Source organism: Homo sapiens, chromosome 17, assembly GCF_000001405.40.
Source record: "Homo sapiens chromosome 17, GRCh38.p14 Primary Assembly".
NCBI lineage: Eukaryota > Metazoa > Chordata > Mammalia > Primates > Hominidae > Homo > Homo sapiens.
This window is the reverse complement of record NC_000017.11, coordinates 41359842-41497099: the sequence shown is the minus strand read 5'-3', so window position 1 is coordinate 41497099 and position 137258 is coordinate 41359842. Positions and strand designations below refer to the sequence as shown.

At 46.6% G+C, this 137258-nt stretch overlaps 8 protein-coding genes, 1 long non-coding RNA gene and 3 pseudogenes across 11 annotated transcripts, besides 10 other annotated features; 10 read left to right on the top strand and 2 right to left on the bottom strand.

Annotated features, from left to right (window-relative positions):
* On the top strand, window positions 7190-10964 carry KRT36 (keratin 36). The gene is made up of 7 exons (NM_003771.5): window positions 7190-7694; window positions 8376-8458; window positions 8701-8857; window positions 9363-9524; window positions 9624-9749; window positions 9930-10150; window positions 10529-10964. The coding sequence occupies exons 1-7, from the start codon at window positions 7236-7238 to the stop codon at window positions 10722-10724; spliced, it is 1404 nt and encodes a 467-aa protein (NP_003762.1). The 5' UTR covers window positions 7190-7235; the 3' UTR covers window positions 10725-10964.
* Window positions 10249-11202: an enhancer, noted in NCBI's record as "H3K4me1 hESC enhancer chr17:39642150-39643103 (GRCh37/hg19 assembly coordinates)". NCBI's record gives its function as "activates a minimal SCP1, AML or CMV promoter by ChIP-STARR-seq in primed H9 embryonic stem cells {active_cell/tissue: H9 hESC(primed)}" and the evidence as "EXISTENCE:reporter gene assay evidence [ECO:0000049][PMID:30033119]".
* Window positions 15949-20390, top strand: KRT35 (keratin 35). Its single transcript, NM_002280.6, has 7 exons — window positions 15949-16473; window positions 17319-17401; window positions 17597-17753; window positions 18105-18266; window positions 18614-18739; window positions 19362-19582; window positions 19897-20390. Exons 1-7 carry the CDS (start codon window positions 16003-16005, stop codon window positions 20042-20044), a joined length of 1368 nt encoding a protein of 455 aa, NP_002271.3. The 5' UTR covers window positions 15949-16002; the 3' UTR covers window positions 20045-20390.
* RNU2-32P (RNA, U2 small nuclear 32, pseudogene) lies at window positions 28954-29144 on the bottom strand (annotated as a pseudogene).
* On the top strand, window positions 29714-37587 carry KRT32 (keratin 32). 2 transcript variants are annotated; one of them, NM_002278.3, is made up of 7 exons: window positions 29714-30242; window positions 30924-31006; window positions 31171-31327; window positions 32657-32818; window positions 32897-33022; window positions 34050-34270; window positions 36861-37587. In NM_002278.3, exons 1-7 carry the CDS (start codon window positions 29775-29777, stop codon window positions 36988-36990), a joined length of 1347 nt encoding a protein of 448 aa, NP_002269.3. In that variant the 5' UTR covers window positions 29714-29774; the 3' UTR covers window positions 36991-37587. The 2 variants fall into 2 exon arrangements, 1 of the variants encoding a protein (NP_002269.3); XR_934457.2 differs by lacking the exons at window positions 32897-33022; window positions 34050-34270; window positions 36861-37587 and having other exon boundaries at window positions 31171-32341; window positions 32657-32741.
* Window positions 36908-37409: an enhancer, noted in NCBI's record as "H3K4me1 hESC enhancer chr17:39615943-39616444 (GRCh37/hg19 assembly coordinates)". NCBI's record gives its function as "activates a minimal SCP1, AML or CMV promoter by ChIP-STARR-seq in naive H9 embryonic stem cells {active_cell/tissue: H9 hESC(naive)}" and the evidence as "EXISTENCE:reporter gene assay evidence [ECO:0000049][PMID:30033119]".
* KRT43P (keratin 43, pseudogene) lies at window positions 47696-48638 on the top strand (annotated as a pseudogene).
* Window positions 55961-56461: an enhancer, noted in NCBI's record as "H3K4me1 hESC enhancer chr17:39596891-39597391 (GRCh37/hg19 assembly coordinates)". NCBI's record gives its function as "activates a minimal SCP1, AML or CMV promoter by ChIP-STARR-seq in primed H9 embryonic stem cells {active_cell/tissue: H9 hESC(primed)}" and the evidence as "EXISTENCE:reporter gene assay evidence [ECO:0000049][PMID:30033119]".
* On the top strand, window positions 56117-60946 carry KRT38 (keratin 38). The gene is made up of 7 exons (NM_006771.4): window positions 56117-56670; window positions 56857-56939; window positions 57741-57897; window positions 58242-58403; window positions 58484-58609; window positions 58787-59007; window positions 59559-60946. The coding sequence occupies exons 1-7, from the start codon at window positions 56179-56181 to the stop codon at window positions 59686-59688; spliced, it is 1371 nt and encodes a 456-aa protein (NP_006762.3). The 5' UTR covers window positions 56117-56178; the 3' UTR covers window positions 59689-60946.
* On the top strand, window positions 72515-76553 carry KRT37 (keratin 37). Its single transcript, NM_003770.5, has 7 exons — window positions 72515-73068; window positions 73256-73338; window positions 74166-74322; window positions 74666-74827; window positions 74906-75031; window positions 75513-75733; window positions 76114-76553. Exons 1-7 carry the CDS (start codon window positions 72577-72579, stop codon window positions 76220-76222), a joined length of 1350 nt encoding a protein of 449 aa, NP_003761.3. The 5' UTR covers window positions 72515-72576; the 3' UTR covers window positions 76223-76553.
* Window positions 75689-75983: a silencer, noted in NCBI's record as "tiled region #10866; HepG2 Repressive DNase matched - State 8:EnhW, and K562 Repressive non-DNase unmatched - State 21:Repr". NCBI's record gives its function as "represses a minimal TATA promoter and a strong SV40 promoter by Sharpr-MPRA in HepG2 and K562 cells {active_cell/tissue: HepG2 | K562}" and the evidence as "EXISTENCE:reporter gene assay evidence [ECO:0000049][PMID:27701403]".
* Window positions 84512-94684, bottom strand: LOC100505782 (uncharacterized). The gene is made up of 3 exons (NR_040111.1): window positions 94592-94684; window positions 86783-88679; window positions 84512-84681 (listed from the first exon to the last, which is right to left on the bottom strand). It is a non-coding gene; the product is annotated as an uncharacterized LOC100505782 (long non-coding RNA).
* Window positions 85062-85563: an enhancer, noted in NCBI's record as "H3K4me1 hESC enhancer chr17:39567789-39568290 (GRCh37/hg19 assembly coordinates)". NCBI's record gives its function as "activates a minimal SCP1, AML or CMV promoter by ChIP-STARR-seq in primed H9 embryonic stem cells {active_cell/tissue: H9 hESC(primed)}" and the evidence as "EXISTENCE:reporter gene assay evidence [ECO:0000049][PMID:30033119]".
* On the top strand, window positions 85368-89717 carry KRT41P (keratin 41, pseudogene; annotated as a pseudogene).
* Window positions 92211-93410: an enhancer, noted in NCBI's record as "BRD4-independent group 4 enhancer chr17:39559942-39561141 (GRCh37/hg19 assembly coordinates)". NCBI's record gives its function as "activates an origin of replication core promoter dependent on BRD2, P300/CBP, MED14 and CDK7 cofactors, and independent of BRD4, by STARR-seq in HCT116 cells {active_cell/tissue: HCT116}" and the evidence as "EXISTENCE:reporter gene assay evidence [ECO:0000049][PMID:35650434]".
* Window positions 99492-103379, top strand: KRT31 (keratin 31). The gene is made up of 7 exons (NM_002277.3): window positions 99492-99908; window positions 100105-100187; window positions 100524-100680; window positions 101477-101638; window positions 101730-101855; window positions 102032-102252; window positions 102931-103379. Exons 1-7 carry the CDS (start codon window positions 99561-99563, stop codon window positions 103082-103084), a joined length of 1251 nt encoding a protein of 416 aa, NP_002268.2. The 5' UTR covers window positions 99492-99560; the 3' UTR covers window positions 103085-103379.
* Window positions 102566-103065: an enhancer, noted in NCBI's record as "H3K4me1 hESC enhancer chr17:39550287-39550786 (GRCh37/hg19 assembly coordinates)". NCBI's record gives its function as "activates a minimal SCP1, AML or CMV promoter by ChIP-STARR-seq in primed H9 embryonic stem cells {active_cell/tissue: H9 hESC(primed)}" and the evidence as "EXISTENCE:reporter gene assay evidence [ECO:0000049][PMID:30033119]".
* Window positions 103066-103567: an enhancer, noted in NCBI's record as "H3K4me1 hESC enhancer chr17:39549785-39550286 (GRCh37/hg19 assembly coordinates)". NCBI's record gives its function as "activates a minimal SCP1, AML or CMV promoter by ChIP-STARR-seq in primed H9 embryonic stem cells {active_cell/tissue: H9 hESC(primed)}" and the evidence as "EXISTENCE:reporter gene assay evidence [ECO:0000049][PMID:30033119]".
* Window positions 113284-119431, top strand: KRT34 (keratin 34). 2 transcript variants are annotated; one of them, XM_011524793.3, is made up of 8 exons: window positions 113284-113496; window positions 114850-115201; window positions 115305-115387; window positions 115888-116044; window positions 117369-117530; window positions 117622-117747; window positions 117924-118144; window positions 118954-119431. In XM_011524793.3, exons 1-8 carry the CDS (start codon window positions 113447-113449, stop codon window positions 119039-119041), a joined length of 1239 nt encoding a protein of 412 aa, XP_011523095.1. In that variant the 5' UTR covers window positions 113284-113446; the 3' UTR covers window positions 119042-119431. The 2 variants fall into 2 exon arrangements, with proteins under 2 accessions (XP_011523095.1, NP_001372943.1); NM_001386014.1 differs by lacking the exon at window positions 113284-113496 and having other exon boundaries at window positions 114794-115201.
* Window positions 114602-115801: an enhancer, noted in NCBI's record as "BRD4-independent group 4 enhancer chr17:39537551-39538750 (GRCh37/hg19 assembly coordinates)". NCBI's record gives its function as "activates an origin of replication core promoter dependent on BRD2, P300/CBP, MED14 and CDK7 cofactors, and independent of BRD4, by STARR-seq in HCT116 cells {active_cell/tissue: HCT116}" and the evidence as "EXISTENCE:reporter gene assay evidence [ECO:0000049][PMID:35650434]".
* On the top strand, window positions 127287-133602 carry KRT33B (keratin 33B). The gene is made up of 7 exons (NM_002279.5): window positions 127287-127697; window positions 129110-129192; window positions 130474-130630; window positions 131547-131708; window positions 131800-131925; window positions 132101-132321; window positions 133147-133602. Exons 1-7 carry the CDS (start codon window positions 127350-127352, stop codon window positions 133262-133264), a joined length of 1215 nt encoding a protein of 404 aa, NP_002270.1. The 5' UTR covers window positions 127287-127349; the 3' UTR covers window positions 133265-133602.
* Window positions 131992-132493: an enhancer, noted in NCBI's record as "H3K4me1 hESC enhancer chr17:39520859-39521360 (GRCh37/hg19 assembly coordinates)". NCBI's record gives its function as "activates a minimal SCP1, AML or CMV promoter by ChIP-STARR-seq in naive H9 embryonic stem cells {active_cell/tissue: H9 hESC(naive)}" and the evidence as "EXISTENCE:reporter gene assay evidence [ECO:0000049][PMID:30033119]".

Sequence of the window (137258 nt, the reverse complement as noted above, 5' to 3'; positions counted from 1 at the left end):
CTGGAGGGAGGAGGGCAGCGGGTGGCACACAGAGGTGGAGAGACGTGGCGCTGTTCTGTGACTCCTGGTGCTTCAGCCACTTCCTCCTCACCCCAAGCAATAGGCACCTCCCTCTCTTCCTGGCTCCACCCTGGGGAATGAGCCAGGCTGCTGCCCTCCTCAATGCGATGGCTGTCCTGCCCAGGCCCTGCAGGGGGCAGGCTCACCCCAGAAAGCAGATCAGTGCCTCAATGGCCACCTGCTGGGATACAGGGTGGAGTGGCTGGGCCCTAGACCCAGTCCTGGCCGGGCCTGGTCTCAACATAGGGCCCCGTCCGGTCCCCAGCTGGGCCCTTAACAAGCAGGGTGTGGCTGCAGGCACATTCCAGGCCTGAGACCCCCTTGGCGCCTGTTCCCCTCTGTGTTGGGTGATAGTTTTGAGGATCCACAGAAGACCCTTGACAGGCAGGGTGTGGCTGCAGGCACATTCCAGGCCTGAGACCCCCTTGGCGCCTGCTCCCCCTCTGTGTTGGGTGATAGCTTTGAGGATCCATAGAAGATCCTGAGTATGAGATGGGGTGTCTGGGCCTTCCTGGCAGGGGACTCTCACTGTCCCAGCCAAGGGAAGCTCTGGGGAAGATTAGGAAGCAAAGTCACAGCAGGAGGTGCAGGGCGATGGGTGTGATGGACTCTTCCAGATTTTTTTTCTTTTTTTTTTTGAGAAAGAGTCTTGCTCTGTCACCCAGGCTGGAGTGCAGGGGCATGATCTCTGCTCACTGCAACCTCTGCCTCCTGGGTTCAAGCAATTCTTCTGCCTCAGCCTCCCAAGTAGCTGGAATTACAGACATGCACAACCACACTCAGCTAATTTTTGTATTTTTAGTAGAGACAGGGTTTCACCATGTTGGCCAGGTTGGTCTCTAACTCCTGACCTCAGGTGATCCACCTGCCTCCGCCTCTCAGAGTGCTGGGATTACAGATGTGAGCCACTGCGCCTGGCCACTTCCAGCTTTTCTTATCCAGCTGTGGGGGCCCTTCCTTCCTCCCTGCCTGGGTCAGGGCATCTGAGGGGCGGCCCAGGGAACTGGCCTCTTTTGGATGGTGTCCCTGGGACTGTTGGTGGCTGGAGCAGAGCAGAATATGTGGGTTGTGTCCCTTTGAGCAGCTCCTCTGGGGGCTTCAAAAGAGCTGGGCACTCTTTACACCCTCCATCCTCCTGCAGAGTTTGAAAGAAAATAAGCAGGTGGCGGGTGCTGCTGAGACTTGCACAGGCACCTGTTGGGGGTGGGTATTTGGGGGACTTGGCCAAGAGCTGGTATCCCTTTTTATGAACAGTCATAATGACTGTGGCTTCTTTCATCCAAGGATCTCAGACCAGTTTGAAAGTAAAATCCACAGTGTCAGGCATGGTTAATTACAGCCCGGAGCCCGCAGTCTGGTTTGCAGACACGCTGTTGTTCGTAGGAAGAGAGTCAAATCAATTGCATGCCGGCCCCTGTAAATGCAGACTACAAGTCCAATCAAACAGGGTGTTTGGAAAATTCGCTTTATGGTTCAGCTAAGTGATACTTGAATCAAGGGGACGCTAGACACTGAGGTACCAGCTCTTTTCTCCCAGTGGGCCTGGCTGTGCATCTCCCACAATCACAGCTTCTTCAAGCACACCAAGGAGAGAAAGGACGCTCTGAAATGCTCCAACCATAAAAGTGGGGTGGGGGAGTTAGGGACTCGGTGAGTCTGAGCAGGAGACTGTGGACTCTTCCAGATGGGAGCTGGCAGCCAGTGCAGCTGTGCAGGGAGCGCTGGCCCCAGGGGAGAAGGTGGTGGGCCCTGAGATGTGGAAGGCCGAGCTTGGCCACAAGAGGACCAGAGAGGTATGGCTTAAGGCTGGAGTTAGGGTGGCTCTCTGGGCATCTGCCACGGCAAAAGCAGCTTGGAGCAGAACCTTGAAGTCCTGGGCAAGTGCAAAAACCACACCCCAGGGGGAGAGAAAATACTTTTGTATTTTGGGGGAGATGAGATTTCTAGAGTAACTCCGGGCCTGGTCAAGTGGGACTTTGAAGGCCCGATGAAGGTCAAGGCCTGATGGGGGCTCAGGAACAGGCCAGGAACAGCAGGTTGGGAAGCTGGACCTATGCTCCTTGTAGGGCCCCAGAGTCTCAGGAGGAGTCACTGCTCAGGACCAGGACCAACACTGTGGAGGGGCAGCCAGGCAGTGGGGGGGACCTCCTTCACCACTGAGTCATGTTCAGATTGTCTTGAACCTGGTGAGGCCGGGTGATAGCAGGGGGCAGGTGGACATTTGGGGCACAAGCTGGGGGGTGGGAAATGGAGCAGAGAGAGACTTGCTAAATCTTGTCCAGGAAGGTCTGAGTCACCCTGTTGAAGGCAGCTGCCATCAGGATGGAATGTCACTGAGGTGGCCAGGATGGGAGGCAGGATAATTCAGCTTCTGCATCTCCAAGTACTGTTTGGACTTGGGAGGGCAAGAATGACAGCCACTGACAGCAGGGTGTGAGAGGACAGGAAGGCACGATTCTCCAAGGGAAGCCCTCTGTGTCTGACCCTGAGAACAGCCAGCCATGGTGACAGGCCATCAGGGAAGGAGGGAAGAAAGAGCTGCATTTGTGTGGCCAAGGCTCTCAACCAGTGATGTTTCCTTACTGAGGGTTTCAGACACAGGACACTCAGATCAGAATTGCAGGTAAACAAACAACAACAACAACAACAACACAGACACACACACACACCCTATAAGTATGCTCCTAATACCACATTTAAAAAATTTGCTAAATCTGGCAACCCTTTCTTTATCAGGTCTGTGAATGGCCCTGAGTTTTCCACCATCAAAACTGAATAAACAGCCAGGCACGGTGGCTCACGCCTGTAATCCCAGCACTTTGGGAGGCCGAGGCGGGTGGATCACAAGCTCAGGAGTTTGAGACCAGCCTGGCCAACAAGGTGAAACCCCTCTCTAATACAAAAAATTAGACAGGCGTAGTGGCGGGCACCTGTACTCCCAGCTACTCGGGAGGCTGAGAGGCAGGAGAATGGTGTGAACCCAGAAGGCGGAGCTTGCAGTGAGCCGAGATCTTGCCAGTGCACTCCAGCCTGGGTGACAGAGCAAGACTCTGTCTCAAAAAACAAAAACAAAAACAAAAACAAAAACAAAACTGAATAAACGAGACTTTTCCTGGAGTTTTTGGAAAAATTACATTGGTGGCTAGAAAGGGCTTAATTGTAGGGTTTCCCCTTTCTGTGAGGCTTTCTTCAACTTTGTGTACCTGTTGTTGCATGTCGGCACTAGAATCTAATGTAAGTTGACAGTGGATTTGGCATGAGCTGTTGATGGGGTTATTTGACACAGAATATATAGAACCCTGCTTTTCAGGGGAGGGGCCAGGGCTCCCAGGTGCTTTGTCACTTGAACACATTCTTCGTTCCAAGGAAAATTTAGTCATGTGGAGGAAATGAGAATGAGTTGTGGGTCTCCCAGGGTCCTGGGTGACCGTTGGGTGCTGGGTGGATCTGAAGAGGTTAAAACATGGAATGAACATTTCTTAGGTGCTTCTTCTGGTGGGAAATTCTCTAGGATCTGGGTGTATGGACCTCAAGGGTGGAAGAGGCAGTAGGAGAAAACCAGAAAGATGGAGCTGAAACCAGCAGGCTGCTCTAACAGAGACAACCATTGGCCTTCTGCAGAGATCTTATTCTTGTCTGTGCCCATTTCTGGTTGGCCTGGCCATCCCAGAGGCTGCTGTCTGGTTTGTTTGCTTCACTATCTTTGGGGCCTTTGGGTAGTGGTGACCAGCATGTTCTGACCAAAGCCCAGAGAAGCATAAAAAGAGACACCCTGCTTGAAGAACTCACTCCCTCCTTGGGCACACTGTGACAGCAATGCCTTGTGCATGGAAGGGACTGTTCAGAGCTGGGCAGAAGGAGACTTGGGCTTGATATTTCAGGCCTTTGCCCATGGAGAACCTTGGTTTTCAGATGGAAGTTCATTTGAGTGTGCAGACTTCTTTCTGCCAAAGAAGGGGCCAGAAACTCAGGAGTTGATGTTGAACTTGGCAGCCTTCCAAGATGGGCGTGGGGAAAGGCCAGGATGCTTTCTGTTCCTATGGCGGCATTCCCCTTCTTCCTCCTGCCCCCAAGCTGGGATCATGGCGGATAGGTCATCCTGTCAGCACTGCAGCCTGCAGGTGGTGTGAGGGCTTTTGGAAGCTTCTAGAGTAAGGGTCAGAGGCCAGATGGAGACTTCTAGCTGAGGGGACTGTTGCAGCTCTGGACACAATCCTAGACCATGCCTCTTCGAGTAGCTGTCTTTTCTTTGACAGCTGGGTTAGGCCTCTGAATTAGTATTCCATTAAACCAGGGCAAGTGGTTTGTGCCCTGGAAACAGCATTGGACTGGGGTTCTGACTATATGGGTACTAATAGCAGTTTCAGTCTCTTAAATCTGTGAAACGACTTCCTGTTTATCCAGCCCCTTTGGATGTAGTTCTCACAATCCCGTGATTGTGGTGTTATGACCTCCACAGACCTATTGTGAAAGCTGAGGCTCAGAGGGATGGAGCAGCTTGAACTTAGTTCTCGCTGAGTCCCGGCTCAGGGCCCTTCCCTTGGGTCGGGGGGTTGGCTGTGCAGTCAACAATAAGGAAAAAGGCAAGACACTGAGGGCAGCTGAAAGACTTTTACCTTTGACGAGCTGGTCACCTGCTCCAGGGAAGGTACATTCCTCTCCCCACAACCCTAGAGGCACCTCTCTGGTCCACAGTGTCCCTCCTGATGCTCAGGTGAGAATGATGGGGACATCTAGATATTCGGATTAGCAGACTCCTTGCTTATTCAGTTGTCCTGAGAGAAACCTAGAATCAGCTTCAGATATGGATCATACAGTACAGGGGTTAAAACAAAAAAGAAAATGAGAATATTAACTTCAGATGCCTACCAGCCAGAGATCCCGAACAGAGAAGAGCTCTGCAAAGGGCTTGGTGAGGGCTGCCCTATGGCCCATTTTGCAGGACAAGCACGCTGTGTCATGAACAAGGGAAACCGAGGCATGGGTGTATTGAGGACTTGCCTGAGTGGGCCCAACAGAGACAGCCAGACTCCACGCTAGTTGTCCCAGAAAATAAAGTCAGGGGTGCTTAGGGGAGGTTGGGTCGGAGCCCCAGTCTTGGTCCTGATAGTCCAATGGTTCTCAACTGGGGGTGGTTTTGCCCCCTGACTCCTAACCCGGGGAACATTTGGCAATGTCTGTAGACAGTTTTGGTTGTCAACACTGGGGCAGGGGGTGGCTACTGGCATCTGGTGGTAGAGTCCAGGGATACTGCCACACATTTTACAAAGCACAGGAGAGCCCTAAACAACAAAGAATGACCTGGCACGAAGGGCTGAGGTTGGGAAACCCCATGACAATCCAATCCTAGGCCCTGCCAGGAGAACTGGGGAGATTGGGTGGCTGTGAGGAAGCCATTGCTGGGGCAGCTGGTGCTCTGGAGGGCTGATGCTGTGCTCTTGCTCCCAGAGGGGCTGCACGGGGTCCACTGCCAGCTGCTCCTGGACATCTTGTCAAGGTGTCCACCTTGCTGGGAGAGGCATGTTCACCACAGCCAATCCTCCCTGGATAATTTCAGAGAGAAGCTTATAAAACATTTTAAGAGGTTGGCAAATTACAACCTTAGAAGCACATAAATGCTTCCATAAACGCCAGCTTTGCAAACCAAGCGTGTGTGGGGGCAGAGTGAGCAGGTTTCCCAAGCCTTGGGAAAGTCCATGTTTCAAGGCGGAAGACCCAGGTTTATCTTTGGTCCCCAATTCTCAGGTTCTTCTCTCTCGGCTTGCTTAACTATCTGGCAGTATTTAGCTTTTTTCTTTGTATTCCTCCTCTGTCCAAAGAGTCTGCCATTGGCCATTTCTGTGACCTGTTAAGGGACCAGGAGGGTCAGAGCAGGTTGTTCTAGGGTCCTGATTCTACCCATGAGGTTCAAAAAGCTGACGGCCACAAAGGAAACTGCCCTCCAGCTCTGCCCAGTGATCCAAGCATGCAGATTCCATAATAGCAGGAGTCTGTGATGATGTGTTCATTGACTGAGGGACTGGCTATGGGGCATCTCCTTCTCCCACTGCCACCCTGCTGTGCCCAGTGGGCAGACAGACCATTCTCAGCAGTGCCATGTGAATGCTCACACTCACGAACCTTTGCTGGTCACAGCCATAAACCATCATCAAAGACTGTCAACCTAACCTAACCTAACCTAACCTAACCTAACCTAACCTAACCTAACCTAACCAACCAACACTTCTGCAGGACCCAGTGGCTTGCAAAACACTTTCACTTCTTGTTCGATCCTCCTTATATCTGTGTGAAGCAGGCGGGACAGAAGGACAATCTCTACTGTTCCAGTGAAAACACTGAGGTTCCCAGGGAGGAAATGATGTGCTCAGTATCACAGGGCAAATTAGTAGCAGAGCCAGGATTTGAACTATGTCTCCTGTCCCTAAATTCTGGGTACCCAGACTTGACTCCAGTTGTGTGGGGAAGCAGTGGGGCAAGGAAGTAGGATTTGGTGTCTGAGAGCCCTAGTTTCAGACCCAAGCTCTGCCAGTCACTTCCTGTTCACACTGAGCAAGCTATTAAACCATTCGGAGCCCCAGTTTCCACACTGGTAAAAATGAAGATAAAATCAGCCACCTCCTAGGGTTGTTACGAGGTGTAAATGAAATAACAATGAGCCTGGTACATCACAGGTGCTCCCTGAATTTTAGTTCCTTTGCTCCCTTTTACCATCCCAGTAGCCCAGGCAGGGGTGAGCAGCTATGAGGCGTGGCAGCAGTGGATGGAAGTGACAAGGGACAGATGAGGATCCCCAGGGGAAGGGAGGTGGAGAAAGCAGGAACCAAATGTCATTCGTGCAGCCACTCCCGATTTATGGGATCTGGTGCAGAGACTCTTTGAAGAGGCAATAAAACTCATATTCTGCTAGGAAATGACAACAGTGGAGAGTCCTGACTTAGCAAACCAAATTCAACGATTTGATTTTTTTTTTTTTTTTACAAGGCATGGGGTTCCGGATGGGTAGCAAAAATCACATTCTAATATTAGCTATCTGGGGTAGGAACAGGCTTTCCCAAGAGCAAGAGATGTGTACCATGCCAACACCCAATGGTGAGTGTACATAAATGCTCCATAGAGGCCTTGAGAGTCCAGAACCTGAGCTCCTTGCTAAGCTGCAACCTTCCTCTGCTAGCACCATGGCCACCCAGACCTGCACCCCTACCTTCTCCACTGGGTCTATCAAGGGCCTCTGTGGCACAGCAGGCGGCATCTCTCGGGTGTCCTCCATCCGTTCTGTGGGCTCCTGCAGGGTCCCCAGTCTCGCCGGTGCTGCAGGGTACATCTCTTCTGCTAGGTCGGGCCTCTCTGGCCTTGGGAGCTGCTTGCCTGGCTCCTACCTGTCTTCTGAGTGCCACACCTCTGGCTTTGTGGGGAGCGGGGGCTGGTTCTGCGAGGGCTCCTTCAACGGCAGCGAGAAGGAGACTATGCAGTTCCTGAACGACCGCCTGGCCAACTACCTGGAGAAGGTGCGTCAGCTGGAGCGGGAGAACGCGGAGCTGGAGAGCCGCATCCAGGAGTGGTACGAGTTTCAGATCCCATACATCTGCCCAGACTACCAGTCCTACTTCAAGACCATCGAAGATTTCCAGCAGAAGGTGAGGGAGACCTGGCCCCTTTCCAGCTGAGCAGCCCAACTCTTAGGAGGCGTCTGTCTCATTCCAGGGCCTTTCCAGATGGGACGGTAGCTTTTAGGGAATTCTCCTGGTAGGGCAAACTTTTCTCTCTAGGGCTTTGGTTTCCTGGGGGACCCAGGCTTCTCTGCTGGTCTCTTGCTTGTACCTTGTTGCCAGCCGTTCCTCACCCCCCTCCCCTTGCTGTAGGAAGGGAAGGAACATGTACCAAGCCCCTACCGGATACAGCACTGTGCCTGACACTTTCCTATTCCCTGGCTTATTTATTCTTCATCTTGGAGAGATTGGTATTACTGGACCCATCTGACAGATGTGGAAGTTGAATTTTGAGGGGTTCAGCAACTTGCTCAAGAGCACACAGGCTCAGTGTTAGATGCAGAACCTGAACTCAGGTCTGCCTCACCCTGGTGTATCTTGCTGTGCCACTCTGAAGGCTACAGGCGCCAGGACTGATGGTCACTGACATCCTCGGGATGCCCCTGTGGGGTGGATGCTCCCCCCACACCTGGGGTGTGGCTCAGGGCTGGAAATGGTGAAGGGGCTGGTGGTACACAGTGGCATGGCCTCTGTGAGCTGAGCTATCCCCCTACCTGCCCCCACACTGCTGGGCCTCCTGTAGCTTATGGGAAGCCTCTTGTTCCCCAGATCCTGCTGACTAAGTCTGAGAATGCCAGGCTGGTCCTGCAGATTGATAATGCCAAGCTGGCTGCTGACGACTTCCGGACCAAGTGAGTGGGCCTGATCAGGGAAGGTTTGCCATGCCACTCCCTTGCCTCTGTCCCCTGCCTTTGGGAGCTGGTGATGTGGGAATAAGGCTGGATGGGAAAATGTGGCATGAGCCCTGGACCTCAGGGGAAAGGAGTGTCATGCTCCTGATCCCGTCAGCCACTGCAGCTGGACAGTAGGGCAGGGGTCCCTGCTGGTGTGTGGTTTCCTTTGCTGCAGACTTGGCAGGGTTCTGTGTGTGCAGGTATGAGACAGAGCTGTCTCTGCGGCAGCTAGTGGAGGCCGACATCAACGGCCTGCGTAGGATCCTGGATGAGCTGACCCTGTGCAAGGCTGACCTGGAGGCTCAGGTGGAGTCCCTGAAGGAGGAGCTGATGTGCCTCAAGAAGAATCACGAGGAGGTGAGGCTGGTGCCATGTGACTTCCCAGTGTTTCCCATCCAGCTTAGGAAGCCACTGCTGGGCTTTCAGTTTTCTGTGCGGCAGGAACTATACAAAGGCCTTGCATTTCATTCTCGTTTCATTTCATCCTTACAATAATCCCAAGAATTATAAACTGTTACAAGCTCCATTTTACAGATGAGAAAACTTAGGCACAAAGAGGTTAAGTTGCTTGCCTAAGGTCATAGAGGGTCTACACTTTTGCCCATAACACTACATGTCTATTTGGGCTCTAGTGCCTGATAACAGCAATTTAATTTGCCTAGGGTTTGTATCATCTCACAAATATCCCATAGAAGGAGGTAGGTATATACGGAGAAGGAGACCAAGGCTCAGAGATATTTAAGTATCCTGTCTAATGCTATGCAGCTGGTGACTGAGGGAAGAGGGTTTGAATTCAGGTCATTGAAACCTGCAATCCAGCATCTTTTTCACAACCTCATGCCGTCTTGCCTCCTCTCTGCAGGAAGTCAGTGTACTCCGTTGCCAACTTGGGGACCGACTGAATGTGGAGGTGGACGCTGCTCCCCCAGTGGATCTCAACAAGATCCTGGAGGATATGAGATGCCAGTACGAGGCCCTGGTGGAGAATAACCGCAGAGATGTGGAGGCCTGGTTCAACACCCAGGTGGGGCTGGGGTGCCCTGGGACCACAGGCTCCTGGGCTGGGGTTACCCTTGGAAGTAGCTTGGTTTGACCATGCTCTGGGCCCTGGCATGTGTTTCAGACTGAGGAGCTGAACCAGCAGGTGGTGTCCAGCTCGGAGCAGCTGCAGTGCTGCCAGACGGAGATCATCGAGCTGAGACGTACGGTCAACGCGCTAGAGATTGAGCTGCAGGCTCAGCACAGCATGGTGAGTGGCCCCTGCCTGCGTCGCTGGCCACGGCCTGTGGCAGGTCCCCGACGCACCAGCCTCAGCGTGCAGGCTCTCATGGGGTGTGATCACAGGCCGTAGGCAGATGCCCAGGGCTGTGGGTTTCTGGGGTCAGGGGATTCCTCCCCAATAGGCAGCTCTTCCTCTTTCCCATTGCAGCGGAATTCCTTGGAATCCACCCTGGCCGAAACCGAGGCCCGCTACAGCTCCCAGCTGGCCCAGATGCAGTGCCTGATCAGCAACGTGGAGGCCCAGCTGTCTGAGATCCGCTGCGACCTGGAGCGGCAGAACCAGGAGTACCAGGTGTTACTGGACGTCAAGGCCCGGCTGGAGGGCGAGATCGCTACCTACCGCCACCTGCTGGAGGGAGAGGACTGCAAGTGAGTGGCCCTTGGGCTGGGGTAGGGCTTGACTGAACCCTCAGTGCCATGTGGAGGGCGTCAAGCCCAGAAGTGGTTGTCGCCCAGATGAAGGGAACTAAACCAAAGCCCCTTGAGATTCTCCATTTAGTCCCAGGCTTTGGTAATGCACAGCGGGAGAATCCAACCCAACACACGCCGCGTGTTTTCCGCCATCTTTTCTGATTGGCAGTTTCTGCTCTTCATTCCTGTAGCTCAGTCCTCTCACCCTTGGGGAATTCAGAGGCACTGAGATGATCCGGGGCCACCGGTCTCGCTTGATCCTCTAGATCTGTTTAACACGAATCTCAGCCCAGTGCTCCGATGCCAAATGCACCCTGCATGATTTTGTTTCCTCAGGCTTCCTCCCCAACCTTGTGCCACGGCATGCAAGCCTGTTATTAGAGTTCCTTCTGTCCCCCCGGTGCCCTGTGTCCCCTCTGTGCCCTGCACCCCGGCTCCCCAGGTTGGCACTCAGATCCGCACCATCACCGAGGAGATCAGAGATGGGAAAGTCATCTCCTCCAGGGAGCACGTGCAGTCCCGCCCGCTGTGACAGCCCACTTGGTCCACCAGGGCAGGGCCCTGACCACAGGAAGGAGGACACCCCTGTGGCTCCTGGAGGCTTAACGACCCTGCCCTTCTCTAGAGGGGTCCCCCTACGCTTAGCAGGTTTTTCTACCAAAACACTCCCCGTATTGTGTTTCCGGACTTAACTGTGCTTTTACGCCATGCAAAACCAGGTTTCCTGGAAATTTACCCAATAAAGTGTGTTCTCCTGGCATAGCAAACTCAACCCTGGCTGACTCTGTTGATGCTCATGTGCTCGTGTGGTTCATGGGGGTGTCTGATCAGGGGCTGCAGTATAGTTGTGGGGTTTCCATTTAGGTCTATCTTCTCGGGCTCTGAGTGGGAGGCGGTGGCAGGGTGATTTGAAGTATTTAATAACAAAGATGCCTCAGAGGCTGGCCAATGAGAACAGACACTGACCCAGTCTGGATGGGTGCGGCCATAGCTCTCAGCTTGGCCCTGCCTGTGAGTAGACACCTTAGGGCGGCCCCAGAAGAGGCAAAGGCTCCAGAGCCAGTCTTCATCCATAGCCCGACCTGGATTCGGTGGCTATCTCTCTTTTTCTTTCAGCTTCTCCTCTCTTGCCCAGCTGCTGTCACCCTGCTGCCTGATACTGGGGATGGTTAAGGAGAGGGGGTCCCAGGAACAAGCAGAGAGGGCCAAACACTAGGCAGCCATCCTCAGCCAGCCATGCCAGGGAGGGCAGTCAGGGAGAGCAGGGAGGTGAAGGTGGAGGGCAGGTGAATCCATGTCCCAACAAGGCACATAGGGCCAAACTGAAGGGTGCCAGGGACAGTGGGGTGGGGGTGGGTGCTCAGACATGGAGTCTGGGGAGAGGACAGCCAGGCTTCACTGTGGAGCAGAGTTCAGAGCCCTGGATTCCACTGGCTGAGTTAGGCAGGTCTGCAGGTGGGGCCTAACTCTGCCAGCTCTGGACACCCCTCTGATCAGAGAAGCATGGCCTGGGAGAGGTCTGAGGGCCTCACGGTTGGTTCCTTTGCCCCTGCTCCAGTCTTCACTTGAGAAAACAGGCCCAGAGAGGGCAGTGACTTGTTCCAGGCCACAGAGCAGTGAGTGGCAGAGACCTGGCCATCACCTGGCTATTCTGACCCTGGCTCTGGAGCTCTTCTCAGTACAATTTCTCTCTCTCTCTCTCTCTGTCTCGCTCTCTGTCTCTGTCTCTCTTCCCTCCTCCCCCTCTCTTGTGCTCACTCTCCTCTGGGCTCTCCTCTGGGTCATGGCCAAGACATCCATGACCTGGCTCTGCCTCATGTCATCAGCTACTTGCTGCTAAATGGGACTCTTCAATCACTTGCTGAGCAAGCCAGAGGTGCAGCAAACTTATCAGACAACAGGAGAAGACGTGCATAGGTAGCATCAGAGCATCCTGCACTGAGCCCGACTCTGCCACTCTGTGCTATATGCCCGGTTATGTCATGAGACCTCTCTGGTCTCAGCAGGTTCATCTGTGAAATGGGGCTGCCAGGAGGTTCTGATGAGACAGTGTGTGTGTAGCTTCCAAAAAGTGGTAGCTATCAGTGTTGCTCTTACTACAAATGCAGAGTCCCTGGCTTCAGAGTGTTGAACAGGAACCCCCACTGCATGGGCCAAGTGCTTTGCTTTGTATCTGGCAGGATGCTATGGTGAGGGCTGTGCTGCCAGCAGTGTCCTTGGAGCTGGAGAGTGAACCCAAAGGCCTCAGCCTCAGAGGATGCACCTAGCTTTGGGCAGGGGGGGCAGTTGGCATGGTTCTCTCACCTGCCCTGCCCCTTCCCTCTCACTGCTCCACTCATGCTCTAGGGCCTAAGTCTGCACCCCTGACCCTGGCCTGAGGCCAGTGTGTGACCAGGCGTGCACAGAGAGCATTGTACCTCTGTGCGGAAACAGGCAGGGGTCCAGGAATGGAACGAGTCTCCGGGAAACAGCTGAGCTGCCTTGTCACTGTGGATGAACCACACAGGGCATGACCTGATAAGTAATCACATCATCAGCACCTTGTGTTGTACAGTGCTTTCCCTTTTTATGATCACTCTCCAGTTTACAGGGCACACTCATAGCCTCATCTGATGCACGCAATCAGCCCTGTGTGGCTGTGAGCTCTTTATTTATTCATACTTGCCTAGCTTTTAATTACATTGTCCAGAGCATATGTATCAGTTAGGAAACACCTCCTATCTCAACCTCACACACACCCTTAACTGAGTTGCAATTGAAATCACTGACCAACAAGCAAACCAGAATTCAACAGTGTTGTGGGGGTAGGTGGCGACTGGTCTAAAGTCACACAGCAGGCGGCTGACTTAGGAGCCTTCTTAGGTCTTTGGGCTCCTATTTCATTGATATGGAGAGAGATATAGAAAACATTCAATAACATTTCCGCAGAGTGAATATGATGTTTTATTTCAAGGCGGTATGGTTTTTCTGATCCTTTTTGTACTTTCCAGATATGCTATCTGACTGCCTTTCTCATTCACATATACACATCAATTAATCAACAAAGAGATAACAACGGAACATGGCATACACAGCTAATCCAATCTTAAGGCTCAGGCCTATCTAGGAAGGAGCAGGGGTGGCGGAAGCGGCTGGAACAAAGAGTGGATAACAGGCACAATTCCCGAGGAGCTCACGTCCAGCTGTGGAGACACCTCGCCCCCTCGCTCCCAGCAACTGCACTGGGATAGCAGGAGCGGGTGTGGGCAGGGTTTCAAGTTTTGGGGAAGAGGAGAAATCACTGAGGGCTGGGGTGACCAGGAAAGGCTTTGGGGCAGATTTGGATTTGATGGGCAGAAAAAGGAGGAAGGAGGGCAAAGGGCATTTTAGGGCCGTATTTAGTGTATCCGTGGCATGATCTGGGGACAGCCTGGACCACATCTGAGCAGAGTGCAAGGATCCTGTAAGGAAAGTTACTAGGAATGTGCTAAACAATGTTAGTTCTTGCTGATAAGGGGTTCTAGATAATCATGTCATTTAAGAAAAGCATGCTAAAAAGGAACAGAAATAGATCAGACCAATTTACAAAATACCTTAAAACAGCTTGAAAAATATTACATATATGTTTTATAAAGTTATCTAAAAATCTTATCAAGAATTTTTTAGTCACAACTTTAGCACTAAATTGGTTTATGAGATCCATCTCCCTTGGGCAGAATGGCTTTTGGCCCAGAAAACACTTTGTTCTTGGCCAAAGGGGCTGGTTAGTCTGGACAGGTGCTGCTCACCTACACAGAGATGCCGGATCCCCTTCCATCTCTGAGTCTCAGTTTCCTCATTTACAAAAGTAGGAATAGTAGGCTGGGTGTGGTGGCTCATGCCTGTAATCCCAGCACTTTGGGAGGCTGAGGCAGGCAGATCACGAGGTCAGGAGATCGAGACCATCCTGGCTAACACGGTGAAACCCCGTCTCTACTAAAAATACAAAAAAAAAAAAAAAAAGAAAAATTAGCTGGGTGTGGTGGCGGGCACCTATAGTCCCAGCTACTCAGGAGGCTGAGGCAGGAGAATGGCGTGAACGCTGGAGGTGGGGCTTGCAGTGAGCTGAGATCGCACCACTGCACTCCAGCCTGGGCAACAGAGTGAGACTCCATCTCAAAAAAAAAAAAAAAAGAAGTAGGAATAGTTAAGATTGACTGTGTTTTCCTTTCCCCGCTCCCTACTCTCTTTTGTTTCCTCCCATTCTTTCTTTCCTTTCTTAACACAATTCACCGTGGGAAAAATCACTTAATTAATTAATTAATTCATAGACATCTAGAAGCCCTGCACTGTGCTTAACACTACAGAGATTTAAAAAAAAAGTACAAGGTCAATCCTTGCCCCCATGCTTACAGTCTCCCTGGGAAAATAGGGCTGAAACACAAGACAATCAGAAGACGTCAGTTAATTGGAGGCCAAGAAATCTACCAATAGTCACTGCCTTGGGCATTCAGAGCTGGGAGGGCACAGCAGGGCTGGAGCAGGGGCCAGACTTCGGGGGAAGGCCTGGCCAGGACTGGGCCCTTAGAGGCAGTGGGGTGGGCCTGTGGTTTGGAGCTGCAAGGCCTGGGCTTTAGCCTCCCTGGGAAGCCTGTGTGGACCTTGGGTAAGCCATTTTCTACTCTGACCATTGTCTCCTTCTGTAGGAGTCAGCACCTTTCTATCCACGACTGTGTTGGAGGGTGTGTGTGAGGCCTTAAAGAAGATAGCATGCCTTGAACAGTTGTACAGATGCTTTTTCAGCTGTGATCTGGGACAGGCTCCTGAAACAGTCCAAGCCTCCTCTATTTAATGGGCTATTGGTGATGCCAATCTCATGAGTTTGTGTGAGGACTGAATAAGAGAATGCATAGAGACAGATCAGCGTGGGGGCTGGTGGGTACTAAATGCTCAGTGAATGATGGTTGCTACCATCAGCCGGGTTATTGATAGGGCTGTGTGAAAAGAGCTCCAATTCAGGCAGCCAGAAGGAAGGGCTTCTCCATTTCTCAACCAGGGCTGGGGAAGACATGCCCTCCTAGATGTCATCATGGGCAGGTGTCCAATTAACTGATCTCTAGGCATTGTGGCTAGAACTTAGGCTCTACAACCTGCACAGACTTCCTGGCAAGGGAAAGAGTAGGGAAGTGTCCATCAGGGCTCTGCAGTATCTAGGGTGATAAGCTGTCCCATTTTACCGAGGACTGAGGTTTCCCTGGCATATGGAACTTTCGGAACTAAAGCCAGAAAATTCCTGGGGAAACCAAGAAAATTGGTCACCTTAGCCATATTTTCTGGGCCAATTCAAGAGCCTTCTGTGTCTCCCTGGCTGCAAGACCCCTGCCTTCCTGCACCAACCAAGTTTACCCTTCCATCTTCTGGGAGCACCCCAGAGACCTCCTCTACTCCCTCAGGCCAATAAAAGAAGTCAAAGTTGGAGAAAGTCAAGACAGTGGCTGAACTCCCATGCTTGCTTAATGCGGAGGCTGAGGTCTGGGCTCAAATGACAGGTCCCTTTGAAGAACTGACAGGGACTTGGTCTTCCCAGTGATGTGGGGTGGTGGAGATGAGTCTTGACATAGTAATGGGGCTCCTATTTTATGAGACTGGTAAATTTTCACAGGAAACTAAATAACAGGTTAATGAGGGGTTTTAATAGAAAGTGGTGTTAACTTTAATGAGGAGAAAACACTTTGTAAAGGCCAACCAATGCCCACTGGGGCAGAGATATAAATCTGGGGTAAGGAGCTGCTTCTCTGCTTTGGGGTGTCTGGCCTCAGAGACCTATCAATTGCATCTGAGTTGCAGGGGCCATGGCTTCCAAATGCCTCAAGGCCGGCTTCTCTTCTGGGTCTCTCAAGAGCCCAGGAGGGGCCAGTGGGGGCTCCACTCGTGTGTCCGCAATGTACTCCAGCAGCTCTTGCAAGCTTCCAAGTCTCTCCCCTGTGGCCAGAAGTTTCTCTGCCTGCTCAGTGGGTCTGGGCAGAAGCAGCTACAGGGCCACCAGCTGCCTCCCTGCTCTCTGCCTCCCTGCTGGAGGCTTCGCTACCAGCTACAGTGGGGGTGGGGGCTGGTTTGGGGAGGGCATCCTCACTGGCAATGAGAAGGAGACCATGCAATCCCTGAACGACCGCCTGGCCGGCTACCTGGAGAAGGTGCGTCAGCTGGAGCAGGAGAACGCCAGCCTGGAGAGCCGCATCCGTGAGTGGTGTGAGCAGCAGGTCCCCTACATGTGCCCTGACTACCAGTCCTACTTCCGGACCATCGAGGAGCTCCAGAAGAAGGTAAGAGGTTCAGAGTGGCTTTGGATTCCCAGGAACTTTGTGTCACCAGCATTCATTGGTAGTTCTGTTCCCATAGGGCATGTTGGAAGTCACCAAGCATGTTCATCTCTGTGGCCTCATTTGCTCCTCCCAATAACCTTAAGAGGGAGGTATCATTAGCCCATTATACAGTTGAGAACACTGAGATTCAGGCTGGGTAAGCGACCCAGATGGCAGTTACTGGAGCCAGAGCTTGAACATCAGGTCTATGAATGAACTCTGTGACCTTTGGTGGTATTGCCCAATCCTCTGAGTCTTCTGAGTTTTCATTTCCTCTTTTATTTAAAGTCAGGGGATTGGGTTTGATGTATTTAGTGCAGTGCAGTTCAGGCTTCCCATAAGTAACTCAGGGAAGAAAATGCCTGTCAGAGAAGTTTCTTTCTTGCCAAGGGCCCATATCCACTTCTCGCCTGGCCCAAAGTTATAGCTGGCTCCTGTGAGGGACCATTTATGACCAGAGAATCCCGGGGTATGTTGTTGGCAATGAAATGCCCTGGGCCCCCAGTAGGCCTGGGAGACAGGGAGATTGGAAGAAGCCTCATTTCATCATGCCAGGCCTTTCCTGTTGCATTTTCATGCAGCTATCTAACCTGAGTAACAGGTCACAGATACACTGCACTGGAAGAAACCCTGGACTTTCCATAGTTGATCCCTAGAGCCTGCCCATAACACTCCAATGCACATGGAGTAGCAGAGGTCTAGGATGGGTGACTTCCTCCTTCCAGAGTCAGCCCTTGTCAGCTTTAGGGAGCTCCAACAAGTGGAATGTCCTTTCTTGCAATGAAATAACTTCTTCATATCTCCAGACTCTATGCAGCAAGGCTGAGAATGCCAGGCTGGTGGTGGAGATTGACAATGCCAAATTGGCTGCAGATGACTTCAGGACCAAGTGAGTTGTCCTGCTTGTCATGTGGTTGGGGGCTGCTAGAACTGGACACAGGTGATGCCTGAGCTCAGGGTTTTGGCTGTACTCTGTCATTGGGGCATAAAAGCAGGACTCACAGCACCTGGACAGTCTGAGGGCAGGCCTGACTTAGATGCAAAAAGGAAATGCAGACTCAGGTGCCCTGTTCTATGCCTGCAGGTATGAGACGGAGGTGTCCCTGCGGCAGCTGGTGGAGTCAGACATCAACGGCCTGCGCAGGATCCTGGATGACCTGACCCTGTGCAAGTCTGACCTGGAGGCCCAGGTGGAGTCCCTGAAGGAGGAGCTGCTCTGCCTGAAGAAGAACCATGAGGAGGTGAGCATGGGGGAAAAGGTGAACACGGCACAGCAGGTGAGCATGGGGGAGGAGGTGAACATGGGGAGGAGGTGAGCATTGGGGATGAGGTGAGCATAGGGGGAGGTGAACATGAGGGAGCAGGTGTGCATAGGGAAGAGGAGGTGAGCATGGGGAGCAGGTGAGCATAGAGAGCAGGTGAGCATGCAGAGGAGGTGAGCATGGGGAGGAGGTGGGCATGGGGAGCAGATGAGCATGGGGAGGAGGTGAGCATTAGGAGGGGTGAGCATGGGGAGGAGGTGAACATGAGGAGGAGGTGAACCTTGGAGGCAGCCCTCTGGGAATTAGTACTCATCCTGGTCTGTGCTATAGGAAGTGAACTCACTGCGCTGCCAACTTGGTGACCGCCTCAATGTTGAGGTGGACGCTGCCCCACCTGTTGACCTGAACCGAGTTCTGGAGGAGATGAGGTGCCAGTATGAAACCCTGGTGGAGAATAACCGCCGGGATGCTGAAGACTGGTTGGACACCCAGGTAGGTACCTGGAAACAGTCAGTGCAACAGGGGTATGTGGTGGCTCACATGGAAGTGACCCTGGGGCTCTGAATCAAGAAATCTAACTTTGAGTCCCATCTCTGTTTTGACCTTGCTGACAAGGTCAAAACAGACCCACTTCAATTGACCTTGCTGACAAGGTCAAAACAGACCCACTTGGGCAGGTTGCTGTCCTCTGAGCAACAATGCCCTCCAGTATAAAATAAATGAGTGGGACTGGGGAATCGGGAATGTCTTTCTTGGCTCATGATTCTAACCGGCCTCTGTAGCTCTCTGAAGCCAAGTCCCTGGTGTGGCTGACCAGGTTCTGTGTGTGTATGTTTCAGAGTGAGGAGCTGAACCAGCAGGTGGTGTCCAGCTCAGAGCAGTTGCAGTCCTGCCAGGCAGAGATCATCGAGCTGAGACGCACGGTCAACGCCCTGGAGATTGAGCTGCAGGCTCAGCACAGCATGGTGAGCCCCAAGGCAGGGTGGAGCTGCCTCTGGACCAAGCCGAGGAGCACACAAGCTCCCCAGCTTCCATGCTTTGACCACACAGGCGGACTCCAGGGGTCCATGTTCTTGAGCACCAGGGGTTCTCTATGCAGAAAAGAGGGAATGAGGGACCAGCTCCAGTCACAAATCCCCCAGTGGTAAAGGACAAGAGACCTGTAGCAACTGACATGTCCAGGCAGTAGGTCCTATATTTGTGCAAGCAGATACATCTTCTGAGTAACTATCAGTTACTCAGAGATGACACTAACAGGGAGATACTTTCTAGATCAAAGAAGCCACAGGGGCTAATTAGCTCATCTCAAGTGAGATGTCTGATTGTGGTTCATCCTAGCTCAAACTCTGATTCTCCGAGCTTCTGTTCTTGGATTCTGAGGCCTCACTGAGACCCAGATTCCTTCCTTGCTCCTTCTCTGACCTCTAGCCTTTTTCCTCCCTACACAACTCTTGACCTCACAGAGAGATGCTTTGGAATCCACCCTGGCAGAGACGGAGGCCCGCTATAGCTCCAAGGAAGATTCCTTCCTTGCTCCTTCTCTGACCTCTAGCCTTTTTCCTCCCTACACAACTCTTGCCCTCACAGAGAGATGCTTTGGAATCCACCCTGGCAGAGACGGAGGCCCGCTATAGCTCCCAGCTGGCCCAGATGCAGTGCATGATCACCAACGTGGAGGCCCAGCTGGCCGAGATCCGGGCTGACCTGGAGCGGCAGAACCAGGAGTACCAGGTGCTGCTGGACGTCCGGGCCCGGCTGGAGTGTGAGATCAACACGTACCGGGGCCTGCTGGAGAGTGAGGACAGCAAGTGAGTATCACTGCATGTGCTCTTGTCTTCTCACTGCAATCTACCAAGTTCTGGGAAGACAGCATGGTGCCTAGAAAGAGCCTGGCATTCGGAGTCTGGAGTTCTGTTCTCTTAGTTCTGGTCTTCCTGAAAACTCATCACGTGACTCCAGCAAGCCCCCTTTCCTCTCAGGGCCTGTTTCCCTTTTGGTAAAACAAGGGGGCAGGATCAAGGTGGTTTTTAGGGTGCTTCCCAGTTTGCATAGTCTAGGATCTACTTTGAGTTACTGCAAACAGCAACTGGAAAATCACAGTAATTTGTTTTCTTTTTTCTAGGCTCCCCTGTAACCCATGTGCACCTGACTACTCACCCTCCAAGTCATGCCTTCCCTGTCTTCCTGCGGCCTCCTGCGGTCCTAGTGCAGCCCGCACAAACTGCAGCCCCCGCCCCATTTGTGTGCCCTGCCCAGGGGGTCGGTTCTGAGAGCGGGTGACCCAGATGGCCATGGCTATTGTCTCCAGGGCTTGAACTTGGCCTCTACCCAAACTTAACCCTTGTAGCCCAATCCCCTCTCTTCGCGCAGAGCCCAGGCCCAGGGTCTGGCTGAAAAGGCTTTCTGCAAATACATGCCCTAAAGTTTCTCAGAGCCTGTCACAAAGGCCGGCTGCCCCCAAAGGTCTCAACTCCTCATCATTTCAATGGGTGCCAGGGTCTCTGTTCTCAGGCTGCCTCCTGGGTCAGGTTTTCCTTCTAGGTGCTGTTCCGGTGGATTCTGAAATGCAGTAGAGGGCTTTTGTTGGCAGAACAATAAAGTGCATTTGCTCAGGCCCCTGATGCCTAACTTGCACCATTCTGGTGTTGTTGGCTTGTGTCTCTGCTGTGTCCAGGGGGTGACTGTTGGGCAGCCGAATGGGAGATGTGTGACCAAGTATGACCCTTTGGATGACAGGGTCACTATGCCCCTGTTTGGGGTGGGTAGAGGCCTACAGTGAGAGCTTTTGCTTGGCTTCCCTGATGAAGACCTTTCTCCAAGATTCCAGTGTGGTGCCAGGTGTTTTCAGACTGCTGTGGAATCCCTCTTAGTATACGTGGTCACCTGGGGATCCCAGAGTGGGAGGGACAAAACTGAGATGGAAACTGAGATCAGCATAACAGGGAGGGTTTTAGGCCACTTTATCAGCCTCTTGTCTGTGGTCCTTGTAAGACCGGCGATAGGGTGTCTCCCTCCCAGGGTACTTTTAGGGGTGCATTTACATAAGCCCCCTACCATTGCAGCCCTTTCATGCAGCCCTCCAAGTTCAGCAACCCCCTTAACAATCCACAGCCCATCATAAGCAGGAGATGGAGAGTGTGCTCGCCTTCAGGGCTTCTATCCCGAATGCTAAGGCTCTTGTCCTTAGGAGGCTTGTGCATGTGCTCCTGTGCTCTTGGCATCTGGTGAGGTGTACAACGAGCCCTCCTCAGATGGGTGTGAGAGCTCCCAGCAGCTTGACCCAAAGGCTCTCATCTGTGTCCAGAATGTCCTCCCCAAACAGGCAAGGCAAATAGCAAGTTCCCTTAATCCCAGTGGGAAAGGGAGAAGGGCCAAGACCAAAGTTTCTGAGCAAAAAACGAGGATGTGCGTTCCCAGTTGGCATGTGCTCCTCATAAGATGCTGAGAGCACCTGCTAAGGAGCTTCAGTGATGTTAAGAGAGCTGTAGCCACGTCCAAAGGGAGAGCAGGTGGCTGGAAGATGCTGACTAAGGCAAGCCAGAGACCCTTGTCCCTTAAGGACATCTGCTATAGTTCCCTCTGATTTGAACACAGAATCCTCTCCTTTCTAGCCCCCTGCAAAGAGGGCCTGGGCCTTTGGTTGCTCCCAGCCCCACCTTGCTCCTGGCATCTGGCGTCACCTCCGTGTTGGTCTTTTTGGAACCCCTTGGCTAATTTTGGTGAGGCTTAGGCACCGGAAAGGGGTGGTCGCCTCAGGATCATTCACTTCATTCAACAAGCCCTTACAAAGCATGTCCCTGTGCCAGGGGGTGTGTTAGCTGCCAGGGGAGGACTGGTCTGTGTAGGAGGGGGGCCTTGGGATGGGACTGGAAGGATGCTCACTTGCCACTTTTTTTCTTTTCTATCTCAGTGGTGTCAGTAGACTGGCTGAAGCGGACCTTGACATTAGTGCAATAAACGTGGGCTCCGAATGTGGAGTCAGATGGACCTGGGTTCAAATCCCCACCCACCACTAACTACATGTGGGAGGTTTAGCAGGTCATTGTCCATTTCTGAGCTTCAGTTAAATAGAGAACATGACACTTATGCTGTGAAGTGAGGCCGAGAATGCTTTGCCCAGCATATGCAGGGCATTTGAAGATGGCTCATCACCACCAACTCTCCCTTCCAGCTGGACGACTGGATTGCTATGAGGCTGGGCATCCACATTTCCCTGGCCAGAGTTTCACTTCTGACGTTTCCTTCCCGGTAAACCAGGCCAGCTAAAGTGAATATGCAGTTACATGCTTCATTATCTAATTCCAACTCTGAGCAAAGTCAGCGGGGAGCCTCATGGCCAGCAGCACGTGGATGCTATCTGGAGCACTTGGGCTCGGTTAACTCTGCTGTGTATAGGTCACGCCCTTCTTTATGGCATTCTCTGTGGCACAAATCCTTTCTAAACCCATCCTAGCTTCCTCCAAGATGTAGCTAACTAAATCATCTGTAATCCTACTTCTAATTATTATTTACTTCATTTGCTTGTGCTTTTTAATTATAACGCTGTTTCCATTCAACTACAAGTTCTCAACCTTGCCTGTACATTGGAATGACCTGGAGGGCTTTAAAAAATACCGATGACTGCTCTGACCCCCCAAAATTCTGCTTTAGTTGGTCTGGGATATGACTCGGTACTGGGATTTTTGAAAGCTCTCTGGGTGATTTGAACATGCAGCCAGGGTTGAGAGGTCATTTGTCAGGTAGAGGAACTTTTGGCAACACAGCTGGGAGTGCAGAGGGCTCAGGGCAACTCTGACATAGACCCTAGCACCCCCAGGTCTGGTCCCTATTATGCTTTTGACTTTCTCAGTTCTGGCATTTCTCTCTCTTTCGACTTCAAATTTTTGAACTGCATTTTAAATTTGTTATATTTTTTTCTCCAAAAAGTCATTTTTTTTCTCTGTTTGCTCCTGTTTTATAACATTTAGTTCTTGTTTCATGGCTATAACTGCTATATGTATATACATCTCTCCCACTCTGAGGTTATTTAAAAAATATATATATATACAGTTTTGGATTCTGCATTATTTCTGTTTTCTTCAATTTCCTTTTTTACTGTTTTGTTTGTTTGCTTGTTTTACTTTGTCTTTAATATTGGAAGCTTCCTTCAAGTATCTGGTCATCCTTTTGTTTATATTTTATGACGAGACACTAAAAAGCTGATAGAAGGTGCTACGTGGATGGGCAGGTTGGAAAACCGGCTTTTTGCATGGTACAACCACCTCAGTTCAGTTTCTGTAAGTCTTTTCTCTGGAGTTTTATTTTTTTTCCAAAGAAGGAGCCTCTGGTTTTCTGCGGGGGAATGAATGGAGGGAGACAGTGCTGGCCCAGGCTGTGACACACATCCTATCTGCTTTTGTTGAAACAGGCCCTTCCTCCTGGATTCTTTGCATCCCTTTCTCTTCTCTTCCTAAACTTATTTTCCTGATAGTTTGCTCTGGCCCCAGAGAGGTTGGGGTACAGTGGAAAGTCTTTGGATCAGCCAGACCTGGGCCTGAGAACTGACAGTGCCCCACTTTCTCTGTGGCTACCTTTCCTAGACCCTACTTCTCCATCTTCACGACATACCCCAGATCTGGCATATTGCCTGGAACTGTGGTCTTCTGTGACTTTGGATGCTGCTGCTACTACCTTTATCAATCCGCTCTTTTTTTTTTTTTGAGACGGAGTCTCGCTCTGTGGCCCAGGCTGGAGTACACTGGCGCAATCTCGGCTCACTGCAAGCTCTTCCTCCCGGGTTCACGCCATTCTCCTGCCTCAGCCTCCCAAGTAGCTGGGACTACAGGTGCTCGCCACCAAGCCCAGCTAATTTTTTTGCATTTTTAGTAGAGACGGGGTTTCACCGTGTTAGCCAGGATGGTCTTGATCTCCTGACCTCGTGATCTGCCCGCCTGGGCATCCCAAAGTGCTGGGATTATAGGTGTGAGCCACTGCACCTGGCCTCAATCTGCTTTTATATGAAACCTGGTCTTTCCTTCACAACGGAAAACTCTGCTCACGCTGGCATTTGGGACTGCACCTCACAGCGACAGCCTCTCAGCATCATCCTGGAGCCCCTGCTCCTGGTTCCTGTCTCTCTCCTCCTCATTCCTTCCTTCCAGGATTGTCCTGTGAACTTCAAATCCTTCTCTCCTTTCACCCTCTGATGTCTTACCAGCCAAATCAAGGCATTAGGGTCCCACCTTTTAACCCAAGATCTTCTTAATGTAGTTTCCCAAGTAAAGACATTTTTTTTCCTGCAAGATGAATTCTGGTGACAGCTGTTAAAATATATGCAGGCACACTTCGATTTATTGAGTTTCAATTTATTATACTTCCCAGATATCGTTTTTTTTTCTTTTTTCTTTCTTTTTTTTTTTTTTTTTTTACAAATTAAAGTTTTGTGCCAATCCTGCCTAGAGCAAGTCTGTTGGTGCTAATTTTTCCAACAGCATGTGCTTATGTGTCTCTGTGTCACATTTTGGTAATTCTCACAATACAAATTTTTTCTTTTTCTTTTTTTTTGAGACAGAATCTGGCTGTCTGCCCAGGCTGGAGTGCAGTGGCGTGATCTCGGCTCACTGCAACCTCTGCCTCCTGGGTTCAAGCAATTCTCGTGCCTCAGCCTCCCAAGTAGCTGGGATTACAGGCACACCACGCCTGGCTAATTTTTGTAATTTCAGTAGAGATGGGGTTTCGTCATGTTGGCCAGGCTGGTCTCGAACTCTTGACCTCAAGTGATCTGCCCACCTCAGCCTCCCAAAGTGCTGGGATTACAGGTGTGAGCCACTGCGGCTGGCCAAACTTTTTCATTATTGTATGTGTTATGGTGATCTGTGGTCAGTAATCTTTGATATTACTGTTGTAATTGTTCTGGGATGCACCAAACCATGCCCAGATAAGATGGGGAACCTAACTGATAAACGTTGCGTGCGTTCTGATGGCTCCACCAACTGGCCATTCCCCCATCTCTCTCCCTATTTTGGGTCTACCTATTTTCTGAGACACAGCAATATTGAAATTAGGCCAATTAATAACCCTACCGTGGCTTCTAAGAGTTCAAGTGAAAGGAAAAGTTGCAGGTTTCTCCCTTTAAATAAAAAGCTAGAAATGATGAAGTTTAGGGAGGCGGCATCTTTCATAGCTAGACAGGAGGAGTCTGCCTTCAAAACCTTCAAAGGATGGGCTGACTCTCTTGCTAGGAGCTAATGCAGCTGATGACTTCAAGTGGGAAGTCAATGCTCATTTACCATTCTGAATATCCTAGGGCACTTAAGAATGATGCTAAATCTTTTCTGCCTGTGCACTACAAACGGAACGACAAAGCCTGGACGACAGTGCATCTGTTTATAACATGGTTTACTGAATATTTTAAGCCCACTGTTGAGACCTACTGCTTAGAATAAAAGGTTTCTTTCAAAATATTTCTGCTCATTGACAATGCATCTGATCACCCAAGAGCCCTGATGGAGCTGTCCAAGGAGATTAATGTTTTTGTGTTTGCCAACACAACATCCATTCCACAGCCCATGGATCAAAAACTAATTTTGACTTTCAAGTCTTATTACCTAAGAAATATATTTCATAAGGCTATAGCTGCCATACAGAGTGATTCCTCTGATGGATCTGGGCAAAGTAAATTGAAAACCTTCTGAAGAGGATTCACTATTCTATATGTCAATATTTGTGATTCAAGAGAGGAGGTCAAAATATCAACATTAACAGGAGTTTGGAAGAAGTTGATTCCAACTCTCATGTATGATGTTGAGGGGCTTAAGACTTCAGCAGAGGAAGTAACTATAGATGTGTTGGAAACAGCAAGAGAATTAAAATTAGAATTGGAGCCTGAAGATGTGACTGAATTGTTGCCATGTTATGGCAAAACGAACGGATGAGGAACTGCTTCTTATTCATGAACAAAGAAAGTGGTTTCTTGAGATGGAAACTACTCCTGGTGAAGATGCTGTGAACATCACTGAAATGGCAACAAAGGATTTGGAATACTACATCAATTTAGTTAATAAGGCAGTGGCAGGGTTTGAGAGGACTGACCCTAGTTTTGAAAGAATTTCTACTGTTAAAATGCTATCAAACAGCATCACATGCTACAGGGAAATCTTTCATGAAAGGAAGAGTCAACTGATGCGGCAAACTTCACTGATGTCTCATTTTCAGAAATTGCCACAGCCACACTAACTTGCAGCAATCATCACCCTGATCAGTCCTCAGCCATCAACATTGAGGCAAGACCTTCCACCAGCAAAAAGATTATAACTTGCTGAAGGCTCAGATGATCCTTAGCATTTTTAGCAATAAAGCATTTTTAAAATTAAGTTATATACATTGTTTTTAGGCCATAATGCTATGGTACACTTAATAGACTATAGTATAGTGTAAATATAATGTTTACATACACAGAAAAACCAAAAAGTTTGTGTGACTCACTTTATGGTTACATTTGCTTTATTGTGGTGGTCTAGAACTGAACATGCACTATCTCTGAGGTATGCCTGTATCTTCCTCTATCTCAGTGGGTCTCCAAACCACCTGAAGGACATGCTAAACACAGGCTGCTGCATCCCAGCCCCAGCCTCAGAGTTTCTGATTCAGCCAGTCTGGGATGAGCCTGAAAAACTGCATTTCTTTTTTTTTTACATTTTATTTTTATTTTTATCAAAGCAGTGTATCTACATTGTTTAAATAAAACAACATTAAATAGCAAATATTTAAAAACTGCAACATCTATGCCTTCTTTCTTTCTTTATTGTTATTATACTTTAAGTTTTAGGGTACATGTGCACAATGTGCAGGTTAGTTACATATGTATACATGTGCCATGCTGGTGTGCTGCACCCACTAACTCGTCATCTAGCATTAGGTATATCTCCCAATGCTATCTCTCCCCCGTCCCCCCACCCCACAACAAATGAGAACACATGGACACAGGAAGGGGAACATCACACTCTTTTTTTTAAAAATTTTACTTTAAGTTCTGGGATGCATTTGCAGAATGTGCAGGTTTGTTGCATAGGTATACATGTGCCATGGTGGTTTGCTGCACCTATCAACCCATCATCTAGGTTTTAAGCCCCGCATGCATTAGGTATTTGTTCTAATGCTCTCTCTCCCCTTGCCCCCCATCCCCCGACAGGCCCTGGTGTGTGATGTTCCCCTCCCTGTGTCCATGTGTTCTCATTGTTCAACTCCCACTTATGAGTGAGAACATGTGGTGTTCGGTTTTCTGTTCCTGTGTTGGTTTGCTAAGAATGATGGTTTCCAGCTTCATCCATGTCCCTGCAAAAGACACGAACTCATTCTTTTTTATGGCTGCATAGTATTTCATGGTATATATGTGCCACATTTTCTTTATCCAGTCTGTCATTGATGGGCATTTGGGTTGGTTCCAAGTCTTTGCTATTGTAAATAGTGCTGCAATAAACATACTTGTGCATGTGTCTTTATAGTAGAAAGATTTATAATCCTTTGGGTATATACCCAGTAATGGGATTGCTGGGTCAAATGGTATTTCTGGTTTTAGATCATTGAGGAATCACCATGCTGTCTTCCACAATGGTTGAACTAATTTACACTCCCACCAACAGTGTAAAAGCTTTCCCATTTCTCCACAGCCTTGCCAGCATCTGTTGTTACCAGACTTGTTAATGATCACCATTCTAACTGGCATGAGATGGTATCTCATTGTGGTTTTGATTTGCATTTCTCTAATGACCAGTGATGATGAGCTTTTTTTCATATGTTTCTTGGCCACATAAATGTCTTCTTTTGAGAAGTGCCTGTTCATATCCTTTGCCCACTTTTTGATGGGGTTGTTTGTTATTTTCTTGTAAATTTGTTTAAGCTCCTTGTAGATTCTGGATATTAGACCTTTGTCAGATGGGTAGATTGCAAAAATTTTCTCCAATTCTATAGGTTGCCTGCTGACTCTGATAACAGTTTCTTTTGCTGTGCAGAAGCTCTTTAGTTGAATTAGATCCCATTTGTCAACTTTGGCTTTTGTTGCAATTGCTTTTGCTGTTTTAGTCATGAAGTCTTTGCCCATGCCTATGTCCTGAATGGTATTGCCTAGACTTTCTTCTAGGGTGAAAACTCACATTTCTAACATGTTCCTGAGTCAGGTTGATGCTGAGAGTGACTGATAACACCTTATTATAATAATTATAGTTTTTGGGTGAGAGGATTAAATGGGCAAATTAATGCCAAGCACTCAGCACCATGCCTGGTATTTGTATACATTCCACAAGTGCTGGCTATGATTCTGAAGGGTGGCCTGATGAGTCTCATCCCTTGTAGTTGGTATTGCCATCACACCTCCTTCCATCTGATGCTATAATCTTCTCTAAATAGGTAATCCAGACAAGGTACTGGAATTTGTAGTTGTTGCAGAGAATCAAATTGTGAGAGTATTTGATCTGACCCCCTCGATTGGCATGAAGAAACTGAGGTCTGGAGAGACAAAATTACTTTCCCAAGGCCAAATGGCAAGTCAGAGGCAGTATATCTACGCTCTCCTTTTCTTATGCAATGAATGAGCTGGGTGGCATTTTCCCTTTCCTGTTCTTGTACTGACATTTCTGGGAATATGTGAAACATAAGGCAAGTACTTATACCCCAAAATTATATCAAGAAGATTACTGAATAAAAAAGTGGCTATATAGCACACACATACTAAATGTGAAGCTCACAGCTTTTGCAGCCAGGACTGAAAACCACTGCTCTAGCATGTTGCCTTCTTAAGTGAATGCCCAGGGCTTCTATAGTTGGGCAAATATGCTCCCTGTCTCCTGGCTTAGCTCATTCCAGGGCTATAGAACATCCTTTCCCAAGGGAGTGGATTCACACTGCTTCCATAGTCTGAGATCCTGAAGTGAGCCTTCCCCATCTGCCACAACAGAAAGTAAAAGTAGAACCTGTTCCAACTATTCTCAGTCTGTTCAACAAACAATTATTGAGCACTTGACAATTGTGTATATGGTGCAGTGATAATTGAATGGATGGTCCAGAGGGGGTCAAGACAGAGCAGCTGCCACCTGGAGATGTTCATGATATGGACTTTTCCAAGAGGAAGAGACCAACTGGAAAGATGTACCTGATTCTTAGGCTTCTGTTTGGGTCTTTTTTTTTTTTTTTTTTTTGCCTTTTGAAGGGGTGCAGCATTCCTGGAGGTACTGCAATACCAGGTCAACATGTAGAGTGAACAGAGCAAGCTCTTATTCCATCTCCCTGCTCCCAAAATCCATTTAATATGTTGTCCTCAGATGGAGGACGTATCAGATATTAAGACGATAAGAACAGATACCACACTTGATCTTAGCCAAAAGGCTGAGAAGTGATGCTGCCTATGTCTTGAGTTCATTCTCTCCCCACTGATATTATTTTCTTCCCCTTGGCAGGAAGATGATGTCTGTTAGGAAGCCTCTGAGGTTCCTGTTCCTTTCTGCTGGATTTATGCCGCTGCCAGCATCGGAGCAGTTTCTACCACCCACACATTTCCTTGTTAAATAGCCAGGCCTCTTCCCATGGGGAATGCTTTCATTAAAAGAGGCAGCCACTGCTGCACAGACCTGCAGGCTTCTCAGGGCTAGAGCAGGCGGGGGTGCAGTGGGCAAAGCCAGTGGAGGCACAGGCTGGGTTGTGGCAGTCTCCTGGAGGGCCTGCCCTAGTAATGAGGGCCCAGGCATGCGGCTGACCCTTTGAAGATGTGTCCTGAAGCTCTCTCATGGTGATCAATGACAGGAACCCAGACTCCTGCTTTAGCCAAATGATAAGTTTGGCCTCTTTTATTGGAAACCAAATTACAAATTAATTAGCAGCTTCCTCTGGGGCTGGGTGTGAACATCAACACCACCCAATGATGAATTTCTATCATGAGCCCCCTCACTGCAAGGGCATAAAATGGCCCGGGCGGCATGGGGTCTGTAGACATCCAGGTAGCTGTGGCTGAGGAGAAAGGGCCTCTCCAACATGACATCCTCCTGCTGTGTCACCAACAACTTGCAAGCCTCTCTCAAGAGCTGCCCCCGGCCTGCCTCGGTCTGTTCCAGCGGCGTGAACTGCCGGCCTGAGCTGTGCCTGGGCTATGTCTGCCAGCCCATGGCATGCCTGCCTTCGGTCTGCCTGCCCACCACCTTCCGGCCAGCCAGCTGCCTCTCCAAAACCTATCTATCCAGTTCCTGCCAGGCAGCCAGTGGCATCTCCGGCTCCATGGGCCCCGGCAGCTGGTACAGCGAAGGGGCCTTCAATGGCAATGAGAAGGAAACCATGCAGTTCCTTAACGACCGCCTGGCCAGCTACCTGACGAGGGTGCGGCAGCTGGAGCAGGAGAATGCGGAGCTGGAGAGCAGGATCCAAGAGGCCTCTCACTCCCAGGTGCTCACCATGACTCCTGACTACCAGTCTCATTTCAGGACCATTGAGGAGCTCCAGCAGAAGGTGAGGGCAGCGGTGAGGTGAATAGGCTCTCTGGGAAGGGAACTGGACTAGCTGGCATTCCAGATTGGAATCTCGTTAGCTTATTAAGCTATGTTCAGGACAAAGAGACTTCCCTAGGGCATAGGGTTATTTTATAATTTGAGCACTCAGCCTGAGGCTTTCATGTGGAGAGATCTGGGATCTAGTCTCAGTTCTACCATTGCCTCATTGCATGACTTTGGGGGTCCCATCCCTTCCCCAGGCCTCAGTTTTCTCATCTGTAAAACAGGGATAATAATGGTCGTTATCTAATGGGGTTGTCAAAAGGATTTGATGAGATGATGCAGGTCAAGTGCTTGGAACAGCCCCTGGTCCACGGTAAGTTTTCAGTAAATGTCAAAGACCCTTCTAACTGTCACATGAGTGACTTCAGACATGAGATTCTTCCCTTCCACATTGCTTGGCACATCCAAAATGGGGAATTTGAATTTACGAAGCTTCAGGTTCTTAAAAAATACATCTCAAGTTCTCCAAGGACTAGCAATTCGCTAAATATCTCCCAGAGTTCCAGGGAAGAGGACCTTCTGCAGGGATGGCTGCAGGGCTGCTGGATCCTACCTTTGCTGCTGTCTTCTCTTCATTTGGGTTCTTCTTGCTTCGTCTCATCCTGAACTAACCCTCTCCATGTGCCTTGGCCTACAGATTCTGTGTACCAAGGCAGAGAATGCCAGGATGGTTGTGAACATTGATAATGCCAAACTGGCTGCCGATGACTTCAGGGCCAAGTGAGTTCAGTCGGGGGGCTGGAGCTGGGGAGGACCTGTCCTCATAGGCTCTGGGGCAACTTTCCATTAGTTTCACGGAGGGTTGGAAAGTGCCGGCAGTTTAAGGCCTTCCCTGAGTTCTGCATTCTGTTTCACCCTTGGTTGCTGACCCTGTCCTTGTGCAGGTACGAGGCAGAGCTGGCCATGCGGCAGCTGGTGGAGGCCGACATCAATGGCCTGCGCAGGATCCTGGATGATCTCACTCTGTGCAAGGCTGACCTGGAGGCCCAGGTTGAGTCCCTGAAGGAGGAGCTGATGTGCCTCAAAAAGAACCATGAGGAGGTGAGGCTGGAAGTCCCGCTGAAGTGGCCCCGGGAAGCAGAGGGGGAGGAACGTGGGGTATGGGGTTGGATAGGCGTGGGTTGAAATTCCCAAGCCTGCCACATGTTGTTTTAGTGACTTTGCCCAATTTATGGAATCTTCCTGAGCCTCCTCTTCTGTAAAATGGGGACAACATGATCACGCAGGGTTATTGTGAGGATTTAATGGACAGGATATGGATCATGGAAATCCCCAAGGCATGGGTATGAAACACCTGCCACTTGGTCAACTCTCAGAAGTGTAGCCCCCTTCCCTTCTGCATTTCCTGGGCTAGTGTGACTGCCAAGCACTCACTAGTGGCAACTGCATTTTTTTCTCTCGAGAGCCACACAGCAGAGGTAGAGTGGTGCAGTGGTGCCGGGGTGAGTTATGTTCCAGATCTCACGTTGAATGGCCTGTCCATCTCTGCCTGGCTCAACTCTCAGAAGCAGTCCCATCTCTTCTGAGAGGGAGTACAGCTGCAGTGGTCTCCTCTTTTTGCCCCTATCCTTATTTTGTCCTCCCTTCTGTTTGCATATAAAATGCTCAAGCTGAAGCCCTTTACTTTCTGATTTTTCCTTATCTCCTGAAGTTTCTTGGAGGGGAAGCCCTCTGCTTTGGGCACCTGTGTGCTGCCAAGCCCACCTGAGCCATGGTGTTTTTCCCCCCTCCCTGGTTGACTCTCAACCTCTTGACTTGGGATTTGAATGAACAAGTGCCTCTGAATCTTGGCTGGGTTTCCTCAGGCTTAAGTGTAAAGTAACAATCAGTCACCACGTACTCACCGAGCACCCTCGGGCTCCTGACTCATCTTGCTCAAATCAGAGAACTGGGAACGGCACCAAGAAGCCACTAATGAGAAGTTATCACACATCCTGGCAGACTCAGTGACAACTTTCCCTCTTTGGCAGCCAAGCCTGGGAGGCAGCTGCCCTAACTCGGGCCTTTAACTAGTCAAGCCAGGCTCCTGCTACCCTCCTCCCAGGATGAACACAGGTGGGGAGGGAGACTGGGAATACTAGGGGTACCGGTTTCCCATTTTAGCCCAAATGCATCAAACAAACCAGGGTGCTGCTCTTGGCTTCTGCCAAAGTGATAGGAAGTGTTGTGTTGCAGTGAGGTTCCCATCGCAGGGGTATTCAGCTGGAGTTTGAAGAGCACTGGGATGCTGCTGAGTGGACTGCAGTCCTTAGGGGCCATCTAATGTTTCAATCTTTAGCAACTTTTGTTGCATCTTTTCATGTCTCCCTGGGGAGGTGAGCCAGGATCCTATCATTGTCACATTTTTCTGGAGGTCTTGTGCCTTTTCAGGAAGTCGGTTCCCTTCGATGCCAGCTTGGGGACCGCCTTAACATCGAGGTGGACGCTGCACCCCCGGTGGACCTGACCAGGGTGCTGGAGGAGATGCGGTGTCAGTACGAGGCCATGGTGGAGGCCAACCGCAGGGACGTGGAGGAATGGTTCAATATGCAGGTGGGCCTCTCACGGTGGGGATGGCCTCCTCCATATCCCTAGGAAGGGACTCTAGCCTTCTCCTTCCCCCAACTGCAGATGGAGGAGCTTAACCAACAGGTGGCCACAAGCTCTGAGCAGCTTCAGAACTACCAGTCAGACATCATTGACCTGAGACGCACGGTCAACACGCTGGAGATCGAGCTGCAGGCCCAGCACAGCCTGGTGAGAGCTGCTGGGTGGGCACCCATCCCTCCGGATCCTAGGCGGTACTGAGCATAGGTGCAGGTCCCCAGGAAAGAGGAAGAGGAGGCTCAGATTTCAGCCACCATGGATGCTCATCCTGTTGACTTTTCCCGGAGGGAGGTTTCTCCCGAGATCCAGCTCAGAGATAAAAAAGGGATGTTTCAAATCAGACATGGGTTAGGTGGACACTGTCAAACTCAACTCCACAAGAAGGCTTGTTCTGTGCTTAGCCTGCCCTTCCAAACCTATGGATCTCAATATCACCCATCCTGATGCCCAGGTTCTTTTCTGGACCAACTGAACCAGAGTCTCTGGAGGTGGGACCTGATCACAGCTATTTTTTTTTTTTTGAGATGGAGTCTCACTCTGTTGCCCAGGCTGGAGAGCAGTGGCATGATCTCAGCTCCCTGCAACCTCTGCCCCCGCTGGGTTCAAGTGATTTTCCTGCCTCAGCCTCCCAAGTAGCTGGGATTACAGGTGTGCACCACTATGCCCTGCTAATGTTTGTATTTTTAGTAGAGTGGGGGTTTCACCATGTTGGCCAGGCTGGTCTCGAACTCCTGACCTCAGGTGATCCACCTGCCTTGGCCTCCCAGAGTGCTGGGATTACAGGCATGAGCTACTGTGACCGGCCAGCCATGGGTATTTTTTGAGGGCTCCCATGTGGCGCTAATGTGCAGCCAGGTTTGAAAACCCCTGTTCTAAATGATGCCGGCAGGGAGGTACTTGGGAAATCTCAGATCCAATCCTGAAGGCAGACAAAGGTTGCAGAAGAAAGGAGGGATTTAGGATCAGATTTACGAACAGAAACTGTGGTTCCATAATGTACCAGCTGTTTACCCTTGAACAAGTCATTTGACCTTTCTGGGCTTCCGTTTCCAAAGTGACTGGTGTAGGGAGGGCTCATTTCCAGCATCAAAGGGAGATTTGGCTCTTCTTGGTTCTTTCTGAAGCAGGCCATGGTAAACAGCTCCCTTCCTCATGGTTATGTCTTCCTTTGCCTTAGAGGGACTCCCTGGAAAACACGCTGACGGAGAGTGAGGCCCGCTACAGCTCCCAGCTGGCCCAGATGCAGTGCATGATCACCAACGTTGAGGCCCAGCTGGCTGAGATCCGGGCTGACCTGGAGCGGCAGAACCAGGAGTACCAGGTGCTGCTGGACGTCCGGGCCCGGCTGGAGGGCGAGATCAACACGTACCGGAGCCTGCTGGAGAACGAGGACTGCAAGTACGCAGGCCCAGCTGAGGCTTAGAGAGACGTGGGCAGGGATTCTGGGAGGTTATAGGAAGCAACTGGATCTACCCTTGAGGGACCATCAGCTTAGAACCCTGTCCTGACTATGGAGCCATTAAGAAGCTGGTATGCTCTGAAGGAAGTCAGGCAGTGGTGTTCATGCTGCCATCCTGAACCAAGCCCCTCGGAGACCATTCTATCTCATTCCAAGCTGGCAAGCTCCTTCTAAGTGCCCACCATGGGGCAGGTGCTATGGAGGACACCAAGATAGAGGAAGACAGGGCATTTGCCCTCCTGTCATTTCCATATGTTTAGGGAGATAGGCAGACAGGTGACTGGAGGTCATGGCCTGTCCAGAGCTTAGGATGAAAAGCAGCTTTATTAATAGTACCTACACAATCCTGCTCCCACCTCTTACCCCAGCCTCACCTCATAGCTCCATTCCTCTCAGAACGGAGATTTTGGCATGTCAGCAGGACAATAGGTAGCCTTGTGTAATTGAGCCCTGGTGGGGAGCAGGACAGGAAAGATCAGCCGGGGCCCATTTATGGAGAACAACACGGGTCATACTGGGAAGGGAGGGCTTTAATTTATAGGTGAGTGGAAATTGTTTTGAGGAGGAAATGAGAGAATTTACTGTGTGTCTTCTCCACTAGATGGTAAACATCTAGAATGCAGAGACATTATAATACAATTTTATTCCCTGTACGTGGCACATAGTAGATGCTCAGTAAATGTCTCTCAAGCTCAAAGCTGTTCTTCAGGAAGATGGCCCTGATAGCAGCAGGAAGAACTGAGTAGAGGGAGGGGAACCAGGCAGGGAAACTGTCCAGGAGGCCCTGGCCACAGCCTAGGTAAGCAATAGGGAGGGCCTGAGTTAGGGCAGCAGAGGCATCAGCTCTAGACACTGTGCAGGTAGAATCAGCAGGACTTGGTGGCTGTCTGAATGCAGGGTACCTCTGGGCCATGGACACCCAGTGGGCTGACGACTGTTGTAGCTGTTTCTTATTCCGCATTTGGCATTGCTTCTCCATCATTCAGAATCTATAACTTCAGGGCAAGTGTTGTGTCAAACATTTGCAAGGACCAGGCCATTAACATGCATGAATGACGTGGGTCATACGGAGATGGTAGAAAAGCAGAAAGCTCTTGCCTTGTCCAATCCAGGCAATGGCATGCCCTCAGGGCCACTTCTACTGTGTGAGAAGCAGGTCCAATATTGCTGATCTTCCAATAGTTCCAGGGAAGCTGAGAATCTGGGTTTTTAAAAATGTTAAATTCTCCTGATTCTTAAGTATTTTCAAAAAATTAAAGAAAATATATAGTGCCAGGCAAATGGAACACATTTCAGGTTGCACATGATCCTCAGGCCTCCCATTGGTTCTCTGAGCTACTGGGTTTCCATCCAGCATCCAGTGTGTTGTTCCTGGTTTTGAGTGCATGCCTGTCAGTCTCTGAGATCATCCTTTTTCCTTTCACCATGTATTAATTCTTCATTCATTTATTGTTTTGTCTGATCCAAATATTCTTATTAGGTGCCTATTCTATGTGAGGTATGCAGGGTGGGCATGGGTCTGTGGCTGCTGGCCTCACTGCTTGGCCGGGGAGACAGACCATAATAGAATGATTACTACTCACGATGAAAGGAGATACATGTACCATGGGGGCTTTGTCTCAGAGAGGTGGGGGAGGCTTCAAGGAGGACGTGAGAGTTGAGTTGAGCTCTTAAACAAGAGAAGAAATGTAGGTGAGTGGAGAGGGAAGAGGGTTCCAGAGATGTACGGCACAGGGCACAAGCCCTGTGGCCTGAGCAGTACAGTCCCTGCAGGAGCTGGAAGAAGGTCAGAGTACCTGCAGCTCCCAGAGCAATGGAGCTATCAGGTGAGGCTGGGGCAAGAGGTGGGAGCAGGATCATGCAGGTCCTATTAAGGAAGCTGCTTTTCTTTATTTTATTTTATTTTACTTTAACTTCTGGGATACATGTGCAGAACGTGCAGGTTTGTTACATAGGTGTACATGTGCCATGGTGGTGGTTTGTTGCCTATCAACCCGTCATCTAGGTTTTAAGCCCTGCATGCATTAGATATTTGTTTTAATTTTCTCCCTCCCTGCTCCCCTCACCTCTCGACAGGCCCCAGTATATGATGTTCCCCTCCCTGTGTCCATGTGTTCTCATTGTTCAACTCTCACTTATGAGTGAGAACATGCAGTGTTTGGTTTTCTGTTCCTGTGTTAGTTTGCTGAGAATGATGGCTTCCAGAGGAAGCTGCTTTTCATCCTGAGCTCAAATGGAAGCCACTGAAGGTTTTAGGGAGGGGAGGGACATAATTGGATTTGTGACTGTAGAAGATTGCTCTGGCTACTAAGTGGACAGTGGTTAGGAGGGGCCCAAGTGGGGTTGGGGAGATCAGTTAGGAGGCCATGAGGTGACTCAGGCAAAGATGGCGGAGGTTGGGACCAGGGAGGCTGGGCAGAGAAAGCACGGAAGATGGGGTTGAGAGGCATCCGAGGGGAGAATTGGCAGGACCTGTGGCCGAGTGGGCCTTCTCTACTAATCCTGTTTCTCTTTGACTTTCTCCTGCAGGCTGCCCTGTAACCCATGCTCCACTCCTTCCTGCACCACCTGTGTGCCCTCCCCATGCGTGCCCCGCACCGTCTGTGTGCCACGCACTGTTGGCATGCCTTGCTCACCCTGCCCCCAGGGCCGCTACTGAAGTCCCTTTGTGCCAGTGGATCCTGGAGGGCCTGGGGCTGGGCAGCCTGGTATTCAGTGGCCACCAGAAGAGCAGGGCCAGCCCCGGTCAGCAAGGAAGACCCTGAGCAGGACCGTGGATCACCTGCAACAAGCTCTGATACTCCAGGGGATACTTAAGCCCTCATCACTTCAAAACTGCCTCTTTTTTCCATGGGTGAACTGTTCTCTTTGGTGATGTTTCTGGTTGTCTGTGCTGCCTCAAAGAGCGTGTGTTCTTAGTTAACTGGCAAATAGAGCTGTACTCAGTGGCCTTGCAAACATGTCTGTCTCTGTTTGTCACTTACGCTGCTGCATCCACAAGCCAATCCTACTCAATTGGGCTTAAGAGGAACGTGGGCAAATTCTGTATTTATTTTTATGCTCCTTCTGCTTCCATAGAGGCTTGAGAGGTGTTCACTAAAAGGGCCCGCATGCCATAAACCAGTTAAAACTAATCAATTACTCTAGAGCCAAGTAATAAAAGAATAAAGAGAGGAGGGAGATAATTATGCCAGAAACCTAGGCCAAATTACTGTAATTGAGAATCATATCATAATAAACCCACCCCTAAATCTCATTACAGCTGGTACAATGTGATCATTCATTCTTTCAAAATATCTTCACTGAGCAGCTACTGGGTGCAGGTTCTGCATTAGAGGCTGGCTAATCCAAGGAAGAGTTCCCAGACACATTGTTAGTAATGCTTCATTTAATCCTTGCAACAATCCGTGAAAAATATGCCATTATTGCATCCATTTTGTAAATGAGGAAACTGAGGCCCAGAGAAGTTAAGAAACTTGCCCAAAGTCACACAGCTTGTTAGTGGCAGACCCAGGACTGAAATCGAGGCCTTTGGGCTCTAGAGATGCTCAACCGATTCGCATTCACAGTCCTCACTATTTGCAAACTACAGCTGGGTGCAGGGGGTATTAAAAATGCAAGTGATCACCACCATTCAAACACTTGTAATTACAGGAGGAGCTAAGACCCATGTGCATAAGATGCCACTCCTTTCTTCATAAGGGCCATATAATAGTAACAGTAATAATAGTAATAATGGCAAAGGTTACTAATTCTTGAGCACTTATAATGCACCGAGTACTGTGTGGAGCATGTTACATAAATTAACTTATGCAGTTTTCATGACCACCTTGTAAGGTACACATGGTATCCATTTTAGACATGGAAATGGAGGCATAGAGTGGTCAAGTTAGTTGTTGAAGGTTACATGCAAGGACAAAGACTTAAACCCAAGTCTAGCTTCACAGCAGTGTTATTTTAACCATTCTAACTGCCAAATTCCTACCCAGAAAGAGTAAACACTAGTCAAGATTTGGAGAAAGTCTTAAGCTGAGAGGATCTGAAAGGCTTCTTGTAGCTGGTGGCGTTTGAAATAGGTCTTGGAGGTTGAATAGAAGGTCTACAGGGCACCAGATAGGCAAGTAAGTGTGTGGGGATCTTCAGGAGAGCAGGGGGTCATGCTTGGAAGGCCTCAAGGGGTCTTGCTGGCTGGAGCAGTGAGTTCCTGTGAGAGGCTGATGGGGATGAAGCTCAAATGGTAGAAAGGCATCAGAGAGTAGGGGGGCCTTGGGTACCCCACAAAAAGCCTGGATTCTGGACTCTATCCTGAAGGCAATGGGAGGGCTGCTGCAGGATTTGAGCCCAAAGATGACATGACTTGAGTGGCATCTTAGAAAGTATCACCAAGTAACACAGACAGGATAGCTAAGAGGAGGGGTTAGGCTGTGGAAGAAGCTAACAGGGTCTCAGGCAAGACAATGTCAGGGACCATGGAAAAATAAGGAATCAATCTAAGAGACACTGTGATGGACCTGACTTGGCAATGGATTGGCCATGGCAGGTAAAGAGGAGAGAGCTGGGGACAGGAATCTTGAACACCTTTCTGAACCTCACCCTCCAAACACACAGTTCTTCCTTAATGAGCTGAGATGATGTTTCTATTAAGTATCCTCCCTCTGGCCTTGCCAAGAAATGATGAAAAATGGATTGGATCCTGAAGCTGCCTGCAGGCTGCTCTCCAGACATGATCCTGCAGGCATCCCTGGCAGACAAGGTCATTAGCCTGACAGCAGGGACATGAACATACTGCTTAGCAAGCTGTGGTTCCTGGTTGATGGATGGGTAAAATTTCAAGGAGCTGAAATGCCAAGAGAGAGGGGTTCTGGCTAATTGAATTTTCTCATAACTGCGTGCAAACCAGCAATCTTTAATTTCAACCCCGGTGCAAAACTTTTCTGGAATGTGCTCAGCTTGATAAACAACACACAGAACAGACCAAAGCTTTGGTTCTATAATCCTAGACCTGTTCTGTCCAATATGGTAGTTCATAACGACATGTGGCTGCATATACTGAAACATTCGGTATATGAATGTTTCATATACTGAATTGCACTGAGTTGCACTCGTCACACGTGGCTAAGTGGTAGTAAATAAGACAACACAGACATGGACTATTTCCAACACTGCAGAAAGTTCTACTGGACAGAGCTGTCTTAGACTGTCAGAACTAGAAGGAGCCTTCCAGATGATCTGGCTCAGCTTTCCCAGTTTTACAGAAGAGTCATCTCAGACCCAGGGAGGTGGACAGATGTGCTCACAGACACAACCAACAGGTGGAAATTGAAGCCAAGGGTTTTGACGCCAAGCCTCTTAGGTCTCTCCAAGCACTTTATGCTTTCTCCAAGCACCCTAGGTTTATTATTATTTCAGGCTAATACATATTTCCCCTCTCCTTTTCTTTCATTTCCCAAAGAAGGGAGACATTTTCTCTGAGAAGCTGAAACTTCTTCCTGGGAATATAGTTCTCTTAAAAAGCATCGCTAGCAACTACCAGACTCAGCATCTCCTCTTTCTTTGAGCACTGGGCTCAGTAAGAGCAAAGACCTTGAGCTGCAGCCCAGAGCCTCAGCAGGAATGATTGCACAGGAGTTGTGGGCCAGAAGTCCTGGACCCTGGACCCCCTGGGGACTTCCAGAGTCTCCGTTTCCCCAGTGCATATTGTTTCAGTCCAACTCGGTCCCCATTCCCACACCTGTGTGTCTCTCCCACTTGCCAAGACCTGTCTGACTCCCAAGATGACTGTTAAAGCTTTTTATATGAAACCAAGCCCCACAGCCCAGGGCCAGGAGTACCCTCCTCTGCTAGAAGTGAGGCCCATCATCTTCTGTGTCTGGATGGTACTTCAAGCCAGAGGTGTCACGAGCTACCCTCCTGCCTAGCCTGTCTCTTATTTGATGGATGAAGAAGCCGTGGGCATAGACTTTGGGAGATATTTATCCCCCACCAGCACCGGAATCTCCTGGGAACTGGACTCAGTGTACCACTCATGGAGATTCTCAGAGGAACTCTCTCCTCATATCAAAGCATTTGCATCTAATTAACTCTTTATAGGGGAAGAGTTTATAGGGAAATGTAGGCAGGACCCTGGTCAAGTCATAAAACCTCTGTCATATTTGATGTTTTGGAGAAACCCTCACAGGTATCAGGGATCCTCTCTGAGCGGGATTGGAAAAGAAAAGGGTGTGCTTTTTAAAGACACCACTTTCCCCAAGGCTATTCAAGAGTTTGGGCCTCACCCCTGCTGCTCACTGCCCTAGTGCAAAGCACCCTCTTCTGGGGGTGAGAGTGAGGGCCCATGGGCAGAACTGCCATTCAAGGAAGACTGGCCAGAGGGCGACAGCTTCCCGAAAGATCCAGGAGTTGGGTTTGGCATCTGGGAGTTGGGGCTGTGTGTGGACTCTGAATTGCACTGACTGAATCTTTCTTCACCACTATATTAGGAAACCTTTTAGAGAGTGATCAAAAAAAGAATATGCCTCTTCCAGGGTATAACCAGGAAAATCATTAATAATAAAACAATATTCTTTTTGTATTTCATAATTTTTTTTTCTTTTGGAGAGAGAGTCTCGCCCCGTAGCCCAGGCTGGAGTGCAGTGGCATGATCTTGGCTCACTGCAACCTCTGCCTCCTGGGTTCAAGTGATTCTTGTGCCTCAGCCTCCTGAGTAGCTAGGACCACAGGCACATGCCACCATGCCTGGCTAATTTTTGTATTTTTAGTAGAAATGGGGTTTCACCATGTTGGCCAGGCTGGTCTCGAACTCTTGACCTCAGGTGATTCACCCACCTTGGCCTTCCAAACTGCTGGGATTACAGGCGTGAGCCACTGCACCCGGCCTGTATTTCATAAAATGTAACACTTGAATGCAATGATATCAATTCGGCTAAACAGAAAGTTCCTAAGATCATTTGATGTCTATCTTTTTGCCCAACTGATCAAGACAAATTTGTATTTAAATAGCAGTGTCCCTTAATCATAATATGTAAACAAAGTCACCAATGAGCATCTAGGATTAATGGAGAAGATCAGTGCCTTTGGCTTCAGAAAAACTGGGCTAGACCCCCAGTTCTGCTGCTAATGTGCTGTGTGATTTTGGCAGAACTCTTAATCTCTATGCATCTCAGTCTTCTCCCCTTTAGAAATGGGAGTAATTCTACCTTTTTCACAGAGTTGTTGGGATATAGTACATATAAAAATGCCTGTCATGATGCCTGGCATATTGTAGGTGCCTGATGAATGTTGAGTAAAGAAAACATGCTTTGGCAACAAATTTCTCTTCTCTTCTGACTTTCCCCAATTACAATGGCAGCTGAGTCATATTTTGGAGCCATTCTGAAGCCCAAGTTTCAGAAACAACAACAGCAGCAGCAGCAGCAGCAACAACAACATATGGGTAGCTTTGCTTTGCTCTAAGAGCATTGGATGAACTTCCAGTCTTGGTGTAAATGCCCTGGTAGAGTGAAGGCCCTGGTGTCTGAGGCTCAGCGTCCAGTCCTGGAGTTCACCATCCATTCCCAGGTGCCCTCCCTCTGCCCAGCCCTCTGGCTCCAGAGCGGACTGAAGGTCTCCCACATGCTTAAGGGGTCCAATTTTTAAGCCTCATTCACTGTGCTGTGTGAAGCAGGGATGGCAACTACAGCTCACAGGTCAAACCCCACTGCTACTTGTTTTGGTAAATCAAGTTTTATTGGAGCATAGCCACACCCATTCATTTCCCTGTTGTCTATGTCTGCTTTGTGCTACAATGGCAGAGCTAAGTAGTTGCAGTACAAAGAGAGTATACGACTTGCAAAGCCTAAAATATTTAGCATCTGTCTTTTTAACAGAAAAAGCTTGTCCATCTTGGTGCAGAGGAAACAGAATGTGCTAGGGGCCCTGGGACCAGTCCTGGCTCTGTATCTGACTTGCTTGGCATCCCTGGGGAGCTCACTGTCCTTCTCTGGTCTCTGAAGCACGAAAGGTTGAATTAGTACTTGGAAGTTTTCTTTAGTTCTAATAACTTAGCAGTCTTTGCTCTATTGCTCTTTAGGGATTCCTGAGGCTCTTATCAGAGAATTTTACTTTTTTGGGTATTGAAGGTCAGTGGAGAGGACGATTCATCTTAGAGCCAATGCCATTCCTAGAGAGAGGCCAGATAGTCACTCAAGGAACAAAGTCTAACTTTTCAATGGGGCATCTCTAAAGAGAAAACATTTAACATTTCTTTTCACAACAGAAGGCAGTAACAAGAAGTCCAAAGTCAGCCCTTTCTTTCATAAAGTGGGGAGCTACTTCTGAGGACTGAATAACTGCTGATGGGTTGTTCTGATGGCAGAACAAATGAGGATTCATTGGGGGAAAGCTTGTGTATCACATCTGCTCCTATGGCAGGTGAATAAAAGCTCTGGGTGAGGAAACACTCACACCTGAGCACCTGGCCCTTGTCACCAATCTGCAACTCAACTGTCTAGGACCATGGCTTCTAGTTAAAGCAGAAATCCCTGCTCCTCAAGCTTTGGCAAGAGCCATTTGAAGCCTCCTTGCTCCAGACAGGCTGTGGCCAGAAACCACTCTAGAAACTCTGTACCCAATGTCTGTAGATCCCAGTATTAAGACTGGGGCCCACCTGTAAGAGAGTCACCAACCTAGTAGCCATCTCCTTAGAACCTGTGGCTCACAGTCAGTCCAGCCTGGCCCTGCCAGCAGTCACTCTGCCTGTCCTCTGCCAGGGACCAGGAACATCCCTGCCAGTATGGGCACCTGTGGCTGGTTCAGTGAAGACATCCTCAGCAGCAGTGGGAAAGGGATCATGCAGTTCTTAAGTGAGTGCCTGGCCAACTGCTTGCAGAAGTTGCAGCAGTTGGAGCAGGAGAATGAGAAGCAGGGGTGGTGCTGAGAGCCAGCAGTGGAGCAAACGGCAGTGCCCTGACATATGCTCCAATTACTGCTCACACTTTGAGACCATTAAGGAGCTCCAACAAAAAGTAAGATGAGGCCTTGAGCTCTGGTGTCAGTGGCATGGAAAGAGAGGGCTGAGGATTGGTGATGGGAGAATTGGAGGGGTTGCCTGGGGGGATGACAGTCCATGAATGTTCATAAAGATGGATTGAAGGTGCCAGAAATAAACTGTGATGTCAAGGGCCCAACCACTTGGTTCTACAACCAGTTCCATTCAACAAGCATCATTGCTGATGTCTGCAATGAGAGGACTGTGAGTGGGATATGGATTTATTTCTTCACAATCCAGATCCTGCCTTATTTAAGGACATGCCACCATTCACTCACTAGTTATTGAGCACCAGCAATGAGTGATTGCATCGCTGGGTGCTGGGGAGCAGACAGTGCCTACAAAATGAAGCCTCAGCTCTTTAGCCTGGCATTCAAGGCTGCCATGTTCTCAGCCTCACTTTTTTTTGTAGCTTACCTCTTTCTAATCTTCTGCAAACATCCTGTGCTTCTATCAAACTGCTTTGTCACTTGCCCTATGCTTCTGTCAAACTGCGTTGTCACTCACAAAATGTTTGTTCACATGTGTAGTGCTTTCTTTCTCATCTTTGCATGGCCAAATTCTAGTTGGGCTTCAAAACCCAGGTGATATTCCCCACCTCCTGGAATCCTCTCTAGAAGCTAATCCCCCTGGGATGGATTTTGCCTTCCATGGAATAACCCACAGCCGCATATCTGAACGTCTCTTGTGGCATTCTCATCTTTCTATTTGTTTTGGAGTTCCTGTTCTGTACAAGATGGTGGAAAGGATGAACAACCTAACTTCATTTTTAAAAAATTAATCACATTTATTTAGTATTTTCCATTAAGTGCTGATATTCAGCTGGGATGTAGCAGTCTGTCTCTGTGGCCGTTTCCACATCTCCTTTTAGATTGCTGCCAACAGTGGTTATAATATTTCTGAAATCATCCTTGATTCTACTAAATGTCAAACCTGAACTGGGAATTTTCACATACCTTTTTTCTTTGAACCATTTCAGCAATCCTCTAAGGTGGATATTATTATTTCTATTTTATCTAAAAAGAATAGAGCACCTTTATTAAGAGCTCACTAGATGTCAGAAGCTTTGCTAAACATATATGCTTGGTTGCATTTAATCCTTACAAGGATTTGATGAAGCAGATAGAATCACGTTTTCCATTTTACAGATGGGAAGATTTTAAGCTTCAGGGGGTTAGAAGCTATGCCTAAAGTCTCAGAGCTGGTAAACTGCCAAGCTGCGTGACACAGGTCCACTTAACCACTGTGTTGGTGCCTTTGAGGAAGTGGATGAGGAGAAAAAGGGAGGGTGAGTGAACCAGAAGCATGTCTTGGCTGTGCAGAGCTGGGTTTCAGTCCAAGGGGCTATCCCTTCAACCCCCTCACTGCTGCCCAGACCTGACCAATGGAGCCCACAGTAGAGTGAGAAGTGAAACCCCATCTGTATCCCAGAGCGCAGCTAGTTTCGTTACAGATGGGAGCAAACCCTTGGATACTTGATGCTTAAAAATCCACCATAAGGAAAGATGGAAACGTCCCCATGTGGCTCAGATCACATTTTTTTTCATTCATTTTAGGGCCTGGGGAGAATTCCATGGAGAGCATCCTTGTGAAGCATGGTGTTTCTCATTCTCAGATCTCACCCAGGAGGGTAGGGAATGCTTGGTTGGCTGTCCAGGTGGACAATGTGAAAATAGCTGTGACAACTTTAGGACAGAGAGAGTCTGACAGGAGCTGGGAACTGCTGCTCCCTGGTACTCTGTCCATCTCTTTCGTGTCAGGTACAGGTCTCTGTGGAGGAAGCAAAGGAGGGGCAGCCTTTGAAAAGAATCCCTCCAAGGAAATGTTTCCACCAACCTAAGAAGTATTAATAAAAAGATTCAGTCCCAAAGAATTTTAGGGGTAATTTAAGATGTGTTTGATTAAGATTGAGCCCTAATCAAGAATTAAGTCAGCTCCTGAAGGACAGGGTTAGGTCTCAACAGTCACAGTGGCATTAGTGAGTGTTCACAATGTTTAAGACTACACCAAAGTGCTGAATGTAGTTTATTCCATCTTCACAACAACCTTGTGAGCTAAGAATTGTTACCCTCATTTTACAGATGAGGATGTTGAGGCTCAGAGAAAGAAACTTGCTCAAAGGTACACCTGGCATAGGATGGCATTGAGACCCAAACCACATTCTACCTAAGCATGTAGTATTAATTGTGTAAGAGTTAAAGAAAGAAGAAAGAAACATGAAAAGTGGCTCAACAGTCAAAGACAGGTTTATTTTGGAGAATAAACCTGAGAGAGGCTTCTGGCTGATTTCAGTTAGGAGTGTTCTCTCTTACAGACTAAGGATATTTAAGGGTTTAGGAAGCTGGGAGCTTATCATAGGTTTGGAATGTTTCTACGTGAGGAAAAATTTATTGTGGGGTTGGAATGTCTTTGGTTAGAGGGGAAGCTATCTTGGGGTTGGCATGTTTCTGGTTGGAGGGGGGTTATCGTAGGGTTGGAATATTTCTGTTTATGCTGACATTAGCTATTAGACTGACATTTTGGGGCTGGATTTAGGCTACTTTTTTTTTAATCAAGGGAAACTTAAAATGGTGGTGTTTGTCTAAGATGGCGATGCTCCTGCTCTGTCAAATTGCTGTCTTTCATTGTGCACTAAAGTATCTGGTGGATAGTGAAAGATCAATAAGTATTTTCATATTTTATTTAGTATAGAAACATCCCCCCAATCAAAGCAGATGTACAAGTGCCTCTGGCCTGAGAAGAGCAAATGGAGAGGCATGCATGCTGAAAGACAGGCCACTGGCTTGGATGCTTATCTGCCACGTTTAGACAAGTGTCAGAGTTGGCTGGGCCCAGCCAATGAGTGGAGACCAACATAAACAGCCTGCACAGGCTCCTGGGTGATGTGGGTCTGCGCCAGGGAGAGCTGGAGGTGCAGTAAGAGTCCCTAAGGGAGGAGTTTCTGTGTTCGAAAAATAACCGTGAGCAGGTAGAAGCAACTAAGAAATGGCTGAGGCCAATTTCAGGGGGTTGACCAGGAAGAGCGACAGATCCATTCCTTGGGTTTGCACTTGGGCGCTGTTCCCCTCCAGGCAGAGTCTTCTCCCCTTTGGCTGACCTTTCCCCTGCCCTGGATTAAAGACCCATGGTCCCAAAATCTTGTAAAAGCAGGGCTGGCAAAGACCATACAGGGATCGGCAGTCCAACTCTCTCATTTTAGGGATGAGGAAACTGAGGCTCAGAGAGAAGAAACAGCAATAGATACAGAAAAGATGTGGAGAAAATATTCTAGAGCCCTGTCTCTTCCTATCTGTGGGAAATGATTCAAATGATAGATTCAAGGACTCAGAGAGGGATTAGACATCAGGGACTTTTGGACTCACAAAGGGGTCATTTTACAGATGAGGACGTGGAAGTTCAGAGAAAGGAAGTGACTGCCCCAAGTCACACTGTCAATTGGTAGAGCCAGGATTAGAATTCATGTTTCTTTGATGTGCTTTTCTTTCCTTTTTTCTTTTCTTTCTTTCTTTCTTTCTTTCTTTCTTTCTTTCTTTCTTTCTTTCTTTCTTTCTTTCTTTCTTTCTCCCTCCCTCCTTTCTTTCTTTCTTTCTTTTCTTTCTCTCTCTCTTTCTTTCTTTCTTTCTTTCTTTCTTCTTTTTTTCTTCTTTCTTTCTTTCTTTCTCTCTTCTTCTTTCTTTATTTCTCTCTCTCTCTTTCTCTCTCCCTTCCCTTCCCTTCCTGCTCTCTCTCTCTCTCTTTCTTTTTTTTGACAGAGTTTCGCTTTTGTCACCCAGGCTGCAGTGCAATGGCGCCATCTCGGCTCACTGCAACCTCCGCCTCCTGGGCAATTCTCTTGCCTCAGCCTTCTGAACTAGCTGGGATTACAGGCACCTGCCACCATGCCCAGCTAATTTTTTTGTATTTTTAGTAGAGACAGGGTTTCACTTATGTTGGCCAGGCTGGTCTTGAACTCCTGACCTCAGGTGATCCACCTGCCTCGGCCTTCCAAAGTTCTGGGATTACAGGGGTCAGCCACTGTGCCAGGCCGATGCTCTTTTCTTTCTTTTGTGCTGCCATATCTCAAAAAAGTTTTTTTTTTTTTTCCCAGATAATGATTGAAACAGAGGCAACTCTGTATGGGTGTCACTCTTTGTGATAAAGTAAAAATAGAGATAATTATTAGATCATTTCAGACATGGAGAGAGATGCTGACAAGGGGGCTGCTGGGGTGGCTCTGCTGCTCCCCTGGGGTGAAGTGCCTGAGCAGTCACCATGCTGTGCTTCAGGTGGGCAAGACATTTGGTGGAGGGCTGAATGAATGCAGAGTCTGCTCTTTTTGTGTACATAGGAAGCCTGCACTCTGAGGAGTGCAGAGGACAAGCTCCGGATTGAGTTGGGGACTGAGCCCACTGCGGACCTGAGCAGTCAGAGGAGATGTGGGGCCAGTATGAGGCCGTGGTGGAGACCAGCTGCCAGGATGTGGAGCAGTGGTTCCAAGCCCAGATGAAGGGAGGCTGCAGAGTAGGGAGGACTCGGCATCCACCTGGGCAGGGAGGTAATTGTGTCTCTCTGTGCTCCAGTCTGAAGGCATCAGCCTGCAGGCCATGTCCTGCTCTAGGAGCTGCAGTGCTGTCATTTGGAGATCCTGGAGCTGAGCTGCTCGGTGAACACCCTGGAGGTGGAGCTTCAGGCTCAGCACACGCTGGTGAGTCCCTCTGCATGTATGGGAGCCCCAGCTTGGTTCCCACTGCCCATGAGCAGTTCCTTGGGGTCAGTACAGGCCTCACTTAGATACCAACCAGGGAGTCAGCTTAAACCTTGGTTTCATCTCCTTTGGAGGCACTTTCTTGCAGATGTGGATGGTGAGTGAATCAACATTAACTCAGGTGAGGGGGCTCTGATCTTAAAGGTCTACTGTGAAGACAAGTAACACAGCATTGGTTCTTCTGGCTAAAGACAGCCAAAGGGAGTTAGATTGCTCCTGGACCTGGCACAGTCTTGGGGTGTCACAATCTTAAGAGGCTGAGGGCAGAGATCCACGAATTTTAGCTTGCTTCTCCCTTTCCTTGGTATTACAGAAGGACTGTCTGTAGCACTCCCTGTGTGAAGCTGAGGACCACTACGGCATGGAGCTGGCCCAGCTGCAGAGCCTCATCAGCAGTGTAGAAGAGCAGCTGTCCAAGAGTTAGGCTGACCTAGAGTGGCAGAGCCAGGAGTACCAGGAGCAGCTGGATATCAGGGCCCAACTGGAGGGTGAGATCACCATGTACTGGAACCTTCTGGGGAACAAAGGCTGCAAGTATGTGTGATGTCAAGTAGTGTCTTCATTTATGAGTATCAGTGTTGCAGTGTCTCCAGGTAGAACGATGAGGGACTGATGTTTGTTTCACAACTGTCCTTACTATGTGAGGTTGGCATTGCTGACGCTGTTATTGCAGACAAGGATATGGGGCTCGGAGAATAATTAGTTTGCCCCCCGTCAGAGTTAGTAAGGGGGGAGGGACATAAACTAAAGCTGGGTCTGTGGATGAACTGTCTCCATGTGCATCTGCTGCAAGAGGCCATGTAATCCATGTACCACACCTGGAGGTCACGTGCAAGAGTGCTCACATGACCTGCACCCCAAGCCCCACATAGCAACACTTTCTTGAGCTCACCCTACATACCCACCAGAGGCTGCCAGGGCAGCAGCAGATTCTGCGCACAGGGTGGGTTGGAACCCTCCTCTCATTGCAGATGAGACGGAGGCAAGGGAAAGAGACTCACCTGCGGCTGAGGCCCACCTTGTAAATGGCTTACCTTCGAGAAGAGGCGGGTACCTTGTGACTCTGCAGCTTCTCACAACTTCGACTTGTGTTTTCATTTTCAAGGAGTTTGCTCAGTGGGGCCACTTCCTTTCTTTAATGCTTAGGAAGCTGCATCTTCTGGTTCCTGGGAAATGAATTAAATGAAGTTGCTTATTGAGAGTGTGACTACTGTTTTCAGGTTATTTCAGTGGGTTACAGTGAATATCCCGTGTGATGCTTTAAAAAAAATAAATTTTATTGTGTATATTTAGAGTAGACAGCATGAGGCTGGGTGTGGTAGCTCACGCCTGTAATCCCAGCACTTTGGAAGGCTGAGGCGGGTGGATCATCTGAGGTCAGGAGTTCTAGACCAGCCTAATCAACATGGTGAAACCCCGTCTCTACTGAAAATACAAAAATTAGCTGGGCGTGGTAGTGCATGGCTGTAATCCCAGTTACTCGGGAGGCTGAGGCAGAAGAATCACTTGAACTCGGGAGGTGGAGTTTGCAGTGAGCTGAGATTGCACCACTGCACTCCAGCTTGGAGTCTAGAGCGAGACTCTCTCTCTCTCTAAAAAAAGTAAAGATAAAAATAAAAAACTATACAGCATGATGTTATGGGATACATATATATAGCAAAATGGTTATTATAGTGAAACAACATATTCATCATCTCACATAGTTACCCATTTCCTGCCCCCACCCACCCCCATGGCAAGAGCAGCTATAATGTACTCATTTAGCAAAAATCCTGAATATAATACTCTTATTAACTAGAGTCCTCTTGTACATTAGATCTTTAAACGTGTTCAGCCTACATATCTGCTACTTCGTATCTTTTGACTTGTGTAGTGTATTTAAAACTATGGCTATGACTTATGAATGGTCTCTGAAGTCATTTTAGTGGGTTTTGATGAGCATGAGAGAGATAAACACTATACAAAGACCAATGAGTCATGAGAAAACTTGGTGTTCAGAATTTTTTGGATTTCAAAATTGCAGATAAGGTCTTGCAACCTTGTACAGCTTTATTAAAAGTAATTTTATTAGTAACTGATGACTGCTTTCTGGAATGTGAATTCTCCCAAATAATTGCCAGGGTGGGTTTTATAATCCTTATTTCCAACAAGGAAAAATAAAACCTCCATGGCTTCAAAGAACATAGTAAAGCCAGAATCTGCACTCTGTCTGACCCCAAAGTGCTGCTTTTGACTCTATCACCTTTCCTATCCTTTCTTTTCTTGTTCTTCTAAGTCATTGCTTCTCAACCATGGCTGCTCTTTGGAACCATCTGGAGAGCTTTACAAAATAGTGATGCTGGGCTCCACCTCCAGGGATTCTGTGGCCATCGGTCTGGGTGTGGCTTGGGCATCAGAAGTTCTAAAAACTCCCCAGGGGATTTTTTTCTTTTTTTGAGACAGGGTCTGGCTCTGTCACCCAGGCTTGAGTGCAGTGGTTCTATCTTGGGTCACTGCAACCTCTACCTCCTCAGTTTAAGCCATTCTTCTGTCTTAGCCTCCTGAGTAACTGGTATTATAGGCATGCACCACCATGCTTGGCTAATTTTTTTGTATTTTTAGTAGAGATAGGGCTTTGCCATGTTGGCCAGGCTGGTCTCGAACTGCTGACCTCAGTTGATCCACCCGCCTTAGACTCTCAAAATGCTGGGATTATGGGCATGAGCTGCCAAGCCTGGCCTTTTTTTTTTTTTTTTTTTTTTTTTGTAAATAACAGAATAGACAGTGCACCCTGAGAGAGGATCAGGGTGTGCTCCTTGTAAGGATGAGATGGCCCCCTGGGGGATTCTGGTGTATAGTCAAAATTAGAAGTTGTTCTCAACTGGTTTCCAAAGGGATGTGAGGTGAGGGGAAGCATGTTTGTCCCAGACGTTTCTAATCACTGTGTTTGGGACTATTCCCTTCTCTTAGAGCGATGGTTATCAAGTTTGAGCATTCCTTAGAATCACCTGGATGGCTTGTTAAAACACAGATTATGGCCGGGCATGGTGGCTCACACCTGTAATTCCAGCACTTGGGGAAGTTGAAGCGGGCAGACCACTTGAGCTCAGGCATTCGCGACCAGCCTGGGCAACATGGCAAAACCCTGTCTTTACAAAAAATACAAAAATTAGCTGGGTGTGGTGGCATGTGCCTGTAATCCCCTCTACTGGGGAGGCTGAGGTGGGAAGATTGCTTAAGCCTGGGAGGTCGAGGCTACAGTGAGCTGAGATTGTGCCACTGCACTCCAGCCCGGGTGATAGAGTGAGACCCTGTTTCAAAAAAACAAAAACAAAACACACACACAAACAAACAAGGAAAAACACAGATTGCTGCCCCCTCCCCTGCACCCAGTGTATCTGCATTCAGTAGGTCTGGAGTGGGCATCTGAGAATGTGGATTTCTAACAAGTTCCTGCGAGATGCTGATGCTACTGGCTAAGAAACCAAACTCTGAGAACCACTGCCCTACAGGCTGACACGACCAGCTTAGGAAAATGTCCAGAGAGTAATTTTTCTCAACACAACATAAAAACCAACATAAATCTATACAGTTTTCTTTATCAAATGTCATCTCCTCTGTGCTGGCTTATCCCTGCCTAATGCTTGCTAAGTGCCTCACTTGGGCTTGTACCTTTCCTTTGTCAGTGTCACTATCTGAGAAAGACTTGAAGGTGACTTGAGAGAAGCATCCTGCATCAGCAGAGAAGGGTTGTTCCCAGTGATGTGCAATCAAACTAGCTGGTTCTGCCCTTTCCAGAGGCTGCCTGAGTTCGCAGCTGGGACCGTGGGGCCCTGGGGGGAACCACAGCATCTCAGTGACTGGTGAGAAGATGAAGCAGTTGTGGGTGGCACCATGGCCATAATGCCTTCCTCTTCTCTAGGGGCAGGTCTCTTGCCTGTGTCATCAAATGTGATCTACCTTTGGTTTCTCTGTAGGATTTATAAAAAAAATTACTATGTAAGAAATGTACTGTCAGGATTTTGGTTTTAGAAAGTGGGATCAAGTGGTACGCTGGAGCTAACTCTTATAACTCACAAGAGCCGATTTTTCACATCTCTTTCCAACTCCACATTCAGTGACATCATATTGTTTGCTTGAAGTTGGCTATTGTGGGAGTATTTACACCACAGAAATTGGCTTACACTACAAACTGGAGGGGTTTTCCCCCCAGAGAGCTAATTTGCCGGCATATCTCTGGTTGTGTATTTATCCACATTGCTTAAGAATCTATGATTTTACTTCATTGTTTCAGCATACAAATATCTTTGCTTGGTGCTACTGTGTTTCTCATTACCTGCTTACATAATTAAACACACATGGATGCAGAACCTACTCTGTAGCCGGGCTCTGTGCCAGAGTCTGGGGATATGGAGATGAAAGAGGAAAAAGCAATGAGACAAACTCCCTGATGTCCTGGAGATCCCAAGTCCATGGTGGGGAGCTACCACCTCTGATACAGCCACAGTTTCCCAGGGTGAGAAGAGTGTGTCAGCAGAGGGAGAGCAGCCTACCTGGGAAGCCAGAGAAGGCTTTGCAGAGAGCATGAGTGAGCCCACACAGCTCAATCTATCTGTGACAGAGAACGGCCACTGAGCTGTTTCAGACTCAGCATGTTTCATAATCATGGGTTTGTAATGAGCAACAGAAAGCAGTTCAATATTTTCCACAATGAGGATCTTTGACCTGTGCCAAAGATCTGTTTTTATTCTGGTTGAAACAGAATTCTATATTTTCTTCCCTTCTTAGGGTCTTGCTTCTCAAAGATTTTCCAACTCTTTCTAATTCATCTTCTGGAGTCTCTTCCCTCACTATTGCTTGCCAGGGCAGGGTGAGCCTCCTGAGCTACTCTCCAAGTGGGTCGATTGCAGTGAAGCCTGGAGCAGCAAATGATGCCATCAGAGGCAGGTGTGAGGCTCACAGGTCCCAACGCACGGGCCCCGGTTTCTGTGCCTATGTGCAGAGGTGGAAGCTCGTGACTGTCATCCACAGGAGAGGATAGGACTTGTTTCCCACACTCATGCCAACACTGTGTGCTATTATCCAACTTAGCAAAACCTGATAAGAAAACAATATCTCTTTAGTTTGTATTTCTTAATCACAAATGAGCATACATTCATATATAGATAAAATCATATTTAATTTGAACAGAAGTGTACCTTTTCCATTCATCAAAGCCTCAGGAGTTGGATACCTAGAATAATACATTTATATGCTCAGCCTCTTCTCTCAAGAGTCTTCATGGTTTCTTGATCTAGGATTGTTTGGGACACCATTTTCTAACACCCTGGAGATGTGGCAGCACTAACTCTACATATAGTACTTGTCATAAATCTTTGCATTCACTGCAATGTGTGATGGGTGACGTTCCCACACAGGGCACAACTCCCTAGATGCCTCCCTGCATCTTCCAGCAGTAGGAGCCATGACACAGAAAAGATAAACTTTGAGTTAGGCACAATCTCCAGGTGCTAGCCTACAGCTCCATACCTTTCTCTCCCATTGGTTGAGATATGCCCCTATGTATCAAAATTAGTGAAAATGGCATTCCAAGACCACAGCTCCTCACCTCCATTTGCAGTAGACTTCATGCCTCTAGAGATCGGCATGTCTAAAGTCAGAATCCACACAGAGAATGTTGTGCACACAGGTGAATGAAGGAGGGCAGCAGGCTCCCATCTCTCACACTCTGTATTCATCACTTCTTGTTACTGAACCTGGCCTCATATTCGGTCACCAGGGGCCACAGGGACTCTTTTTAAAGGGTTGGGAAGGAAGAGAGTCTTAGGATCCCCACCCGCTCCTTCACCTCCTTTGAGAAAATACAAATCAGGGGAACAAAGCGATTTTACAAAGAGCCATGCAACATCAGTATCATTATGCAAAACAGTACAAGGTAGAAGCCCAAGCCAGGACCCAAGCCAGTTGGCAGAGAGGGGTGTCATCTGGACACACAAGGCTTCAGCAGTGATGAGTCATGTATTGTGAATGGACGAAATCGTGGCTTTTAGTCCATGGAATGAATCTGGGCAGAGGATAAAGCCAAAAGATGGGTGCTACTTAGCAAATCAAAGGAAATGACTTTAAAAGCCTGGCTCTCTGATTTATAGAGAAGCTTGTTGCTATGTGATGAGGCGGAGGAGAGTAACAAAAGGGTGTTTGAAGATGTAACATATGCAGATTGCACCCAGTGGCCTCTGGAGGATGGGACAGCCTGCCCTGGTGATGTCTCCCAATGATGTTGTCTGTAAAGGGTTATGGATTGGTGAGCTCTGAATAACCCTTAGGTCAGCGCTCACTACTACTTACTTTCCTGAGAAGCCCAATCTGGACTGAATTCTCAGATTCTGTATTTCTTCTTGATAGAACTCCAATAGCCTGTGTTTCACATATGCACGTCTGATCCCTATAGAGGTGTATGTTCAGCTTTTGTTCAATGCTCAGGGGACTGGCAAAAACTCATTTTCCCAAAATTCTAGTTATAATCACTTTGGATTGTTCCACATTAGGTTTTTCTTAGTCTCAGGGGTCTATGTATCTTCTGTCACAAATTTTGGGAGAAAAGTTTTGGGATCTCAGCAGCCATGTGTCTTGGATCCCTAGTACCAAGAACTATCTGAATGTGGAATGTGTAATATAACCATTTTAGGGACAGGACTTTCCCCTGGCATCTTCTGATTTAGCCCTTGGAGAAACTCTGTTTTATTGTATGAATACCTCCACATCTGTATTTTCTGAGATACAAAGGGAAAAATACACAATGTCAGATTTTTGTTTTACATCTTAATTTCAACTTCTTGCCCGGTTTCTAGGAATTTGAATCCTTCTTAGTTCTAGCAATGACACAGTAGTTATCCTTGGGGTGGAGGATTTGGAGGTGGTCAAGGTGAAGAAACAGTTTCTGGAGTTGAAAGAAGCTGATGTTGAGAATAGGCTTTATACTTTATAGTGAGGTTGATCTTAGAAAACTGTCCTCAATGGCTTGTTTATTTATTTTGTAAAATTAAGAGTACCCACCTCCCAGGTTGGAAGTAAAGATTAAAAGGTATCATTGCTCAATCCCCTAGCTCATAGGGTGAAGGCTCATGACTGACTTTAGAATAAAGGAAGCAAGGTATGAAGAGAGCCCACAGAGGCTCTGATCACTCAATGTCCTTTGACTTTCATGACCAAGTTCTTATTTGAGGTTCAGTAAGATTATTGCTCATTTCTCTTTGTTTATTTCTGGCTTCTTGAGCTTGCCCTTCTTGGTCGAGATAAGCCATGGTTTTTGGAGTCATCCTCATTTTCATGAGCTTCTCAGATACCTTGTTTGAAACATCACGTCTACCCAAGTTACAGTTGTTCCCCAATGGCAGGAACTATTTTGTGCTTAACCAACTATATATCAAGCATCAGCAAGGTGCGTAGCATATGGGACGTAGCCAGGGGATGTGTTTTGAGTGACTGGATTCATCTAAGTCTTGTTGCTCCTCAAAGTGAGTCTGAAAGGCAACCAACTAAAGAAAGAAGAAATGTAGGACTTCTTGATAACCCAAGGCCATAACATCCACCAATTCCAAGACTCAGTTTCTTCCCTGGATAGGGAAGGCTGGTTGAGTCTTAACCCAAGTGAGAACCATTGTCATCACCGGGGTTAGTCCTCCTGCTACACCACTGACCAACAGGAAAGTTTGTGTCTCCAGAGTGGACACATCCATAAAGAGGCCAAACCCAGTCAAGGTCTAAGCATCTGATGGCTATAACTTTGCTTCTTTGAAAGATAATAAAAAGCTTCTGACCTCCCATCAACAGCCAACCTGATTTCAAAGAGCCAAGAGGCCTCAGATTCGTCAACATTCCTTTAACGAGCTGAGAAACTTTTCATGGTAAACTCAGCAGCTGAGTAACAGGATGATGGCACCACAACAGGTAGATAATCAAGGCAGGAGGTCAAAGCATTGGAGCCAACACCCGCCCAGGATGGGGTATAAAAGGGCTGGGAGGAGAGGAGGCTTCAGTCTCAGTGGTTCAGCTTTCCCAGCTGATCTGAAGCTCCTGTGCAGCCTCAGCCCAACACCATGACCTCTTCCTACAGCAGCTCCTCATGCCCTCTGGGTTGCACCATGGCTCCTGGAGCAAGAAATGTCTCTGTCTCTCCCATCGACATTGGGTGCCAGCCTGGGGCAGAGGCCAACATTGCCCCCATGTGCCTTTTGGCCAACGTGGCACATGCCAACCGAGTCCGTGTGGGGTCCACTCCCCTGGGCCGCCCCAGCCTCTGTCTGCCGCCTACCTGCCACACTGCTTGTCCCTTGCCAGGGACCTGCCACATTCCTGGCAACATTGGAATCTGTGGGGCCTATGGTGAAAACACCCTGAATGGCCATGAGAAGGAGACCATGCAGTTCCTGAATGACCGCCTGGCCAACTACCTGGAGAAGGTGCGCCAGCTGGAGCAGGAGAATGCGGAGCTGGAGGCCACACTCCTCGAGAGGAGCAAGTGCCACGAGTCCACCGTGTGCCCCGACTACCAGTCTTACTTCCACACCATCGAGGAGCTCCAACAGAAGGTGAGGTGTGGGATCGCTTGGGTGTGCTGGGTCTGAGATGGCAGAGGCAAGACAGGAGGAATCCATGTAAAGCTCAGAGAACTTTGGGTTCTTGGTTTCTCTTGGACATGATCATAGACACCACACGTGGAGAAGGAGCCTAGGGCATGATGCTTTGTGTGTGAACTGTCTTCCTGTTCTCCTCAGATCCTGTGCAGCAAGGCCGAGAATGCCAGGCTGATTGTACAAATTGACAATGCCAAGCTGGCTGCCGATGACTTTAGGATCAAGTAAGTCAGGCGGAGGAGGGCCAGGGTGACTCCTTCCCCACCCTCCATCCCAATGCCCAAATACTTGTTGAGTGAGGGAATCATTGTCATTTCTTCCTTGCTAGATTCTCTACAGTAAAATTTTCATTACAATCGAAGCTGATGGAAGATGGAAGGGAAAACTCCTCATTAATCCAAGCATATATGTTTGTCTTCCTTCATTTATTTCCCTAAAATGGAGGATAAGGCAGCCTGAGTTCATTAACCAGGAGCAAAATGAGGTGATTTGAAGGATGAACTGAGCAAGACAGCCATTGGGTTTCATATATAAGTCAGAGGAGTCACTTACAGATGAGTCTTTGTCCAGATTTAATTAGGGAGCCCTAAGGTACCAGGTATAAGGTACCTAGGCAAAAATGAGAGAGGGGAAGACAGCTGAAAGCAAGGGATAAGGAGCCGCAGATCACGATCAGGCACCTGGTTATTGCTTATCTTTGGTAACTGACAGCCCCTGCAATGGCATGAGCGTTGGACTGGGTCCCAAGATGCATGATCTTACGCAAGTCAGTTGATCTTCCTGAACTGCAGTTGCCACAGAATACAATGGCAAAAATGTATATTGTGCAATGTAGTGTTGTGATTTCTCCATTAGACCATGAGCTCTTTGAGAAGAGGGGCTGGGTCTAATTCACCTTTGAGGACAGAGGGCTAAACAGAGTGAATAAATGAGGATCCAAGGTGGTGTGGGAGGTAGGAAGCCAGGGCAGCCGAGAGGGGCTCTTGGGGGCATTCTTTTTGACCCTGTACCTCCTGTGATGAAAGGCTGGAGAGTGAGCGCTCCCTGCGCCAGCTGGTGGAGGCAGACAAGTGTGGGACACAGAAGCTCCTGGATGATGCGACCCTGGCCAAGGCCGACCTGGAGGCCCAGCAGGAGTCCCTGAAGGAGGAGCAGCTCTCCCTCAAGAGCAACCACGAGCAGGTGTGGCCCTGGGCGCTCAAACTCCTGGGGAGGGCACTGGGCAGACAGGGGAGCTCCCCAGCCCCGGGCTCTCAGAGCATTGCCTGGCCTCAGCTGGCATCAGGATGCAGGGCTGAGGTGGGTCTGAGGGTCCAGAGGGCCTCTGTGGAAAGTGCAGACTTGCCTTGGGCATGAGGAAGGTGTGCAGGTGGGCTCTCCCGAATGCCCTCTGGGCAAGACTTTCCCATTTGCTTGTGTGTGGGACTCCCCTCCTACTGCTTGCCAGGGGCGGGGTCCTGGTGCTGTCTGCTCCATCAAAGGCCCTTTCCTCATGCAGGCTGTCTGTCCCTTCCTCCCTTCTGCAGGAAGTAAAGATTCTGAGGAGTCAGCTGGGGGAGAAGCTCCGGATTGAGCTGGACATTGAGCCCACCATTGACCTGAACAGGGTGCTGGGGGAGATGCGGGCTCAGTATGAGGCCATGTTGGAGACCAACCGCCAGGATGTGGAACAGTGGTTCCAAGCCCAGGTGAGTGGGGGGGGTATAGAACCAGGGGGTACCTGGCCTCCATCTGGGCAGGGAGGTGACCGTGTCTCTCTGTGCTCCAGTCTGAAGGCATCAGCCTGCAGGACATGTCCTGCTCCGAGGAGCTGCAGTGCTGCCAGTCGGAGATCCTGGAGCTGAGATGCACGGTGAATGCCCTGGAGGTGGAGCGCCAAGCCCAGCACACCTTGGTACGTGTCCTTCACTCTCACTGCACTGCAAATGCCCCGTGCCATGGCCTAGTAGCATTTTATTTTGGAGGTCTCACTACCCAAGTTTCTCCCACCTGTTATCACCATCAAAATTTGAGGCATGTAGCAGTTTCCCTTGGGGCCTTGTATATTTTATCCCCTTATTTCCCACTACAGAAGGACTGTCTGCAGAACTCCCTGTGTGAAGCCGAGGACCGCTTCGGCACGGAGCTGGCCCAGATGCAGAGCCTCATCAGCAACGTGGAGGAGCAGCTGTCTGAGATCCGGGCCGACCTGGAGCGGCAAAACCAGGAGTACCAGGTGCTGCTGGACGTGAAGACCCGGCTGGAGAATGAGATTGCCACGTACCGGAACCTTCTGGAAAGCGAGGACTGCAAGTACGTGTGATCTGGGCAATTCCTGGCCAAATTATTTACTCAATTCTGATGAGGTCCTCAGGGCAGCAGAAGGGCTGTCTCTATGTAGAATGAGGCTCTCTGTGCACTCCTTTTCAGTGAGTCGTTGCCCTGTCCTGCACACTCCATGTGGTTGACAGAATGAAGGGAATGACCATGCACTTAGAGGATATTTACCAGGTCTCCACCGGGGCTGCTTGGGGTAGCCATGGACTGATGAGAGTAGACACAGGGTCGCTGCTCAAACAGGAGATATGTCCATAGATCCAGCAGATTTTTGGACTTGGTTTTCTTTTCTTAAATTCTTCCTAGGAATTTTTATTCTATAGGATAACTTTAATCATGGAAGGCATTTTAGAAACCACTTGTCTAGTCTAACCCTGGAGGTGCTCACTAGGTGCTAATGGTCACAGGGTCCAGCTGGGTCCATGTTCTGTTGTTTTGCAGTGGGGACTCCTTCCTCATGCCCCCACATGGCACTGAGACCCCATTCATTTCTTGCCTCTCACTTCCCTCACCTTGTCTCTCTGCAGACTCCCCTGCAATCCGTGCTCCACGTCTCCCTCCTGCGTGACTGCCCCCTGTGCTCCTCGCCCAAGCTGTGGCCCCTGCACCACCTGTGGGCCCACCTGTGGAGCCAGCACCACCGGAAGCCGATTCTGAATTCCTGTGGACCCACAGGGGCTGGCTAAGGCGAGGGATACCCAAAGAGAGATGCTTGTTATACCTTTAGAAAATCTGGCTTCTAACTTTCTGTATGTATAGGCCTGTCCAAAGGCTATGAGATACCAGGGACAGTGGAATCTTGATGGAAATCCTTCCTTTCCTGCTCTTGGTTTTCCCAGGTGAGCTCTATGCCCTCAGTGGCTGGATTGCAGCCACCCATGGTGGCTCAGAATATCTGGATTGGAGAGGCATAAGGTTGAAAAGCATTTTGGAGTAGGAACACGGCATGATTTAAAATTGCACTTGCACTTCAAGAACACCAACTTTAACTTGAAATTTTTATAGTTTATGACAAAGGAAGTGAAGAACAGACTTCACTGTCTGAGATTTCCCACATTTCTTGGGTTGTTTCTAACATTGGCAGCCTGGATTATGGCCCTAGGGAGAGGGAAATAGAATCAGAATTGTACCTGACCCTGTCTTTTCTAATTCCCTTCTCCTATCCTCCTGCCTCCCTATCTTGGAAACTGATTAAGTGGAAACTTTCCTTGTATCAAATCCTGAGTTTTCTCTACTTCAGGGTTTCTAGCTTTGACAAAGGACCAGGCTTGCCTTTTCTGTGGCAACACAGCCTCTTACATATGGCTTCCATAGCTTCTTGCTATGTGAAAGGAACTTTCAGATTAAGAAATTTCTCTCTTTTTTCTCTATAAATTCTGACTCTCCAGACTTGTCTGGCTATAACCCCTGTCCCTGTCTAATTCTCCCAGTCTAAAATCTAAACAATGACTTCATTTTTTTCTAGTACTTTCTCCTGAAGTATTGAAACCTATTGATTCAATGGGTAGAGATTTGCTAAGTATGATGTGCTTCCACCTCTTCTCTTCATACTCTCTACCTTCCTTACCATGATTCAGCCACACTGGCCTTTCTGTTCCTTGGACATGCCTGGAGACCTGTCCCTGCTCTTCCTTCTCTCTGGGGTGCTCTTCCCCCTCCTTATAAATGTTCAGGTCAGCGGAAATGTTCCTTCCTCTGAGAGCTCCTGCTTGGCCACCAGCCTAAAGGACTCACAACCCTGGCACTCTGTCCTGCTCATTAGCACCTCCAACAGCTGAACTTGCCTCTGTATCTGTTGTTTTCCCAATCAAAATGCTTACCCAAGATTAACAATTGTTCATTGCTGCATCCCCAGAGCCTAGCCCACTGCTTGGTACATAATAGATGCTTAATAAATATCTGTTGAAAGAACGAACACGTCTAGTCCTGACTTTATCTCTGACTTGTTGTGGGGTTTTTGAATCATCACTTCACATGCCTAAGCCTCAGCATTTTTTTTCCTGAGATAAAATAGGGATAATGTTATTGTTCATACTTATATCCCAGATCTGTCATGGATTCTAAGATAACAGAAATAAAAATACCCTGAAAAGGAGAAAGCACACAAGGAAACCTCACCCGGAGCCAGTACTGATTGTATAATGTTTAAGGAGTGCAGGGGCTGACCCACATGGCCAAGTTTAAGGGCCACCCGTGACCTCAGGCTTCTTCTTATGGGCAGGTAAATAAATTTCCTCTAGCATCTAAATTTAATCAGAAACAAAATGGTGCACATAACAACTTGCTTCCTAGAGCAAACTGTATTTGAGTATTTGCATTAGGCCAAACAATGAGAAAACTTTGCTTTGAGGGGCAGAACTCCTTTCTATTGAGTCCATCCAAGGAGAGAGGACCCACTTTCATGGGTGGTCTTGTTTCCATTTTCCCCTTTGGGTTCACCAGGGTTAAAGTGATGGGAGAACACACCTCGGTCTTGTGAGGCACTCAGTAATTCCAAGGGCCATTATGATCCCTGCAGAACTTCAATTTGGAGACTTGGGGGGAATGCAGATTAGGCCCATTTGTGGTCCTGATTTCTGAATGCGATTACCAGCTATTTTTCATTGGAAAAATAGCTTGAAGTTTAGCCTCACTCCTCACGTCTTGTAGCTTCATCGGAGAAAAAGCAACTGGGGAAATGGAGAAGTGACATGGACCGCTGATGTCAGAGTAAAGGCATGGTTCAAGCCAGCCTCCTTTTCCTAGGGAAGGAACTGTCTGGTTGCATTTGGGGGCTTCAGCTTGCAGTGCTAAATGTGGGTCTGGTGGTAAGGTGTGTCCTTCTGGAAGACCCTTTCATGCTACCAAGCCATTTTGTCTGAAGGTAATTGACTAGGCTATGTTATGAAGCAAGAACAGGAATCTTTCAGGAAACTGGCTTTTTTTTTTCTCCTTCATGATCTGAGCTAGAAAACTCCCTCTACAGGGGTGACTTTTTCTGAGAAGATAAGCAAATGAACATGGGACCTGTTGTGTTGATGTGCTCCTTGGAGATGCTACTTTTTAGGGAAGAGTCTCCTGCTTCAGGCCAGCCTCAGCCTCCTGACTGTACCTTGGTAGATTTATTTTTATTTTTTTTGCTCCTCTCACACTTTAACGAGGAATTTGACCGCAATTCTGGTATAAAGATTTCTTGCCTTACTATGAACAGCAGCATCTACATCACCTGGAGCCTGCTTTTGCTTTCTTTCTCTTTGATTGTTAAAATAAACATTTGAAAGTAACTGCATGATTTTCAAATGGAGTTGTATATAGCAGTGGTTTCCTCCTGCCTGGTGTTAAAGGCCGTCTCCTCCCTCTGAGAACAGAGTGCCGCACTACAGCACTCTTGTAGGGCAGACATCATAACCGCTTCTAAAAGATGAAGCTCACAGAGGTTAAATAACTTGACAGAAGATATGCATTCAGCAAGTGTTTGAGCCAGGACTTGGACCCAGACCCAGACCCTTGGACCCAGTTGATTTGAGCTCTGGCTGCAAATCAACTCTTACTGTATCACATCACATGAGTATCTCATCTGTGTTTCTTCAAGTGGCTCTGAGCTGCCTTTTAAAGGGAGATCCTGCAATGTGAGCCTCGGATGCCCATGTTTCTCAGGGTCACCGACACAGTGTGATTTGGAAAGGAGACAGACGTGGGTTTGTTTAGCACAAGACTTATAGAAGGACAGTTATAAAAGTCAGTTTCCTGAACCAGCTACCTTATCCTGAGCTCGTTGCTACCCAACTATTGCTAAGTGCTTTGTCTGTGTTGAACATTTCAAGGGTCAATATCAGTGTCTGAGAAGGGTTAAACACTGGCTCTTGAAGGCAGAGTATGTCATTAGCAGAGAAGAGCTCTTCCCAGTGATGTAAAAGTAAATGAGCTCGCTCTTCTCTTTCCAGAGATTGCCTGCACGAGTGGTGGGATGAGGCAGCTGTGGGCTTTAAGGCAGCCAGACAGCCAATTTATATAATTCTCTTCTTTTCATAAAAGGACATGGGTTAAATGCAAAGTTAAATGTGATCTACCTTTGAATGCTCTGTAGGACTTTTCATATAAATATATTTTTAGATGAAAACAAGTCTTGCCTTAATTCTGACTTGATTTAGCACCACGGAGTTTAGAAGTCAGGGATTTTGTATCATTGGTGCAACATGCTATGGTTTGGCTTTATACTATGTCTATTCATGTACGCATGCAGGCATTCCCTCAGCACACAGTTACTGAGAATCACCATGCACGTGATACTGTGGAGGATAATACTGAGTATGACTTGCTCCAGAGCTGAGCTCATTTAGTCACTTCTGTTTTTATCGATTGAGTGCTTTGTTATGTCAGGTGATGTACTGGGAATTACAGAGATGAACAAGACAAAAGCAGTAAGACAAAATTCCTGCTTCCAAGGGACTTTCAAGAACACTAACAACAGAATGAAGAGGGTTACATCAAGGTAAACTAAGGGTCAATGTGAGTAGAGAGAAGAGGAATTGATTGAATGCTCAGTGAAGCTGGAGAAAGCTTCCCCTTGAAGGCATCTCTTGAGCTGAGAAATATAAAATCACCTTTCAAAATCAGAGTATTCAATACTACTGGATTTTTTTTTTTTTGAGATGGAGTATTTCTCTGTTGCTTAGGTTGGAGTGCAGCAACGCTACCTCGGCTCACTGTAACCTCCACTTCCCGAGTTCCAGCAATTCTCCTGCCTCAACCTCCAGAGTAGCTGGGACTACAGGCATGTGCCACCATGCTGAGCTAACTTTTGTATTTTAGTAGAGATGGGGTTTTGCTACTACTACTACTGCTACATGTTGGCCAGGCTTGTTTTGAACACCTGACAGGTGATCTGCCTGCCTCAGCCTCCCAAACTGCTGGGATTACAAGTGTGAGCCACCAGGCCCAGCCACAATACTATTGTATTTTTAATGAAGAAAATGAAACAGGGTTGTCAGTATTTCCCTATTTTACTGCACGTAATTCATGAAGTGGGCCAAATAAATAGTTCTACAATGACTTATTCAGAATTTATTATTTTCCCTAATTCCTAAATCATTCACTCTTCAAGTTCCCATGATTATGCTTTTCTCCTTTCTACTAACTGCACCTTTGCCCCATGATCATCCACAGCTTAACACCCATAGGAAATGGTCCCCTGAGAGACACAGAGGAATGGATTGAGGGGACATTGAGGGGAAATCCATAGGCTGAAGGAGGCACAAAACAGCAGAGATGGCTCCTGGCCTAACACCCCAAGGACTTCTATAGGGTACCCTTATATTTTTTATCCTTATACTTCTGTCTATGTAAGTATGTCTATAGGATTAAATTCCTATAGGCGGAAATTATTGGTCGATAGTGTATATGTGGGCATGGTGGCTCACACCTGTTATCCCAGCACTTTGGGAGGCCGAGGCGGGTGGATCATGAGGTCAGGAGATCGAGACCATCCAGGCCAACATGGTGAAACCTCGTCTCTACAAAAAACACAAAAATTAGCTGGGCATGGTGGCATGTGCTTGTAGTCCTAGCTACTCAGGAGGCTGAGGCAGGAGAATTGCTTGAACCCGGGAGGTGGAGGTTGCAGTGAGCTGAGATCATGCCACTGCATCCTAGCCTGGCAATATAGTGAGATTCCGTCTCAAAAAAAAAAAAAAAAAAGCATTTGTAATTTTAACAGATACTGCTGAACTATTTTGTAAAGAGGTTGCACAACTTATTCTTCCCCTCAACAGTGTATGAAAGTGCATGTTTTCTTTATTTTGCTACAATCATGACATTAATCTATTTTGTTTTATTTTACTTTATCATAGAAAGAACACCTAACATGAGAGCTACCCTCTTAATAAAATTTTAGGTGTACAATAAATTACTATGGACTCTGGGTACAATGCAGTACAGTAGATCTCTAGGCCTTACACATCTTGCTTGACTGGAACTTTATGTTCATTGAACAGTAACTTTCCATTTCCCCTTTTCCCACAGCCTCTGGAAACCACCATTCCACTCTTTGATTCTATGAATTTGCCTATTTTAAATACCTTGTATAAGCAGAATTATGCAGTATTTGTCTTTCTGTGATCGGCTTATTTCATTTAGCATAATGTCTTCAGGGTTGAATCTATTTTAGATACCTCATATAAGCAGAATCATGCAGTATTTGTCTTTCTGTGATTGGCTTATTTTATTTAGCATAACGTCTTCGAGGTTTATTCACGTTGCGTATTGCAGAATTTCGTCCTTTTTAAAGGCTGAATGGAATTCCAGTGTTTGCACATACCAATTTCTTTTTGTATTTATCTGTCAACGGACATTTAGGTAGTTTCCACATTCTGGCTATTGTGACTCCTGCTGCAATGACCACAGGAGTGTTAACATCTCTTTGAGATCCCAATTTCAATTCTTTTGGATAAATACCCTGAAGTGAGATTGTTGGCTCATATGGTAATTCTATTTTTAATTCTTTGAGGAATCTCCATACTGTTTTCCATAGTGGCTGCGTCATTTTGCATTTTCCCAACAGCGTGCAATGGTTCCAGCTCCTCTATATCCTCACCAATACTAGTTGTCTTTTTTTTTTTTTGATAGTAGCCATCCTGAGTGGTGTGAAGTGATGTCTCATGGCTTTGATCTGCATTTCCCTTATGGCTAGTGACTTTGAGCATTTTTTCATATACCTGATGGCCGTTTGTACGTCTACTTTAGAGAAATGTCTATAGAAATCCTTAGCCCATTTTTAAATTAAAAAAAATTATTTTTTACAGTTGAGTTGTAGGACTTCCTTATATATTTTGGAGGCTAACCCTTTATCAGATATATGATTTACAATTCTTTCTCCCATTCAGTAGGTTGTATTTTCACTCTGTTGTTTCTTTTGCTGTGCAAAAGCTTTTTAGTAAGACTAAACTTCTGATCTTTGCTAACTTAAATAAGTAAAAAATAAGTAATTTAATAAGCATTTTTGAATTATGAATGGTGTAAGCATGTAAACACACCAGTAACAGTAAAATCCATTAAAAAACACAACACTTATTTAGTGCTTACCATGTACTCTGTGCTAGACACTATTTTACGTGATTTACAGGTATGGATTTTTTTAAAACTTAAATCCATTAGCTAGGTGCTATTGTCACTCCATTGTGCATAAGCAGAATTTGAGGCACAGAGAGGTCAAGTCACCAGCCCAAGTTCACACAGCTAATAAATGATAGAACCAGAATCTGAACCCAGGCAGGCTGGATCCAAAATTCATTGTCTTAAACCTCTACTATGCTGCATTAAAGGATTTTGTAATAGGTCTTGGTATGAGGTAAATAAGGGGAAATTTCCTGCCTTAGCATGTAGATAAAGAAACTCTAGGATCAGGGAACAAAGGGGAGGGGAAATGAAGATAACTTTTTCAGTATTTAGTCTCTGATGACCTTAAGACCTGGGATAAGAATAAAGCAAACTAGGCAGGGCGCTGTGGCTCACTCCTGTAATCCCAGCACTTTGGGAGGCCGAGGTGGGTGGATCACCTGAGGTCAGGAGTCGGAGACCAGCCTGGCTAACATGGTGAAACTCCATCTCTGCTAAAAATACAAAAAATTAGCCGGACGTGGTGGCGTACGCCTGTAATCCCAGCTATTCAGGAGGCGGAGGCAGGAGAATCTCTTGAATCCAGGAGACGGAGGTTGCAGTGAGCCAAGATCAGACCACTGCTCTCCAGCTTGGGCAACAAGAGCAAAACTCCATCTAAAAAGAAAAGAAAAACAAAAAAAGAATAAAGCAGAATAATAATTTAAAAATACTTAAAATCAAACCAAAGTTTCCCAAGTAACTAGATTTTAAAATCCTATTTAATAGAAAAGAAAACGGTGACTTTTTTTTTTTTTTCAAAGCCTTCTGAGGTGGACTTTTGAAATGATAAAGGTGTTTTGGGTTATCCTTCCTCAGACTCTGTTTTCACCCAGCATGTCTGAGAGCCTTGCAGGCACAGTGGTATCAGGACACACTGCTGGTCGTGGTTTGCAGATGTTTTCCTGGCGTAATTCACATCAGGATGCAGTGTGTGGGCAGCTCCTGTTTCCTTAGGTGTCTTCAGAATTTTTCCTCTGCAGCTGGAGCAGGTGGTTGCAGATTAGACTCACACCCTGTGGACCGCCCAGTGCCTCTGCTTCTGTCTCACTCAGAGATGCGTCAGAACGGTCAGACTCAGAGATGCGTCTGCACCGTGGCACCAAGTGATGCTGTTCTGAACCCAGTGTTTCCCCTCTGCCTGAAGAGAGATTACAGCTCAAAATCTTTTAATCCTCAAGAGAGAAGAGGTGGCCCCTGTGAAGGAAGGAGGGCTGCAGGACTACCTCTGTCTTCTCTCTTCATCTCTGATACCTCCCTTCATGCAACTTGGAATATATGTTTATTTTCAGGGGCCAGAAACTCTTTTTAAAGAGGAGCAAGAGGGCCGGGCACGGTGGCTCATGCCTGTAATCCCAGCACTTTGGGAGGCTGAGGTGGGTGGATCACGAGGTCAGGAGTTCAAGACCAGTCTGGCCAACATGGTGAAACCCCATCTCTACTAAAAATACAAAAATTAGCTGGGTGTGGTGGCGGGTGCCTGTAATCCCAGCTACTAAGGAGGCTGAGGCAGGAGAATCGTTTGAACCCGGGAGGTGGAGGTCGTAGTGAGCCGAGATCATGCCATTGCATTGCATTGCACTGCAGCCTGGGTAATAGGGCGAGACTCTGTCTCAAAAAAAAAAAAAAAAGGGAGGAAGAGGAGGCTCATCTGATCATCTGCAATGTCAAGGATGGGCTCCTTCCCACCTACACAGCTGAGTACATCCCAGACACCTGCCTCATGCCTTCCACCTACTGCCTGTTCCTTTGAGACCAAAGAAAATCAGAAGAGCCCTCTGCTGTACGAAGGACTAGGCAGTGTCTATGTCATTATGCAAAATGGACCATGCAGAGCCCAAGCCAGAGACACATATCAAGCTTTGGAGAGGTGTGTCAGGACGCAAAGGATGCAAAGCTTCAGCTGTGATGCTTAAGAATTAACAAGTGTCATATGTTCTGAGACAGAAGGAACCATGATTTTAGCCAATGGGATAAAATCCTGCCAGAGGATAGGGTCAAGAGAGGGTTCCTATTTAGCAAATCAAAGGGAAGAATTTTAATGCTTCAATTCTCTGGATTATAGTGATGCTATGTGTTGAGGCGGAAGATAGGAACAAAGGGGTCTTTGAAGATGGAAAATGCAGATTGCACCCAGAGGCCTCTGAGGGATGGCCTGGCAGGGAGAGGCCCTCTAAGGATTGCCCCAGTAAAGAATGAGTCATAGCTGACCTCAGGGCCGCTGGAGCCACAGCTGACCCACAGTGGGTTTTCCTCTTGGGAAGAATTCCAGACCCCTTATTTCTCCTTGAGAGAATTCCAAGAGCCCAGGTTTCATCAACACCATCATCCCCTGACTCCCTTGTGGTTTTCACGGGGATGCATGTTCAACTTTTTCTCAGAGCAAAGATGTATTTATGCTGTTTAAAAATATATGCACACAGTTTTATGTATAATGTGGCATCATAACTTGTAGGGCATTTACTCTTATTTTATACATTCAGATATGTTTGGTTTTTTTTTTGAAACACTTCTTAAGGCTACACAACAGGACAGAGAAAAATAAACAGGAACATATTCAACAATTATAAAACATGATATGATAAAGAATATAAAGTACTAGTTTCCTTTCAATACTTCAAAAGATACATATATAAACTTTAAAAAAATGCTCAACATCACTAATGATCAGGGAAATGCAAATCGAAATCACAATGCGATACGACCTTGCTCCTGCAAGAATGGCCATAATCAAAAAAATAAAAAAACAATAGATGTTGGAGTGGATGTGGTGATCAGGGGACACTTCTACATGGCTGGTGGGAACGTAAACTAGTACAGCCACTATGGAAAACAGTGTGGAGATTCCTTAAAGAACTAAAAGTAGAACTATCATTTGATCCAACAATCCCACTACTGGGTATCTACTCAGAGGAAAAGAAGTCATTATGCTAAAAAGATACTTGCACACACACATTTGTAGCAGCACAATTCACAATTGCAAAATCACAGAACCAACCCAAATGCCCATCCATCAGTGAGTGGATAAAGACACTGTGGGCTGGGCACAGTGGCTCACACCTGTAATCCCAGCACTTTGGGAGGCCAAGGCGGGTGGATCACCTGAGGTCAGGAGTTCAAGACCAGCCTGGCCAACATGGCGAAACACCTTCTTTACTAAAAATACAAAAATTAGCTGGGCATGGTGGTGGCACCTGTAATCCCAGCTACTCGGGAAGCTGAGGCAGGAGAATCTCTTGAACCTGGGAGGTGGAGGTTGCAGTGAGCCGAGATGGTGCCACTGCACTCCAGCCTGGGTTACAAGAGTGAAGCTCTATCTCAAAAAAAAAAAAAAAGAAACTGTGGTACATATATATGATGAAATACTACTCAGCCATAAAAAGGATGAATTAATGGCACTTGTAGTGACCTGGATGAGATTGGAGACTATTATTCTAAGTGAAGTAACTCAGGAATGGAAAACCAAACATCATATATTGTCACTGATATGTGGGAGCTAAGCTATGAGGATGCAAAGGCATAAGAATGATACAATGGACTTTGAGGACTTCGGGGGAAGGGAGCGGGTGAGGGATAAAAGACTACAAATAGGATGCAGTGTATACTGCTTGGCTGATGGGTGCACCAAAATCTCACAAATCACCACCAAAGAACTTACTCACGTAACCCACCTGTGCCCCAATACTTATGGAAAAAAACCCCACCACTTATGGAAAAAATACCACCTGTACCCCAATAACTTACGGAAAAAAACCTAAACTTTTTTTTTATAAGTAACATCACAGATGCTCACATCTTCACATGCTTTTAAGTATTATTTGTACTCAGTGTAAGGCTATTATCATTTTTCATACATAAAGTTTTTTTTAGCTGTGTAACAATGCAATTTGTAATCCATTCAAGTAAATTCAGCCCCAAAGTTGTTGCTTCCCAGCATTAAGTCCTGCGCCCACCCCTCTTCTAAGATTTTCTAAAACTTGTATTTCAGAGGAAAAAAGTGTAGCTGAAGGGAATGCATATTTGATGCATATTTGGCTACACGATTTCTGTTTACTGTATTTTGCTTCCTATTTTATGTCTAAATCCTATTATTTTCATTTAAAATCTTAATAATGGCTCATTTCCAGTATGTCAATTTCAAAGACTTAAGGTTTTGCTACTAGTATCAGCCATTTACTTTCCCACTAATTGGGATTTTTTTTTTTTTAAAGAGTTTATTTATACTCTTTTAGAGCTTGTCCCATGGTCCTTCTGGTTTCCCTCTACCACTTGGGAGGGATGACTCCTGGCCACACCCCCATTGGTTGACTTGTTTTCCAGCTCTACTGGAAATCTCTGGGATTTGGGATATACAGTCAGAATGTTTCTGTCAACGACAGACCACATATACGGGCGGTGGTCCCACAAGATTATAATGATGCTGAAAATTCCTATTCTCTAGTGATGTGGAAGTGGTTATAATGTCGTAGTGCAATGCATTACCTTTTCTATGTTTAGATACACAAATATTATCGTGTTAATAATAGTTGCCTATGATACTCAGTACAGCAACATGCTGTACAGGTTTGTAGCCAGGTGCTATAGGCTGTGCTATACAGTCTAGGTGTGTAGTAGGCTCTACCATCTAGGTTTGTGTGAGTTCCCCCTATAATGTTTCCACAGTGAAGAAATCTCTTAACGACGCATTTCTCAGGACGCACCCTGTCTTAAATGATGCATATGTTACAAACTAGCGTAACTTTTTTTTTCTTTTTTGAGACAAAGTGTCAATCTTGTTGCTCAGGCTGGAGTGCAATGGCGCAATCTTGGCTCACGGAAACCTCCGCCTCCCGGGTTCAAGCAATTCTCCTCCTCAGCCTCCTGAGTAGCTGGGATTACAGGCATGTACCACCATGCCCGGCTAATTTTATATTTTTAGTAGAGACCGGTTTTCTCCATGTTGTTCATGCTGGTCTCGAACTCCTGACCTCAGGTGATCCGCCTGCCTTGGCCTCCCAAAGTACAGGGATTACAGGCGTGAGCCACCGCGCCCGGCCTAGTTTAACTTTTTAAAGTGCATTTTCTTGTTGTCACTGCCATAGTATTTAAATCTTTTCCTTTGCTGGAACACAAAGACCTTCAGTAATTTTCTTTTCACCACAATTTCTCATCCAGTAACTAAGCCCCTTCTTGCCCTCTCCTTAGGCCCAGCACTGACGGGGCAATGACACCGTTGTTCTCACCGGGGGCCATGATGAAGTGAAAAGAGAATGGGCCTAGCAGACATGAGACTGAATCGAGCCTTTGCCAGTTCACTAACTGTCAATCAGAAAATGTGCAAATGTACTTCACTCTAGTTTTCTCATCTGTACATTGAGGCAATGAGTAACCACCTCATAGGTGGTAAGGGTTAGATAGGAAAGAACACAGTAGAATGCCTAGCACACCTAAGTACTCAATCAATGTTAGTTCTGGACCTTTCATTTGAATACTGCTTGAGCTCTGTGCCCAATCTCCCTTTCCTGGATCAAATAAGATTTTTCTTTGTTAGTGATTTCTTTCTAGATACTTCCTTGGCCAGAACTATAGATCCTCTGTCTTTCACTAACTCTTGTTGATCTATGGTTCTCATTCAAGTTTGTGTAGAACATCCAGAGATTTCAGAGGCATTGTTTACTCCTGATGAACAGGGAACATTGCGTGTCCAGGAACCAGCACACTGCCTGAGTTATGGGGGATATTCAGGAAGCATGCTGAACCAATGAATGAATGAACAAATGAATGAATAGCTGATTCTGACTAGTCAACCAAAACTTAATTAGCGCCATTGCTTCCAGATGTTATTGCTTCTCAAGGGAGTATGCAATGTGAAAGAAGAAAGAAAAAAAGGCGCCTCTCAATCGTCAAATATCAGTAGATGCATTGGTTTTATTAACTGATATTTTCTCTTCAAAGGAAAGGCTGATTCAGTCTTGCACAGGCGAAAGATCCAGTGGGTCCCATTGGTTCTCTGTGTCTCCTGCTACACAAATTACTGACGGAAAGATTTGAGCCTTCATTGTGACCACATCCACAGAGACCATAGTCCAGAGAGAGCAATTGGGGCCTGAATCAACTGCTGGTGTTTGTTGAGCAGAAACAGTGAGTCTCTGACTTCCCACCAACAGCTAACCTGATATGGAAGAGCCAAGAGGCATCTCAGATTTGTCAACATTGCTTTAATGAGCTGAGGAACTTCTCATGGTAAACTCAGCAGCTGAGTAACAGGATGATGGCACCACAACAGGTAGATAATCAAGGCAGGAGGTCAAAGCACTGGAGCCAACACCCGCCCAGGATGGGGTATAAAAGGGTTGGGAGGAGAGGAGGCTTCAGTCTCAGTGGCTCAGCCTTCCCAGCTGATCTGAAGCTCCTGTGCAGCCTCAGCCCTACACCATGACCTCCTTCTACAGCACCTCCTCATGCCCTCTGGGTTGCACCATGGCTCCTGGAGCAAGAAATGTCTTTGTCTCTCCTATCGATGTTGGGTGCCAGCCTGTGGCAGAGGCCAATGCTGCCTCCATGTGCCTCTTGGCCAACGTGGCACACGCCAACAGAGTCCGTGTGGGGTCGACTCCCCTGGGCCGCCCCAGCCTCTGTCTGCCCCCAACCAGTCACACTGCTTGTCCCTTGCCAGGGACCTGTCACATTCCCGGCAACATCGGAATCTGTGGGGCCTACGGCAAAAACACCCTGAATGGCCATGAGAAGGAGACCATGAAGTTCCTGAATGACCGCCTGGCCAACTACCTGGAGAAGGTGCGCCAGCTGGAGCAGGAGAATGCAGAGCTGGAGACCACACTCCTCGAGAGGAGCAAGTGCCACGAGTCCACCGTGTGCCCCGACTACCAGTCCTACTTCCGTACAATCGAGGAGCTCCAGCAGAAGGTGAGGTGTGGGATCGCCTGGGCATGCTGGGTCTGAGAAGGCAGAAGCCTTCGCAGGAGGAATCTGCATAAGGTCCAGAGAGCTTTGGGTTCTTGGTTTCTCTTGGACATGAGCGTAAATACCACACATGGAGTGGGAGCTTAGAGTATGGTGCTTTGTGTGTGAACCGTCTTTCCGTTTTCCTCAGATCCTGTGCAGCAAGGCTGAGAATGCCAGGCTGATTGTACAAATTGACAACGCGAAGCTGGCTGCTGATGACTTTAGGATCAAGTAAGTCAGGATGAGGAGGGTCAGTGTGACTTCTCTCCTGCTGTATTTCCAAGGGCCCGCCCCATTACTCAGTCTATATTGTAGGTGTTCAAAAACAGTTTTTGACTAGAAGAATATTTCTCTCCACACCTTAAATTAGCCTGTTGCTAGAAATGGTCATTATATAGGAGGAAAGAGAATATAAGCATTGAAAGAAAAAGAAGGGCTGTAGTCTAGATTGGTTAGAACCTATGTCACTTTCTCCCATATCTAGAAGATAAGAGGATTTTGCTTTTCAATCAGAAGTAAAATTGAGTCATCACAAAAATAAACTGTCAATGCATAGGTTGTTGCTAGACTCTCTGACTCTTGGCCAAATCCATCAGCTGGAGGAATTGTCATTGAAGCTCCTTGGTAGCTAGAGTTGTGCTTGAATGAAGGGGAAAAGCAAGAAAACAACGAGAAATAATGAATCCAAGAGGAAAAGCAGCAAACTGAAGGTCCAGAGGCTTATTTTTAGCCATTCTTTTTCCTGGCCAAATGACTCCTATTATGGCAGAATAAATGCTGCATTTGAAGTCAGAACACTTAGGATGAGTCCATGCATTTACTATTAACTGGGCATGGAATTCTGAACAACTCGTGTTTTGTTTCTGAGCCTCAGTCTTCCATCTGGTCAATGGGCATAATGTCCTGACTACAAACCGTGTCGCTGCAGGGTTGAGAATAGTGTATACTGCCCACGTGAACAAATAAGGATCCAAGGTGGTGTGGGAGGTAGGAAGCCAGGGCAGCTGAGAGGGGCTATTGGGGCATTCTTTTTGACCCTGTGCCTCCTGTGACGGAAGGCTGGAGAGTGAGCGCTCCCTTCACCAGCTGGTGGAGGCGGACAAGTGCGGGACGCAGAAGCTCCTGGATGACGCGACCCTGGCCAAGGCCGACCTGGAGGCCCAGCAGGAGTCCCTGAAGGAGGAGCAGCTCTCCCTCAAGAGCAACCACGAGCAGGTGTGGCCCTGGCTGCTCAGACTCCTGGGGAGGGCGCTGGGCAGACAGGGGAGCTCCCCGGCCCTGGGGCTCTCAGAGCATTGCCTGGGCTCAGCTGGCCTAAGGATGCAGGGCTGAGGTGGGTCTGAGGGTCCAGAGGGCCTCTGTGGAAAGTGCAGACTTGCCTTGGGCATGAGGAAGGTGTCCAGGTGGGCTCTCCCAAATGCACTCTGGACAAGACTTTCCCATTTGCTTATGTGTGGGACTCCCCTCCTACTGCTTGCCAGGGACGGAGTCCTGGTGCTGTCTGCTCCATCAAAGGCCGTTTCCTTACGCAGGCTGTCTATCGCTTCCATTTCTGCAGGAAGTAAAGATTCTGAGGAGTCAGCTGGGGGAGAAGTTCCGGATCGAGCTGGACATTGAGCCCACCATTGACCTGAACAGGGTGTTGGGGGAGATGCGGGCTCAGTACGAGGCCATGGTGGAGACCAACCACCAGGATGTGGAACAGTGGTTCCAAGCCCAGGTGAGTGGGGGTTACAGAGCCAGGGAGTACCTGGCCTCCATCTGAGCAGGGAGGTGACTGTGTTTCTCTGTGCTCCAGTCTGAAGGCATCAGCCTGCAGGCCATGTCCTGCTCCGAGGAGCTGCAGTGCTGCCAGTCGGAGATCCTGGAGCTGAGATGCACGGTGAATGCCCTGGAGGTGGAGCGCCAAGCCCAGCACACCTTGGTACGTGTCCTTCACCCTCACTGCACTGCAAATGCCCCATGCCATGTCCTGGTAGTAGCATCTCTTAAAGTCTCACAAATCAGTTCCTTCAACATTAAGTCAAGATCTGGGGTCCTCTATACCCGATGGAGACGTCTTGCTGTCAAGTTCAGTGTGACCCAGGGAAATGGTTTCTTCAGAAAATCAAGTCCACTTCCTTTACAACACAGTGCGGAAGTTCAGGCACTCACTCCACAAGATTTTACGAGGTGCCTGCTTTTTGTCAAGCACTGGGGATACAGGGATGAACATGACAGTTCCTTAAGTTAGATTTGTGTGCATGAGAGAGAAGTCATGGTCATGTTGACAGTGATTTCTCCAGAGCTCTGAGAATGTCCTATGACATTTTGGAATTTGCCCTATGTGTGATGAGTTTGGTCATGATTTTCACTGCTGAGTTTTGGGGCACCTGGATCTCTTACCCCATTATTTCCCATTACAGAAGGACTGTCTGCAGAACTCCCTGTGTGAAGCGGAGGACCGCTACGGCACAGAGCTGGCCCAGATGCAGAGCCTCATTAGCAACTTGGAAGAGCAGTTGTCTGAGATCCGGGCCGACCTGGAGCGGCAGAACCAGGAGTACCAGGTGCTGCTGGACGTGAAGGCCCGGTTGGAGAACGAGATTGCCACATACCGGAACCTTCTGGAGAGCGAGGACTGCAAGTACGTGTGATCTGGGCAATTCCTAAGCCACACACATGACTGTCAGGCAATTCCTCAGAGGTAATGGAAGTGCTTGCAGAAGATATCATCTTAACAAACAAGCCTTCCTGTGCTCTCTTGCTCAGTGACTCATTAACCTCTCCTGGTCTGTGCAGACTGGATTATTGAGAAAATGTTCTCTAAATGATAGCCAGGTCCCTAAGCCAAATCTTCCCCAAGGATTCCTGGATGTAGAAAGACACAGATGAGAGAACTGTTGGTATAGATTCTCTGGTCTGTGTGCCTTGTTGGTGGCAGGCCCAGCCTTCACCCTGATCTTACCCTTGTCCATCAATCACTGAGACATCTTTTTAATGTAACTCTTCTTTCTCTCCCTGCAGACTCCCCTGCAATCCCTGTTCCACGCCTGCCTCCTGTACTTCTTGTCCAAGCTGTGGCCCTGTCACCGGTGGGTCTCCCTCTGGCCATGGAGCCAGCATGGGGAGATGATTCTGAAGGCCCGAGTTAGGAGATTGAGGCTGGTTGCACTGGGGTCAGGAGTGCCCTCACCTTGCCCAGTCTTCCTTCAAGACTAGACTCACTGAGGCATTTTCCCTAAATCAACCGGTAGCAGATACTTCCAAGGAGTGGCTCCCTGCCTATGCCTCTAAGCTGTATTTTTTGTTGTTGCTAAAATGTTGTAATTATCTTCCATGAAAGCAATTATTTTTCCTGGTGTCTCTTCTTGGTACTTTTAGTTCTATTCCAGTGTTTCAGAATCTCCAAAAATGTAACTGGGTTCCCTGCATTAAATGGTCAATAAACCTCCTTCCTGCACCAAGTGCTGTCTCCCCGGTGTTGGTTGTATGTGAGATGTCGGAGAGTCCTGGTCGTCAGGTCCTGTGTCCTCACTGGCTCTGACATCTTGCTTCCAGGAGCTCCCTGGGGTGCTCTGGGGCCTCTGGATGAAGGTCCCTTCCTGATGTTGGATGTGTATTCACCTTTCCCAGGGATCCCTATAGACTGGTGGAAGGAAGTGATGCCAGTTGCCAAGTTTGAATTCTTTCAGAACAGCTCAGAGCTAACATGTCCCTACCATGCTTTTGGCATCTTCAGCCTCTTGTTATTTTGTCCAAGAGCAAAATCACATCACTTAGCATTCTAATATCGTCAAAGGAAGGTCGTGTTGAGAATTGTCTGAGCCAAGTTGCCAAGTTTTTCCTCTCACTCCAGTTGGCCCCTTTCATGGAGCCATGGAATTCTCGCCCACTCTCCCAAATGCAGAGGCCCAGATTGGGCACTGGAGACTGGGGTCTTGGTCCTGGGGCACTTCTAGGCTTTAGTTTTCTCTAGAGAGATGCTGCCACTGATGTTTCTGTTGTCTATTCTGCTGCTGTCTTGGAGGTGCTGGCGGTGAGGGCTGCCGCTGCCATCAGAGCACTCCAAGTCCCTGCCTGCCTCTCAGATGTGGCTTTGGCACTGGCCAAGGTGGTTCACAGCCAGATGCAGTTATAAGCAGGTGGAGGAGCAGCCCAGAGAGGCTGCTGCCTCCCACGCCATGCTAGTCAGTTTACGGCAAGCACCAAGTGTGTCCAGAAGAATGAAACTCTTGGGTCTCAGCTTGTCCATGTGCCCTGGTGCAAAGAGCAATGAAAAACTGGTCCTTCTTCATGGTGGCATAGTGTGGTGGAGGTGGATCTTCTCTAGGGTCAGGGAAACTTGGGTTCAAATCCCACCTTGGTGACTCTGAAGTGGGATTTGAACCCACCTTGCTGAGTGAAGTTGGCCAGGTCACTGCATTCTCTTGAGACCTATTCCTTGTTTGTGGAAGTAGGATAGTTGTATTTCCCTCTCACTGTGGTTGAGGGGTAATGCATCTAATGTTCCTGGCATCTAGAAGGTGTTCAGTGGATATTGGTTTATTGGGGCTCCCTAGGAACCAGCAGGTACAATCTCTTCCTCCCAGAGAGAAAAAGGAGCTGAAGAGATAGTAGCAGAACCCACTCTCAGCATCGGGGCCCTAGATTCTACGTTGGTGGCTGGAAAGTTTGGCCATATTCCTTGTTCATGTACATGCAATAATAAAAGCCATCTTCTGTTGTCATTAGGCCTGTTTCTCACTCCAAGTAGCCTAACTGAATCCAAAAAAGCATTCATTGGGCTGTCAGAGGACAAGACTGTTTGGTGGGCTCTTCTAATGAGGAACCCACAAGAGTCATGTTTTAAGAAGTGGCCATGACCCTCCCTGACCCTCAGTGTGATGGGGTTGTGGAGATCCGACCTGTCCCCACCTTTCTTGGCCAGGTCACACCCTTAACAAGCTCTACCTATGAGGTCCCATGGCTAGGTGTGACAGGAGGTGCCACTCAGGTACATAGAAAATGAAGGCTAGAGGCTGGCAGGTGGGTAACCAGTGCAGTCAGGACACCTGGACCCTGGGGTTTTACTCACATTCGTTATCCTAGCCTGAGAGCTTAGGGCTCCCTCTGGTACCAAATCCCAGACATCTTTTCTTGCAAGTGATTCTCCCGCCTGGACATTCTGTGCCTGTCCCTGGCCTCTCTGCCTCACATACTCTCACCGACTGGATGGATATAGCCCTGAATGTGGCACAATAGGCTTTGCTTTGGCCACAATAACTGCAACCAGGTGTCTCTTATTTTCCTTCTCCTGAGGCTTCTGCTCCCTTGGCTGGGGGCCACATCTGGTTCTGAGCCACCTAGTGCTTAGCCCGTCCCTCTTCAGTTCACCAATCCTGCACTGCCTGTGGGCTGATGTGTGATATTTCTTCCCAGCCTTCACGTGGTAACATCAGTTGCGGCTCATGAGGCCCATGCACTTATGTATTTTTTGACACCAAATGCCATTTCTCACAAATTCCAGCAAAGTGGAAAGGAGAAAGGGTAAACAGCTACAGGCTGCTGGGGTGGACACTGCAGTCACCGAGAGAGCTCTGGGGAAGGGCCCACTCCTGCTCCCACCACTGTCTACACTGGGAAGCCAAGAAGATTGAAGTGAATTTCTGGACTTTCCTGAACAGGAGCATTTTTTATTTGGATAGTTTTTTTGTAGACGATGATATGTGATACCTAAGGCTGATGGTGTGTGCCCCACCCTCCCCTCCTTCCCCCCAGCATCTTCTCTTTGTCTTCCTGACCAAGAACAAAATCAATTTCATCTGTTCTCATGGCCACTTATAATCTTCATGAGCTCAGCTTGAAGCTCATGAAGTTCTCAGCCTGTTTAAATTAAACCATTTTTAATGTATCTTTTTTCTACCTAATTCAGTGTTTCATAACCATGCCTTCCCACTTAATAAATGTAAAGATATCTTGCCTTCTCACTTAATGTTTTAACTTTCAAAAATGTAAATACCAAACTCGTATCATGACTAAAAGACAGCTCATTTCAAATACAGGTTATGCTTGTTTTCAAATGACACTTCCTCTAACTAAAATAACTTCCCTGCCATCTGTTTTAGATATTCCAAACATCACCTCCCCACTGGGGCTAGGGGGTGATACACAGACTCTCCCAGTTAGAATCACCGTTCCTATTCAAGTATGAGCCCCTGGGCTAAGCTTACCTGCTTTACCTGCCTGCCAGGTGTAATACGTTTTAGCTTCTGAGGAGGAGGGTTTCTCAGTGACCCAGGCTGCTCTGCCCTGGCCCCAGGCCTTTGTCTGTGACCCCCTAGTGGCCAGTCCCAGGTAGCTATATTTCACACTCATCCTCTCCAAACTTGAATGCAGCTTCTCCCGCTCTAGCCAGCTCTTTCCTTTGACTTCTCAGCTCCCTTGAAGCACACAATTGTCCTAGGAACTTGGGGGTGACCTTGGGGCCACTTTCGGTTTCTCTTCCTCCTTTGACCCCATATACAGTAATTCTCCCTGTCTTGTAGAGTCCTTCTGCAGCATCTATGTCCTTTGTGCCTTCCTTTACTTCAGCACTGCTGGTGGCTGGTTTTGGGTTCCATCACATCCTGCCTGGATTCTTGTAAGAGCCTCCTCCTGCTCTCTTCTGTGCCAGGTTTGTTCTGCACACACCACCAGCCCTTCACTCTTTTGTGTTCTATTTATTGAGTAAATATTATGTACAAGGCACTGTATTGCATGCTAGAGAGCATACGAAATGAAGATGGAGTGTTCCCACTCCAGGGTGCACACTGGGCAGTGGTAAAAGGAAAATGGGGCCGGGCGCAGTGGTTCACGCGTGTAATCCTAGCACTTTGGGAGGCCGAGGCAGGTGGATCATCTGAGGTCAGGAGTTTGAGACCAGCCTGACCAACATGGTGAAACCTCGTCTCTACTAAAAATACAAAATCAGCCAAGCATGGTGGCACATGCCTGTAATCCCAACTACGCCAGAGGCGGAGGCAGGAGAATCACTTGAACCCGGGAGGCGGAGGTTGTAGTGAGCTGAGATCACGCCACTGCACTCCAGCCTGGGCGACAGAGCGAGACTCCGTCTAAAACAATAACAACAACAAAAACAAAACAAATAAACAAACAAAAAAGAAAATGAAATGTCAGGGCTTTCTAAATTTATTATGCCGAAGTGAAAAATTAAGCCTTGGAAACTGGGTCATGCGATATAGCTGTTCTTCTTCTCTCCTGCAAAGACAGTTGCTTCCTGACTTGTGTGTTGACATGTTGCATAGTAACCAGACTCCCTTGTCTGTATTCAAACCTAGAGTAAATGACATTGGAGAAGGAGGCCCTTGTGACTGCTACCTTTTTACAATAGAATGTTAAGCAACCCCATGAGAGTGTAATCAATAGCGGTCAATCAGATCTTACATCTGTACACTAGCCTTTGTGTGGAAAACGTCGTAATTCTGTTCAGCACCTCTATTTTTGCCTATATAAGTGATCTTCATTTTCCCCCTGCACTGGGAGTACTGATTGCCATTCTTCGGTGTTCGTGTGTCCCCAGAAGACGGCTCTCACATGCCATGCTTGAAAAAACTCTTTTTAACCAGATCCTGAGCCTTTTGATTATTTTAGGTTGACAGGCACTGGATTAATTTTCTAAAATTTCTCCTTTGATTCTCTCTTTCATCTGCTCAAAAACCTCCAGAGGACTCTGTTCTGTTTCTAGCTCTTCAGGCAAGTTGTGTGGCCCAGAGCAGGAACTTCATAGCTATTTGTTGAATAAATCCAGTTGGACAGCTGGCGTCTAGGAGTGTTGGCCTTGTGTTCAGTCCAGAGTCCACTATCTGGCCCTTTCTGGGTCACTGGGCAGAGCAGAAAGAACTTGGGCTTCAGGGTCAGGCAGACCTGGGCTGACATTTCAAGGCCCATACTTTTCATTCCAACTTGGTGAGTTCAGACAACATCCCTAACTGCTCTGAGCTTTGTTTTCTTTACTCTACAGTGGGATACTTGTAACTGCTTTGTAGTGTGGTTATAAGGATGAAAAGACACAACTATATGGGAAGCATATGGTATAATACTTGGTGGCACATAGTAGGTGGTCAAATAATAACACAGTAGGCCGCACATAGTAGGTGTCTATCTAATTTGCGTGTATAGATTTGTGAATGTGTGAGAGAGAATTAAGTAAAATATTGTATACCAAGTGCCAAGCTCGGTTCCCTTCACATAATAGATGTCAATAGATATTACTTCATGTGACCTTTATCTGTCCTTTATGAACATTGTTTTTCGCGTGGACTGGCCTCTTCCCCACAGGCATAAGCAACACAGTGTGCATATTTTCCTTTTTGTCTCTCCTCTCTCCTTCATCCTAGATATCCTCCTAAAACAAACCTCAGCAAAGAAGAGCAAACTAGGAAAACAAACAGAACTTGCTTATTACATTGGAGAAAACTGCATGCTAACTGATTTGAAGTACAGTAATCCAAACACTGGCTCCTCTTGAATTCATCAAATCCTGTTTTGTGACCTGGTGCTTCATTCACCTAGGATGAAGTCACCACAAAACTTGTCTATTGCTATGGAGCAGTGATTCCGTCTTCCAAGGGTGGTCCCCAGACCAGCAGCATCAGTGTCATGTGGGAACTTGTTAGAAATGCAGACTCCCTGGCCTGACCCCAGACCGCTTGAATCAGAAACTGTGGTGTGGGGCCTGAAAACCTGCATTTTTTGCAAGCCCTCTGGGTGATTCTGATGCTGGTTAAAGTTTGACCACTGGTGGAGATGTTATGAAAATAGAAGCAGACAATATTTTTAGCATAGAGGAGTACAAACTTCACTCTTACAGGCTTCAGAAATGCAATTTGGCTCTTTGGGTTGACATTTTGTGTCATTCAAACTCATTTCTTTGGGGGTCCAGTACTTGGGACAGGCCTGTTGTTGGCTGTTGCATTTCTGAAGTTGTACCCAGTTCTCTTGAGCCCACTTCTGCTTCTGAGTGTTTTCTTGTGTTCATCCTCTTTTTTTTTTTGTCACCCAGGCTGGAGCACAGTGGCTCGATCTCGGCTCACTGCAACCTCCACCTCCCAGGTTCAAGCAATTCTCCTGCCTCAACCTCCCGAGTATCTGGGACTACAGGCGTGTGCCACCACACCCAGCAAATTTTTGTATTTTTAGTAGAGATGGGGTTTCACCATGTTGGCCAGGATGGTCTCGATCCTTGATCTCGTGATCCGCTTGCCTCGGCTTCCCAAAGTGCTAGGATTACAGGCGCGAGCCACTGCGCCTGGCCTGTTCATCCTCTTTTTCTGGAAAACTGTCTCCCATCTTTCCTGCCCATCCAAGTCTTCCCAATCTTAAGTTCCAGACAAAGTGTCTTTGATGGCCCCTCTATATCTCTAAGCTCCAGTCACTTCTCCCTCCACTGAGTTACGTGACCTCTTTTTCTGCTCTCAGCTTTTTGAGGGTGGAAATTTCTCCTTTTCATCTCTGCATCCCCCATCCCCTTGAGAAGGGCTTTGGTATAACAGGAGTTCAGGAATATCAGACATTCAGAGTAAGTCACCAGGATAAGGCAAATCATGCCTTGGAGAATATCACCCACATCTGTATAGAGTTACAGAGAAGGGTCCCCATGCGTCTCATTGACTGTATATGGGACCAACTGGTGGCTGGCTGGTTGTCATGGCTGAATAGCCAGTGGCTCCAGCATGGTTTACACAAAAGTCCTGGGCAAGAAGGTTTTCTGGCCATCTACTGGCAGCCTTTCAATCTAAACTAATCAGAAATCCCACTGTACAGCCCGCACTTAAGAGTGATAGTAACTGTTACATCATGGAGCATGTCCAGGGAAACATTCCTGGGATGGCAAGGGGACTTTGAACCATGCTGAATGCAGAACCAGGAGTAAGAAATCTCACATCTGCCACAAAGAGCTGAGAATATGGCAGAATGATTAGATTTATCCTGTATGGGACACCATGGGGGAGAACTGGAGAGTAAATGAACTAAAGGGCCAACTCTCTGACTTACTTGCCAATGTATTACTAGCCTCCAGCTCAGCCCCTGGTTGGCACAGAGTAGGTACTTCATAGCTATTTGTTGAATGAATGAATGAATGACCCAACAAAAGCTATAGGGAGAGGTAACACGAAGGTAGATTTGTGAAGACTTTCTAAAAATTCTCTATAATGTGAGTGCCTTAAGGCTGAGCTAGCTGCTGTTAATTTTCTGGATACCAGTGTCTTGCACAAAGCCTGGGAAGCTGTTTGTAAGCCACAGGAACTGATGGTGTAAGCTCTCCTGGAAAATGGTGGACTAGATGACTAGTTGGAGGAAGGTCATCGAAGGGATTTAATGCAAATGGGTACTAGACTAGAGGACCCTGAAGTCCCTTTCGTCCTGGAGATGCTATGTTGTAGTGCCAGCTGAAACACACTTGCTGCTTCAAGGGCCCTCGTGGTGAATTCATTCATCTTAGGAATGCGGTCAAATTAGCATCTTTGTTAGCATAGACTGGAAGCTGGCTAGCTGCCCTTTTCCAGGGTGTATTGAACAAATGGCCACTGGCTTATTTGTTTTAGAAATAGGGGAGGCCATAAAGGTTCTGATGCTCTGAGTGTGTCTGAAGATTAAGGAAATTTAAATTTTGTTCTAGAGTCTCCCAAGCAATGGATAATCAAGGTAGATGCATTTCAAAGAAATGCAAAAATATTTCAAAAGATGAAAGATCAAAGTTCTTGAGTACGTATCTTCTGTAAACAAGGGTGATGAGGGACTCAGTCTGGTGAAAGGGTCAATAGAAAGGAAAGATGCCTGGGAAGGTGGGTGAGGCCCTGAGAACAGACACCATAAAGTGTTAATCACTGCCTGCCTTAATTAGCCTGTAGACTCCAGTACACAGAAGCATAATTTTATTTTCTGAAAATTGCAAACCATCAGTTTTATTATGAGCCGTTTTTTTCTCACTCCCAAAACGCTTATCTGTTTCACGTATGCACAGGGAAAGTCTTAATTGCCAACATCTGTTTTATAGGTTGTGTATTGATTTTAATTCAGTTCAAAATACTTAAAAATTTTTAAATTAGATTTCTTATTTAACCCAAGGAGTATTAAAAACTGTGTTAGTTTTCAAACACCAAGATTAATTTTGAACTTAGGTTTCATTTTCAGTTTTCTAATAATTTGTGTAAAGGAACTTTCCACCTTTTTTCTGCTACTTTCCTTCAAAAGGAAGCTGGCTATTTATTTTTCCTTATACTTGAAAGTCGTCTTCCAGGGCAGATCCCTACCTTTCACTCACCTTTGCCTCAAGACCATGGTCCTGGTATTTAAGACTTTTCACAACCTGGACTCAATGCAACTTTCCGGGGCTTGGGGATAATGTCTCCATTATAAATACCAACACAACTAGACTATTTTCCATTTTCCAAATGTTTGATTGTGTTTATTTTGTTCTCTATGAGAGAAGCTCATTCCCCAACCCTTTATAAAAAATATCATTCAAAACATATTTGGAAAATCCCCTACTCCATGAAGTCTTTTTCCGGTCTCTCAGTGAGCTCTCTTCCACCTCGAAATCTTTGCAGCTGTCTTTTAAAAAAAAAAAAATACTTCCTTTTACTGTCTTCATAATATCAAGATCATTTACTTTTTTATCTTTCTTATTAAAATCTAAAATCTCCTTCTTACAAGACAGCATAGATGTGCGTTTGTTCCGCACTGGGCACTCTACAAATATCTATCAAAACAAACAAATCATGATTTTTCCCTTTCTTCAATGTGCCTGATTGACTAATATTTTAGGTTTTGCTGCATTGGGAACATTCAGAGGTAGGAAAAGAATGTGGGAGTGAGAGAGACTTGCAGGACATTTTAGGAGCCTTTAGTTCTTGATTATTTCATAGACATAAGCTGACAGAAGGGGAAAGATTTCACAGCCACAGAAAGTGGGCTGCTTGAAGAAGACCTTGTTTTCTCTGTTTTCCAGGACCCTGCAGTGATGGGAAGAAAGAGGTTAGGGCCTCTTTCATGAGCTCATTAACTCTTTATAGGAAACAAAAACCACTGACTAATAGAGTGATTGTATAACAATTGACATAAATATTAATGAGGAAAATGCCAGTTTTCTTGCACCAACACCCACTAAGGCTTATATAAGGTCTACAGGAGAAGGAAGATTTTGGTGTCAAGCAGATCCAACTGTGGGCAAAGCAGGATCTTGCCTTTTAGCACCATGACTTCTGACCATTGCAGTTCCCTCCTCAGCGGGCAGGTTTCAGAGGCCAACGCTGCCTCTCTGTGCCTCTTGGCTAATGTGGCACATGCCAATCGAGTCCGTGTGGGGTCGACTCCCCTGGGCCGCCTCAGCCTCTGTCTGCCCCCAACCTGCCACACCACTTGTCCCTTGCCAGGGACCTGCCACATTCCTGGCAACATCGGAATCTGTGGGGCCTACCGCGAAAACACCCTGAACGGCCACGAGAAGGAGACCATGCAGTTCCTAAACGACCGCCTGGCCAACTACCTGGAGAAGGTGCGCCAGCTGGAGTGGGACAATGCAGAACTGGAGACCAAACTCCATGAGAGGAGCAAGTGCCACGAGTCCAGCGTGTGCCGAAACTACCAGTCCTACTTCTGCACCATCCAGGAGCTCCAGCAGAAGGTGAGGTTTGCGGTGCACCAGATCAGGGGTCAGGAATCTGCTTACTGCCTGTCGGCCAAATCCGGCCCACCACCTGCTTTTGCAAATAAAGTTTTATTGGTTCATGGCCATGCTCATGCATTTGTATGTTGTCTGCAGCTGCTTTTGTACTACAGTGGCAGAGTTCAGTCATTGTAATGGAGACTGTAGGGTCTGCAAAGCCTAAAGTATTTACTATCTGACCCTTTACAAAAAAAGATTACTGACCCTGGGTCAGCAGTGGATTTTTTTTTTCTTTTAATGTGGGAAGAGAATCTCTTGAGTGAAGGTGAATGGGAATTTGTAAAGGATGAGATGTAGAATTTATCACTCTAGGATTCTGAGTTCATGCTTACTTAACTTCAGCACATAAAATTCCTAAATCGTAGTCACAAAAATCATGCTATTTTCATGAAAACCATGCAAAAACCGTGCTGAGTTTATGAAAGTTGCAGTATACTGAAACTTCTGGTGCAGTAAACAGGGCAAAAGGAATATTTCCTAACATCCTTGCCAAGGCAGTGTCTATCCACACAACAGCATCAACCTCTTATGCATATCTATTGTCACCTTTGATTATCCAGTTAAAGCTTCTGAAGAGCCTACATCTTAGTTTTGGAGACAAGAAGACAAGGAATGTCAAAATAGGGGTTACAGAAACCTGGCTAGATTCAGAGAAGACCTGTGGGGAGGTTGGACAACCAGAGGAAAGATCTTCTTTAGAACAGATCCTACTTTATCTAAAACATTCATAGCCAGTCCTCTGTTCTGTGGCCTAGTTTTTTTTTTTTTTTTTTTGAGACAAAGTCTCGCTCTGTCACCCAGGCTGGAGTGCAGTGGTGCAATCTCAGCTCACTGCAAACTCTGCCTCCCAGGTTCAAGTGATTCTCATGTCTCAGCTTCCTGAGTAGCTGGGATTACAAGTGTGCGCCACCACTCCTAGCTAACTTTTATATTTTTAGTAGAGATGGTGTTTCACCATGTTGCCCAGGCTGGTCTTGAACTCCTGACCTCAGGTGATCCATCTGCCTTGGTCTCCCAAAGTGCGGGGATTACAGGCATGAGCCACTGCGTCCGGCCAGATCTTCTTATTTATATTGGGCTAAGCATCATATCTGGCAAAATGAAAGCAAGTCTTTGTTATATGTTCAGTTTGCTACTGTCTTCCATCTCCTGGTTCCTTTGACTCTATGTCTTCATCCTTTTCCAAGAAGTCTCTTGCACATCTTCCTTCCCACACCACAAAAGCATCTCTTGCACGTTTGGGAGTTTGTGTTGTCCAGGCGGATGCTGTAGGTTCAACTTCAGCCAATAAAACTTCCTCTCACCTGAGGCTATAGGTGTCTCTGGGATCAGTAAGTCACTTACTGAGCCTACTTTCTTACCCCAGATTCTGTGCACCAAATCGGAGAACAATAGGCTGGTTGTGCAAATAGACAATGCCAAATTGGCTGCAGATGACTTCAGGACCAAGTGAGTTGGGGTTGGACAGGGATGGGAAGGAGCCAAGTGAGAGTTGGGGTTGGATGGGGATGGGACAATGCCAAGTTGGCTGCTTCTGTCTCATGTGGCATCGGATGTCATTGACCCAGACCCCAACCCAGTAGTTATAGCAGAAGAGAACAAAGGGCATTAAGCTCAAGATCCTGAAAAACTATCCGCTCTCCAGTGGTTTAGCATTAACAGTTTACAACATGTGCTAGAATGCATCATCCACCTGGTAAGCAACTTGTGAAGCAGGCGGGCAGGGATAGAATCTCCTCCACAGGTGGGGACCCTGAGGCTTGGGGTGCTGGTGTGACTTGCCAGAAGCCATGTGGGTACCGAGTGGCAGAGCTGGGACTTGGCCTTAAATTTTGTACCAAATTTTCCTTTCTTGAAGCAATTTCCTGTGAAACTGTTGCCTTAATAAGGATATGTTTCTGTGCTGCAGCTTGATTAATTTGTGAGTGCTGATAATTCATAGCAGAAATCATGCTCCATAGCCTAAGATGAAAACATGTGAAAGTCAAAGGGTTGACACCACCTGAGGAGGGTCTACCCTGGGTGCTGGAAGGGCATTGTGTTTTATCATCTTTCTTCGGGGCACTGTGCAAGTCTCACTCTTCTAGAGCTAAAGAAAGCCATTTCCTTCCTCTCATGCTGGCAATGTGGCTTTTACTCTAATAGGGAATCCAGGGTCCCTTTGGGTATGGGGCTTGTAGAGAGGGGCCTGCAGTGATTGCACTGTGTTGCAAATGCCTGGTTACTTTGCCACCTCCCTTTTGGGCCATTGTGTGTAAAGGCAGGTGCTGGCTGTGTGTCCATCACAGTATCCTCAGTACCAGCTGCTCCCCTTGGTTCATCTCAGGTGCTTAGTATTGACTGAGTGGGGAACATCCTGTTGCTTTCTGGGCTTTGAGCACACTACACAGGATAAGCCAACTCACAATTAGATGGCAAAGGGCAGGCCAGTGGACTTACAGCTGCGAGCTGGGAGTCATGTCCTGGTGCCCCTTCCTGCCCTCTAACTGTCACTCCTGCACTTTCCCTGTTACAGGTACGAGAGAGAGCGCTCGCTGCAACAGCTGGTGGAGGCTGACATCTGTGGCCTGCGCAGGGTGCTAGACAACCTCACCCTCGCCAAGTGTGACCTGGAGGCCCAGCTGGAGTCCCTGAAGGAGGAGCTGCTTTGCCTCAAGAAGAACCATGAGCAGGTGTGTGACCCTTGGTGTGATGCATTGAGACTTTCTGGAGGTGAATTCAGGCTCATCTGGGGGGAAAAAACGGAGGCTTCCTTCTGCTTGGGATTGAAGCTTTGCAGGTGAGCTCTGGCTTTTGGTGGGAGATTGCTTCTCATCCACAGCTTCTGGAAGCTGCTAGGCTGGTGCAGGCAGCGGTTTATCTTCAGAGGAGCACAGGGAAATTACTGGGGAGGATGGAAAGTGGGAGTTGAGAGTTTGGGTGAAGGGCAGTTGGGGGCCCTGCAGGCGGGTCATACTCCTCTGATGCCTACAGGAAGCCCACACTCTAAGGGGTCAGCTGGGAGACAAGCTCCGGATAGAGCTGGACATTGAGCCCACCATTGACCTGAGTAGAGTTCTGGGGGAGACGTGAGGCCAGTACGAGGCCATGGTGGAGACCAATCGCCAGGATGTGGAGCAGTGGTTCCAAGCCCAGGTGAGGGGGACTGCTAAGCAGTGGGGATTGGCCTCCATCTGGGCAGGTAGGTGACCATGTTTCTCTATGCTCCAGTCTGAAGGCATCAGCCTGCAGGCCATGTCCTGCTCTGAGGAGCTGCAGTGCTGCCAGTCAGAGATCCTGGAGTTGAGACGCTCGGTGAACGCCCTGGAGGTGGAGCTTCAGGCTCAGCACACACTGGTGAGTCCCTCTGCACGCATGGGAGACCCAGCTTGGCTCCCACTACCCATGAGTAGCTCTCTGGGGTCAGTACAGGCCTCGAATACCAACCACGGACTCAGCTTAAACCTTGGTTTCAACTCTTTTGGAAGCACTTCCCTGTAGATGTGGATGCTGAGTGAATCAACATTAACTTAGGTCAGAGGGCTCTGATCTTAAAGGTCTACCATGAAGTGTGTTAGTTATTCTGGCTGAAGACAGCTAAAGGGAGTTAGATTGCTCTCTGGACCTGGCAATGTCTTGGGGTGTCACAATCTTAAGAGGTTGGAGATCCATGATTTTTAACTTGCTTCCTCCTTTCTTTGATATTATAGAAGGACTGTCTACAGAACTCCCTGTGTGAAGCCGAGGACCGCTACCGCACAGAGCTGGCCCAGATGCAGAGCCTCATCAACAATGTGGAGGAACAGCTGTCTGAGATCCGGGCTGACCTGGAGCGGCAGAACCAGGAGTACCAGGTGCTGCTGGATGTGAAGGCCCGGCTGCAGAATGAGATTGCCACATACCGGAACCTTCTGGAGAGTGAGGACTGCAAGTACGTACCCTGTTGTCTATGTCAACACCGTGTGCAAAAACAGATAACTTCTCTTGGGAATGACCTAAAAGGAGCTCTGGAGGCCAGGTGGGGGTGGCATTGCAGATCCCATCTTTGGAGACAAACTTGCTACCACTAGGCCTGGTGAGCTAATGCCTGCCTAGGCGTAGGTGAGGGTGTACAGGAGTTTTCAGGTCATGGCATTTGTTTTGCTGACCACGTTGTGCTCCCAGTTGCTGGCTACTCCCATAGAGGGCTAAAATACTGAATGCCCAGCACATTCAGGTTTTGCTAAATTCTCTCCAGGAGAAGTATTCCAATAACGAGTATTCTTTGTGCTCATAGCATTTAAAGTATTGCTAAGGGCATGTGCACTGACTCTTTCATTTTAGTTCCACAATAGCCCTGTGAAAAGCATCAGAGGGCTGATATACCCCTTTAAGCACTAAGGAACACTATGAGGGGCTGTGTTTAAATGGAATCAGTGGCTGACATCTGGACCATTCTTGTTCCTCTGGCCTTTCTGCCTTTCTCTCTGCTGTGTTCCTTCCATATGGGACGTGACCCTGGCCTGGCACACAGGTACACTGAGTTCTGGCCCCAGCTCCACTGTGGACTGTGGGCACGTCATTGCCCCTTTCAGGCTTAGAGGGACCTCTAAGGTCTAAGGTCCTCTTTTGCACTTTAATTCTAAAGTGTCTATAATATACTTTTGTCTTTCACATACTTCTCATGCCAATGTTTCAAACACCTTTTTTCTCTATGCAGATTTCCCTGCAACCCGTGTGCAACCCCAGCCTTCAGCACTCCTAGTCCAGCCCCTGCAGCCTGCGCCCCCTGCTCCCGGGCCACCCATGGGCCCTGCTCATCAACTGGATACTGACACACTCCTCAGCCCGAGGTGCTGGGAAAGGGGAGGTGTCTTCAGCTCGTTAGGCTTTGCTCTGCAGGCCTGCTAACCTGGGCCTTGCCTCCCTGGCCAGCCAGGCAGGAGACTGAAGAGAGACAGTGCCACTCTGTGGATAGGTGTTTGAATCCAGCAGCTCAGCCCCTATGGCTGGATTTGTTTCTTCCCCTCAAGGTGTCCCAAGTGCTCCATTTTCTCTCTTCTGTTGCCTCCTGATCTCTCTGAGATGGGGCAGGCACTTTTGTTTTTATTTTGCTATTAAACTTCGCTTCTGCAGCAGAATGAGCCCAGTGCAGTCCAGCCTCAGCATCTCCGTCCCATGCTGAGAGCCTTGCTGGGAACTCCTTGAGCCACATGCTTCTGTAGACGGGGGTTGTGGCTGGCTCGCCAGAGTGGTTCTGGGAGATGGCAAAGCCAGTGAAGGCTAGAGTTAAAAATGGGACTGCGGCAAAGTGGCACAGAGGAGAGATACCCAACCTTGGACCTCACCAAGTGTATTTGGAGACAGATTTACAGATAGAGCTTTTAAAATATAGACGCTAAGTAAAATTTCCCTTTTATCTGGATAAGCCACCTGGTCCTTGTGTAAAGGAAGAGCTCAAATCTGCGGCACCACAGACCGTTGCAAAACTCTGAAAATATTAACTGATGGTAATCGCCATCAGTCTAGAAAGGCCCAAACAACCTGACCCGTCCAAGCTCCCCAGTAAGCTCCACTGGTAAGTCCTGGCAGCTGTCTGGCTTGGAATTTGTAGACAGTAGAACATGAATCAGAAGCCCCAGAACAGGTAACTTAAATTGAGCTTTTAGGATGACATGCCCATTATGAACAAGGCACTGGCTGGGGCTTCGCCGACATTGTGTCACAGGGCACCACATCAGCCCTGCAAAGAAGAAGCAGCTGTTATTATTCTCAGTTGGTTACTGAGTCAAGACTTGAAACCTAGTCTCTTTGAACCAGATCCAAAGCCCGTTCTTTGGAAGCTTTGAGGGGGAAACAAATTAAACATGAGAAGGTTTAGGACAGTGGTTCTTAAAGCGTGGTCCGCCAGCAGGTAGCACTGGCATTACCTGAGAACTTGCTAGACATGCACATTCTTGAGCACCACCCCTGACTTACTGAACCAGCATTCTGCTTTAGCATGACTTGCAGGTGATTCTGATGTTGGTTCAAGTTTGAGAAACACTGGGTTAGGAAGTTTATTTGAGGAATGAGCCCTTGACTAGCTAGACCCTCTACAGAAAGGGCTGGCCTTGCCGTCCTGATATGTCCTCCAGTGAGGAATCCCTCATACCATCAGATCAGGATAGAGCCTTTCTCTTTTACATTGCAAAACTCTGAAAATGTTACATGATAGTTATTTCTATCAGTCTAGAAAGGCCCAAACAAGCTGACCCATCCAACCTCCCCAGTAACCCCCATTGGTGAGTCCTTATGGCAACTGTCTGTCTTGGAATTTGCAGATGGTAGAACATGAATCAAAAGCTCCATATTTTGATAGCCGTGGCTGAGAATCAGCACATCTCCAGAATTCAGCATCACAGCTGGCCAGAGAAGAGAAGCAGTGAGTTCCCTATCCTTGGAGACAAGCAGAGGCTTCAGAATCACTGATGGGGATGTTGAGGGGAACACTTAGGGAACTGATGGGGCTGGTTGAGATGGCTGTAGCCCCCCTAACTCTGTGCGTCCCTGCTTTCTATGTCTTATTGATCAGTGAAACCACAGGCATTGAAGTGGAACCACCAAATCTACTTTAGGAGCTGGTTTTGGTCTTCCCTTTCCCTCTGTGAATTCTCTGAATCACTGTAGTTTGCTGAAAAATTTACAAGTACAGCTGGTTCTGGTTTAATCCAGGTCTTCCTGATACAGCGGTGTGGTGCTGGAGTGACCACAGTCCCGAGCCCCAAGGCTGGAGGGAGCTTAAGTGAGAATCTTGTTGCTCTGCCTCCAACTGCTCTCAAGCCCAGCGTCCTACTTGTTGGTCACTGCTCATGTACATAGGACTGATCTGCTTGAGAGACACTGGGATTTCCAGCATAGGAAGCCCAAGAAGGGTCAGAGGCTGCCACGCCCTCCCCTCCTCTGTTCTTTTTCTCAAGTGGTAAAACTGTTTTGGCACACGTGACACACCCCTTGGGCACCTACCCAAGAGAAGCTCTCAATAATGAAGAGCCATCTCGATTAGTCTTAATTTAGTACCTGACCCAGCTGCCCTCATCTCCTTTGTACTTAAATAGCTCCTTTCATCCAACAAGTTCAAAGCTGTCTAACAAAATAAACCCACTTATTCTTGCACCATGACGGCACAGGCAAGCATTGTCCTTCCCATTTAAGGGAGAGAGAGAGAAGGTGAGTCATTCAGTGGTTAAGGGATTCTGCTGGTGACATAAAGTGAGTCAGTGGGGCCCCAGGGTGATTGACCTGTGTTTCTTAAGTTCACATCCAGTGCTCTCTCATTTCTAATTAAAAGATTAGCTTTGATGAGACAGTACATGTGTGTGTGTGCACGCACATCTGTGTGTTTGTCGTGTGTGAAGAGTTTCCCTGGAAACCACAGAGGTCATCATTACCATCACCATCACCAGAATCATCATCATCATCATCATCAAATCATATAGCTTCACCATCATCATCATTGTCATAGAACCATATATCCATCAAGCTCTTACTATGAGCCAGGCGCTGGTCTAAATTATAGCTACAGTCATATGGGTAAACTCATTTAATCATTACAACAATCCTAGAAAGCCAATGCTATGGTTTTCTCATTTTGCAGACAAGTAGCCAAGACTCAGAGAGGCTAAGTAACATGCCCAAGGTCACACAGCTATTAGGTGGTGAAGCCAGGATTCAGATCCAAGCAGCCTGCCTCCAGCAACTGTGCTCTTAACTACTGTGCTTTACAGAGGCCAAGTCTCAGATTTTGTCAAAAGGATGATAGAATCATAATGACCCCATTGTTTTGATTCCTTTCCTTGAAGGAAATGAGTATGTTTATGTTAGAAGAAACGTTTCTGAGAATTTATGCCACAAAGGGTGGTACAAGGAATAAAAGTCCTTTAGTATCTCACAGGATCTTGAAGCTTGAGGACTCTGGCAATTTTAATAAACTAGGAGTTGACAAAGAAGCTCAACTCACTTCCTGCCATTTTAAAACCACCTTGTCTATTGAGAAAGAGGAGGAGGGAAACAGAATCCCTATAGATGTTCATTGTTTCACCATTTACAAAACACTTGTTAAAGTACTTTGTGTTGTATCCAAATGGAGGCCCCAAACAACCTTGAGAGAGGGGAACAGACATCACAATCCCCATCGTGCAGTGGGAGAAGTACAGGTGTAGGGAGGTGAAATGCCCCCTCTGCACCTCACAGCAGGTGAGGGGCAGCTCCACGCACTCAACCCCAAGTCTTCTCATTTCTTTTTCCCTGCTCTTTCCCTGTTCCCAACTGTGAGGGCCTTGCTGGAGGTACATGTGGATAAAACTTCACGTTCAGACCACTCTGAAATCCTGGATGGATTTTACGGGAAAGGTATCCTAGGGTCTGGGATCTCCCTAGGGGTGACCTTCTCGGTGCTGTCCCCAATCAGCATTTTAGACTCAGCTTCTGGCCTTTGGCCATTGCCTGGAGGCTCCCCCGTTTGATGCTGGTTATTGCATCCAAACCTCCCTTTCCCTTCCTTCCTCCCTGGTTCTTGGATATCCTATACAACCTGCCTCAGTCATTCACATTGGTCTCCAAGGCCCTCTGCCCTCAGGAGGTTTCTCTGGTCTCAAGGGGGCACAACTGTGTCCACTCACCAGCAGGACTGCGTGCTCCCTCCGTTTCCCTCCACCAGCCTTATTCCCCTTTCTATTTCCTCTGTCAATTTGCTTGATTTACTGTAGGTGCTTTTCTTTTTCTGCCCACACCACATCCCTGGAATGATTTCCTATGCTGCACCTGGCAAAAGCCTCTTTCATTTGCTTTGAAACTTACCTTGATGCCCATGGATCCTGTGGGGATGCCACAGGGCTGAAGCGATGGGCCATCACCACCGCCTCTCCTGTGGTCTCCAAAGCAACAAGAACCAGATGCCAAAACAATTCATTACCCTGCCTGGCTGAAGACTAGATTATTAAAGGGAACAAGATTCTAATGAGAACAGTTCTCTGAATTCTGCTTATGAGTCACTTAGAGAGCGAAGCACAAAAAACTCTTTGGGATCAAGTGCATAACCTGAAATGGCTTCATCCCCTCGCCGTGTGGCTGAAAATCATGAGCTGGATTGGAATGCCCTGAATGGGGTTTGGGTCAGGGGTGGGTGTAGGAAGAAATGGAGTGGGTAGGGGAAGGAGATATTTTTGGGGGAAGGCCCAATCACATTACATTATGCTAGCTGTGGACCTGTCTGCTCAGCAGGACTCAGAGTTCCTGGGGGCAGGGACATGACATACCCCCACTCCCCACCATGTCCCCTGCCCCTGGGACTGTGCCAAGCACACAGTAGATGTTCAACAAGTGACTAATGCCCATAATGTCACATGTACAGTTTTCTTTTTATTTATTTTTAATTTTTAGATGGGGTCTTGCTGTCGCCCAGGCTGGAGTGCCGAGGTGTGATCATGGCTCACTGTAACCTCAAATTCCTGGGCTCAAGCAATCATCCTGCCTCAGCCTCCAGAGCATCTGGAACTAAAATGTGCTCTACCAAGCCTGGCTCATTTTTAAATTTTATTTTATTTTTATTTTTTTAGATGGAGTTTCGCTTTTGTTGCCCAGGCTGGAGTGCAATGGCGTGATCTCCGCTCACCGCAACCTCCGCCTCCCGGGTTCAAGAGATTTTCCTGCCTCAGCCTCCCAAGTGTCTGGGATTACAGGCATGTGCCACCACGTCCGGCTAATTTTGAAACTCATTTTTAATTTTTTTTGTAGACATGGGGTCTTGCTATATTGCCCAGGCTAGTCTTGAACTCATGGGCTCAAGTGATTCTCCCACCTCAGCCTCCCAAAGTGCTGAGATTACAGATGCAAGCCACTGCACCCAGTACCCGTTTTCTATTTACACTGAATACAAACATATTTCTAAATGCCCATCTTACACCTTCTAAATATCTCCTTTCCTTAACTTCTGGCTATTTCTCATACATATTGAGGACCCATCTTGGCCGGAATTGTTCATAAAAAGACATTTTTTTCACCAGAACTATGATTCTTCTGTTTAGTCATATGCTCAGCATAGAGAAGCTGTCTAATCAATGTGTTCTGAATTAAATTGAACTGGATAATGAATGTGGGTTTGATAGCCCATTGACTGCTCAATTTCTCCTTGAATGAAAAAAATTTGCAAATATTCCAACTAGGAAACCAAGAGAATACATGAATTCTACCCCTCGCCTGTGTGAGGTCATGGGGATCTTACAACCCTGGGGTCCCATTTTCCCCACTAATTCAAGGAGCAAATTCACTCAAGCCCATTGAGATCTTGAAAACACTGCAAGAAAGAGGCTAGATTCACAAGAGATGGCAGCATTGTGTTTACTCACCAGCTAGTCTGTCTGTGGTCCCCATCTTGAATTCTTGTGCCATTTCACATTCTGCAGGGCAACCAGCAGGTAGAAAAAGGAATATCTAGGAGTAACCAGAAGATAACAGGGGTTTCTTGTTCTCTCCTACATCTTCTGTGTGGCTGCTGACTGGCCATGACCTGCAGCCAGTGCAGGACTGACTCTCCCTGCTTCATTTCTCCTTTCTTCTCTTCCCACTTCTTATTCCTTCAGGAACAGGCAGTGTCGCTCCTTTTAGACTTTACACTGCCTGTGTGTAGATGGCAGTATATTTCTCAGCCACAAACAATCTCAAGCTTGATCACAGAGGTGATGCTTCGGTCTGGACAGCTTGGAACAATGTCACTTCTTTCAGAGGCCTCAGAAGCTGTAGTCCTGTGTCCATAGATCTTTTATGAGTCAACTCCATTTACGCCTTGCAGGACACTCAGCACGGTGGGCCACTCCTCAGTCTATTGGCTTATTTTGTCTTGGCTTCTTCTCAGCTTTGCATTTTCCAGGTTAGCCCCTCGGAAGCTGGGCTAACTTTGTCTGATTTGCTGCATGATGCTGAGGATTCCTCCCAACTTTTTTCCTTGTCTCTTCTTTTTCTTGTTGTCTCTCCTGGTCTCCGTCTCTTTCCATTTCTCTGATCTCTCTGCATTGTACAAAAATTCTATGTTTGCTCTCTTGTCAATACAATCCTTGAATCTTCTCATACTTAGAGCCTAAACACTCTTCTTTGACTACAGTCTCCATGAGGCTATGCCAGCCAATCAGTAGATAGGAATCAAGAGCTTGGAGAATACTGCTGGCATTTAGTTTGGGCTTAGGTTAAAGCCTGCCTGACTGGGGAAGAAGAAAGGGCTGAGGAAATAGCTGCTTGCTGGAAAGCCAGTGCTTGGAGCAGGCTGACAAGAGTTAGGAAGCAGAAGGCCTATGCTGTCATCTACAAGCTAGTGCTCATCAATCAGATGCACGAGCCTTTCCATTCATCCCAAGCCCAGATGAAATGAGACAGAAGCTCCCCACAGACAGCTGCCACCTAGCCTTGCGTCCTTCCTCTGGAGAGTCTCAGGAGTAACAGTCTGTAGACCCGCCTATTTCTCCCCCTTTAATTGTCTTGTAAGGAAACGAAAGTATTGATTTTATTATAAGTCTAGATCTTCTTTGTAGTGCTGTGGGGCTTTTCATCTGAATGGCATTATAATAAGCAGTGATAATGGTCTTGGGGAGTGTAGATGAAGGACCTTTTATCTGAGACTCAAGCAGAGTGCAACATGAATACCATCATGAAAGCTCAATGGGAGAAGCACTCCAATAAATTGTCAATAAAACGGCAGCTCTGGCTGGCAGCCAAAGCCACAGTGGAGATGGGGGTGCTGCAACTTTTATATATTCAGAACTTTGGCTACCTCTTCCTCAGATCTTCTAGTGCCTTCCTTCACCTCCCAAAGCAACCCCAAATGACTCCAGCTTGCCTTGCAAAACCCCCTTGCTCATGCCGTGCTCAGCATTTTCTTTCCTGGTGCCCAGGTCCTTGGATTTAATTACACAACCACAGAGACCTCCTTTGGTACCTTTAGACCTTTGGTTCTTAAAGCAGGTGGCATCTCCACTCGGGCTGGAGATGGGAAGCCCAGGACAGAATATGGTACATCTTCCTGATGTATCCATTTCTCTTAGAGAATTAAGCAAAGTATTTGAAAGTTTAACTGGAAATTTAAAAGGGGCTTTTTAAAAACATTAAAGCTGGCTGGGCGCGGTGGCTCACGCCTGTAATCCCAGCACTTTGGGAGGCTGAGGCGGGTGGATCACGAGGTCAGGAGATTGAGACCATCCTTGCTAACACGGTGAAACTCCATCTCTACTAAAAATACAAAAAATTAGCCGGGCGTGGTGGTGGGCACCTGTAGTCCTAGCTACTCAGGAGGCTGAGGCAGGAGAATGGCATGAATCTGGGAGGCGGAGCTTGCAGTGAGCCGAGATCGCTCCACTGCACTCCAGCCTGGGTGACAGAGCAAGACTCCATCTGAAAAAAAAAAAAAAATATATATATATATATATATATAAAGATTAAAGCCAACATGGATATATTATGGAATATAGGGTCAATTCATATGAAGTTTAAAGATCAACTACAAGTGATTTCAGGCCGTGGAGGCCCCTTTGGGCTATCTCCTGACTTTCCTAACATATCCATCTACTCTGTTCGGATACTATGGATAACCTTAGGAAATGTTTGACAAAGACCTCCTTATTCCTTTCTCTCTGCCCCTGAATATCTTTCCTAGATTATTTAAATGCATTTTTTTTGTTTTGTTTTGTATTTTGAGATGGAGTCTTGCTCTGTCACCAGGCTGGAGTGCAGTGGCACCATCTCGGCTTACTGCAACCTTCACCTCCCAGGTTCAAGTGATTCTCCTGCCTCAGCTTCCCGAGTAGCTGGGACTACAGGTGGGTGCCACCATGCCCAGCTAATTTTTTTGTATTTTTAGTAGAGATGGGTTTCACTATGTTGGCCAGGATGGTCTCTATCTCTAGACCTCGTGATCCGCCGGCCTCGGCCTCCCAAAGTATTGAGATTACAGGCGTGAGCCATTGTGCCCAGCCTTAAATGTGTTTTTTATGGCTCTCTCGGTTTGCACTTTTCAGCCTCTTTCAAAACGATCTCTTACCCCAGAAACTTCTTGTTCTCCAACTAGTTATCAAAGCCTCTACCTTTAAAATTCTCTCCTCTACAATTTTCTTAAGTAATATGTGGTGGTGGGGGGGAAGTATTACACGGACCCGTAAAACACAAATCGCTGTCTAATCTTTTCAGTCGTGTCCTCCATTGATTCTAATCATCCACCTTAAGGCTTCCAAGGCACAGAATGCTCCATCATTTGAAGATTCTTCTCTAAATGCAGAGGGAAAGACAGTCCACTGTGGCCTCTTAATGCAACTTCTTCCTCAAATCAATCCGTGTTTCTCCCTAGAAACGGCAGGTGGACCAGGACATGAGTATGTTTATGGGCCTGCAGAATTATGTGACACAAAAGAATGTCATCGGATGGATCAACACCTCAATTAATGAGGGCAGATACTTGGGCTGGACTGTGTAGCCTCTTTGAAGGCCTACCACAGAACTCTGATTTCATGGGTGGACTGTCTGCGGAGGAGTCCTGACTTAGCAAGAAGCCCAAGTAAAGAATTTTATGGGAGAAGGGACTCTTCAGAGGAAGGCAAATAACAGACTGAAGGAAAGGGCGTTTGAAAAGAAGTGAAGAAATAAAAAGAAAAAAGACATTACATACTGTGTCCACACCCTCTGCAGTGGGATATAAATGCTCCCTAGAGGAAGGAGACCCACAGCTCTGTGGCTTGGAGAATTTAGACTCTGTCTTCAGCCAGGCACTCCCTCCCTCCCTCCCAGCACTATGCCCTACAACTTCTGCCTGCCCAGCCTGAGCTGCCGCACCAGCTGCTCCTCCCGGCCCTGCGTGCCCCCCAGCTGCCACAGCTGCACCCTGCCCGGGGCCTGCAACATCCCCGCCAATGTGAGCAACTGCAACTGGTTCTGCGAGGGCTCCTTCAATGGTAGCGAGAAGGAGACTATGCAGTTCCTGAACGACCGCCTGGCCAGCTACCTGGAGAAAGTGCGTCAGCTGGAGCGGGACAACGCGGAGCTGGAGAACCTCATCCGGGAGCGGTCTCAGCAGCAGGAGCCCTTGCTGTGCCCCAGTTACCAGTCCTATTTTAAGACCATTGAGGAGCTCCAGCAGAAGGTGAGCGGCATTGCTGTCATCTCCAAGCAAGAGAGTTTGCTGTGATTCTGTCTGTGATAGAGAAGTGTGTTTCTTGCTTCTGTGCTGTCATAATTCTTGCTTCCTCTTTTATTTCAAAATGGCTTAAGTCATTTTTAAAAAGTTGATGATTTCATATTTATTTTCAGTCCTCACTAAGCCACCTCTCACTCCCCAGATCCTGTGTACCAAGTCTGAGAATGCCAGGCTTGTGGTGCAGATCGACAACGCCAAGCTGGCTGCGGATGATTTCAGAACCAAGTGAGTTGTTCGGAATTTGCACTAGTGTCAATTGCTTCTGTTTAATCTTTAAAGAAAAGGGATTTCCATCTGAAAACAGATCTACCCACTTGTTGTGAAGGATTCTGCAGAGGACTGGGGAGAACCAAGCAAAGAAATGCAAAAATGGATGAGGACTCACATCAATCTGTTTGTTTTGGGATGAATATTGGGTATTGATGGAGCCTCCAGAAACCTCTGTCTCCTGGGCCTATTCATTACAGAAAGTGGAAAGATAAGGCACATGAGGTTATCAAAAATCATTCCTGTGAGTCTTGAAGATCTACCAGGTAGTACTCTGACCCTGTCCTTGCGCAGGTACCAGACCGAGCTGTCCCTGCGGCAGCTGGTGGAGTCGGACATCAACGGTCTGCGCAGGATCCTGGATGAGCTGACCCTGTGCAAGTCCGACCTGGAGGCCCAGGTGGAGTCCCTGAAGGAGGAGCTGCTCTGCCTCAAGAGCAACCATGAGCAGGTGAGACTAGAAATGAGAAATGCACAAACCTGTCTCAGCCTCTGGCTCAGGGTTGCTTTAGTGATTTGGGGCAGCAGAATGCAGAGTATGAGTACAAGACTGAGGGTTTCCTTTGAAAACATCACGGTAAGAGAAAAATTGGAGAGAGATAAGACCTGTTCATGTTCCCAGACAGGAAACATCTTTCACTTTAAACTAGCACATTATTTGAGTTGCCCGGAGCAGCTCCATGTGCTTGCAGTTGATCAATAGTTGTAGAATGAGTCCTAGCATTGCAGTGTTATTGCTTTGTAAAGTCTTTTTTTTTTTTTTTTGGCAAAGGCCAAGAAAAAAAATATCAAACCTTATAAATGTGAGTCTCTACTCTTTCAAAGTATTGGTGAAGAGTGTTTGTGAGATTCTTCCTCTCTCTTGGGAGGGGCCATGACATGCTCTTACCTCTTACTTGACAGCAAGAGTTTTTTGATATATGGTCTGAAATTGCACAGCCTATTTTTTTTGGCATTCTGAGGTCCTCACAGCCAATTGTAAACTGGGAAAGTTGAATATCAATTAGTTCATCCTTCAGTGGCATCCAAGCAAACTTTTGGGATTTTTTTCTGAAGCCAAGTGCCATGGCACAGCAGATGGTGGGGAGGGGGCTATGCCACATGGAGTGCCTTGAGCTGTCACAAACTGCTCCACTCAAAGTTTCTTTTCCGAGAAAATAGACTAACAGGGTTTCAACAAGCAATGCCATTCCTTAGAGTTCATTCTTTGCTGAGCATAGTAACTCTTGTATTTTCTGCATCCATAGGAGGTCAATACCCTGCGCTGCCAGCTTGGAGACCGCCTCAATGTGGAGGTGGATGCTGCTCCCACTGTGGACCTGAATCGGGTGCTGAACGAGACCAGGAGTCAGTATGAGGCCCTGGTGGAAACCAACCGCAGGGAAGTGGAGCAATGGTTCACCACGCAGGTGGGCATCTAAGCACGTGGCCCCTCAGGACCCAAGGCCCCCCAGGGCCCCGGAGGCAGGGTCTGATCCTTTCTCCCCTTGGGTGTTTCAGACCGAGGAGCTGAACAAGCAGGTGGTATCCAGCTCAGAGCAGCTGCAGTCCTACCAGGCGGAGATCATCGAGCTGAGACGCACAGTCAACGCCCTGGAGATCGAGCTGCAGGCCCAGCACAACCTGGTGTGTATTGTTCAGACCTGCTGGTGAGCGACGGGAACTTGGGAGGCAGAGTCCCGGGGATGTGCTTGGGGCCACACACTCTCCTTAGCTCTTGGAGCTTGTGACTTCCTTGTAATCCTGTGAAGAAACCCTTTGAAGGAGCAGCTCTCTGACATTCCCAATCTTCTCCACCACAGCGAGACTCTCTGGAAAACACGCTGACAGAGAGTGAGGCCCGCTACAGCTCCCAGCTGTCCCAGGTGCAGAGCCTGATCACCAACGTGGAGTCCCAGCTGGCGGAGATCCGCAGTGACCTGGAGCGGCAGAACCAGGAGTACCAGGTGCTGCTGGATGTGCGTGCCCGGCTGGAGTGTGAGATCAACACATACCGGAGCCTGCTGGAGAGCGAGGACTGCAAGTGAGTACATGGGCAGACGTGTTTGATGAAATGATGCACGTGTGAGTGTAACAGTTAGACACCATGCAAATATTGCATACCTTGGAAAGGAAATTATGCCTTCACACTAGACATGCTCAAACAGAACTCAGACAACATAATATGGCCATCATTTAAAACATAAATGGTTTGGTAGCAAGAGTTGTTTGATGTACAAACTGAAATTGCACTGCCAAGTCTTTGCATTCTAGTATGATAATATGCATGACTGCATGATATGTGATCAATGCCTTACTTTTTACAATACTGTATTGCCTAGTGGGTACATTCCCATAGGCTACCTGATTTGATCTTATAATTACCACCAGGTGGGCTGGATCAGTATTCCCTCCATTCTACAGGAAAGTAAACTGGGGCTTGGAGAAGGTAAATGACTCACCCCATGTCATCAGTTTGGCATGAATGGATTTGAGAGTAGACATCAGAGTTTCAGAGTTTCTGTCTACCTTGGTGCTCTATGGCAGGGAGACCATTAACAATTTGAGTTAGTTATCTTTGTAGCAGGGGAGTCTGTGCCTTTTCTGTTCTAGGCCAGGTCAAGTCCCTTGACCCAGGCATTCTTACCCTTGGGGATATCTCTGGCATATGATTTTAAAATTGCCCTTAACTCACTTTTCCACATCATTCTTTTGTCTCCAGTCTGCCCAGCAATCCCTGTGCCACGACCAACGCGTGCAGCAAGCCCATCGGACCCTGTCTCTCCAATCCCTGTACCTCTTGTGTCCCTCCTGCCCCCTGCACACCCTGTGCCCCACGCCCCCGCTGTGGGCCCTGCAATTCCTTCGTGCGCTAGAACCTAGGGAATGCCAGAGGAGCAAGGATGCAGGGCCCAGGACTCCAGAGCTGTGACCTGGCTCTGGTTCAACAAAAGGGGCCTGAAAACATCATTTGCATGGCTGGAGTTGCCCGCGTAAGGCAGCCAAGAAACTCACCCAAAGCCTGTAGCCTCCCCAACTACTCCAGACTGTCCTGCTCACCCTTTCCTTCCTGGGGGTCTGTTCCTTCCTATGCTCACCCAGAGAACTCTCTGATGTGCCAGTGGGCCTCCCTTTTAACCTCCTAATAAATATCATTTCCTTGGCAAAGCAGATGCCTTTTTCATTTGTATTCATTTGTTTCAACGTGCTCATCACCTGAGTACGCTATAAAAAGCCACTTGAAAGACAGGCCATATAATGGCCTGACTCTTGGATACCAGAGCAGTTTCATGCCTCAGGGGAAGATGGTGAATCTGGTGCCCTGGACCCAGGAGCGAGGCAGGCAGGCCAGTGGGAAGGAGGGTGGAGGTGCTGAGTGCTGCAGTCCCTATCTCCCCTTAGCTATTCTTGGATTTCCCTTCTAACTTGGACATCTCCCAGAGCTGCTTGTATCCTATTCTGAATGGAGGAGGCATGAGCTGCGGGCTGGAAAGAAGCTCTGGAAAACTCATGTTCTTTCAGCAGGAGTTTCAGGTTCAGTGCTGTATTATTCTGGGTTATTGGTGGTCCAGGCATTTCCCAGCGAAGAAACCCTCTGACCTGCCCTGCTATACCCAGGAATTCCTCCTTTCCCTTGTGTGGGTTGATCATTATCAGCCTGGGCTTCCAGCTTCTGTCCTCCCTCCTCGACTCCAGGTCTTAGAGACCCCGTCAACTCTTTATTTGATCCTTTGGCCTTTCTCAATTCAATCCAACCAGTACCTGTTGAATACCTACTCTGTGCAGACGCTGGGTGGTGGGATGGGTAGAGACACATGAAGAAACACACAGTTCCTGACTGCAACTTACTGATAATTTGTTAAAAAACTAGTCCCCAAGTAGTGCTCTTATAAGGCCCAGTCCCCTGGCACTGTGAACAGCTGGTGGGTGCTAGAAGGAACTCTGAGTACCGAAAGGGACAATGCTGGTACCCAATGGCATTGGTGTTTATCAAGAAAGGGCATCTTTCTTTGACTCTCATGAAGACCCATGGAAGTGTTTAAGCATAGACCTCCCGAAAACATAGAGGGCCATTTTGATCTGAAGGGATCAGAGGTCTCTGACTTTTCCCACCACACCAGGCTTTCCCAGCGGGTATCAGACTCCACCTGGGTGAAACATAGTCCTGTGTCCTAAAATGATCAAGTGAATCGGAATTTTATATGTATATATATATATATATAAATATATATAAAAAATATATTTTTGTTTGTTTTCATAAAGCGATGATTCTCTCCACCATAATTTCTCCCTTGATTCTTCTTTTTAAAACTCAAGTTCCAGGATGGATTTGGATTTGTGCTTTGCTGCTTGGCTTGTGAGAAACCTCTGACCTGGAACTCTGTCTCTACTATGATTCACCCTGTGTCTGTGATTTCCTCCAAACCCAAGGTCAAGCTCAGTCCAGAGGCTCTCTCTCATGTTGCTTGTTTCTTTATTCCACATCCTGCTTATGTATATTATTTTACAATAATACAAAAGTACTGCTAATAGCTCCTGTGGTAGACAGAATAATTGTCCCCTCCATCCCTCATCAAAATGTTCATGTTCTAATTCCTGGAACCTGGGAATATGTTAGATTACATAAAAAAGGAAATCGAAGTTGCAGATGGAATTAAAGTTGCTAATCAGCTGACTTTACGATAGGGAGATTATCTCGGATTATCAGGTGGACTCAGGGTTCTTAAAAGTGGAAGAGGGAGGCAGAAGAGTGAGAAGGTGATGAAACTATGGACCCAGGTCAGAGTGATGTGATGTGAGAAGAACCTGCCTTGTCCTTGCAGGATTTGAAGATGGAGGAAGTGGGTCATGAGCCAAAGAATGCAGGTCATCTCTAGATCTTGGAAAAAGCAAGGATTCTCCTCTAGACCCTTTAAAGAGAAACGTAACCTTGCCAGACCTCTGATTTTATTTTTATTGTGGTAAAATATGTACAACATAAAATTTACCATTTTAGCCATTTTTAATGTACAATTCAGGGGCATTAAGTACATTCACATTGTTGAACCCTATGCACAGATTCCCACTAATTTTTGGCAAGTCTCTTCAGGAACTGCCTTTAGATTCAATTATGAGTCACAATCCTATGGAGGTGGTTTTAAAAATGATCCAAATTGATTGTCTACGTCACTCACAAGGTTTCTCTTTGAACAGCTTCAAAAAAGTCAAACCTATCCTCAAAGGACAAAGGTTTGTTATCAGCAAACTGGATATTAAAAAGATACAGACATTAACAAAACAGAACTTTCTAAACGTGCTTTGACTAGAGATGGCATCCTGGAATAAAGAAAAATTCTGGCTGGAGGCAAAATTTATAGGATCTGTAAATTCTGCCATGTTTTTTAAACCATAAAAATCTCAATCGTTGTAGCTATACCTCCCCTTAAACATTTCCATGTGGCTTTCAAATTATTTCCAGGTGCTCTGTCATCATCATCAGACACACGGCAGGACAGTGGTTCTCAACCTTGGCTGTGTTTGAAATCACCCAGGGAACTTAAACAATTTTTTGAGGCTTGAGTCTGCTCTCAGGGAGTCTGATTTGATTGATCTGGGATTCAGCCTGGTCACTGGGAGTTTTAGAAGCTCTACAGGTGATGAGCCTCCAATGAGCTAGGTTGAGACTCACTTACCAGAACCTGGATTCTAGCTCTGACATTTACGACCTTAATAGCTCTGTGTCTTTGGATAAGACATGTGGCTTCTCCTAGCTTTAGTTGCCCCAAAGGTAGAGTGGAGATAACCGTGTCTTCTCTACTTACTTTATAAACTTGCCAAAGGAAGCATGGAAAACTGTTTATGGAAACACTTTGTAGACCACATATTTTTATTAGGATTATTGACAATTTTTATTATTGCCGGTATAGCTAAGTTTCTTAAGGTTAAAAAAGTATCATCATTTTCTTTTTCTTTTTGGATTTAGGTTCAACAGCAGGATTTGCATATTGTCGTATTGTCTTTCACACCATAAATTCTTTCTTCTTTAAACCCAGCTGTGCACCAGAAGTGTATGGTCTGCTCGGCATATTTGATACTTTTTGGCCCCAGGCTCCTCTTGTGATAGGTGGGCGGGCAGCTCCTTTTTCAGTTGTCTGGGCTATTTGGCATGTCTGATGCTCTTTGGTGACCTGTTTTATTGCCTCCTGAGCTGTCTTGGTCTAAACTCTTAGCCGGCAGTATCTACCACTCTCCGACCTTTGACTTTTCCCTAGGCTTATCTCCTGGATACTTTTGCTGTTTCTTTTCCTTTCTGTTTCCCTGCAAATTTTATGTTTACTTTGGGATGGAGCTAAGGCACTTTTTTTTCCATCCTTACATCTGGAGTTAAAGCCATCATTTGAGTTTTTTGAGGCCTGAGGCTGCTGTCAGCATCTGCAGGAAGAACAGCAGGCTGTCCAGGAGCGCTCAGCATTTTCCTCTATATAAGCACATCCCGTTACTTCCAGGAGCCAAGCCATGCCATGATAAGCTTGTGGGATTTGTTACTTTTTTTTTTTGGAGATGGAGTCTTGCTCTGTCACCAGGTTGGAGTGCAGTGGTGCGATCTCAGCTCACTGCAACCTCTGCCTCCCAGGTTCAAGCAATTCTCTTCCCTCAGCCTCCTAGGTAGCTGGAACTACAGGCGCCCACCACCACACCCAGCTAATTTTTTGTATTTTAGTAGAGACGGGGTTTCACCATGTTGGCCAGGATGGTCTCCATCTCTTGACCTCGTGATCTGCCTGCCTCGGCCTCCCAAAGTGCTGGGATTACAGGCGTGAGCCACTGCGCCCAGATGGGATTTGTTACTTTTTAAACTCCCAGTTTGCTGAGGAGTAAAGTGATGTGCAGGAAGCCTAGGTGTGTCTTGTCTGGTGCTCATAGCTGGTATTGGAATCCATGATCTCTCTTCTGCATTTTCTCCCAGCTGTTATGTTTTGTCACAGCCTGGCCTAGGTCAGTGTCTCATCTCTCTAACTCACAATAAATATGATGGGTCAGGCCGACTGAAGCCTGCTTACTTGTGTCATTTTGAATGAGTTAAATTTACTCCCAACATTTCAGATTCTTCATCTCTGCTACATGGTGACAAAAATGGAACCTGAACACTCAGGTTCTGGGGTGAGGATGAAATACTATATGCAAAGGTACCTAGTAGACTATCTGACTAGAAAGTGATTGATTGATATTCATTTCCTTACTACCTTACTGTCTGGGCACTAGTTTTCTCCTCCATAAATTCAGGTCCTTCTAGCTTTAGAGTTCTTTGATTGTAGGAAACTGAATTTACTTCTGAGATGAACTTTTACAGGATTAAAACTCATGGTTAGAAGGGTAGTCTTTCTTCTAAGTTCTAAATCACTTAGGTCATGTGATTATGCATTTTAATTTGCTTAGATATTCAGAAAAGACAATCTAGTTTCCAGTTTGGATCAATTATGCAAAAGGACGATTATTTCCCTGTGGAGAAAAATAAATGAGTAAGACTTGGCCTTAGTTCAGGAAGGTACCATAGAGATTAGCTGGGTGCTCAAAGGCTTGGGCAGAGAGGCCTTTGGAGGAATGATGGAGTATGAAGGGGTGGGGAACAGGGCCCTAGAGGGGACCAGAAGGAAAAACTACGAAGTAAGGGGCAATGGGAAGCAATGAATATTTCCCTCACAAACCAGAGAAACCTCTGTGCCAAATATAAAGGTTTTGTACTGTGTTTAGGTGTTCATGATCAGGAGTCATAAACCTGAATTGTTCAAATCCCTGCTCCACCATTTATTGCCTGTATCTAGGGCAAATGTGGAGCCTTTCCCAGTTTATTTCTTTATCTGTAACATGGGAATAATAGGCCAACTTTATACAGTTGTTGGGAGAATCAAATGAGAAATGTGCCAAAGTGCTTAGTGCCTTGTTTGGCATCTAATAAGCCTTGATGAAATGGCAGAATCATCATCAACAACAACACTGCCATTATTATCATTATTACAAATGCTTGCACAGAGCTATAAGGCTAGAAGATTCCAAGAGGATAACAAAAGCACATTTCAATCCCAGTACCAGAAAAGAGGCTTTGGTGATATTACAATTTCATGTGGAGAACTTGTCCTCCTCCAGAACTACCCCAAATAAGATAACCAAACCCACAAGATCAGGAACTTAGCAGAGAAGATAGAGGTAATGGTTATCTGCAACTTCCTATTTCAACCACTAAGTTAATGTTAACATTTGCATTTTGATGGTTAATTTATGAATAGAGTTCTGTGCCCCTAGTACTTACAAGGTAAGTGGGTGAAGTTTGAGCACCACTGGGTTGGGATGGGCAATGGGCAATTTGTCTGCTTAACGAAGTAGAATTTTCACAAAATTCTTCATCTGAGCCACCTGGGTCAACAATAGGAACAATGAAGTTTATGGAAATAAACATCATCACTCCCTCCCCCAAACATGTTCACACACAATACCTTACCTTTTGCAAAAAAAAACAAAAACAAAAACAAACAAACAAAAAAACAAAACTATGAGGTAGGCAGCATTATTATTATTTCAATTCAAGAGATGAGATAAACAAGACTCAAAAAAGGGAATGAACTTCTCTGAGCTCATATCATAGGTAAGGATGTAAATCCAGGTCATTTAATTTCAAATTCGTGTTTTTTGGAGAGTGACATCAGCAAGATGAGGGAATAAGCAGCCCTGGACCCTCCTCACCGTCATGGGCACACTAATTCAATAATAATACTCAGATAAATTTTATTTGTGAGAAATCTAGTAACAATTTGAGAGGCTCTTGCACCCTGGATGAGTGTAAAACCAGCCAAATCAAAGTTGGTAGAAAGATTTTAAGATACTCTATCACAATAATCCCTGCTTTCTCAGCATAGTATCATATGGTTAGGAGGAAATCCCCCTCCCAGCTTCTTTGCAGGGAGAGGAGGAAATAACTGGACCATACATTCAACATTCAGATTTTTCTGAGAGCTGCCAATGCACTAGCTTCTGTCTTGCCTGTCTTAGAATGCGGATGGAATCCAGCATACTCCAGACGTCTAGGAGCCATTGAGAACAAAGAGGGTAATTTTAACTAGCATATGAATATTCACCACAGCCCTCTCCCCCGGCCAAGTTCAGAGCGAGCCAGTGAAAAACCCTGGGTCCCAGGCTCTCCCTGGAGAGAGAAAGAGTTAGACCTGTGTCCAATATTCTGTCTTTTCTGTGGACAGTATCAGGGATGGGCTTCTGTCTCACCTGTGCCAGAGTGCTATGGAAACTAGCCATACTCAAGATGCCTGGAGGCTGCAAAGATGGTGGTTTGGACTAGCACAAAAATTTGAGAGGTCCCCAGTATCTCTGGCTGGGCTGATTGGTGAAGGTCTTCTCCAGTACAAGGCCAGTCCGTGAAGATTGGGAGAGGTGGCTGTTTTGTCTAATGCACAGACACCAGCACAAAGATCCAAGGATAATGAAGAAACAGGGAAATATGTCCTAAACAAAGGTACAAGATAAATCTCCTGAAGTTGACCCCAATGAAAGAGATATACAATTTACCCGAAAGAGAATTTGAAATAACCATATATTCAAAATAGAGAATTCAAAATAACCATATAATCACAGGCTGGGCATAATGGCTCATGCTTGTAATCCCAGCACTTTGGGAGGCCGAGGTGGGTAGATCACTTGAGGTCAGGAGTTTGAGACCAGCCTGGCCAACAGGGCAAAACCCCATCTCTACTAAAAATATAAAAATTGGCTGGGCACAGTGGTGCGCAACTGTAATCCCAGCTACTCAGGAGGCTGAGGCATGAGAAATGCTTGAACCCAGGAGGTGGAGGTTGCAGTGAGCCGAAATCATGCCACTGCACTCCATCCTGGGCAACACAGCGAGACTCTGTCTCAACAAAACAAAACAAAAACAAAATAACCATAATTAAAGATGCTCTGCAAGGCCAGAAGAACAATACACAAAGTGAGAATTTTCAACAAAAAGGCAGAAAATACAAAAAGTACCAAACAGAAATCATGCTGCTGAAAAATACAATAACTGAATTGAAAAATTCAATAGAGGGATTCAATAGCACACTAAATCAAGCAGGAGATAGGATCAGTGAACTCAAAGTCAGGCCATTGGAAATTATCCAGAGGAACAAAAAGAAAAAAGAATAAAAAAGAGTAAAGAAAGCTTAAGAGATGTATGGGACATCATCAGGCAGACCAACATTCACATTAGGAAGATCCAGAAGGAGAAGAGAGAGAGAAAGTTTAGAAAACTTATTAAAAAAAATAATGGCTCAAAACTCCTGAAACCTGAGAAAGAACATTGACATCCAGATCCAGGAAGCCCAGTGTATCCCAAATAAGATGTTCAGATAAATCAAAGTGATACACATTATAATTGAATTGTCAGAAGTCAAAGACAAATAGGGAATTTTGAAAGCAGCAAGAGAAAAGTGACATCATGTACAAGGGAACCTCCATAAGGTAATTAATACATTTCTTAGCAGAAACTTTGCAGGCCGGAAGGACATGGGATAATATATTTAAAGTGCTGAAAACAAACCAACCAACCAACAAACAAACTGCCAACCAAGAATATCATTCCCAGTACAATTATCCTTCAAAACTGAAGGAGAGATACAGACTTTTATAGATAAACAAAAGCTGAGGTAGTTCATCATCGCTGGACCTGCCTTACAAAAAATGTTAAAGGAAGTTCTTTAAGTTGGAACAAAAGGATGTTAAACAGTAATATAAATGCATGTGAAAGTATAAAACTTGCTGGTAAATGTAAATATACTGATAAATATAGACTACTGTAATACTATAATGGTGGTAGGTAAATCACTCTTTTAATTCTACTATAAAATTTATTTATTTATTTATTTATTTATTTATTTATTTATTTATTTATTTATTTTTGAGACAGAGTTTCACTCTTGTCACCCAGGCTGGTATGCAGTGGTGTGATCTTGGCTCACTGCAACCTCCGCCTCCCGGGTTCAAGCGATTCTCCTGTCTCAGCCTCCTGAGTAGCTGGGATTATAGGTGCCTGCCACCACGCCCAGCTAATATTTATATTTTTAGTACAGACAGAGTTTCTCCATGTTGGCCAGGATGTTCTCGAACTCCTGACCTCAGGTGATCTGCCCTCCTCAGCCTCCAAAAGTGCTGGGATTATAGGTGTGAGCCACCACACTTGGCCCTCTACTATAAAATTTAAAAGATAAAAGTATTAAAAATAACTATAACTATAAAAATAGGTTAATGCATATGCAATATAACAAGATGTAAATAATGACATCAATACATAAAAGATGTGTGTGGGAGAAGCAAAAGAGTAGTTTTTGTATGCAGTGAAAGTTATCAGCTGAAAACAGACAGTTATAAGTTGTTTCATATAAGCCCTATGATGATCACAAAAAAATACCTATAGAAGATACACAAAAGAAAAAGAAAAAAGAATAAAAACATATCGATACAAAAATCCATGCAACACAAAGGAAGACAGCAAGATAGGAAAAGAGAGACAAAAGAACTCTGAGAAAGACAAAAGAATTAACAAAATGGCAATATTAGTCTTTCCCTATCAATAATTTATTGAAATGTAAATGAATTAAACTCTCCAATCAAAAGACATGGAGTAGCTGAATGGATTTTCAAAAAACCAACAAGTACTATCTACATACTATCTAGAAGAGACTGACTTTAGATTTAAAGACAATGTATAGGCTGAAAGTGAAGGAATGGGAAAAAAAATATTCCGTACAAATGGTAACCAAAAGACAGCAGGATGGCTGTACTTATATATCAGACAAAATAGTCTTTAAGTCAAAAATTGTCACAAAAGGCAAAGAAGAACATTATATAATAATGAAAAAATTCACCAGGAAGATATAACAATTGCACACATATATGAACCCAACATCAGAGCACCTAATATATATATAACAAACATTGACAGAACCAAAGGGAGAAATGGACAATGCAATAATAGAAGAATTCAGTAACTCACTTTTGATAATGAATAGAACATTCAGATAGAAAATCAACAAGGAAACAACAGATTTGAGCAATACTATAGAACAAATGGACCTAACAAATAACACGTTCTATCCAATGGTAGCAGAATGCATATTCTCCAGTGCATGCGGAACATTGTCCAGGATAGATCATATGTTGGGTCACAAAACAAGTCTTAACGAATTTAAGAGGATTGAAATCATACTAAGTATCTTTTCCTACCACAATGGAATGAAACTAGAAAACTAGAACGGAAATAAGAAAAAAACTGAAAAATACACAAATATGTAGAAATTAAAAAACATTTAAATAATCAATGGGTCAAAGAAGAAATCAAAAAGGAAATTAGAAAATATCTTGAGACAAATGAAAATGAGAACACAACGTATCAAAATTTATGGGATGCAGCAAAAGCAGTACTAAGAGGAAAGTTTTATATATGTATATACATAAACCTATATCTAAACATACACACACGCCTACCATGTACCTACAAAAATTAAAAAATTAAAAAAGATAAAGAACAAACTAAGCTCAAAGTTAGCAGCAGGAAGGATATAATAACACTTTTTGCTCTAAATTTTATTATGATACTTACGATAAAACTTAGAGCAGAAATAAATAAAAATAGAGACTAGAAAAACAATAGCAAAAAATCAATGAAACAGAGTTTTTTTGAAAGACACAGAAAATTTACAAACCTCTAGATAGACTAAGAAAAAAAGAGGAAACACTCAAATAAATAAAATCGAAGATGTGCTTTTCTGCTCCTCTCATGCTGCTTTTGAAATTCAGATGCAGCCTTCTTTAAATGATTTGTATTGTGTTCCACAAATAATCTTTTGGGACTTCTTTCTGAAACATGACTTTGTTTCCCTGCGGAACAAAGGCAAGGTAGAGTGACAGGGAAAAGAAGTGAGGTAGGGAAGGCTATTCTGTGAAGAGTGATTATTGGGCAATAGAGAGGCTCCCTAGGTTATGCAAGAGTCAAAGGGTAACTGGATCCCAGAGGTGATAGAAGCACACTTATCAGAGACAGTGTCTACTTGTAGGGACAACAGAGTAAATCTGCATTCTCATGGGCACTGTGGCTTGTCCTGGAAGCATCTCAGGCTGGCATAGTCATACCTCTAGGAGAGTTAATACTCTAGAAAGAGGAACAAGTCTAGAAATAAGATGATAGAAATTTCCAGAGAATTTGAGAAAAAGCCACCATGGATACAAAGATACCTCTGAGCACCCTTGCTCCAATTTTCGTTTCTTGGTGAGTCTGCAGTATTATGCTTCATATTCATGCTTCAGTGCTGCCATCTGAACTCTCACTGCTCCAGACTGTTTCCAGCATATTTTTTCTTCTAGATATTTCTACTCTTGCTCATCTTTAGAGAGGCTGTTGCTTTAGTACAAGTTGGCAAATTTTTTAATTTTAGGGCTTTGTGGACACTATAGTCTCTGTCACAACTACACAACTCTGCCACTGTAGCACAAAAGCAGCCATATACAATAGCTAAACAAATGGGCATGGCTGTGTTCCATTAAAACTTTATTTACTGCCGGACGCATTGGCTCACGCCTGTAATCCCAGCACTTTGGGAGGCCGAGGCGGGCGGATCACGAGTTCAGGAGTTCAAGAGCAGCCTGGCCAACATGGTGAAACCCCATTTCTGCTAAAAACACAAAAATTAGCCGGGTGTGGTGGCGGGCACCTGTAATCCCAGCTACTCGGGGGGCTGAGGCAGATAATTGCTTGAACCCGGGAGGTGGAGGTTGCAGTGAGCCGAGATCGTGCCACTGCACTCCAGCCTGGGCGACAGAGTGAGACTCTGTCTCAAAAAAAAAAAAACAGAAAACAAACAAACAAAAACTTTATTTACAAAAATTCAGCAGGGTAAACTTGACGTGTGGGCTGCCATTTGCAGATGCCCTCTTTTAGGTATACTCCCATCCATTCCATTGGTTTCCATTTTACTTTCTCATTTCTCAACCATGAACATGCCATTGTTTTCAGTTGCTCCATGTGTTGGCAAGTTCCCTAAACCCCAACGAATAGTAAGGCTCAGGATCATTTCGGCGAATACAGGTTGAGTTTCTGCTATAAAAACAAATTGAATGCTGAAACATGGATGAATGTGGGAGGAAAGAGCTACTTGGAAGAGTAACTCTCAAAGCTCTCTCTCAGAGCTCTCTCTCTGGGGAGAAAGAACAGTGGCGGAAACTCCTGGGTGAGGAATCCCTGATTCCCAAACAACTCCACCCCATGTCCCTGGCTGTCCTCCCCTCTGAGTAATGCAGACAGCCTTTTGGGGCTGTGATGATTCTATCTCCTATGAAGCCATCTGATGAAACTCTGATTTCACCAACCACTAGCACCCAGGAAGAGCCTGGTGTGACATAAGCTGAATGGAATAATTTTATGGGTTGAGGGGGGACTCTTTAGAAGCATCTAACTAGCATATTTTGGAGAAAAATTAGCTGAAGCATTAGGAAAGGAAACTATGCTGTATGCCAAGCCCCCACCCACAATTAATGGTATAAAAGGACTGCAGAGGAAGGAGAGACTCAAACCTGCCCACATCCACCTCCAGCAGCTTACCTGCTTTTCCATTACCTGTTCCAGCACCATGTCTTACAGTTGTTGCCTGCCCAGCCTGGGCTGCCGCACCAGCTGCTCCTCCCGGCCCTGCGTGCCCCCCAGCTGCCACGGCTACACCCTGCCTGGGGCCTGCAACATCCCCGCCAATGTGAGCAACTGCAACTGGTTCTGTGAGGGCTCCTTCAATGGCAGCGAGAAGGAGACTATGCAGTTCCTGAACGACCGCCTGGCCAGCTACCTGGAGAAGGTGCGTCAGCTGGAGCGGGACAACGCGGAGCTGGAGAAACTCATCCAGGAGCGGTCCCAGCAGCAGGAGCCCTTGCTGTGCCCCAGCTACCAGTCCTACTTCAAGACCATTGAGGAGCTCCAGCAGAAGGTGAGGGGGTTGGCCATATGGGGGGCCAGCAGCAGCTGGCTCTCTTTGAACAGTAAGACATTTTCAAGTTCAAGTGTACCTCATGAGAGAAATTTCTTTTCAGATTCTGTGTGCCAAGGCTGAGAATGCCAGGCTGGTGGTGAACATTGACAATGCCAAGCTGGCCTCTGACGACTTCAGAAGCAAGTATGTTGAACTTCAAGGTCCCTATGGTTCTTTCATGGCCCTAGGGACCTACTATTGCCTGGAAGAGAGGAGAAAGCCATTTCTCTCTATTTCTCCTCCTAGGGCTGGTTATGTAAAATTAGTTTCAAATAGGGAACTAGACTCATGTGCTGCCTGCTCTTTGGTCTATACTGGTTTTTTTTGGAAGTGTTTCTTAAACCACAAAATTCAGAGATTGAAATGAATTGTTCTTTGGGAATTGATTTGGTGGTATATTAGCTAACAAAACCGAGAACACAGTGAGAGACTTCATCTCATGTGTGCCTGTGGGCTCCTCGTGGTGTTAGGTGAGTCAGGGAACCTCTTCAGCCTATCCATGGACAGCTTGACTGAAGCATATGGAAGAGAAGAGGCAGAAAACTGTAAGTTCAAGAAGATTCAGGCCAATTCTACCCAAACAACACATGAGAGGGGAAGGTGGTTTTCTTTCCTGACTTATCCTCCCACTCCGACACGTGCAGGTACCAGACGGAGCAGTCCCTGAGGCTGTTGGTGGAGTCGGACATCAACAGCATACGCAGGATCCTGGATGAGCTGACCCTCTGCAAGTCTGACCTGGAGTCCCAGGTGGAGTCCCTGAGGGAGGAGCTGATCTGCTTGAAGAAGAACCATGAGGAGGTATGAAACAAATTCACAAAAGCAGGCCTCAGAACTAAGCTACTAGCACTGGGAATCAGGAGAGGATTACTGTCTGGATCCCTGGTCTGGGACCCTTCTCTGAGGAACTCAAGATGTTCTCAGAGAGTGACGGTGCTACATCCATATCAAGGAGTGGAGTGAGCTGCTCATTCTTCAGCGGCTGGGTGAGGGTTAGGCAGGTGTTGGAATTACTGAGGAGGGACATCATTCATTGAGCCCTGCTCTCTGCTGATCACTGCTAGGTCCTGAATTTGGTGGTGGAGATGGAGGGACAAAAAAGAAATAAGACATGGCCCTTTTCTTAAAAGAGCTCACAGTCTAGTATAGAAAGACAGTCATATAAACACAGTGATATAAACAAGACAGAGTGAAACAAGTACCATATGAGATGTACAAGCAGTATGCTCTAGAAATAATCCAGGCTGCCCAAGAGGAGATAGGGAACTCTTCTCAGATGCAAAGAGGAGGATTCCAGTACTTGGGTGTTTCAGTCTGAGGGAAGAGGTTGAACAAAGACACAGAAGTGGCAGGGCAGGGTGTATCTGGGTATGGCTGGGCATGCAGTACCTCCAAGGGATGAAAGTGAAGATGTGATGGGAAGCGAGGAAGGACTTGCATATGCCAAGGAGTTTAGACTTAGTCTTGTAGAAGGTGTGAGGTTGTTTCCGTTTCTATGGGACAACAATTGACGTGATCCCTGTTGGAGTTTATTGCTATAAAATGTGTGTGTCACTCTTTGGGAATGATCAGAATCTTCCTTTTAGTGCTTTTTTTTTTTTGACGGAGTCATGCTCTGTCACCAGGCTGGAGTGCAGTGGCGTGATCTAGGCTCACTGTAACATCCGACTCCCTGGTTCAAGTGATTCACTTGCCTCAGCCTCCTGAGTAGCTGGGATTACAGGCACATGCCACCACGCCCAGCTAATTTTTGTATTGTTAGTAGAGATGGGGTTTCACCATGTTGGCTAGGATGGTTTCGATCTCCTGACTTCGTGATCCACCTGCCTCTGCCTCCCAAAGTGCTGGGATTACAGGCTTGAGCCACTGTGCCCGGCCCCTTTTAGTGCTTTCTGGGCAGCATCAAGCTCATTTTCCCAGAGCAGGAAGATGGCACATCTTCCATGGGACAGCAATTGATGTGATCCCTGTTGGAGTTTATTGCTATAAAATGTGTGTGTCACTCTTTGGGAATGATCAGAATATTCCTTTTAGTGCTTTTTGGGCAGTATTGTGCTCATTTCCCTGGAGCAGGAAAATGGCAGATCCATTGCCGTAGGTTCATTGTTTCCCTTTTCTCCAACAGGAGGTTAACACCCTGCGCTCCCAGCTTGGAGACCGCCTCAACGTGGAGGTGGACACTGCCCCCACTGTGGACCTGAACCAGGTCCTGAACGAGACCAGGAGTCAGTATGAGGCTCTGGTGGAAATTAACCGCAGGGAAGTGGAGCAATGGTTCGCCACGCAGGTGGGCATCTAAGCACATGGCCACTCAGGACCCGAGGTGCCCCAGGGCCCTGGAGACAGGGTCTGATCCTTTCCCCACTTGGGTGTTTCAGACCGAGGAGCTGAACAAGCAGGTGGTATCCAGCTCAGAGCAGCTGCAGTCCTGCCAGGCGGAGATCATCGAGCTGAGACGCACAGTCAACGCCCTGGAGATCGAGCTGCAGGCCCAGCACAACCTGGTGTGTATTGTTCAGACCTGCTGGTGAGCGATGGGAACTTGGGAGGCAGAGTCCCGGGGATGTGCTTGGGGCCACACACTCTCCTTAGCTCTTGGAGCTTGTGACTTCCTTGTAATCCTGTGAAGAAACCCTTTGAAGGAGCAGCTCTCTGACATTCCTGATCTTCCCCACCACAGCGAGACTCTCTGGAAAACACGCTGACGGAGAGCGAGGCCCACTACAGCTCCCAGCTGTCCCAGGTGCAGAGCCTGATCACCAACGTGGAGTCTCAGCTGGCAGAGATCCGCTGTGACCTGGAGCGGCAGAACCAGGAGTACCAGGTGCTGCTGGACGTGCGTGCCCGGCTGGAGTGTGAGATCAACACGTACCGGAGCCTCCTGGAGAGTGAGGACTGCAAGTGAGTATGGGGCAAATAATGTCTGGGAAGAATGTGTACAGTGGGATATTGTAGGCACACAAATGGTGGCCATGTTTTCAACTAGTCAGGCAACACACATTAACTGTGTAGCATGTGTCCAGTGATCTGTGATAGCTAAGCAAAGGGAGGCCAAAGGTAAGGGAACAGCCCCTATCTCAGGGGGCTAACAATGGAGGAGTGGTGGCAGGAGCTGGCCAGTTGTAGGAATAACATTTGTGTAAGGCACATTAAGTTCCAGGAGACCTCAAGAGTATGAGATAATATTTTTGAAAAGCACAATTTTTCCACCTCTGCACATGGCATTCTGGGAGAGAGAGAAGGGTTTGGTAGTAATCAGAACTTGATTCTGGCTGGGTGCAATGGCTCATGCCTATAATCCACTTTGGGAGGTTGAGGTGGGTGGATCACTTGAGGTCAGGAGTTCAAGACCAGCCTGGCCAACATGGTGAAACCCCATCGCTACCAAAAATACAAAAAATTAGCCAGGCATGGTGACGCATGCCTGTGATCCTAACTACTTGGGAGGCTGAGGCAGGAGAATCGCTTGAACCTGGGAGGCATAGTGAGCCTTGGCTCCCACTTGCAGTGAGCCAAGATCGCACCACTGCACTCCAGCCTAGGCAACAGAGCAAGACCCTGTCTCAAAAACAAAACAAAACAAAACAAAAAGAACTTGATTCCAACTAACTCCAGCCACTGAGAATTCATAGGTTGTGTCATTAAGCCCAAGGTATTGTGTGCATTAAAACCTCCTCCTAAAGCCATTCTAAACCTCCTTGTCCTCCTAGGCTCCCCTGCAACCCATGCGCCACCACCAATGCTAGTGGCAACTCCTGTGGACCCTGTGGCACCTCTCAAAAGGGTTGCTGTAATTGAAAAGCTTGTATCCTCTTTGAAGACATCTACAAAGCCATTTAGATCAACCACAGGAAGGATCCTCAAGTCCTGACTTTTCTGGAGCTCAGCTGACATCAAGAAACCTCATCTTGCCTCTATGTTATTTCTAGAATGCTGAAAAGCTTTCCTGACCCAAGCAAAGACACACATCATCAACTTCCAATGTCTGGACAACTCCTTCCTGTTGAGGGTCGAGCCTGTTTGTTTCTAAAGATGTTCAGCTCCCTGTAATCTGAGCTCCAGTTACTACTTAAGGTGTTTCCTGAACGTACTACTGCATTTCCTGTTTTCCTTTTTTCTTTGGCATTCTCTGGAATGCAAGGAGGAGACTTCATTTACTTCCCAATAAACTTCATTTCTCTGGCATAATAAATGTTTCTCATTCATATTCATGCATTGTAAATTACTCATCATGGCTGTTTCATAAAAATACCCCTTCATTAGGAGAATAAAATGAAGTAAATGACTGAGCCAAGCCTTTATGCTTCACCAGAAACACTGATGTAGACAGGGAAGGACGTCCTTCTGGGAGACTCCCACCCAGGGTAGGCCATGCAGGAAACCTGGCCTTCAATACCCATGCTTACCTTGCCTTGACTACAGGGCCCTTGGCAATTTTGCAAAGCCTCCCCAGACTTCACTGCTATCTCCAGCTCTCACCCTCATCAGAATAGAATGTTCTGCTTCCCTTTCTCCTAAACTGCCTGAAGAAACTACAGAAACTGCTTCTACAGAAACTGTTCAAAGAGCAGTGATTCTCTCCTCTCAACCTCTCTGCTGCTGCTGCCTTGCTGATATAGATACCTACTCCTCCCTTAAAATACACCTTCATTGATTTCCATAACCCTGCACACTCTGGGTCTTCTTGTAATATCTCTAATTACCTGTTCTCTGTTGTCTTGTTAGCTGTCTTCCCCTTTTTGTCCCAAATGAAGGAAACACCTATATTCTTAGCCCTCTGTCTTTCTCTTTCTACGTCCCTGTTCGTGTAGATCTAGCTCCTCTATGCTGATGACTGCCACATCTCCCTCTCATCTCAGCTCAGTTTCCAGGTTTTCTGTTGCGCATATGACAGCTTCACTTGGTATCAGGTCATTACATCATGTTTAATTGGACTAAAACGTATTTTTCCCAAACTGGTTCATCTTGCCGCCCACTTGTTATGCCTGACATGTTGTCCTCCAGATAGACCCTTTAAATGCAGTCCTTACCTTTCCCCTCTTCAAGTTTATTCTTTCCCCTAGATCTTTGGTCTTATCCATAATGTTCTTCCATAGCCTCTTTATCATTTCATTTTCTATAATTCCAAGAAAGGCCAATGTTCATTAAACATCTCCCCCAAAACATTAATCTTACCCCACACCCCACCCCACTTGCCTCATCCCTGAATTTTTAAAGCTTTCAATTTTATAGGCCAGTCTCAATTATCCATTTTATTTAATCCTATCTGATTGACACAACTGCAATCAATCATCTATAGTGTGTGCTGGGTACTGTGGGCGGTACTGAGAAACACAAATAAGTGAATCCCAGTCTCGGCCCACAGCATGTTTTACAGTTTAGAGTGGATGAGACAAAGCTACAGTCATCATAGACAAATATCAGTGTGGCTCAAGAAAGGTGCAGATAAAGAATTACGAATTTCAGATGTGTGAGAGAATGAAAAGAAGAGGCTCCAAGAAGGAGGGAGCACTCAATCAAAGCCTTGAAAACCCAAATGTTCTGTTGATATAAATTTTGTCTGCCTGTCTTGTTGACTGCAGGCCCTTCAGCAGAGGCAATATCATCACCTAATTAAAGACGATGTAAACCATGGAATACTGTAAGTGGAATAAATAAGGAAGAGTAACACTAATGAAAATTCATGAGAAGGTTATTAAAACTTTATATACTTCCCATAGTTTCAACTTCAATCAATGATTACTGTATGATATTAGCATAATTCTGAAATAAAGTTTGCTGGGAAATGTCTGGTCAGGTGAGTGTGTTTAGGCCATAGAAGAGGGAAAGTTTTGGCCAGGTGCAGTGGCTCACGCCTGTAATCCCAGCACTTTGGGAGGCTGAGGCAGGTGGATCACGAGGTCAGGAGATTGAGACCATCCTGGCTAACACGGTGAAACCCCATCTGTATTGAAAATACAAAAAAAAAAAAAAAAAAAAATTAGCCAGGCATGGTGGCACACACCTGTAGTCCCAGCTACTCAGGAGGCTGAGGCAGGGGAATAGCTTGAACCCAGGAGGCGGAGGTTGCAGTGAGCCAAGATCGTGCCACTGCACTCCAGCCTGGATGATAGAGTGAGACTCTGTCTCAAAAAAAAAAAAGAAGAGGGAAAGTTTTCCTGAGCATGAACTTTGCCTGGAGGAGTTATGAGGTGTGTTTAGAAATTGACAACCCAATCCCTAGCCTAGAACAGAGGGTAAGTGTGGTTATAGGAGATGAAACTGCAAGGTAGTTAGGTACGGCCATATTTGGAAGTGCTCCGAATGATTATACATGAGATTTTCTTGTAAGGGAGTTTGCCATATGATATATCTGGCAGCTGTGTACAGGTTGGGTTGTGAGGAGTCCTAGAAGCTGGATGAAATAGAAGGAAGATCAATTAAGAGGTGAGAGACAATAAGGACTGAGATAAGTGGAGGAGAGTGAGGCCAAAGAGGGGTAGGTTTTAGAGGCATGGCTTAAATATGGAAGCTGAGTAGAGATAGAGGAACAATGGAAAGAAAAGGAAGGAAACTAGTACTGATCACACACTGTATTAGGGTTATCCAGAGAAACAGAAACAGTAGGCTATGTATAGATACATAGAAAGAGATTTATTATAAGGAATTAGCTTATATGATTATGGAGGCTGAGAAGTTTCATAATCTGCTGTCTTCAAGGTGGAGGCCCAGGAAAGCCAGTGGTATAATTCCAATCCAAACCCAAAGGACTGAGAATCAGGAAGGCTGGTGGTGTAAGTCCTGGTTTGAGACTGAAGGCTCAAGAACTGGGAGCATTGATGTTAGAGGGCAGGAGAAGATGGATGTCCCAGCTCAACTCTATTCCCATTGGGAGTGCAGGACTGAGTGTAAGAGAAACAGTGATGGCTCTGGAGAGGGTTTGTGGAACTAGATCCCGAGTTCCGTTTTGAGGTGTCCGTGTCTGTCTTTGCTCAGCATAGCTTACTACTGACCTGGCCTATTCTCCAGACCCTCTCCTGCTTCTCCCTTACCGGTCAATGAGAGAAATAATTTGCCTTTCTTCTACTTTTTGGTTCTATTTGACTACCCACATTGGAGGACACCTGCCCACATTGGTGAGGGTGATCTTTACTCACTCTCCTGATTCAAATGCTGATCTCTTTTAGAAACACCTTTACACACATACCCAGAAATAATGTTTTACCAGCTATCTGGGCATCCCTTGGCCCAGTCAAGTTGATACATTAAATTAACCATCACAAACACCTACTATGGGTCTGAAGATTTTCAGCCTGAGAAAATGAAACAACAATGAGTTTCCATTGGAGAGACCTGGAGAAGAATAACTAGATTTGAGGGAGATGTCGGAGAGCTGGGTAAATAAAGATGATAATTAGAGCTATAGGAATTGTTAAGACTGTCCAATGGAGGCTAGCAGGGAATAGAAGAACCTTGAGGACCACTGATAGAAACCACAGACTTCAGCTGGGGCTCTCCAAAGTCCCTGATGTGAGGTTCAGCCTTGGTTTTGCCAGATCTTGAGGACAGAGATGACATCTGGTTGCAAGCAGTTTGAGAGGGAAGTGGAGAAGCACCTTAAAGGACACAGAAGTCAAAAGAAGTTGGAGCTCTAATGAAAGAGTTGTCAACAGCATCCAGGGCAAGGATGGTGAGAATCAGACAAATCTACTGGTTAAAGCAATGGGGAGACTCCTGGTGATTATAAAGAGAACAGAGTCTGTGGGAGGCTGAGGGAAGAAGCTGTATTTCCATGTTTTTTTCATGTCTGTCTCAAATCACCAACGTGATAGTGAGTGTAATGCAAAAGTTCAACACAACACATTTGTACTCAGCTGACTTTGCTTTATCTTCTGTGTACTGTCAAAAGGTTTTAGCATCTGCCCTCTCCCTTGATCTGCAGAGCAGGACACATATATAGGTTTTCATTCCATCTCTGAGTGGGCCCTGGATCCAGCTTTTTCAGGAAGACTAGCACCATTAAATTACATCGTCCTGGATTGTGTCATGCTCTTGTCTATTCTAGACTGAGTTGATAGTCTAGAGTAGTCAAAAACATAGCATAGATCTCGTGGGAGCTGAATGATGAGAACACGTGGACATATAGAGGGGAACAACACACACTGGAGCCTTCTGGAGGGTAGAGGGTGGGAGGAGGGAGAGGATCAGGAAAAATAACTAATGGGTACTAGGCTTAATACCTGGGTGATGAAATAATCTGTAAAACAAACTCCCATGACACAAGTTTATCTATGTAACAAACCTGCACTTGTATCCCTCAACTTAAAATAAAAGTTAAAAAAAAACACATAGCATAGATGAACTTTGTATTTTTCTGACTTGGCTTGGTCCCTGAAGACTCCAAGACTCCATTCCCATTGGGAGTCCAAGACTGAGTGTAAGAGAAACATGGTGGCTCTGGAGAGGATTTGTAGAACTACCTCCTGAGTTCCATTTTGAGGTGTTTGTATCTGTTTTTGCTCAGCGTAGCTTACTGCTGACCTGGCTCATTCTTCAGCCCCTCTCCTGCTTGTCCCTTATCAGAAGCCCCATTGAACAGGGCCAAACTTGTTGGCTTATTTCCTGAATTACCCCTTCAATTTCTCCTCTCAATGTCCTGAGGCTGGAGGATTGATAAATTGACAACAGTTGCCTTTATGGAACAGTTTGTGGAAGCCCTATCTTCTGCTCTTCTAGGAAGCTCTAACAGGCTGGCCCAAAACCATGGGCTGGGGTTGTTATTGGACAGTCTTTCTGCTTTTCTAATTCCCCTCTGGGATCCCTCTTTGGCAAAAAGTCCATCTTCTTGCTCTGTGTGCATGTAGTGATACTGCTCCTGGCCTCTCCTTCTCATTTGTACATATTAAAATATAATTAATTTTCAAGTAGCCCAATGTAACTTCGTATTTCTAAAAGAATAAATTTTACATTTCTCACGGTGACAATTTCAAGCACCAGAGCCTGGACATTGGAGAAGATGGCTTTGGGAAGAAGGAGGGAGGCCTCCTAATGCCTTTGAAGTCCCACAATGAGGAAGGTGGCCTCAGCAGAAGCCCCATCCTATGTCCACTCCGTGGTTAAGCATCGCTGGTGGGTTGGCATGTGATCTCTTCTATGGAAATAGCCCGGGCTTCCATAATAAATAGCATCCTTAAACCTCAACTGCAATTTGCTCACATCTTAAGACCAGAAGCCTCAACCATAGCATCTGCCGCTATTACATGGGCATGTATAAAACCTTTCGGTTTGTTAGGATTTGACTTACTTGTCATGTTTAATGAAGGGCCATTGAACAGAGACAATAGCATCACCCATGTAAAGATAAGAATTCACAGTACACAGCAAGTGGAGTAAGTAAAAAGCAATTGCCTTCCAGACTTTGTGAGAAGCTAATTGAAACTTGGCTCTTTTCTCCATAGACCCAAGTTCTTCCAACTATTAGTACATAATGGCCAAGTAGCTGTGCAGAAATTATAGTTACTTCTACTCAAGATGTGGGAATAGTTGTGTTTTCTAAACTCTGACCTCCACTTTTAAAGACACAAGGATACTTATCTCTGGATTATTCCACTGTGACTGAGGTAGAAGCTACAGCAATGGTTATAGGGATCCCTGTGGACATATTTACCAGTCTGTGACACACTATTCCTTCCCTTTTCTTTAAAAAGTGCCATTGTCAGATTTTTCCTTTTGAAGCTTGGGACGTAGAAGAAGGAGAGAAGAACACAAGGTAATTAGAGAAAAGCTAATGAATTCAGCTATTTGCTTTATGTTATTTGATCTCATCCAATAGGACTTTAATGGTTTGGTACTGATTTTAAACCAATATGCCCATGCCACATCTCACTGATAGTGGAATCATTTTAAAGGTAGAGATTCAGGCCGGGTGCAGTGGCTCACTCCTGTAATCCCAGCACTTTGGGAGGCTGAGGCGGGTGGATCACCTGAGGTCAGGAGATTGAGACCAGCCTGCCCAACATAGTGAAACCCTGTCTCTACTAAAAATACAAAAATTAGCCAGGCACATTACAGGTGGTGCACGCCTCTAATCCCAGCTACTAGGGAGGGTGAGACAGGAGAATAGCTTGAACCTGGGAGGCGGAGGTTGCAGTGAGCTGAGATTGCACCACTGCACTGTAGCCTGGGCAATAGAGCAATAGAGTGAGACTCTGTCTCCAAAAAAAAAAAAAAAAAAAAAAAATTAGAGATTCAGGCAGGAGGGGCAGAAAGTTGTGGATTGTGATTGTAGGGGAGGATATCAGTACCTTCAATGCATTCACCCTGGAAGACCACATGTTTGCCCCAAAGCTGCTGTCCTTTATAAAAGCATATTTGAAGCTTCTCCTTGGAAATGACTTCCAGAGTCACCCAAGAAAACACACATTATTATTTTGTAGTCACAACCTGTTTCTGACCCATTAAAGATGCTATGCAGCTTGGTTATTCACCCTATGCACTAGGTGTGGTTTCAAATGACTTCTGGCTGGTTCCAAAAATAAACACACCCATAGAAGATGAAGATTGGCCTTCAATGAGGATAACCAAAAGAATGTGTCCCAAGCTGTGAAGGCAAGTTTGAAGGAAGGGTGATCTGAGGAATGGCAGGTCACCTGTAGGAAAAGAATTCTTGTATGGCAAGACTTAATATGTAGCTTCCAAAAGGAACAACTTGGAGGAGTATCTTTCAGAATTTGAGCACTGATAGATTAAACATAAAATCCTCATATTTCATAGTTCCATCTGGAATGCATGAGAGTAGAGCATCTGCTTGCCAAAATGTGCCAATGGTCATAAAATGCCACTTCATGCACATGACATAGTGGTGGATTTTCAGGGTCATATCCTTTGGAGAGCTAGGCTTGGGTATTTCTCCCTCAGATCAACCAAGGGTTTCCTTTTTTTTTTTTTTTCAAGCTTCTAGTGGGTATGAGGCATTTTCACTTAGTAAACTTCCTTCCTTCAGCATAGAAGTGACTTTTGGTTCTTTAATAAGTAAAAAACAGGCTTGTTATTTTTTGGCCCATTCTAATTTAGGATATTGTCAGCACTGATTGAGCTCAATGGAGCTCAATCTGTATTTTTTGCATTATTGCATCTCAGTACTGAAAAGATTGGAAGAGAGAGACATGTAATATGACAGAGTGTGGACATTGGAATTAGAGAGATCTGTATTTGAACCCTGGCTCCATCATGTAGGAGCTCTGTGACCTTGGGAGACCTCTCAGAGGCTTAGGGTCCTTATCTACAAACCCTTGCAGCATTTTGAGAGGACTGAAGGAGCTGGTGCATATGAGGTGCCTGGCACTGTGCCTGGTGCACAGTGGAGGCTCAGCAAGCAGGACCCATCACCAATGACAGAGTCACGCTGTGCACAGGCATGGAGCACAGTGCTTCATGCAGAGTAGGTGCTCCCAAAATTTAGGTTTCTTAATGTTCTGTGAACACTGAATACTAGTAGAAACGGAGGTGGGTGGCTTCCTGCAGCCCCATAGGAAGAGGGTAGAGTTGCCTCCATCTGCCTGGATGGAACTGCAAATGGGCCTTGAACCAATGGCCTTGTAAGTCCTTTCTCATTTCAGCTTCCAGGATTCCCTATCACATAGTCTAGTTTCTAGACGGGTTTCCTTACATGGCTTTTCTCACAGAGTCTTAATTGAATATGAACTGGATGAGACACAAGCCTTTCCTCATTTAGGAGAAAGAGGCACATATGTGCCCCCTACTCTGGGGACAGGGCCCAGCTGTCACTCTAGCTCAATGTCCCATGGATAAGCACTGCTACAGGCAAGGTTGGTCACTTTGAAGCCAAACCATGAAGCTCTTACTTAACCAATCAGCATGTTTTGTGAGGAGTCCTGACTTAGCAAGAAGCCAGAGTAAAACATTTAATGAGGTATAGGACTCAGGTGAAGTGGCTAAATAACAAATGGAAAAATCAGCAAAGGAGGTAAAAAGGAGGAATACTTGACATGGTTGCCACACCCACTGCTAACAGAATATAAAGCCCTGGAAAGGACCAAGGCTTATCCCAGGGAAAAGGAATCAGGTTTTGAAACTGACTTCCAGAGCTCCACTGCCTCCCTGCACCATGCCCTACAACTTCTGCCTGCCCAGCCTGAGCTGCCGCACCAGCTGCTCCTCCCGGCCCTGTGTGCCCCCCAGCTGCCACGGCTACACCCTGCCCGGGGCCTGCAACATCCCTGCCAATGTGAGCAACTGCAACTGGTTCTGCGAGGGCTCCTTCAATGGCAGCGAGAAGGAGACTATGCAGTTCCTGAACGACCGCCTGGCCAGCTACCTGGAGAAGGTGCGTCAGCTGGAGCGGGACAACGCGGAGCTGGAGAACCTCATCCGGGAGCGGTCTCAGCAGCAGGAGCCCTTGCTGTGCCCCAGCTACCAGTCCTACTTCAAGACCATTGAGGAGCTCCAGCAGAAGGTGAGGAGGTGGGCACCACACTGCCAGCTTAATGAACTACTTATCTATATTTGACATACTAAACTGTGAATGGATCTAAGTCTGTTCACAGTAATGCTGAGAATGATAAAGACATAGATTCACTGGCTTAGGTATGACATCAAGTAGTCTTAGAAAATCTGTTGTAGAGCCACAAAGGAAGGATGCAGGCTGGTGTTAGAGTGAAGCATTAGACCAAAATCAGTCATAGCAATCTTATATGGCGTCTTACTCCAAACCAGAATATCTGATTTTTTGGTTTGATTATGATACCCTGGTTTTGTTTTCAGAGCATTACCGCATTTTCAAAAAGTATGCACCTGAATTATTTTCTATGCTAAGAATTTCCTAAGTAAATCTTCAAATATTTAAAGCCTTTCAAAGCTGTAGCAAAATATAGCATTTATGGCAACACAAGAGAGCTGTTGACTCCAGCAATATCTACAGACACATGGACCATCCTCTAGAGCAGCCATGTGTACAGATGACAATATGGGGCCATCTGTTCTGGAAGAGAAGTAGATATAAGTAAAGAGTCCACAGAGAATTGGGACTGAATACCTGGTGTAGGTTTGGGAGGGATCCCAGAAGAGGCAATGTCTGAGTGGGGTTTGAAGGATGAGTGGGAGTTTATATCCAATTGTACAAGCCCTTGATTCTGGGAGGGAATTGACTGCCCACTGTTCTGTAGATCTGGAAAATTAGATGCCAGAAAGGGGTTGTGCTATTTGAATATCATTCATTTATTTACCCAGAGTTGGAGAGTGTTAGGCACAGTGCTGGGGTGGGGGATAATGTACTGAGTAAGACAGTCTCCTTCCTTCAGGAGCTCACAGTCTAACAGGGGAGATAGATGTGGAAACAAAATGATCACACAAAGGTCATAAGAAGTGTTATTGATTAAGTATGTGGGTTACACAAGGGGTCTTGCTAGTGGGTGAGGGCATTCTGGGTACAGCAAGAAGCTTTTTGCAAAGGCATGAACAAGGGCAATATGAGGGGAGAGTGGAGAGAAGTTAGCAGGTGGAATGTGTTGGATAACCAAGTTGTTCTGGCTTGCCTGGGATTTTTCCCATTTTAGCATCCCAGAAACCCCTCAGTCCTAAGTTAACTGGGATGGTTGGTCACCCAACCGAAGGGTTGGATACCCAGTAACCTAATTATTGCAGGAAGCCAGAAGCAGATAAGAATAGAATTCATGATGAATTCACATTGGTTGTCCTGGTTTTGAAATGATCAGTTTTATGATCAAATCCTCCTTTTATCTCAGAGCTGAAAATCTGAAAGGACTCAAAGCTATTTGGGAGGAATGTGGCTGAAAGAAAATAGCATTTCACTTTAAGGCACAAGGCATTTCTTAGTATAACCCATTTCATGATTAATCCTATCCCCAGATCCTGTGCAGCAAGTCTGAGAATGCCAGGCTGGTGGTGCAGATCGACAATGCCAAGCTGGCTGCAGATGACTTCAGAACCAAGTAAGATTTTCCTAACCATCAGAGCAGTCTAGTAACGGACAGGCTGAATTACAAAGTGATGAGCTCCCTATCCTGGAATGTGGAAGCAGAAATTTCTATTGGGAGGATTCTTGCATTGGGTTAGGATTAGGTTAAATGTCAAAGCCTCTTCAATAGGTGCTCAGATTCTGTGTTTTAAGTTTTTTTTTTTAATTTTTTTATTTTGAGATGGAGTCTCCCTCTCTCATCCAGGCTGGAGTGCAGTGATGCAATCTTGGCTCACTGCAACCTCCGCCTCCCGGATTCAAGTGATTTTCCTGCCTCAGCCTTCCTCGTAGCTGGGATTACAGGCATGCGCCAGCAGGCCCAGCTAATTTTTATATTTTTAGTGGAGACCGGGTTTTACCATGTTGGTCAGGCTGGTCTTGAACTCCTGACCTCAAGTGATCCACCCGCCTCAGCCTCCCAAACTGCTGGGATTACAGGCGTGAGCCACTGTGCGCAGCCCTGTGCTTTAAGTTTGATTGTAAGACACCATCCATTCTTACTCCTTTTCAACCCAACGTCTGGAGTAAGTTTGAAAGTGATTTTCACATTGGTCTCTTTGTATACGTTAGTCACTGTCAACCCCCCAAAAAGAAGTTATTAAACCACAAAAACAGGAGGCAAAATCCATTGCCTTTCAGAGAATCAATCAATACTTTTAGGTATGACCATTATTACAATCATGAGAATCCTTTGCATTTTCCTGGGATCTTACATTTTACAACATAATTTTACATATATCATCTTCAGTCCAACCCTATAAGGTGTTAGTTTTGTCTTCATTTTACAGTTAAGGAAATCAAGCCTCAGAGAGATAAAGGTATCTATCTACAGTCATTTAATGAGAATACTGGCTCTAACTCTGAATTCAGTGTTTCTTCCACAACACTAGATTGCTTCTTGGCAAGGCTGGAAAGGATGACAGGACAACCTGGAGCAGGCTTATGAAGGGCACTGATTCACTTGAGATGGCAAAAGCAGCAGGGCTTAGTTGATAGTAACTTGTAAACGAGAGTCTTAGAACAAACTTAGTTTGTGTTAGACTAAACTATCCACAGGCATTCCACCAATACCTTTTCTGTGTGTCTCAGTGACAAAATAGGCCTTCTCACTCAGTACAGGAGTATTTTCTCCCTTAATTTTTTAAATTCAAAATATTTCAAAATATAATAAAATTGACTAAGTCAGCCAAGTAAAGGCCGGGAAACAAAGACTTTTTTTTTTTGGACCTCTTTTGACCTCTGGCTGTGTGTGCAGGTACCAGACGGAGCAGTCCCTGCGGCAGCTGGTGGAGTCCGACATCAACAGCCTGCGCAGGATTCTGGATGAGCTGACCCTGTGCAGGTCTGACCTGGAGGCCCAGATGGAGTCCCTGAAGGAGGAGCTGCTGTCCCTCAAGCAGAACCATGAGCAGGTAAGAGTCCCAGCCCCCAATATCCCAATACTGAGAGCTCTGTGATCCCCCTGAATAGGATAAGGTAGGATTTGATTTGCTAAGCACCCTAGGCCTAACAACATTTTGCTGGTTGCTCAAAACATACTTTGGGGCTTGTTGGGGAATGAGTGACAGCTTACCTTTTTTACATAAAGGAGTGTGGTAAGCTGACCTACTTCCCCTTGGGACCAGACATGTATGGCTGAAAGGTCACACAAATATCTTTAAACTACTGTCTACTGTTTGATGCTATCTATTAGCTTCTGAAGAGGTGCCAGGTAGGTTAATGACCAAGACTGGAAGGAGATAGAAAACATTCTTACACTCTGTTTCACCTAGATAACTAGAACTCAAGCTAGATAAATGGATAGATGGATGAATGGATGGATGGATGAACTGATGGATGGGAAAAACGGGAGAAATGAAATAACTCAAATAATGGTTGATTCAGATCTCATGGCTGAATGCAATACTACGAAATCAGATGCATGTCTCAAACATTAGACGTTTTCATGATGAAAACATGTGTCATACTCTAGTAGTATCCCATGAAATAAATAGGAGGAATGAAACCTGGTTTCTCTATATTTAAGTAGCAACAATTGTAAGCCAATTATCATGCCAGGCTTATCACTGAGCAAAGGGGAAATAAGAAAGAAATGATAGAATCTTGGACTGGGTAGAAATATTAGCAATCATTTAATGAAGCAGCCGTATCATACAGATGAGGGAAGGGATTCAGAGAAGAGGCCAGAATTTCCAGAGGTGACAGCTGGGCTTCAACTCATGTTTCCTAAGCTGCAATGCAATCCTCTTCCCATTATATTGAACTGCCTCAAAGAAGTTATTGAAAGACTTCTTTCTGTGGGTTTATTTCTTCCCTTTTCTCCATTAGGAAGTCAACACCTTGCGCTGCCAGCTTGGAGACCGCCTCAACGTGGAGGTGGACGCTGCTCCCGCTGTGGACCTGAACCAGGTCCTGAACGAGACCAGGAATCAGTATGAGGCCCTGGTGGAAACCAACCGCAGGGAAGTGGAGCAATGGTTCGCCACGCAGGTGGGCATCTAAGCACGTGGCCACTCAGGACCCGAGGCCCCCCAGGGCCCCGGAGGCAGGGTCTGATCCTTTCTCCCCTTGGGTGTTTCAGACCGAGGAGCTGAACAAGCAGGTGGTATCCAGCTCGGAGCAGCTGCAGTCCTACCAGGCGGAGATCATCGAGCTGAGACGCACAGTCAATGCCCTGGAGATCGAGCTGCAGGCCCAGCACAACCTGGTGTGTATTGTTCAGACCTGCTGGTGAGCGATGGGAACTTGGGAGGCAGAGTCTTGGGGATGCCCTTGGGGCCACACACTCTTCTTAGCTCTTGGAGCTTGTGAGTTTTTTCGAACCCCATGGAGGAACCCTATAAGGAGCAGCTCTCTGACATTCCTGATCTTTCCCACCACAGCGATACTCTCTGGAAAACACGCTGACAGAGAGCGAGGCCCGCTACAGCTCCCAGCTGTCCCAGGTGCAGAGCCTGATCACCAACGTGGAGTCCCAGCTGGCGGAGATCCGCAGTGACCTGGAGCGGCAGAACCAGGAGTATCAGGTGCTGCTGGACGTGCGGGCGCGGCTGGAGTGTGAGATCAACACATACCGGAGCCTGCTGGAGAGCGAGGACTGCAAGTGAGTACCTGGCGGACGGCACCCCTGCAAGGGACAGGCACTGTTCTACTGTAGGATAAAACAGAGACTTTGAAAATCAAGTTTCAGATGCCAATCTGTCTGTAGAGGCGAGAGTTTTATATTACAGCCGTGGGAAGTGTAGGATATTTGTTGCTAACATTATCTGGGCTAAAGATACTTTCTTTTACAAAAGATAGTCATGGGACTTGACTCCTTCCTCCAGTAGAGATTTTTTGGATGTTGATGGCCAAATAAATCTTTCTGTCTTCAGGACTGTCTTGTCACCACAAAAAGGAAAATGAAACTGTAACAATGATCACTTTTTCTGATTTAAACAGAACTTTCAAATCCACCGTTTCATTAATTCTTGTTAGAATCATCTGAGGCAGGCAGAGTGGGAATCATTATCACCTTCTTATAGATGAGCATTTGAGTGTCAATAGGGTTGATGATCAATAACTAACAGTACAGCAGTTGCCAGCGAACATAATATTTTTATGAACACAGTCTTGTGGAATTTTCATAATCCTGTGTGGTTGGTACTACCAGTCCTACCTTACAGGTGGGAAAGCTGAGGCTTAGAAGGAGGAAGTGACTTTCTTGTGTGTCTAGGGTCATACAAGGAAGGCTGGGATTCCACCTTACATGTTCTTTGCTCATTTCTGCCACTGTATCAGAACTCTGTAGAAGGAGTGATCCAAACAAGGCATGGCTTCCTAGGACATCAGAGAACGGGTTCTGCTTGTTTCTGTGTCTCTTTGGATTGAGTCTCCCTTGTTTGAATCACCCTTCTCATGCTGACAGTCTAATGCTTCTGCATCCCAGGCTGCCCTCCAACCCCTGCGCCACCACCAATGCATGTGAAAAGCCCATTGGATCCTGTGTCACCAATCCTTGTGGTCCTCGTTCCCGCTGTGGGCCTTGCAACACCTTTGGGTACTAGATACCCTGGGGCCAGCAGAAGTATAGCATGAAGACAGAACTACCATCGGTGGGCCAGTTCTGCCTCTCTGACAACCATCAGCCACCGGACCCCACCCCGAGGCATCACCACAAATCATGGTCTGGAAGGAGAACAAATGCCCAGCGTTTGGGTCTGACTCTGAGCCTAGGGCTACTTGATCCTCCTCACCCCAGGTCCCTCTCCTGTAGTCAGTCTGAGTTCTGATGGTCAGAGGTTGGAGCTGTGACAGTGGCATACGAGGTGTTTTGTTCTCTCTGCTGCTTCTACCTTTATTGCAGTTCCCCAAATCGCCTAATAAACTTTCCTCTTGCAAAGCAGACATGATTCTCATTTGTATTCATTCTTTTCAAAGTGTTGACTCTCTGTGTGCTTCTTATAAAGCCACTTGAAAGCAGAAGGAGGACTTTATAGGTTAATCATCTCCTAAAAGGTCTTCATCACCTTCATTAACATTCATTAAGCACAGTGAGTCCCAGCATCCACTTAGGCCAGCATAAAACAAGTAGGATCACTAGGACAAGAGGCCTCGTCTGAATATGATAAACATATTTCTCATGGGACCTTACTCAGTAAAATGCAACGGTGAGCATCTCTAGACAGTTCCACTCATTCTTTTAAGTCCCTAGCAGGGATGACAGAAGTTAATATTTATTGAACACCTACCAAATGCCAGGAATTGTGCTACTAATTTTTTCTCTTCCTCACAGTGAGGAAGAATCAATGGCAGGACTGAACCCAGAGTTCACTCTCTGCTTGTCAGTTACACATGAGGTGTGATTATGAGAGGACAAAATTGATTTCAAACAAGCACCCAGAGCTTATACATCCTCCTGGGGAGACACAATGCTGTTAGTGCTCAAAACATCTCTGAAACTCTCCTTTGTGAAATACTGAATAACTCAATACTAAAAAGCACCACCTTGCCATCTTCCATATTTGAGCAATACCCAACCTATTTTGAAAGTGTTTCTTTTCTCACTTGAATTGTTTAACCATGGGAACTACATATGAATTTCGGGACCCTCCCCCTCAAAGTTATTTAGAATCAAATTAGGATATTACAAGTCAGGTGTTTGCAAATGCTAACAGTGACCACGGTACTGGTGCCTGGCCCCTACTGGTGCCTGCTGATGTCTAACCAAGGTTAATGGCTCCCATCACTGTGCATGCTGTGGTTTGTGCCAAGGCCACTCCCTCAGTCTGCAGATTATTCCCAGATTAACCAATCTGCTAATTATGTCTTCTCTCCTTGAGATGAAGCTGATACTATCTCCCCTGCTGTGATGATGCCGGTTCCATCATCACATGTCAGTCTTAAATTCTTAAATTTTTTTTTTTTTTTTTTTTGGAGACAGAGTCTCACTCTGTCACCCCAGCTGGAGTGCAGCGGCATGATCACGGCTCACTGCAGCCTTGAACTTCCCAGGCTCAGGCTATCCTCCCACTTTAGCCTCTTGAGTACATGGGACTACAGGCATGCACCACCATGCATGGCCAATTTTTGTATTATTTGTAGAGAGGGGTTTCGCTGGGTTATCCATGCTGGTCTTGAACTCCTGGGCTGAAGTGATCTGCCTACTTCAGCCTCCCAAATTGCTGGGATTACAAGTGTGAGCCACTGCACCTGGCCAGTCTTAAATTCTTGTGCTCTCATATTCTAGTTCACTTAATATCTACTCCTTTGTTGTTGATGCTGCTGCAGCTTAGACAGGAGACCTTGGAAGACCGTCTGAGTGATACTCCATCCTCTGCTCAGAATGTCTTAGACCCAGTTTGTGGACTCTATTCTCTCTTTCCTCAGGGAGAGTTCATTCCCTGGAGCTACCTGCATGCCTCATGAAAACCGCCCTTGTTCAATTTATCCCGGCAGTTCTCCACACATGCTGGGATTACTGTCCACTGATAGTTACCTCTCAGCTACCTTCACCAGGAACAGTGCCTCCCAAATACCCAGTTGCATGCTTTGTGAGTGAGAGGTCAAAGTTCTCAACACAGTAAATACACTTTGTTTTTAGTGTTCAATTTATAAAATATTAAGCAAAACTTGTTTCTATGTTTGATGTTGTGTCAGCGGAAAACATGGGTCTAGGGAAAACAGTCCTTAGTTCTTATCTCTGCCATGGTGCTCTCCTTGGAGGATAAAAGAAAGGAGTGTCAGGGAGATCACTTTTTCTCAGGACAAAGCCAAATTGCTCTTCTGAAGTATCTGGGAAGGGTCAGTGTTACCACTGAGAAATAAAACTAAAATCCTAAGTCCCCCAGCTGACTGAACGGACTCTGTCTTGGCCAAGGGGACCGAAGAGAAACCTTAAAAACAGAGTCACATGTATGTTTATTGCAGCAATGTTCACAATAGCAAAGGCCTGGAATCAACCCAAATGCCCAATAATGATAGACTGGATAAAGAAAATGTGGCACATATATACCATGGAATACTATGCAGCCATAAAAAAGGTTGTGTTCATGTCCTTTGCAGGGACAAGGATGAAGCTGGAAACCATCATTCTCAGCAAACTAACACAGGAACAGAAAACCAAACACCGCATGTTCTCACTCATAAGTGGGAGTTGAACAATGAGAACACGTGGACACAGGGAGGGGATCATCACACACTGGGGCCTTTTGGGGGGTGGGGGGCTAGGGGAGGGATAGCATTAGGAGAAATACCTAATATAGATGATGGGCTGATGGGTGGAGCAAACCACCATGGCACATGTACACCTATGTAAAAAACCTGCACGTTCTGCACATATATTCCAGAACTTAAAGTATAATAAGAAAAAGAAAAAAGAAGGAAAGAAAGAAAAAAACAGAGTCCCTGACCATGACAGGATGGGAGGTCAGACATGCCTCAGTATGCCCCCTCCTTATTAACTTTTAACCAGAATTCTTTCCTAAGGAGTAAGCAGAAACCAGCTCTGGAAAATAAGAAACAGATGAATCATTCCTTTATCACCTTTAGCCCATCATCTGAAGCTGTGACTGGATTCCTTCCTCCCGCCTTTTGCAGTTTCAACACAGCAACCAACTGGCTGGCATTCCTTCCTGATAAGAGACCACCAACCATGGAGTGGTCTGGCCAGTCTACAGAGGATGTGCGGTGAGGGTTTTCACATCCTCTGCCTCACCTTTCAACATCAGAGGGCCAAAAACTCCATCCTTGGATCATGCTAATGCCACCATTTGTGAACATGCGACCCATGAAGAGGCATGAAGCTCAATTGCACATGCTTACATTTGTCTTTTCATAAATATTCATGACTCCTCCTGTAGCTTATTAAATAGTGCATTTGGCCACCTCACTCAGCATACATTCCTTTCTCACATTTCCCTCCCTCAAAATGCTTACTCTTGGCTTCTGCCAGAGGCTACGCTTCCCAGCTTGCAGGATGGTCAGCCTGGAGGCTGCAGCCTTTTATGAGAAATAAAGCTCTCCTTTCCAACTTTATTAATCTTGTGATTTTTCAGTTGGCACTACTTAGCTTACTGACTTGGCAAGATACGCTGGCTGTAAAATTCACCATGACATGATGACCTGCAATTGGCCATCTAGTGTGACAAGGCAATGTTGCCAATGAAATGTGGGTATAATCTAGCTTGTCTCACTTCATAATTTTAAAGTTTCTAGTGAAATTAAATATTTAAAAAATCTTTTTATTGGTCATTCATGTGTCTTCTCTATAAATCAATTCAATCCAATGTATAATCATTGAATGCTTACGATGGTGCCTGTTGGGCAGAGCACTGAACAAAACAAAGACCTGCTCTAAGAAGCCTACTTTCAAGTGGAAGAAGACAGACAATAAAAAGAGGCAAACAAGCATGACTGTGTCAAGCAATAAGTGCTGAGAGGAAATATAAAGCAAGGAAAGGGAATAGGAAGTGGAAACTTTTGGATAAGGTGGTGAGGGCACTCTATGTCTGATGAGGAGAAATAGGGTTTAATCTATTTACATGTAATTTTATTACTGAC

Bases quoted from the DNA above. Each gene is read 5' to 3' on its own strand.
- KRT36 (NM_003771.5), top strand. From the start codon at position 7,236: ATGGCCACCCAGACCTGCACCCCTACCTTCTCCACTGGGTCTATCAAG. The intron at 8,459-8,700 runs GTGAGTGGGCCT...CTGTGTGTGCAG, and splicing joins GCTGACGACTTCCGGACCAA to GTATGAGACAGAGCTGTCTC. The intron at 8,858-9,362 runs GTGAGGCTGGTG...TCCTCTCTGCAG, and splicing joins TCAAGAAGAATCACGAGGAG to GAAGTCAGTGTACTCCGTTG.
- KRT35 (NM_002280.6), top strand. From the start codon at position 16,003: ATGGCTTCCAAATGCCTCAAGGCCGGCTTCTCTTCTGGGTCTCTCAAG. The intron at 17,402-17,596 runs GTGAGTTGTCCT...CTATGCCTGCAG, and splicing joins GCAGATGACTTCAGGACCAA to GTATGAGACGGAGGTGTCCC. The intron at 18,267-18,613 runs GTAGGTACCTGG...TGTATGTTTCAG, and splicing joins AAGACTGGTTGGACACCCAG to AGTGAGGAGCTGAACCAGCA.
- KRT32 (NM_002278.3), top strand. From the start codon at position 29,775: ATGACATCCTCCTGCTGTGTCACCAACAACTTGCAAGCCTCTCTCAAG. The intron at 33,023-34,049 runs GTGAGAGCTGCT...CCTTTGCCTTAG, and splicing joins TGCAGGCCCAGCACAGCCTG to AGGGACTCCCTGGAAAACAC. The intron at 34,271-36,860 runs GTACGCAGGCCC...TTTCTCCTGCAG, and splicing joins CTGGAGAACGAGGACTGCAA to GCTGCCCTGTAACCCATGCT.
- KRT38 (NM_006771.4), top strand. From the start codon at position 56,179: ATGACCTCTTCCTACAGCAGCTCCTCATGCCCTCTGGGTTGCACCATG. The intron at 56,940-57,740 runs GTAAGTCAGGCG...CTGTGATGAAAG, and splicing joins GCCGATGACTTTAGGATCAA to GCTGGAGAGTGAGCGCTCCC. The intron at 57,898-58,241 runs GTGTGGCCCTGG...TCCCTTCTGCAG, and splicing joins TCAAGAGCAACCACGAGCAG to GAAGTAAAGATTCTGAGGAG.
- KRT37 (NM_003770.5), top strand. From the start codon at position 72,577: ATGACCTCCTTCTACAGCACCTCCTCATGCCCTCTGGGTTGCACCATG. The intron at 74,323-74,665 runs GTGTGGCCCTGG...CCATTTCTGCAG, and splicing joins TCAAGAGCAACCACGAGCAG to GAAGTAAAGATTCTGAGGAG. The intron at 75,734-76,113 runs GTACGTGTGATC...CTCTCCCTGCAG, and splicing joins CTGGAGAGCGAGGACTGCAA to ACTCCCCTGCAATCCCTGTT.
- KRT31 (NM_002277.3), top strand. From the start codon at position 99,561: ATGCCCTACAACTTCTGCCTGCCCAGCCTGAGCTGCCGCACCAGCTGC. The intron at 101,639-101,729 runs GTGGGCATCTAA...TGGGTGTTTCAG, and splicing joins AGCAATGGTTCACCACGCAG to ACCGAGGAGCTGAACAAGCA. The intron at 101,856-102,031 runs GTGTGTATTGTT...TCTCCACCACAG, and splicing joins TGCAGGCCCAGCACAACCTG to CGAGACTCTCTGGAAAACAC.
- KRT34 (XM_011524793.3), top strand. From the start codon at position 113,447: ATGGATACAAAGATACCTCTGAGCACCCTTGCTCCAATTTTCGTTTCT. The intron at 115,202-115,304 runs GTGAGGGGGTTG...ATTTCTTTTCAG, and splicing joins TTGAGGAGCTCCAGCAGAAG to ATTCTGTGTGCCAAGGCTGA. The intron at 117,531-117,621 runs GTGGGCATCTAA...TGGGTGTTTCAG, and splicing joins AGCAATGGTTCGCCACGCAG to ACCGAGGAGCTGAACAAGCA.
- KRT33B (NM_002279.5), top strand. From the start codon at position 127,350: ATGCCCTACAACTTCTGCCTGCCCAGCCTGAGCTGCCGCACCAGCTGC. The intron at 127,698-129,109 runs GTGAGGAGGTGG...TCCTATCCCCAG, and splicing joins TTGAGGAGCTCCAGCAGAAG to ATCCTGTGCAGCAAGTCTGA. The intron at 129,193-130,473 runs GTAAGATTTTCC...CTGTGTGTGCAG, and splicing joins GCAGATGACTTCAGAACCAA to GTACCAGACGGAGCAGTCCC.